At 45.7% G+C, this 144,179-nt stretch overlaps 1 protein-coding gene across 1 annotated transcript; it reads left to right on the top strand.

The window, feature by feature from the left end:
• Positions 1–67,464: 67,464 nt before the first annotated feature.
• Positions 67,465–141,468, top strand: INF2 (inverted formin 2). The gene is made up of 23 exons (XM_053361490.1): positions 67,465–67,870; positions 103,930–104,338; positions 106,629–106,744; positions 108,025–108,184; positions 109,852–109,885; positions 111,376–111,517; positions 113,169–113,310; positions 114,699–115,520; positions 116,870–117,015; positions 118,794–118,855; positions 119,724–119,826; positions 119,944–120,029; positions 122,062–122,162; positions 124,902–124,972; positions 126,041–126,148; positions 126,293–126,363; positions 126,995–127,115; positions 127,232–127,396; positions 128,126–128,228; positions 130,178–130,339; positions 132,684–133,433; positions 134,897–134,971; positions 137,938–141,468. Exons 2-22 carry the CDS (start codon positions 103,945–103,947, stop codon positions 134,968–134,970), a joined length of 3,933 nt encoding a protein of 1,310 aa, XP_053217465.1. The 5' UTR covers positions 67,465–67,870; positions 103,930–103,944; the 3' UTR covers position 134,971; positions 137,938–141,468.
• The last annotated feature ends 2,711 nt before the right edge of the window (positions 141,469–144,179 follow it).

Genomic DNA, 144,179 nt, shown 5'->3' with positions numbered 1-144,179 from the left:
GCATGACTTCTTCCTGTACCTGTGGGATAATATGGGGCAAAACCCAGATCATTTGGGATGAGCTCATGCTAGAACTCCCCCATTCTTTACCCCAGTGTCTGGGAAAGGTAATACAGCCATGGGGTGGAGACTCAGTGTGGGATCCTTCCATGGTTTTCAAGCACTAAAATGTTTCATTCATCTGCTCAGTTGCAAACTGCATGAAAAATTAAGATGCACAACTCTGGTTTGCAAGCCTCAGGTTGTAAAGTGTTCGGCGTCAGAGTGACATTACACCACCAAAGGGTGTTTCTGAAAGAGCTACCTTGAAAATAGGATCTGATCAAGTGAGACATCAGGAAACAAAGACTCACGCGATGAAATTGCAAACAAAGCAGCATATCTGGAATCTGCAAAGTCAAACTTCATTTCCCAGGGAAGACATAAGCAAATATTCGGTCCAGTCACAGTAGGGATTTTATTAAGCCCTATTTTACTTATTTCCATTTGTTTGGGTGCCTGGGAGATTGTCTCTGAGGCTTCCCAGCACAGATGCATGTGAATATTTCATGCCTGATAAGCCTCGACATGAAACAAGTTTGCCTCACAGTCAGCCAGTCTGCTAGAGAGGCTGTGGCAATCAAGATGTATTTCTGCTTGTTCAGGTGGGGAGGCCACAACCGCTGCTGCTGCTGCTGCTGCTGCTGCTGCCACCTTCAAAATCTGCGGGAAGACTTTTTAAAATGCATTTCATCTATTCCAGTTCCCCATCTGCAGGAGTGGTCAAGCCTGAACTGTATATGAAGTTAACTTTGTGGAATACGTGAGATACACCCACAAAAACATACTAGAAAGTTGGAAGATTCAAAGATGCTCCAAATTTGCACACTTCTTGATCACCTCATCTGTCTCCTGAGAAATCTCTATGTGGGACAAGAAGCTACAGTTAGAACTGGATATGGAACAACTGATTGGTTCGAAATTGGGAAAGGAGTACGACAAGGCTGTATATTGTCTCCCTGCTTATTTAACTTATATGCAGAATTCATCATGCGAAAGGCTGGGCTGGATGAATCCCTAGCCGGAATTAAGATTGCCGGAATAAATATCAACAACCTCAGATATGCAGATGACACAACCTTGATGGCAGAAAGCGAGGAGGAATTAAAGAACCTTTTAATGAGGGTGAAAGAGGAGAGTGCAAAATATGGTTTGAAGCTCAACATCAAAAAACAAAGATCATGGCCACTGGTCCCATCACCTCATGGCAAATAGAAGGGGAAGAAAGGGAGGCAGTGAGAGATTTTACTTTCTTGGGCTCCATGATCACTGCCGATGGTGACAGCAGTCACGAAATTAAAAGACGCCTGCTTCTTTATTTAGGTCCTGCAGGTTTTGCTAAATATGATTAGAAGGGACCAGCTGATTCATGGTATCCAGGTCGGAGTGAAACAATACAAACTTAAGGCCTTTGCAGATGATCTTGTATTGACATTACAGGAGCCAGTACCTAGTACTAAGAGGGCTCTAGAATTAATCCAGGAGTTTGGTCAGGTGGCTGGTTTCAAATTGAATAAGTTAAAAACTAAGGTTCTGGAGAAAAATCTGACCCCGATTGAGAGAGAGAGGTTTCAGAAAGAGACAGACCTAACATTAGTAAAGAAGGTAAAATACCTAGGGGTGAATATGACTTCTAAGAATGCGAACTTATTTAAAGATAACTATGAGAAATGTTGGTCAGAAGTGAAGAAAGATTTAGAAATTTGGTCGAATCTGAAGCTTTCCTTGCTTGGTTGAATTGCTGTTATCAAGATGAATGTATTGCCGAGAATGTTGTTTTTGTTTCAGTCATTACAAATTATTGACAAGAGGGATTGTTTCAAGAGGTGGCAAAGAGATATCTCTAGATTTGTCTGGCAGGGCAAAAAGCCCAGAATAAAATTTAAGATACTTACTGATGCTAAAGATAGAGGGGGGTTTGCCCTGCCGGACCTTAAACTTTATTATGAATCAGCAGCTTTTTGCTGGTTGAAGGAATGGCTACTTTCTTGAGAACACTGACATTTTAGATCTTGAAGGTTATGACAATGTATTCGGGTGGCATGCATATTTGTGGTATGGCAAGGTTAAAGCACATAAGGCATTTAAAAACCATATTGTCAGGAAAGAATTGTTTAATGTTTGGATAAGATATAAAGATTTTTTGGAGAGTAAAACCCCAAGGTGGTTATCACCTATGGAAGCGAAAGCTATGAAAAAACTTAACATGGAGGCCAAATGGCCAAGATATTGGGAAATTCTAGAACAGGAAGGTGACAAGTTGAAATTGCAGAGTTATGAGAAGCTTAAAGGGAAGGTGCGAGACTGGCTACATTATTTTCAAATAAGAGAAGTCTATAACCTAGATAAAAAAATTGGTTTCCAGGTGGAAAAATCAAAATTAGAAACAGAATTGTTAGAACCCAATGCTAAGATATTATCAAGAATGTATAATTTGCTGTTGAAATGGAGTACTGAGGAAGAAACGGTAAAATCTGCTATGATTAAATGGGCACAAGATATAGGACACAATATTATGTTTGCTGACTGGGAACAGTTGTGGACCACCGGGATTAAATTTACGGCATGTTATGCTCTAAGAGAGAATATCATGAAAATGATGTATAGGTGGTACATGACACCAGTCAAGCTTGCAAAAATTTATCATTTGCCCGATAATAAATGTTGGAAATGTAAAGAAACTGAAGGTACATTCTTTCACCTTTGGTGGACGTGCCCAAGGATTAAGGCTTTCTGGGAGATGATTTATAATGAAATGAAAAAGGTACTTAAATATACTTTCCTGAAGAAACCAGAGGCCTTTCTCCTGGGCATAGTTGGCCAATTGGTGTCAAAGAAGGATATAACTTTCTTTATGTATGCTACAGCAGCAGCAAGAATACTCATCGCAAAGCATTGGAAGACACAAGATTTACCCACCCTGGAAGAATGGCAGACGCAAGTAATCGACTACATGGAAATGGCAGAAATGACCGGCAGAATTCGAGATCAGGGAGAAGAGTCGGTGGAAGAAGACTGGAAGAAATTTAAAGCTTATTTACAGAAATATTGTAAAATGTATGAATGTTGATGACATTGAAAGGAAACGAAGGGGTTCTAGCAACAAGATATAACGTAAGACTGGATTGATAATAGATAAAAATTTGAAATTATAATTTGGGAGGAAAACCAATTAAGGATAAAATAGTAGAATACGAATTTGCTGAACCAATTTTCAAAAAGGGATACAAAAAAGGGAGGCGTGAGGAAGTCAGGAAAATAAGTTAATCAAAGATGAGAAATGAAAAAAGAGGGATTTGTGTTTTTTCCTTTTTGTGCGCGCTTATTAGTTTTTTCTGGTCTCTTTTTCTTTTTTCTTTGTTAGTCTAAATGTTAGTATTTTTGTATGTTTTAATTTTGTATTGCTGTGTTTTATATTTTTTGTGTCTTTTACTGTTCTGTGTTTGTTGTTTTGGTATTTCTTTATTGTTAAAAACCTAATAAAATATTTTTTTTTTAAAAAAAAGAAAAGCAATGACAAACCTAGACAGCATCTTAAAAAGCAGAGACATCACCTTGCCAACAAAGGTCCGTATAGTTCAAGCTATGGTTTTCCCAGTAGTGATGTATGGAAGTGAGAGCTGGACCATAAAGAAGGCTGATCGCCGAAGAATTGATGCTTTTGAATTATGGTGCTGGAGGAGACTCTTGAGAGTCCCATGGACTGCAAGAAGATCAAACCTATCCATTCTTAAGGAAATCAGCCCTGAGTGCTCACTGGAAGGACAGATCATGAAGCTGACACTCCAATACTTTGGCCACCTCATGAGAAGAGAAGACTCCCTGGAAAAGACCCTGATGTTGGGAAAGATGGAGGGCACAAGGAGAAGGGGACGACAGAGGATGAGATGGTTGGACAGCGTTCTCAAAGCTACCAGAATGAGTTTGACCAAACTGCAGGAGGCAGTGGAAGACAGGAGTGCCTGGTGTGCTCTGGTCCATGGGGTCACGAAGAGTCAGACACGACTAAACGACTAAACAACAACAATTCAGAAGCATTCCAAGGTCTCTGGACACACCCTGATTACCCAACTGGGAGATTACTGAGTGCATGTATGACAATGGCACATGGCAGCCATTAATTCCTCTTTTACAGATTCCCTTCCCAAAGAGAGGTGATGGGACCACAGGTGACACTCTGGGAAACAACTATGATAGCAGGGATTCCATGTTTCCAAAGAACACCCCTAGGCTGAGAGAGAATCGTAGAATCGTGGAGTTGGTAGGGACCTTGTGGATCATCTAGTCCAACCCCCTGCAATGAAAGACTATGCAGTGGTCCCATATGGGAATTGTAAGGAATAATAGTGTTGCTTTTTCACAGATGCTGCAACTGCTAGATGACAGCAGACAGCACAGACCTGCTTATACTTACAGTATCTTTAGAACAGCTTGTGGTTCGGATGCGTGTAAACAGGCCAGCTTGCAGCTGGAAAACGGTTTATTTGTTTGCTTCAGCAGGTATAGAACTCGTTTACACCTGCTAGTGCTCAGGATGTGGCCTTGTTGCTTGACTCAATGTGTAAAGACATAGAAACATGGACCAAATAAGGAGAAAGATAAACAGGAGTGGTAGTCATTGAAATCAGAGTAATGGGAGATGTCAACAAAGGCAGAGATTTTAATTTTTTAATTAATGGGTCGTGATAGGCTGTAAACCTCACAAGTACCCAGCCAATGGGGAGACAAGGGAGGGAACCTGCACTTTGGGTATAGGGGATATAAGCTTGTGTTTTGCCAGTTTTGGGGGGGTGCCTGCTCTGGACACCTGCTCTTGCAAGAACGTTTTGTGATCCATAAACTCTTTGCTGCTTCACCAATTTTGTTCAGGTTTTATTTTGAAGGTCTCAAGACCCACTTCTAACAGCGACCATCACTGCCTCCTGTGGGAGTGAGTCCCATAGTCTAACTATGTATTGAAAAAATGTCTTCAAGAGCTTTTTTTCCACTGAGGTGAAGCCTGTCTGTTAAGTAGCAGGAGGGAGTTCCAAAGGATAGCTGTCGCCACCTAAGGGTCCAGTTGCGACATCCTATAGCATGGACCTTTTGATGTGATGGTAGCTGCAAGAGGCCCTCTTTTTGAAAAGAAAAACATTTCTGGTTGTGCCCTAAGTGGATTGCATTTTCACCATACCCTGAATTGCAGAAAGACCATAACCACAAATACTTTTGCGTGGTTCTTTTAAACTTAATAGCTCACATGAGCTGCTCTCTGAATTACTGCCTCTTATTTTATGGCGAAATTAATATTATATACACAAGAGCACTTTTAAAACACCCAATAGGGTAAAAGAAATGATTGCTATGTTGAAAAATATAAATTTTTATGCTTGGGAGTTATTAGCGAAGCCCCATTCTCTACTCCATTAACGCGCTGTAGGCTGAGGTTTTTTTTCCCTTTGACCTTTTATTTTCAGATGGGTTGCAGCCTGTTATCTCGCCGCTTTAATAAAACCATGATTCACTCATGTTTTTTAACAGCCTGCTAATTTGTCTGTGTTCCTATATTATATTGGGTTTCATAACTTTTATATGGAAATCAATAAAAAAAGATCCTTTTGCCTATCTCATTTAAATCACTGAATAATTAAACAGTCTTATCAATCCACCAGCCCTTTCCATCAGGAAGACTAAACTGTGGAGATTGGAACCAAAAAAATTGTCTCACACTGGTACTTTCAGGCTGTCACTGTTTGGGGGATTCAATCACATAGCAACAAATTCAGGCTGCACGACTAAAGTGGATCGGGAGGTCTAGTGCAACAATCCTGAATAATAAACCATTTTACGCCTGTGGGCACATTTGGATTTTTGAGCGAATGCCCACTATCCCCTCTAGCCACTCATCCAACTTCCTCCTCTAGCTCTATGTACTTTTTGAGGAAGAAAAACATAACTAACTAACTTTCCACCTGCCTTGCCCCCGCTCCTGCCCTGGGTTTCCTCGTAAGGAAGCTGTGCCTGGAGGAAGAACTGTGAGGGGAGAGACTCCATCAGGCAAGGCCTGCCTTGCTCCATCCTCTAGTCTCTGCTTCTCAATTTGTATTGTATTATTTCATGTACTGTGGCTTGCCGTTGCTTTATTGATTATAGTTTAGAAATTATTTATCATAACTGTTAAGGGTGAATTTCTGTAATTTTATATGCTGATATTATTTTATACTACTTTATGGTGCTGGAGGAGACTCTTGAGAGTCCCATGGACTGCAAGAAGATCAAACCTATCCATTCTGAAGGAAATCAGCCCTGAGTGCTCACTGGAAGGACAGGTCCTGAAGCTGACACTCCAATACTTTGGCCACCTCATGAGAAGAGAAGACTCCCTGGAAAATACCCTGATGTTGGGAAAGATGGAGGGCACAAGGAAAAGGGGACGACAGAGGACGAGATGGTTGGACAGTGTTCTCGAAGCTACCAGCATGAGTTTGACCAAACTGCGGGAGGCAGTGGAAGACAGAAGTGCCTGGCGTGCTCTGGTCCATGGGGTCACGAATAGCCGGACACGACTAAACGTCTAAACAACAACAATGATTGCTGAATGTTACTTTTTTGAGGTAGATTGTTTGTTTTAAAGTTATGTTTTATTATCACATTTTTGCATTGCATTAGATTGTTATAAGATGTACATTTTTTGTTTCTTCAGCTTGTAAACCGCCTTGAGTATTGTAAGATAGAAAGACGGTATACAAATTAAAAATGTTGATGTTGATTATGTCATGGACTTTTTGCCCAGATGCTTCATGGGTAACAGGGGAAGAGTTCAAAGACACCAGTGCACCCATGGGCATTGCAAGGTAAAAAACATAAAAGGGAACTGAACCCTGGATGGTTAAGTCCAGTCAAAGGCAGTGCTTTTTGTCTAAAAAAAATAAATGTTTAGGGGTACTCACATTAAACGCTCGCTTCCATCTGAAACTCAAGCAACCTCATGACAGGAAATGAGACCGCCATCGGGGGTAGCAATGGACCTGACAATTCACTGTGCTAGAGAAGAAACTAATTTTTTTAACATTTTTAGTTTCTTCTCCCATTAGAGTCACAAAAAGTTTAGGGGTATGCGTACATCCTCCAGGAAAAAAAAGCACTGGTCAAAGGCAACTATGGGGTTGCGGCGCTCATCTCGCTTTCAGGCCAAGGGAGCCAACGTTTGTCCACACACAGCTTTCCAGGTCATGTGGCCAGCATGACTAAACTGCTTCTGGCACAATGGAACATCGTGACAGAAACACTGTTTACCTTCCCGCCGCAGTGGTAACTATTTATCTACTTTCACTGGTGTGCTTTCAAAAAAGACACCTGCTTCTTGGGAGAAAAGTAATGACAAACCTAGACAGCATCTTAAAAAGCAGAGACATCACCTTGCCAACAAAGGTCCGTATAGTTGAAGCTATGGTTTTCCCAGTAGTGATGTATGGAAGTGAGAGCTGGACCATAAAGAAGGCTGATCGCCGAAGAACTGATGCTTTTGAATTATGGTGCTGGAGGAGACTCTTGAGAGTCCCATGGACTGCAAGAAGATCAAACCTATCCCTTCTTAAGGAAATCAGCCCTGAGTGCTCACTGGAAGGACAGATCGTGAAGCTGAGGCTCCAATACTTTGGCCACCTCGTGAGAAGAGAAGACTCCCTGGAAAAGATCCTGATGTTGGGAAAGATGGAGGGCACAAGGAGAAGGGGACGACAGAGGACAAGATGGTTGGACAGTGTTCTCGAAGCTACCAGCATGAGTTTGACCAAACTGCGGGAGGCAGTGGAAGACAGGAGTGCCTGGCGTGCTCTGGTCCATGGGGTCACAAAGAGTCGGACACCACTAAACAACTAAACAACAACAAAGGCTGGCAGGAGCTGGGGCAGAGTTTCAACAGTTTCAGGAAGATAAACACTCTTCTGGAACCAGGCAGAGGGCCTTCTCGGTAGTGGCGCCCGCCCTGTGGAATGCCCTCCCATCAGATGTCAAAGAGATAAATAATTACTTGACATTCAGAAGACATCTTAAGGCAGCCCTGTTCAGGGAAGTTTTTAATATGTAACGCTGTACTGTTTTTAACACTGATTGGGAGCCGCCCAGAGTGCCTGGGGAAACTCAGCCAGATGGGCGGGGTATAAATAATAATTATTATTATTATTATTATTATTATTATTATTATTATTATTATTATTATTATTATTATTATTCTGAACTAGCCTTCCACAACTTAGGACCTTCCAGATGTTTGGGACCAAAACTCCCATCATTCCCAATTATTGAACATGTTGACTGGGACTGATGAGACTTACAGAATCATGGAACTGTAGAGTTAGAAGGGACCCCGAGGGTCATCTCATCCAAGCCCCTGTGATGCAGGAATCTCAACTAAAGCATCCCCCACAGGTGGCCATCCAACCTCTGCTTGAAAACCTCCAACGGAGAGCCCACCACTCTCTGAGGGAGACCATTCCACTCCCGAACAGCTCTTACCAAGGCAACAAGATGGGGAAGGCTACTCTAAATCAAGGCTCTTCCAAAAGAATTCCATTCTAAAGTACTAATCATCCTATCTCTTGCTATCTATCACCACTGCATGAAATGAAAACAATTTTTCTTGTGCATCATCTCCCCCAAAGCAAATGAAGGCAAGACTTGACTTTGAATTAAGGTTTAATTAGTCATTCATATTGATGAAGCACTCGTATGGGTTTGCCATATATTTAAGTAAAACCCCCTAAACATCTCCCACCCACCCAAAAATAATCTGGGCGGATGGAAATACATCTTAATAAATTTTGGTAAGAACTATCTATTATTCATCTGTTTCATGTATAATTTCTCATTCCTCTTTATTCAAGACAGAAGATGCATGGAGACATCACTTGGGATTGATACCCCAGCCATAGCTATTGTTATCTGACCAGGGCCAGATTTAGGTTTGATGAGGCCCTAAGCTACTGAAGGTAAAGGGGCCCTTTATATGTCCAGCTGTCCTTTGTCAACAATAAATTGTCGCTGTTTATTGTGTTGAATATATGTTATGTGGTAATTTATGGACCTAATAGGTATCTAAAGCCATTTGCACATAACAAATAAGAGCCTACACAACACAAAACACTGTTGCTGTATGTAGGTTTTATTTTATTTCTTTTTTTATCTTATATTTTGGAAGTGTACATTAAGTTCTTTTTTCTTTTAATTTTTTGGGGAGCCCCAAGAGAGTGGGGCCCTAAGCTATAGCTTGTTTAAAGGTAAAGAGACCCCTGACCGTCAGGTCCAGTAGTGGACGACTCTGGGGTTGCGGTGCTCATCTCGCTTTATTGGCCGAGGGAGCCAGCGTACAGCTTCCGGGTCATGTAGCCAGCATGACTAAGCCGCTTCTGGCGAACCAGAGCAGTACACGGAAACATCATTTATCTTCCCGTCAGAGCGGTACCTATTTATCTACTTGAACTTTGATGTGCTTTCGAACTGCTAGGTTGGCAGGAGCAGGGACCGAGCAATGGGAGCTCACCCCGTCGTGGGGATTCGAACCGCCGACCTTCTGATCGGCAAGTCCTAGACTCTGTGGTTTAATCCACAGCAGCACCCGCGTCCCTATAGTTTGTTTAGCTTATACATAAATCTGGCACTGTATCTAACAGGCTTTGAACCTGGCTTGAACCAGACGCTATAGGACTCCCAACATTATTTATTGTCTATGCTGGCAGAAGCCCATCTCTGCTCTCCCTGCTTTGATATCAGATATGGGGAACCTCGGGCCCAGAGACTAAATACAACCCTCCAGGCCCCTCTGCCAAACCACCAGATTCTCCCTAAGCCCCTCACCTCCACAGTTGCTCTTCATCCTCTTCAAGTGCTTTTGCCGAGCTGAAATGTGTTCCTTGAACTGTGAAAGTGCTTCATCCTTGCCGGGATGGAGGACAGTGCCTGGAATGTGATCGATTGAACAACAGCCCAAGCCACACCTGTACCTCCACCTACTTTTCCACTGGCCCTGCCCAGTATTGGCATGTGGTCCCTGGAAAGTTGTCCATGAGACTGAGCTAGAACACCCAACTCTGGTATAAAGGAAGCAGGAGGAGAAGTTTGGGGAAACTGCAGCTGAAGAAACCCACAATTGGTGTTCCTCCTTTGTCATGCCTGAAGAGAACTGTGGAGTTTAAATTTTAAATAACAGACACATTCCTAGCACTATTTCCCTCCATTATCATGGGAGCAATGTCAAAGTGCTTTGCTACTGCTGTCATTTTTAATTTTATTTCAAAACTCTCATACGGAGTCCACTTGTCAACACTGTAACTCCATAAAATCCAAACCAAAACATCATAATACTAATCATTGCTGCTGAATGCATCCCCCAACATGCATATCCCAATTTAATAATATATAAACCTTACATACATAAAATTCTCATTTCTGTTTAGTTCATGACATAATCCATAAATGCAGACCACATTCCATTACCATTCATTATCTGTTTCCCCCCCCTCTTGCGTACTATCAATTCATTTCTCGCCAGCTCAGCAGCCTGAAAAAAATCACACATAAACTTCCAGAATATTTATATCCTTCCAGGCGGGCAACACCATTTACTTTGCTATCAATGAAACCTGTCGAATAAAAGCTCTCCAACAGAGCCCACAGTGGAGAATTCTCCAGTAATGAATCCCTTTAGCATCAATTCACAGTTGGGGTTGGGGGAGAAATTCACTTTTGTTTGCATTTTAATGAAAAACTACCTCATTTGCACTTCTCTGACCAAACTCCAAGCTGAAACAGAGCTATCCTTCAAATCCACCTTTCTCTGAATCTTGCAGTGCCGTTCTCCAACCAAACAACTGGTGAAAATAACATAAACATGCATTGTGTTAGAGAAATACATTGAGCTAAGTGGGACTTACTTCTGTGTAGATATATACACAGAACTGGACCGTTGTTGTTTTGGACTGCATTTCTAACCCTACTTACCTGGGAGTAAGCCCCACTGGATTCAGTAGGACTCACTTCTGAGTAGAAGTAGTTAGGGTTGCACTGATAGATGTTTTAATGCAGAAGGTTTAAACAGAGGTTGGCTGTCATGGATGCTTTAGCTGAGATTCCTGCATTGCAGGGGTTGGACTAGATGACACTTGGGGTCCCTTCCAACTCTATGATTCTTTGATTCTATGATCTTGTAGTGCAACACTATATTATTAGGATGATTATTGTTCTATGAGCCGCCCTGAGACCTCTGGGTATAGGGCGGAATATAAATTCTCTCACTCTTTATATATATAGTCATACCTCTTGTTACGTTCAGTTCAGGTTATGTTCTTTCAGGATACGTCCCGCGGCAACCCAGAAGTAACGGAACGGGTTACTTCCGGGTTTTGCCGCTCGCACATGCACAGAAGTGCAAGATGACGTCGCGCATGCGCAGAAGCGATGAATTGCGACCCGCACAGACACACAGATGCAGGTTACGTTCTGCTCATGTTGTGAATGGGGCTCCAGAACAGATCCTGTTCGCAACCAGAGATACCACTGTATATATATTTGTTAGTTGCTTTTTCTTGCCCAAGGCAACACAAAGCGACTTATGATATGTATTCAGTGGTCTGTGTTTGCCTGAGCTTGAGTCTGGACTAAGGATTCTGAGCCCCTGTGTTCTGATTCGACACATGATCTCCAATCACAGAACATTTCAGGATTTGGGCCTCTGCCATTGGCCCTTAAACTCTGAGTCATGATTCGCAGCTTGGAAGTTTAGACAGCCAATCATGTTGGGAGCAGGAGTGGCCCAGGCCTTCACAAATCTGTATAAGCAGTTGCTTTGTCCCTGTTGTCCAGTTCTGTTAGTTCAATAAAGGTTCTTGCTGTTATCACTGTGCCTTGTGGGAACCCACCTATACTTCAACTTACAACCTGACTAAGCAGACTATAGATACAGTATTTACATAAAAGCAGACTTCCTTGGATTCTGTGGGGCTTACTGCCAGGTAAGTAGGAAAAGGAAATGAAAGAGGTGAGGACAGGTGACCCCACCTAGGCCTGAAGTCACCCCCCCCCCAATAATCACCCCAGGCCTCAAAACTGTCCAAAATTCCTTTTGTCTTCTAAAAATCCACAGCTAACATTTTCCTCTGTTTTCTCACAAGATGCATAGGCAAACCGTTACTTTTATCAGTACAAGAGAGCTTCAAAAAGGCTAATGAATAGACTCTGTCAGAGCAGGCCTGAGGACTGACTTTTATCTCATTCAGTTGCAACATCTTGGACATGCTGAACTGTTCTCATTCCCCTTTCCTGGGAAGGGTTCCAAGAGTCCACAATAGTCCCAAGAGAGCTTTCTGTACATGCTCAGGAACCTCAACATGGGGCAGGACTCCTGAGGGAGGAGAAAGGGGAGGGAACTAGAAGGGGAATATATACTCTGTGCACATGACTGTGAACTCGTGCATGCCTTTTGTGAGTTATCACACTTGCTCCTTCTACCAGTTCATGGATGGTAGAAATAAAGCTTTTTCTCTGAAACTATTCCTTGAGTGTCTGTTGACTCCCATCTCCCTTTCCCAGGTGCAATATTTTTCCCACCCGAGGGCAAAGCCTCATAAGGCTACAGAGAGAAGTCATAAATAGTCCATGTAAAGGGGTCTTTTGAAATATATATATTGATATATTCCATCCCATTTCATTAGGAGCAGTGATGCTTGGGAAACAGTTCTCAGTTGTTCCATTTTCCTCTTGCCCTACCTGAACTTCAGTGATAGGACAAAGCTATTTATTTTGCATTCCACATACCTCTCAGACAGCTAGATCAAAGCTGCACCGAGATAAAAATGCAAAGGGGCTTTAAAACAACAGCATCAGAGAGAGACGTCAGAGGAAATATCCAAAACCTACAGAGAAATATGCACGTACAGATGCAGAGAGGTTGAAGGTGGGATGTTTGCAAAGCTTCCCCAATATTGAACATCAATAAAGAGAGAGAGAGTCTGCATGAAAGTTCAATTTAGAGCTCATTTGTAGTATCGAGTGGGCCTGTGAGCAATGAGATGAAATATCCTCTCAGCCATGTCGTTCCCTGGCTCCCTTTCGGCACAATGCTGTCTCTCAGCCCAACTAACCTTTCAGAGTTGTTGTTCACGGGCGCCTAACATGGTGCCCATGGATGTCAGTATGCCCATTAAGACCTCCTACGGCATCTGCAAAAGGCCTCAGTAAATATCCCCTCAATAATCTGCAATTCATGAGCGACGGTTTGCTCTTCCAACTCAGTTCCTGTTTGCATTGGCTCAGCCTCTCCTATGTTGAACACACACCTTTAAACAAGCCCACATTTCATTGGGACTGGGCAGAGGGGGAATGGTGGAGACCGCCTCCCTCAAATCCTGACCCTTCCAGGGAGGAGGAAGAGGAAGACAGTCTAGATTGACAACAGGGGTTTGAGGGAGGTCACAGCTCAGAGGCAGATGAGGGGTAAAGTTGGGAAACCATGGGATAGCCAGAGCAACAGCTGCCTGACACATTGTCATTAGAAAGCATTCCAGACCCTCCATCTCCCAGAACCCGACGAGCCTTAAAAGTAGTAGAGCAAAGAGCACAAAGACAGAGGGCACTTAGAGGCACCTGTAGAGGAGGTGATGATAATGGTGAATGACAAAGTGGGAGAGAAGGTGGGTGGAGATTAACTTGGGACAATACCATTATCTAAGAGGCTGGGTTCTATAGCCTCTCTGTGTAAAGTTTGAAATAAAAAAGGACCGTAAGAAACTTTCTCTTGTCTTTGAGACCCAGTGTGGTGTAGTGGTTAAGAGTGGTAGTCGTGTAATCTGGGGAACCGGGTTCGCGTCTCCGCTCCTCCACATGCAGCTGCTGGGTGACTTTGGGCCAGTCACACTTCTCTGAAGTCTCTCAGCCTCACTCACCTCACAGTGTGTTTGTTGTGGGGGAGGAAGGGAAAGGAGAATGTTAGCCACTTTGAGACTCCTTTGGGTAGTGATAAAGCAGGATATCAAATCCAGACTCTTCTTCTTCTTCTTTATACTTTCCTGGGGAACCAACCGGGAGCCGCTGACAGCATCCTGACAGGTACCAGGATTGGACACCCAATAATAATAATAATAATAATAATATGTGGAGTTTGGAACTGACAGGGTCAGAACTCCGTGGTGTCCTGTGTCTGGGAAGAAAAGGAGGGGGAGTAGAAGGAGGAGCCTGTCGCAGAGCAGTGACGCAGCACGTCTCTCTGTTTCCAGACTCACTTTCACTTCTCGCTGAGCAGCAGCTTGGAACAGAAGCTGCGAGTGTGCTCTTGGAGCACGGATGAGAATGTCGGAAGTTTTGGACGGATTTATTGCCTTGTAAATAAACGCTTCTAGAGATAAGAACTGAACTGTCTCTGGACTTGATTTATCCCTCATCTCACACGGACGGGACCGCTGCAGCTCTGCTCTCCTGCCAGGTCAACTTCCAGCAGAGCGACGCAGGGAAGTGTGACTGGACGCAGGGGTTTGATTTATGCAAAGGTTATGGACGTATCGCGTTTCCTGACAAGTGTGAGAAGGGAGAAGGCTGCCAGCGACGTGTTGCTGTAATCTCCTGCCAGGCAAGGGCAGAAGGGAGGTGCCGGAGAGCGGAGCCGAGAGCCAGAAGGAACGGCTGCTTCGGAGGTCCGGCATGCTGGCAAACTTGTGAGTACGCTGATGCCCCGGGGGGGAGGAAGAATGGCTGCTGCACAGGCACAGCAGAGCCAAGAGAGCTACCCCGGTGAGAGGCTGAATGGGGCCAACTGGGAGGCCTGGTCAAGAGGAGTAAAGGGGTGGTTTGTGGCCACAGGGCTCTGGAGTCCAGTCCAGAAGGAGCCGGCCCCACCCATGCATGCTGCTGCTATGCAGAGTGAGAGAGAGCAAAGGGAGCTCTGCCTGCTGAAAGCAAGTGTGGACGCTTTGCTGTTGCCCCACTTGGAGGGCGTAGAATCGGCTGAGGCCGCTTGGCAGGTGCTGAGGAGTCTGTGCGAAGGCTCAGCAGGAGCCAAGGGCCGGGACGAGGCCGAGGGCCAAGGGAGCAAGCCCCAGGCCGGAGTGGGAGCCAGATCAGAGGGGGCTAGAGGACGCCCAGAGGGAGCACGCCCAGAGGGGGCTGTTCCGGGAAGCTGTTTCTCTGCTTCGACACGTCTGTGTGATTGTGCTGGAGAGCAGCTGAGAGCTGTGGAAGAGAGCGCAGGCTGCACCCCAAAAGGCAGTGGGGGGGCAGGCCAGGCAGGCCATTCCAAGAGCTCTGAGAAAGCGAAAGGCTTCGAAAGTTGTTTGTGCTTTGAGGCAACGTCCAACAGCGCTGGGAAGCATCCGCTAGAGGCCCAGGCTGCCAAGGACACCGGCCGGCGTGGAATGTCAACAAAGCAGGTTCCCAGGGCCGGTTCCCAGCAACGACGTGGGAAAGCAGCAGGCCAGGAGAAAAACAAAGACAAGGCGTCTTATCACCTCACAGCTGCGATGGCGTCTCTGAGAAAAGGCAAGAGCCTTAGCCGGGGAGAGGCTGTGGCCATGGCAACCGATGGGAATGCAAGCAACGCCATGGCATCTGTGGAAAATAACCAGAGACACTCTTTATCTCTCGTGATCGATTCCGGAGCCACTCATTGTCTTGTGACCTCTAGAGGGCTTCTGAGGAACTGCAAGACAGTTAAAACTGGACGCTATGTTACTTTAGCAGATGGGTCCCAAAGACCATTGACTGAAACTGGTCTTCTTTATTGCTCTTTCATAGATCATTGGGTAGAAGCTTTTGTGGTACCAGAGCTTGCCCACTCTCTTTTAAGTGTGCCAGCCCTTATGGCTGCTGGGTTTGATGTTTTGTTTTCTAACAATGTGTGTTCCTTCCACAGGAATGGGAAGAAGATCCACAGTGTCCAGAGAAGAGGCACGCTCTTTCTGGTCGAGATGCCCATTGAAGATGGGGCTGGTGGGAAAATGGGGCTGGTGGAAAATGGGGCTAGTGGAGAGTCCATTGACGATGCCCAAGGGCAGTGTGCCAATGTCCCACCACACCATGATTGTTTACACTTATGGCATCGCAGGTTTGGACACGCAGGGTGGTCATATGTGAAGAAGGCCACAGACAACACCATTGGGTGCAGGTTCAAAGCATGTGACAAATACCTAGATTGTCAAGCCTGTAAGCAATCAAAGGTCGTAACATGCTCATATCCCAGGTCTGAGAGGAAAACCAGTAAACCCTTTGAACTTGTCCATGCAGATTTGTCGGGACCCATGCCGACACCTTCGTTAGCTGGATCTAAGTGGGTTCTGGTTCTGGTCGATGATTTTACAAAACATGCGTGGCTATTTGCGCTGCAACAGAAGTCAGAGGCAGCTGCACTGATCAGGGATTGGATCACAGCAGTAGAGCTACGGTTCTCTACCAAAGTAATTTCCTTTCAGTCCGATAGGGGGGGGAGTTTACAGGTTCTGCGCTGCAATCGTTCTTCAGGCAGAAGGGTATCAGTCATCGACTGACGGCCCCCCACTCTCCGCAACAGAATGGGGTTGCAGAGAGGAAGTTTCGCACGCTACAGGAGTCAGCGAATGCTATGCTGGCAGACTCGGGTCTGCCACAGCGCTTTTGGGCCGAGAGTTATAGGACAGCTTGCTTCCTGCAGAATAGAGTGTTCAATTCCAGTGTAGGGGACACACCGTACTTTCTGCTTCATCGGAAAAAGCCCAAAGTACATTTTCTGCGCACTTTTGGGTCTACAGCTTGGGTTCTGATTCCAAAGGCCATGCGCAGAAAAGGTGAGCCAAGATCCAGGAAGATGATCTTTGTGGGCTATGAGCCGGGTTCAAAGGCGTGGCGCTTCGCATACCCTACCGGCAACCAGTCCAGGCTGCTTATTAGCGGCAGTGCTGAGTTTTGCGAGCAGAGTGGGTGGAAGCGGCTTCACGGTAACCCGGATGTTCTGGTAGACTCAGATGAGGAAGAGGAGGGCGAGGCTGAACCTGTTGCTGATGAGCACAGTCCACAGCCACAGAGTCCAGAGCCGGGATCTCCAAGGGAGAGGCTCCGTATCTCTCCAAAAGGGAGTCCCAGGACCCCTCCACAGGTCTCTGTCAAGTCTGAGCCAAGGAGTGAACCATCCTCGCCAGCAGGACCAGCTGTTCGCCCTAAACGGCGCAGCAGGTCAGAGGGGGATGATTCTGACATAGAGGATAGGAGGGTTGATCCAGGTGAATCAGGCGCAGTTCCAGAATTCACGCTGAGGAGGTCAGCAAGATCAACCAAAGGGAAGCCACCTGAAAGGTATGAAGCCACGAGTGTCTGGGTTGGTGTGGCTAGATGTGAACCTGAATCCTTTGAGGATGTTCAGAAGTTGCCTCGGGAAGAAGCCAGCAAATGGCATGAGGCGATGCAGAAGGAGATGAACTCAATGGAGTCTCTTGGAGTGTTCACACTCACACAGCTGCCGGCTAACCAGCAAGCTATTGGCTGCAGATGGGTTTACCGTCTTAAACCCACAGAAGCAGGAGAGCCACAGTACAAAGCGAGGTTAGTGGCGCGTGGATTCACACAGAGACGCGGAGTCCACTTCACAGAGGTCTATTCGCCGACCTCAAGGGCGGAGACTTTGAGAATGCTTTTGGCAGTAGCAGCACAGAGAGGTTGGAAGGTGAACCATTTTGATGTAGATGTCGCCTACCTGAACTCAGATCTCCAGGAGGAGTTGTACATGCGTCCTCCTCCAGGGTTCGAAGTCAGTGAGCCAGGCGTTGTGTGGCGGTTGCACAAATCCATCTATGGGTTACGCCAATCTGCCAGGAATTGGAATATGTGCCTACATGAAGCCTTAGAAAAGCTAGGTTTTAAGAGATCTCTTGCAGACAGTTGTCTTTACATTAGAGATTCAGGCTTGCAACAGCAAGTGGCACAGGTGTTTGTTGATGACATCTTGTTGATGGCAAGGACGAGTGAACAGGTGGAGAAGTTTGCTAAGGAGCTTGGTAAGCGGTTCAAGCTGAAGCAACTTGGAGATGTCAAGTCCTATCTAGGCGTAGAAATCGCAAGAGCAAGTGATGGAAGCTTTTTGCTTCGCCAGAAAGGTAAGATTGAGCAGTTGCTTGAGAAGTTCAGGATGTCTGATTGTGCAGGTGCCAGATCACCCATGGAGGCTGGGTACGTGAAGGAGTGTCAGCAAGTAGAACGCGTGGTGTTCGAAAACACTGAACTCTTTCAGTCAGCTCTGGGTAGTCTGTTGTATCTGTCACAGTGGAGCAGACCAGACATAGCGTTTGCTGTCAATCTGCTCAGTAGAGAGGCTTCAAGTCCTAGTGTGCAGGCCTGGAATGGTGTTAAGCGGGTGCTACGTTACCTGCAAGATACCAAAGACTTTTGCCTCAAGATGTCAGCTGAGGGTGATGTTAAGCTGACCGCCTGGGTGGATTCGGATTGGGCTAACCTTGAGGACCGCAAGTCAGTGTCAGGCCTAGTGGTGAAGTTTGGGGACTCAGTGATTGGGTGGAGGTCCCGGAAGCAAAGTCTCATAGCGCTTTCATCTACTGAAGCTGAGTTCAGTGCGCTATCAGAGGTTTGCAGAGAACTGGAGTTCTATGTGTGTTTGGTCGAGGAAATCTGTGAAGAGGATTGTCTGCCCGTTGTGGTGCATGAAGACAATCAACCATGCCTTAAATTAGCTGAGACAGGGCAATTCAAGGCGAGGACCAAACATTTGGACATACGTTTCCAGAATGTATGTCAGAGCGTTCATGAGGGGCTAGTCGCTCTGAAATACTGTCCCTCAACAAAGAACCTCGCTGATGGTTTCACAAAACCATTAACCTTCCAGAAGCACGAGGAGTTCTGTGAGGGTCTGTGTATGGGGAAAGCATTGATGGCTACTGTCTCCAGACGCAGGACAAGAGGGGGTGTGGAGTTTGGAACTGACAGGGTCAGAACTCCGTGGTGTCCTGTGTCTGGGAAGAAAAGGAGGGGGAGTAGAAGGAGGAGCCTGTCGCAGAGCAGTGACGCAGCACGTCTCTCTGTTTCCAGACTCACTTTCACTTCTCGCTGAGCAGCAGCTTGGAACAGAAGCTGCGAGTGTGCTCTTGGAGCACGGATGAGAATGTCGGAAGTTTCGGACGGATTTATTGCCTTGTAAATAAACGCTTCTAGAGATAAGAACTGAACTGTCTCTGGACTTGATTTATCCCTCATCTCACACGGACGGGACCGCTGCAGCTCTGCTCTCCTGCCAGGTCAACTTCCAGCAGAGCGACGCAGGGAAGTGTGACTGGACGCAGGGGTTTGATTTATGCAAATAATAATAATAATAATAATAATAAATTTTATTTATACTCCGCCCTGCCTAGCCAAAACCAGGCTCAAAGCGGCTAACATCAAATATATAACATATTACCATAAAATCAAGCAATCAATTAAAATACACCCTAAAATCAAATCAGAATCAAAGTGAAATCCAATCAGATGGCAACCCGCAAATTAGGGATGGGGCCCTTAAATGCTCACCAGGCCTAACTGTTTATACTGATCCTATATGAGCCTGTGAGAAAAGTTGGGGGGTCACTTTCATGCAAGTTCTTATAAGGAGAGAGGGGGAGTCAGACTGGACCCCGGCCAAAGGCCTGGCAGAACAGCTCTGTCTTGCAGACCCTGCAGAAAGCTGTCAGTTCCTGCAGGGCCCTGGCACTTGTGACAGAGCATTCCACCAGGCTGGGGCCACAGCCGAAAAGGCCTTGGCCCTGGTCAAGGCCAGTCTAATCTCCTTGAGGCCCGGGACCTCCAAGATGTTATTATTTGCGGACCGTAAGGTCCTCCGTGGGGCATACCAGGAGAGGCGGTCCCGTAGGTATGGGGGTTGTCTCTTCTATCCTGGCTAGAGGAGAGGTGCAAAGAGGTTCTCTTTCATCCTCTCCAATATCTGCCGATTAAAATAGGGACACACATCTTTTGATGCCATGCTCCCGTGCGAGCCAGCTGGGGCTACCCCACACCAGCCCCCTGTTACCGGCAGCAGTTCCCTTAGTGAGCATCAGCACCGCCAACTCCTCCACTTCCCCATCCCCAGCTTTGTATTCTGTCATCATCTTCTCCGCCTCCAGCAGGGATGGCATCAGGTGGAGGTGGTGCAGAGCCTGGGCCCAGTGGGTGCGTCCTGGCCATGTACCACCAGCAGCTCCCCCTCCAACTCCTCCATGGGCTCTGGCTCGGCTGCCTTCTTTCACACGAAACACACACATCTTTCAGTGCCGAGCTCTCTCAGGTACTAGCTGACTCATGTGAAAGTGTGGCATCGAAAACCAGACATTTGGGGATCCAATCAGAAGCTGGGATGGCTTCTCTAATTCTGGGGTGTTCTGGTCAAATTGGGACGGTCAACAGGTATGCTCTTTGTGAGCAATGACAGCAGTGGTTGATGTAGTATTTTGTGTCGTGCTGTCACAATAAAAAATGGGAAGATGATGCCCTGAATTGTTGGGAAACTGTACATGCAGCTACTCACACAGAGTCAATTAAGGTTTGGCAGACAGCCAGAAGGCAATCTGAAGGAGTAAGTCTGCCTGGTGATAACAGAGGCATGGAGACAGCTCCCTGATTGGTCAAGCTCTCTCAAGGGAATGATAATGGCCTACTAACTGGAATGTGTTAGTTCAGTGTTCAGAGGTTCAGACTTCTGTGTGTCAGTGTAGGAGTTGTAAGTTGTGTCAGAGAGAGCTAGCTAAAGATCCGTGTTCTGTTCCTGTAAATAGTCCACTGTATATAATAAACACCTAACTACAAGTTCCTGGTTCCTGGTTCGTCTATCCTGTCTGCAGCCAAGTTGCCAATTGCTTCCATGAATTTTGCGTTTACTCTGCTAGGTCTGGCTAAGGTCCTGCAACTAGTCAGAAAGTTGCGAAACACCAATAGGTTTTACCAATAGGTTCAGCTCCAAAGTGTTGGAGGGTATGTAATGCCTACCCGAGCAATTATGCCTCTGTAAACCAGCTGCTGGGTTTTGCATTTGGGCAGAGTGCTGATGTACTTAGGTCCTGCTTGCAGGCTTCCCATGGGCATCTGGTTGGCCACTGTAAGAAGAGGAGGCAGGACAAGAAGGGCCATTGGCCTGATCCAGCACGATCTTCTTATGTTCATAATAATACTAAAACCAACCATAGTTGGGCATTTTTCACTTGCACTGATTTCAATACAGTCGTACTTTGGAAGTCGAACGGAATCCGTTCCGGAAGTCCATTTGACTTCCAAAACCAAATTGCAGCTTCTGGTTGGCTACAGGAAGCTCCTGCAGCCAATCAAAAGCCACGGAAGCCCCATCGAACGTTCAGGTTCCAAAAGAAGGTTCACAAACCGGAACGATCACTTTGCGACGTTCGGGAGACAAAACTTAAGAATAAAGCATATCCTTAAAAGTGCAGCATTTTTGCCTGCTGCAACAGATCCCAAGCAAATATATCGAATGAGCAGCATGCAAATCCCAAACAAGAAAACAAAGCGATTTGTATACAGTCAACACCATTCACTGCTAGCAAAAAGCCTTTAATTGTTTTGCAGTCTACAGAATACCAATAAACGCATGAGCTTCTGTGGGGCCAGCAAGAAAACGGCATGACAGCATAAATAATGTTTTCTCTAGTTTTATGCCAAGTTGGGCGGAGGGGAATCTAGGCATTAAGGGGAGAAAAGTGAAGGTATTGTTTGCCTGAGCACAAAGGAGAAATCCATTTAGTTCTTATCTCCTATAAATAGAGACATTCCAGGAGATAATGTACAATATTCTTCACAATGCCTTATTCACAGAGACATAAACCATAGTTGGTGGGTATTTTAAGGGGGAGAGCTAAAAAATTCAGCTGTTATAAGGAATTGTAATTTATGGAGGAACATATGACATAAAATATAAAGCCCTGAATCCCCAGTCTAGCAAGGTTGAGCCACACTCTTGCATGCCAATTACACTATTTTCTGCATTCTGTGCACACAGGAGAGGAAAGGCTGGGGAACCTATTCCAGTGTCTTTGAGAAGGGCTGCAGCTCAGGTGTAGGGCTCCTGCTTTGAATGCAAGGGATGCCAAGTTCAATCTCCATCATCTTCAGGTAGAGCTGGGAATGTTCCCTGTCCAAACCTGTGCTGGTCAATGTGGACTATACTGAGCTAGACAGGCCAATAGTCTGACCCAGAATAGGGCAAGAGGCCTTTGTCAAACAGGGCTACAGATGAACCATATGTGGTTATTCTTTGTTTTGGTTTTTGTTGCTTTTAGAGTGGTACCTTGGTTCTCAAACTTAATTCGTTCCAGAAGTCTGTGCCAAAACCAAAGCGTTCCAAAACCAAGGCGTGCTTTCCCATAGAAAGTAATGCAAAATGGATGAATCCGTTCCAGACTTCTAAAAAGAACCTCTAGAACAGCAATTTAACATGATTTTTACTATCTAATGAGACTATGGATCCATAAAATGAAAGCAATATACAATGTACTGCAGTCACACAATCAATCAATCAGTAGCTGAACTGGGTTCCACACAGTCACAAAAACAAAAGGGCTGCAAAAACAAAGACACAAAATAAATAGCAAAAACAGACAGATCTCAGCGTAACACTCAAAATGGAAGTGTGGCACGCAAAACGGAAGTATAACTCCCAAAATGGAGGATGTTCGGCTTCCGAAAAAAGTTTGCAAACCGGAACACTTACTTCCAGGTTCGCAGTGTTTGGGTTCCAAGTTGTTTGAATACCAAGACATTTGAGAACCAAGGTACCACTGTACTTTAACTCTGCACTGTGTGATGAAGTGTTTTCTTCATCGGTCCTGAGTCCTCCAACACTCAGCTTCATCAGGGGTCAATAATAATAATAATAATAATAATAATAATAATAATAATAATAATTTATTATTTATAGCCCGCCCATCTGGTTGGGTTTCCCCAGCCACTCTGGGCAGCTCCCAACAGAATTCAAAGCACAATAAATCATCAAACATTAAAAACTTCCGTAAACGGGGCTGCCTTCAGATGTCTTCTAAAAGTCAGATAGTTGTTTATTTCCTTGACAACTGATGGGAGGGCGTTCCACAGGGAGGGCACCACTACCAAGGAGGCCCTCTGCCTGGTTCCCTGTAACCTCCCATCTCGCAGTGGACTTCAGTGTCCGGGCTGAACGATGGAGGTGGAGACGCTCCTTCAGGTATACTGGGCCGAGGCCTTTTAGGGCTTTAAAGCTCAACACCAACATTTTGAATTGTGCTCAGAAACATACTGGAAGCCAGTGAAGATCCTTTTGGAGCTGTGTTATATGGTATCGGCAGCCACTCCCAGTCACCAGTCTAGTTGCCGCATTCTGGATTAGTTGTAGTTTCTCCATTATGAGATGGTGTGACCTATTTTTTCAGCACTGTGCATCATTTTACACATGTTCATCATATTCCCCCTTTCTTGCCTTTTCCATAAATGCAGAAGCGCTAAATGTTGTTACCTTTCGCTATAGGGGAGTTGCTCCATCCTGCTGATGGTTCTGCTTGGCTTTTGTTTCTAGCTAAGTATTTTCCACTCTGATTGGTCAAGGCTCTTCAGAATTTCAGGCAAGAGCCTTTCACCTGCTTGAAAATCTAGAAGATTGAGCCTGGGACATTTTACATGGAAAGCAAGGACTGTTCCATTGAGCTGTATCCACCTTCCAAAGGTGGAAACTTTGCAACCGAGACTATTTCTACCCAGATTTCACTCTAAAAAGCATGCAGTGCATCCAATAATAGAAAGCGGGAGAGCAGCTTTTTTGATTCATGGACGAAACCTCAGGCAACGACATAGAAAGCCAAGTTCTCCAGCCCTCTAAAGACAGTGAGCTCCACTTCATCAATCACTTCTTTTCACCTGAACAATATTTAAGGCTTCGTTTCTTTGGAATTTCCCAAATAACATGTGCCTTTTCCACAGAGGTTTCCACTGGCATGTTTGTGGGTGGATCGTTGTCTCCCTCTTGTGTCAAATGGGCAGCAGTACAATCCTTTTCAGCAGAACACAAGTCATAGAACATGGATAGGCAAACTAAGGCCCGGGGGCCAAATCCGGCCCAATCGTCTTCTAAATCCGGCCCACGGACGGTCTGGGAATCAGCATGTTTTTACATGAGTAGAATGTGTCCTTTTATTTAAAATGCATCGCTGGGTTATTTGTGGGGCCTGCCTGGTGTTTTTACATGAATAGAATGTGTGTTTTTATTTAAAATGAATCTCTGGGTTATTTGTGGGGCATAGGAATTCGTTCATTTTTTTCCCAAAAATATAGTCCAGCCCCCCACAAGGTCTGAGGCACAGTGGACCGGCCCCCTGCTGAAAAAGTTTGCTGACCCCTGTCATAGAAGTTAGAAGGGACCTCAAGTCCAACTCCCTGAAATGCAGGAATCTCAGCTAAAGCAGCCATGGCAGATGGCCATCCAACCTCTGCTTAAAACCCTCCAAGGCAGAAGAGTCCACAAACTCCTGAGGGAGTCCATTCCACTGTTGAACAGCTCAAGTCAATAGTGCTTTCGCCAGGAATGCTGCTGTTTAGTCTGAAATGCATCTCTGGTTCTTTCTCCCTTCTTCTGTCACATCTGACTTGCTTAGAGGGGTCAGACAAACAGACAAGTGACAGCACAGGTGCTGAGTTGCACCCGACATGGGGGGGAGCTGTTGTCGCAGGTGATGTGCATGATGTCAAGTGCATCATGCACTTCATGCGTTGCGTGCGTGATGACTGCCGCATTGGGAGAAGCCAACAAGGCCTCTTCCCAATGTAAACTTTGCCCACCAGGCTGCGCTGGTCCTGCATGGCCCATGCCAACATCCTGCCAGGCCTCCTCTGTCCCCTCAAGATGGGGGGGGGAGGGCTGAGCTGTGTCCCAGTGGACATTGGGGGGTCGTAGAGGCCTCGGCCCCATGGAGTTGGGGCGCCTGAGTGACAGCAAGGATGGAAATCAAGACCAGGAGATTCCAGGGGGGACAGGGGGGCCTCTGCTGTCATTCAAACCTTGGAAGAAGTCTGGCAGTGCCAACCTCTGATCCCATCCCAGTGCTTAAAGGTAAAGGGACCCCTGACCATTAGGTCCAGTTGTAGCCGACTCTGGGCTTGCGGCGCTCATCTCGCTTTATTGGCCAAGGGAGCCGGCGTACAGCTTCTGGGTCATGTGGCCAGCATGACTAAGCCGCTTCTGGCAAACGAGAGCAGAGCACGGAAACGCTGTTTACCTTCCCGCTGGAGCGGTACCTATTTATCTACTTGCACTTTGACGTGCTTTCGAACTGCTAGGTTGGCAGGAGCAGGGACCGAGCAACGGGAGCTCACTCCGTCGCAGGGATTCAAACCGCCGACCTTCTGATCAGCAAGTCCTAGGCTCTGTGGTTTAACCCACAGCGCCACCTGCGCCCCCATCCCAGTGCTTAATGCCCTTTAAAAGCTGCATAATGGCCTGATTCTCACGTCATTCTGTACTTCTGCAGCTTGGCTTCACAGTACACACACAACATTACTACTAATGATGGGATAGGTGACTTTTTTCCTATAGAAGATTGCATTACCTTTGTATGTAAATAATAATAATAATAATAATAATAATAATAATAATAATAATAATTTATACCCCACCCATCTGCCTGGGTTTCCCCAGCCACTCTAGGCGGCTTCCAACAAAAGATTAAAAATACATTAAAACATCAGTCATTAAAAACTTCCCTAAACAGGGCTGCCTTCAGATGTCTTCTAAACGTGAGATACTTGTTTATTTCTTTGACACTAGTCTAGTTGCCGCATTCTGGATTAGTCGTAGTTTCTGCTTTATGAGATGGCGCTACCTATGTACTGGGAGCCAATGTAGGTCTTTCAAGACCGGTGTTATGTAGTCTCAGCGGCCGCTCCCGGTCACCAGTCAAGCTGTCGCATTCTGGATTAGTTGTAGTTTAGGTAATTTACTGCAACCCTACACTGGCAGTGGGTGGAATAGAAGCTAGCAGTGGGCAGGACAAAAGCCAAAAGTGGGTGTGGGCTCCCATTTTTTTCTGTCTGTCTCTTAATTCAATGCCCCCCTCTCTCTCCACATGAAATAATGCCAAGGGCTGCATGGAATTAACCTGAGGGGTGCATCCTGCCATTGGTGCTTAGGTTCCTTGCCCCAGCTGCAACTAAGGATGGAACTAGGCCAAGGGAACGGAAGTTTTAGAACCGACAAATTTTCCATTTTCCTAACATCTTCTCTCAATCACACTACAGCGTCCTTTCTGCTTCCCCTGTAGCAGGCAGCCCTGAATGTCAATGAGTGGCAGCTATCTGCTATTATAACATATCTCTGACCTTGGGAGAGATGCCTAATCCATATTCATTATGCCATTTAATTCCATCATTAGCTGCTCTGTATACCTAATTTATCACCCTAACCATGTCAGCCATAACTATCATCAAAGAAGAGGACCTTTCAGTTTCTCCTCCCACATATTCAAGGTATATATAGTCATAACATAAGACACCCATTCTGCAACTACTTTAAAGTGTACCGACTGCTAAAGGTTTTTTTAAAAAAAAAGAAATGCAGCTTCCGAATAAGTAATTCAAGAGGACCGGCTTTCTCCTGTTCTATTGCTGATTGTCCAACTGACTACATGTTTAACTAGAGTTTAGATTCATATGTTAACTTACACCATTGACATGTGGTCTAGCTAGACCAGAAATCTGGAGCATCAAGTCAATGGACCGATTGTGGTCCTCCAAGCCTCCCTACCTGGCCCTTGGAAGACTCCCCAGGCTGGACCCCCTCACTCCAGGCTGCAGCCCATCTTTGGTCCTGCTCCACCTGCTCTTTGAGTGCTTTTACCTGGCAGGAATGTGTCCTTGAACTATGCTCATGTGGGACATTATTTCATTCAAACCAACAATTCATGTTTTGCCAGATAGGCACATGAAGGTGCTGAGGCTCACAGAGCTTTCCTATAAAATTTGCTAGAGAGAACTCTGTGAGATCACTTCCTTTCTTTGCCATGGCAGGAAGCTGTAACACTGCAGCCTGGGCAGCCTCCTCTTTCTTCATCATCCTTCCAGGCTGAAATCGGGAGCTCGGGCGCCATTTTTGAACTTACATTTTGTACTTTTCTAACTTGGATAATCGTTATAAACCTGCCTTCATTTCGCTACTGTAATTGCCGCTTCAAGACCTAGATTATGTAAGTAAATGCTACTTTTATTTCTTCACAAAACAATGTGTTTGTGATTGTGGTTTTAAAGGGGAGAAAAGTGGTATACCAGGAAAATCCAGTCTCCCTTAGAGCATCCTGGATTATTGCTTCTAGAAGGTTAAATAGAACTTGTCTTAGCTTCCAAGTTTTAGCTGCTGATCTCACTCACGTGAGCAAGGAAATAACTAACCAATATGTTCTCTCCCAGTGTCTAAATCCATTCCTACAGATCATGCCTCTTGCTTCCCTGGATGGAAGATGGAAATATGGTGTGAGAGAAAGTAAAAAAACAAACCTCTGACTTCTCCATGGCTGGAATCTACCTACTGTACTGTCCCAACCAGTGCCCTGTCCACAGCAACTTTTGCCTCTGCCCCCCTCCCCCTTCACTTTGGTCTTTGGTCTTAACCATCTCTGGCACACGACCCCCTGAATGTTGTCCATGAAAGCATGCTGTTCTCAGGCTGCCAAAGGTTCCTCAACCCTAATGTAGTACAACTTTCTGTGTCCCACAGTGGCCAGTCAGATGTCTCTGAGAAGCCCACAAGCAGAGCAGGGAGGCAAATAGCCTTTTCTTCCTATTCATTCCCAGCAACCAGTATTCAGAGGCCTGATGCCTCAATTCCAGGAGGTGTCATCCAAGCAACACGACTAGAAGGAGAGAGTCCTTTCACGAGGCAGGAGGTGCCTTTCTCCTGACCAGTTGAGACCTAGGTAGATTTAATCCTCCTGGTCAAGGATCTAAAGTGATTTCTCACAATTTTCCTCGGTACTGTTTGAGGTGGTAGATGATTACACTGGTTGTCTGACATGGATGGTGAGTGAGATTGAGTGAGGGACTGTATGCATGTTGTGTTGATTGAACTTTTGTATTATACTGCCTTCTTGTGCTCTGATTTTATTTGTTTTTATATAATTTTTATGAATATGGATAGTGTTTATAGATCTTGTTACGTGAATGAGTACTTTCCGTGTGTGTGTGTGTGTGTGTGTGTGTGTGTGTGTGTGTGTGTGTGTACATATACATATTGGCTTATATATTTATCTTTTGTAAATTGCTTCAAGTTATTTCACATAGGAAGCGGTCTCTAAATGGAAATTATCATCATCAACTTTGATGATGGTGGGTTCTGTCAAAAATGGCGTTGAAATATAACCGCTGGTGGGAAAAGAAACTCGAGAGAGCAGGTATGCTCAGAGGAACGCAGAGGTTTGCAGAAGGGCAAAAAACTTTGCCTGAAACAATCTGAGCTGCCCCACCCCTCAAAGTTGTTGAGCTTTCTTTGGGAACATCTCCAAATGTTTTGGGCCTTTTCTGAAGTTTTTTTTTTAAAAAATAACCCCCCCCCCCTTGCCATACACCTTAGTTTCCCCGGACATTTTGCCGATTTGCCGAAAATCTGCCCGGCTGCCATTTTCCTACCCAATTCCCATACGTGTCGGGGAAAACCCAGACGTATGGCAGCTCTAATCTAAGGGCTGCCAGAAAAGCTAGCCTATTGGAGTTTGAATATTCTCAGTTGCAACAGCAACTTGCCAGTTGGAAAAGAAAAATGGGGAAGTGGATGGAGCAAAGAACTAGTCACCCAGCGAGCTTCATGGCAGTGGTGCCAGATTACCAAATAGGCAAAATAGGCACCAGCCAATGGGCCCATGCCTTTTAGGGGCTCCACAACAACAGATCAAAATAATATTGATTTGATTTTGTTTTGTTTTTTTAAAAAAAGATATTTATTAAAATTTTCAATTTTTTATACAAACAAAAAACAAACCAAAAAATTAAAAAAGACATATAGTTCATAATACAATCTTTTCAGTAACATATTTCTCTGAAGCTGAGGCTCCAGTACTTTGGCCACCTCATGAGAAGAGAAGACTCCCTGGAGAAGACACTGATGCTGGGAAAGATGGAGGGCACAAGGAGAAGGGGGCGACAGAGGACGAGATGGTTGGATAGTGTTTTCGAGGTTACCAGCATGAGTTTGACCAAACTGCGGGAGGTAGTGGAGGACAGAGGTGCCTGGCGTGCTCTGGTCCATGGGGTCACAAAGAGTCGGACACGACTAAACGACTAAACAACAACAACAACAACAATTTCTCTGACCTCCTCATACCTCCCCTTCTTGTATTCCCTTTTAAATTCTTTGTTCAGCAAATCCTTAACTTAAAGCATTACAGCTTATAATATCACCTTATTTTCTATCCAAACCCTTTTTTTCATCCATGTTACTTTATATCATTACAGCTAGAAACCACTCAATTTCAATCCAACATCATTCAGCATTCCTTAATTTTACAATATTTCTGTAAATAGTCCTTAAATTTTTTCCAATCTTCTTCTGCCGACTCTTCTCCCTGGTCACGGATTCTGCTCGTCATTTCTGCCAATCCCATACAGACAATCAGTTTCATCTGCCATTCTTCCAGAGTGAGTAAATATTGATTTGATTTTGAAAGAAAATTACAACCAAGCTTTCTTAGTTTTAGGAGATAAAATAGAAGAGGGTGCCTAAGATTTCGACTGCCTAGGGGCCTCCACAGGGTTTAATCTGGCACTGCATGGCAGAGAGAGGGTATGATCCTGCACCTCCCAATTCTAGGCCACATTCACACAATACATTTAAACAGTGCTTTTTTCTAAAAAAACAAAAAGTTTAGGGGTGCTCTCATTTTCCTACTCATATTGAAATACTGCCCCTCGATGAGGCCAAACTTAGATTCACAAAATGTTTAGGGGTATGCGTACCCCTGCATCCCCCCAGGAAAGAAAGCACTGGATAGAACAGATATAACAGCCAATCCTTCTTTTTACTGGGAACTCTATAAAGTACAGCTCTGTCAGGGCAATAGGTATCTCCTAACATTTCTCAGCACCCTCAAGAAACTACAGCTCCCAGAATTCTTTGGGGGAAGCCATTTACTATTTAAAGGTAAAGGGACCCCTGACCATTAGGTCCAGTCGTGGCTGACTCTGGGGTTGCGGCGCTCATCTCGCTTAATTGGCCGAGGGAGCCAGCGTACAGCTTCCGGGTCATGTGGCCAGCATGACCAAGCCGCTTCTGGCGAACCAGAGCAGCTCATGGAAACGCCATTTACCTTCCCGCCGGAGTGGTACCTATTTATCTACTTGCACTGGTGTGCTTTCAAACTGCTAGGTTGGCAGGAGCAGGAACCGAGCAATGGGAGCTCACCCCGTCACAGGGATTCGAACCGCCAGCCTTCTGATCAGCAAGTCCTAGGCTCTGTGGTTTAACCCACAGCGCCACCCGTGTCCCTTTATTTACTGTTTAAAGTGCTTTAAATTTATGGTGTGAATGTGGCCCTAGTCCAGTACTCTTACAAGCGCTCTTAAATATAATGGGTTTGGGTGGTTGTTGTCGTTTGCAACTTAATCTTTCATATGTCCAAAGAGCAGTGTTTTGGACTTTTGGAAGGTGGCAGCAGCAGCAGCACCACGGGCTTTATAGAAGTGAGATTGAAGAAAGCCAATTGTTATACCTCGCAGAAGCCACTAGGTAGCACCAGAAGGAAACAAAATTCACAGGGCTCTTAAAATAATCTTTGCTGCAGCAGGAGCCTGACACTTAAGAACATACTAGTGAGTCTGCTGGTGGGAGGTGTGGAGAGACCCCTATTCCCCTCCCAGAGCTATGATTCCAATGTTTTCTGGGAAGAGGGAATGATGGTTAAGCCGCTGTGGAAATATTACAGGAATAGCAGGAGGGGAATAGCGGCCTCCTAAGTCCCATGGACTGCAAGAAGATTCAACCTCTCCATTCTTAAGGAAATCAGCCCTGAGTGCTCACTGGAAGGACAGGTCCTGAAGCTGAGGCTCCAATACTTTGGCCACCTCATGAGAAGAGAAGATTCCCTGGAAAAGACCCTGATGTTGGGAAAGATGGAGGGCACAAGGAGAAGGGGACGACAGAGGACGAGATGGTTGGATAGTGTTCTCGAAGCTACCAGCATGAGTTTGACCAAACTGCAGGAGGCAGTGGAAGACAAGAGTGCCTGGCGTGCTCTGGTCCATGGGGTCACGAAGAGTCGGACACGACTAAATGACTAAACAACAACAAACACCTCTCAGCACCCTTGACAAACTACATCTCCCAGAATTCTTTGTGGGAAGCCATGACTGAAGTGCTCTCATAGCCCTTTAAATGTATGGAGTGACTGGTGTGTTTGTTGTGTGTCTGTGTGTGTTGGTTTTGTTCACTTCCCATTATTTATTTATTTTTAATCTCATTTATGTACCACCTTTTCTTCCAAGGAGCTCAAAGTGGTGCCCATGGTTCTCCTCCTCCCCATTTCATCCTTACAATGTTTATTCCCTCCCTTGTTCCTGATGTAGATCTTCAATCACCCCTGGCTGGGAACGGGAGCCATTTTGTGGTTCGCCTCAGTCGCCAAAATGTCTTGGGCCAGCCCTGGCCAGCCTTTCTTAAGGATGACATTGTTCTAACTCTCGCAAAGTAGGAGTCCATTAAAAAAAAAAAGAATAAATGCTATCTTTTATGGGGGTAGAAACAGGTTGTGTCTGGAACATTGGTATTTGTGTATAGTGTCCCTGGGAATCTGCCAATGAGGAAAGGAAATTCAAAAGCTGTTCCCCATTAACGTTTTTTATTCTGTGGAATGATTCAATTATGTCCAAATCTGGTTGGCGGAACCAGAAAATGGCAACAGGCAGCTGCCTTGTGTCAAGAGGCCAGATTCTGATCCTGAAAAGGGCTTACCAGCTGCAGCTGTGAAACTGCTGGCTTGTGCATTGCAAATTGGCCTCTAATTTACACCGCGGGATGGGAAAGCGCCTAGCTCAGCTACCATCTGTACTGTGTAAGTGGGGATTAATCCGTTCGGAAAACCCTGGATCCCAGATGTATCTGATGCAGCAGCTGAGAGCCTGTGATGAGATCCCAGGTGGCTGACGAAGGATTTGCCTAGAGGAAAATGTCCCTTTTTTTTAATGAAGGCAGTGCTCATCAATGGGAGAGTCACAATTATGGCAATGAGTCATCTATAGGGAGCGTTTTGAGAGTGCAAAAGTTTTCCCCCTCCCAAGTGCTATCTTTAAGACCCAGCAGTGATGGTAATAGCTGGCCAGCCAATATAATAATTTCTAGATCTCACAAGCGAAATTGAAAGATACGCTTTTGTGTCAAGTTACTAATGATAGGATTTGAACCCAGATGTCTCACATTCATTCAGCAGGCTTTTTGCTGGGCTGCGACAGTGATTTATGCAAAACTGGCAAACTACACAGGCAAAGTTGCATAGGCATTCCTCCCTTGCTTCTGCCCATCTGCTTGGCTTTTCTTTATTATACTGCGGAGGCAAAACTCTGGCCCGAGGGCCTAATGAGGTCAACCAAGCGACCCAGTTTGGCCCACAAAACCATTTCAGCCAAACCATGCCCATGTCAGGTGTGGGGAACGCAAAGACACAGCGAGGTCAAAGGGATTCACCTTGCAAGCCCCCACAATCAGCTGATTATCCGTGCAAACAAAGACGAGTCACCTAATGTCACTGTGATGTTGGATGATGTGATGTGAGATGATGCGCCATATAGTAAAGGTAAAGGGACCCCTGACCATTAGGTCCAGTCGTGACCGACTCTGGGGTTGCGGCGCTCATCTCGCTTTATTGGCTGAGGGAGCTGGCGTACAGCTTCCGGGTCATGTGGCCAGCATGACTAAGCCGCTTCTGGCGAACCAGAGCAGCGCATGGAAACACCGTTTACCTTCCCGCCGTAGTGGTACCTATTTATCTACTTGTACTTTGAGGTGCAGGAGCAGGGACCGAGCAATGGGAGCTCACCCTGTCGCGGGATTCCAACCACCGACCTTCTGATCAGCAAGTCCTAGGCTCTGTGGTTTAACCCACAGCGCCACCCGCATCTCTGATGGGCCATATATCAAACCTCAAAAGAAAATAGATGTAAGATCAGCTGTTTAAAACCAGTATCATAGGAGCCATCTCCTAGGGACCGAGGTCCCTTCAGCTCCCCCAATATAATATTTGGGGGGCCGGGCACCCCTAAAGTTGGAGGCCATTGCCATTCAAATGGTGTGTGTGCACCGTGTCATGTGATTGATTATGTGGGGAGAGGCTTACCTGCCCACCCCCCGAGTATTTTATTCAAGTTGGCACCCCTGACCAATATACATAATGAAATTGCATCTCAGGTCGAATAAGGCTGCCTTCTGTGGTCAGTCTTTGAGGGTGGCATTGCCTCATGTGCTGCTTCCACACGTCTTGTGACCAAATGATGTTTGCCCTGACCACCCCCCAACATAACAATGGAACTACACCTATGAGTCCAACTGGCTGCAGAACAGGCAAGGAAGACCACAGTTGGCCGTGAGGTGCAGAGGCAGCAAACAAACCCAAGTTGCTGCAGTGTCTGGTTCCTAGGTCGCAGTTCCTTATTCCTAGATGCTGGTTCCTTCTTCAGCACAGAGATGAGGTTTGCATGCCCTGAACCACAAAGTAACCTGTGGGCTACTCCAGGTCGTACTGTTGGCTGTTTGCAGTATGGTAACGCTGCAGAGAGCTTGCTGGGGAGATCATGCATTAAAAAGAAAGGACTCAAAAATAACTTAAACAAGGTTTTAATAAGAAAAACAAAAACTCCTTTTACACTAAGTACATTAACAACCAAACCAGACCCAACCACCAACCCATCCCCCAGGGTAATGGGAGAGCTAGGTGCTGCTCCTTATATACTACACCCAAATGCTGTCATACCTTAATCAAATACAACTCAGCAGCACCTGCTACGTTTCACAGCTGTAAAGCTGGGTCTCGTTATCTTACTCTGGCCCTTGCTCTGGCCCCTTAAAGACATACACATCGGGTGCAACAATGATGAACCTTTACATTTAAATAAACCATTCAACATTTCCCCTGCGGTTCATCATTGTGGAACAAAAACATAAAGCATATTTTGTACATGTCTTTCATGTGTAACCTTTGGAAGTGCTTTAGTAAAAATGTCCGCAATTTGATTGTCACCTGGAACATATTCAAATACAATCATTTCGTCAGCAATTAGTTTCTTTACAAACTGTAAACGTAACCGTAAGACTCTAGTGCGCTGCGTATTGGTCTCTGAACACAGGATAGCAAGTCCGCTCTGGGAATCAAGGTAAACTTTTACTGTTAGTGTTACTTGCATCTGTAGGTCTGCAAATACTTGCAGATACCATTCTACATCACGAGTGGCCTGAACGCATGCACATAATTCACTCTCTGTTGTGGAGAGACAAATAATGATTTGTGTCTGGGACTTCCATTCAAATGGACAACCGTTATAACAAAACACCATACCAGACACACCCCTGCAATTATTTTGTTCCACTGCATGAGATGCATCGCAGAAAAATTCAAAACCTTTGTCAATCCATGTTGTAAACTGCAACCTATAATGTTTGGTGTGTTTAAGGTAATTTCTGAACATCACTGTAGCTTTTTGTCTCAAAAACTGCCTTATTGGCATACACAGTATTAAAATGTTCATATGCAAAACGTTGTGGCTTCTGTCTCTTTCTATCTGAACGTCTTAGTCCAGAAGGAGAGTCAGACTCCTCAGACTTAATGGGACTAAGTGAACCACTAGTTTCAGGTTGTAAATCATTGTCAGATTGAAGAGATGCCTGTAGGCTAAGCTCACGGTCAGAAAACTCAAGAGAATCTAACCTCCCCTTGGGTGCCTGTGACTTTAAATCATCAAACAAATCAGATTCAACAGGCTTTTTGTCTTTTCCCATTAATTCAGAAGCACCATTTCCTCCTGCTGCTGCTGCTTCTTCCTCTTCTTCCTCAATATTATCTATACTGTTAGTATCTTGGAAAACAGCAACTCCATTCCAATTTACAGTTTGTATCATGCTTCTGGTAATATGAAATTTGCCAGTTGCTGGTATGTAAATTCTGTACGCTCCCTGCTGGTAGCCCATTAATTTTCCCTGGACACTACGTTCACCCAATTTCTGCTTAGCGGGATAATGCATAATTACATCTGAACCCCAAATGCGTAGGTATTTCAGATTAGGGCGTTTTTTAAACAGCTTCTCATAGGGGGTGACATCTAAACCAGAATGATAACTGCGATTTCTAACATAACAAAAGGCATTGAGCGCTTCAGCCCAAAAGTCTTTGGGCAGATTAGCATCATGCAGATATGTTTTAACCCCTGCCTGTAGGTCACGCTGCACAACTTCAACAAGCCCATTTTGCCAGGGACTTCGGGGGCAAGATAACTCATGAGTAGTCCCCTGCGCTTCCAGGAATTTCTCAAAATCCTCAGAAACAAATTCCCCGCCCCGGTCAGAAAATAGGTTCTTAATTGGTTTGTTAAAGTGCGTTTTTACCCAGTTGCAAAAAACTTTGTACTTCTCAAATGCTTGGGACTTCTCAGCTATTGCATAAGTCCAACAATATCTACTATACTGGTCTATCAGGGTAAGCCAGTACTTAGAACCTCCTAATGATGGTGGGAGTGGCCCAACTAAATCACAATGTACACGCTCAAATGGCTCAGTTACTTTCCTATCTGAGCACCTACCCTTGCGTGCAACCTTAATCTTATTCTTGCAACAGGATAAACATTGCATAAAGAATTTACATGGTTTTAAGTTGAGGCCATTAACAATATTCTTTGTCTTAATTACATCAGCAAAATTCAGGTGTCCCAGAATTCTGTGCGCCTCATGGACACACCCGGAATGTGGCCTTACATTCCTCAACACCTGGCTTGACTGTGCTGCTCTGCAGTTTATAGGCAATTGTGAGTAGGTGCGAAAATACAGTCTATATAAACCATCAGATTCCCGGGCATACAATAGACGTTTGGTCCCATCAAAAAACTCACACATTGACTTTAAGAAACGCACAGTTATGCCTTGACGAGCAAAGCACCTTACTGACAATAAATTGTCCACTGACGGGCAGTAAATGCAGTTCGCTATTGTAATGTTTAAAGAGTCAAGTTTAACGGTACCCCTGCCAAGCGACTGCAAGACTTGTGAATTGGCTAAATGTACATTACCAATTTCCTCTTCGAAAGAAATAAACAAGCTTCGATCGTTGCAAATATGCTGAGATGCTCCTGAGTCCACAACAAAAGACTTCCACTTGGCACGTTTAAGTCTTTTACGATCTGTTGTCCTAGCATGGAAAACTCGCGGCTCGTTTCTGTCTCTACTATACGATGTCGGCTGCTGGGCTGACAACCGTGACTGACGAGCAGAAACAGGCTTGGGAGTACTTTGCTTTCTTTTGGATCTGCAGTCCTTTGCAAAATGTCCTTGTTTATTGCAGAACCAACAACGCTTTGCAGCTTTAAATGCAGTTGTATCACCACAGGTTTGCATATGGCGTTCCTCATTACTTCTGGAAATAGGAGTGTTTATGGCACAAGCCTCCCTTCTGTCCAACTCGCCCATTAATCTTGCCGTCACCCCTTCCACAGTTAATTGTGCTGGTGGAACAGCAGATATCTGGCTAGCTATACCATCAAAGTCCTCATTAAGGGAACAAAGAATGATAAAAACATACTGAATATCAGGTATCTCCATGTCCCTTTGAATTAATTCGCCACGTATTGCCTCCAGACGTCTCAAGTGTGCTGCCAAATCACCACCAGGCTGCAACTTCGTCTGGTACAACTGCTTGAAAAACGTCAATGCAGATGCTGACTCTTTTCTAACATGCACTGCTGCAAGACTGTCCCACATTTCTTTGGCAGTTTTCTGATTTCTTATATAGACTACTTGCTGGTCGCTGACTGCCAAATTAATTATCGCCCTGGCTTTTGCATCTCCTTTCGACCAAGCATTAGTCACAGGGTCAGGAGGGTCATCAGTTACATAGGTCCATACTTCTCTAGAGGTCAAAAGCGCCTCCACCCGAAAAGACCATAAACTATAGTTCTCATCTGTTAGCTGTGGGAAGACCAGAGCCTTCTCAGCTTCAGGAACCCGGTCAACCATTCTGGAACTCTTCCAGACCCACAGAACTACGCTAACAGGAGAAGGAGTTTTCAAACCTTTCTCAGAGTCCAAAAATATGCAGTCATCCACTCAGCAGCTGGGCCCATAACCAAAGATGTTGGCTGTTTGCAGTATGGTAACGCTGCAGAGAGCTTGCTGGGGAGATCATGCATTAAAAAGAAAGGACTCAAAAATAACTTAAACAAGGTTTTAATAAGAAAAACAAAAACTCCTTTTACACTAAGTACATTAACAACCAAACCAGACCCAACCACCAACCCATCCCCCAGGGTAATGGGAGAGCTAGGTGCTGCTCCTTATATACTACACCCAAATGCTGTCATACCTTAATCAAATACAACTCAGCAGCACCTGCTACGTTTCACAGCTGTAAAGCTGGGTCTCGTTATCTTACTCTGGCCCTTGCTCTGGCCCCTTAAAGACATACACATCGGGTGCAACAATGATGAACCTTTACATTTAAATAAACCATTCAACACGTACACCCTCCGTGGCGTCAGAGGTCTCTCCAGCCCAAAGTATTCTTTTTGTGCAGCAAGCATTCACACACGTTGCCCCCAAATTGCACTCAGGAATAAGGAACTGTGCATTTGCAAACTGAAATAAGCTTTGGGTCACCTCAGATCACAGACCCACATCATTGGGAGGTTGTGCCCCATGAGATGTCCCCCTCATTGTCTTCCTTCCAAGTGCTTCTTTTGGACAAATTGCTCACAAGCTTGTGGTGCAAGAGGTCAGTACATCTGGCTGTTAACCAGTTGGTTGCGGGCAGGATTCTTGAATTGCAGGGGGTTGGAATGGATGACCCTTGGGGTACTTTCCAACTCTACAATTCTATGATTCTATTCTTCTACGACTAGCAAGAGAGCCAGTGCGGTGTAGTGGTTAAGAGCGGTAGACTCAATCTGGTGAACCGGGTTCACGTCTCTGCTCCTCCACATGCAGCTGCTGGGTGACCTTGGGCTAGTCACACTCCTTTGAAGTCTCTCAGCCCCACTCACCTCACAGAGTGTTTGTTGTGGGGGAGGAAGGGAAAGGGGAATGTTAGCCGCTTTGAGACTCCTTCGGGTAGTGATAAAGCGGGATATCAAATCCAAACTCCTCCTCCTCCTCCTCCTCCTCCTCCTCTTCCTCCTCCTCCTCCTCCTCTTCTTCTTCTTCTTCAATGCTGCTGTGGCCCTCAGACACTGCCTAGCCTGGCAGACCATTGACACTTCATCTTCCCTAAGCAGCCAAATGGGCGGGATATAAATTTTATTACTTAATTAATAGGTAATAATTAATGGATGTTGTCAGCTTAATGGACAGGCTTAACTTCTGAACCAGAGAATTTTAACATTTTAACCAGAAACGCAATACCTGTGGCCGGAGAGAATTCTGGGATGGTTCGAATGGGGCAGCCACAGAAGGGCCTAATCATTTGCTGGTGCCGGGGGATGTAACCTTCAGTTGCTTATTCAGGCTACTTTGAAGGAACTCTGAACGAGGAAACAATTTCAAGACAAACAACGCTGACATTGTTTCCCGGTTCCCAGTTCCTTCTCCCCGGGGTGGCCAATTTCTTGGGCTGGGTGGAGGACGGGGAGAAAACAATACATTGCTGAGCCTTCAAACCCAACCTTACTTTATTGCAACGTAAGTAAACGGAGGGGAAAGTCCCACTGCAAAAAGATTCCAGTGTTGCAAAGAGTTGGTCTACGTGACCCTCATGGTCCCTTCTATGAGTCTACGTTTGTGAGAGCATTTCCATTAGAACACACCCTCTAGATCAGTGTTGCCCAACCTTGGGCCTCCAGCTGTTTTTGGACTACAACTCCCATCATCCCTCGCTAGCAAGACCAGTGGTCAAGGATGATGGGAATTGTAGTCCAAAAACAGCTGGAGGCCCAAGGTTGGGGAACACTGCTCTAGATTGTTCTGTTGCTCTAAGTCCTTCAGATGCTGTCCAATTAGCCTTTTTTGCTTTAATAAAGCCCATCGTGAGAAGCTGATGTGGGTGGAGTCCGCAGGAGAGGAATTTTTGGTGCACAATTTTAGACCATGCACTTTTATGGGGGTCTTGTGTCACTAAGGGCAGTAGACCGGGTGGATTTAGATTTAGACGGAGCCAATAGAACAGGATACAGACTTCAGGACAATATGGGATGCAAGTAAAGCTTTCATAAGAGGCTTTTACATACAACAAAGTGCAATAAGGAAAAGAAACAGAGAGCAAAAACTGGAACAAATAAGGAAGGAAATAGGAATAAATGAAAAATTATTAGCAAAACAACCAAAAAATGAATTAATAAACCAAAAACTAAAAATATTACAAACCCAGGCTTCAGCAATATTAAATAGTGAAATTGAGGACAATATTAAATGGATGAAACAAAGGTCGTTCGAATTTGCAAATAAACCCGGAAAGATGCTAGCCTGGCAATTGAAAAAGAGACAAAAGGAAAAACTGATTGATAAAATAGTGGAAGAGGGGAGAACTTTAGATAACCCTGAGGAAATTAAAAAGTGTTTTACAAAATATTATAATAAGCTATATAAAGCAGGAAATGAGACAGAGGTTGAAATAAAAGAGTATTTATGTGGAAAGGATATACCTAAAATTAAGAAAGAAAAGATTCAAGAGCTAAACTCCCCAATAACCACGACAGAGCTTCATCAAGCGATAATTAAGATGAAACTGGGAAAATCCCCAGGCCCAGATGGTCTTACCGCAATACATTACAAAAAATTAGAGGAACCACTATTATCACCTATGAAGACACTCTTAAATAGAATATTAGAAGACGGGAAGATTCCCAACACCTGGAAACAGGCGCACATAGTAGTAATCCCAAAACAAGGACGAAATAAAGAGTTTATAACCAATTATAGACCAATATCATTACTAAATAATGATTACAAGATCTATGCACAAATATTGGCAACAAGATTAAAGACAGTTTTGCAGGATTGTATAAATAAAGAGCAGGCAGGGTTCTTGCCAGGCAGGAAAATGAGTGACAATATAAGAATAGTGATTGATATGATCGAGTATTTAGACATGAAACCAAGTAAGAAGGCGTTTGACAAAGTATCATGGAAATTTCTAAAAATATTATTAGACCAGATGGACATGGGAGACCAAATCACAAGAGAGTTAAAAGCAATTTATGAACAAGAAGCAAATATAATAATAAATAATGACACGACTGATTATTTTAAAATACAGAAGGGCACCAGACAAGGGTGCCCACTTTCACCTTTGTTATTCATTTTGGTTTTGGAAATATTAAATCAAGAAATCAGACTGGATCAAGAAATAAATGGAATATCCCTAGGAGAGAAAATATACAAAATAAGGGCATTTGCAGATGATTTAGTTTTAATGGTGGAAAATCCAAAGGAAAGCATAGCAAAGGCTCTAGAAAAAATGGAAAACTTTGGAAGGGTATCAGGTTTTGCTTTGAATAAAGAAAAAACGAAACTAATGGTAAAAAACATAGGAGATCAAGAGAAAAAGGAACTGGTAGAAAAATTTGGATTACAAATTGTAAAAAAAGTGAAATATTTAGGTATACAAATAACAATGAAAAATATAAATTTGTTTGAAGATAATTATAAAAAAATTTGGGAAGAAACAAAAAGAGAAATGGAAACTTGGACAAGACTGAAATTAACACTCTGGGGTAGAATTTCGGCTATTAAAATGAATATCTTACCAAAACTTCTGTTCCTTTTTCAAATGATTCCCATAATAGGTAAAGACGATTGTTTTAAAAAATGGAAAATGGACCTAACAAAGTTTATATGGCAAGGCAAAAAGCCACGGATCAAACATAAATTATTAACAGACATAAAAGAGTGGGGAGGTTTTGGACTCCCAGACCTGAGACTATATTACGATGCAGCATGCTTTACTTGGATCAAGGATTGGATCAAATTGGATAACAGTGACATTTTGGATTTGGAGGGATGGAACAACAGATATGGTTGGCATGCCTATCTAATTTATAACAAAGTGGCAGTCCATAAAGAATTTCTAAGCCACGTAATTAGAAATGCACTATACAAGGTCTGGGTGAGGCATAGAAGGTTGTTAGAACCAAAAACCCCATGGTGGGTCTCACCGCTAGAAGTAATATCGGTTAAAAAGAAAAATACTATAGGAAGAATGGCAACTTACCAGCAGCTCCTAAAGGAAGAACACGGCCAATTAAAACTAAGACCATACGATGAGGTGACCCAATACTGTACCACATGGTTACAATATCACCAAATTGCACAAATATTCAACCAGGATAAAGTAATAGGATTTGAAAAAGAAGAATCAAAATTACAAAAAGTATTATTACAAAACTCAAAAAAATATATATCCAAAATGTATAATTTATTATTAGAATGGGAATTAAAGGATGAAGAAGTAAAAGAAGTTATGATTAAATGGGCATGTGATATAGGATATGTAATTCGGCTGGACCAATGGGAGAAATTATGTTAATATGATATTAAATTCACGGCATGTTATACAATAAGAGAAAATTTTATGAAAATGGTGTACCAATGGTATTTAACTCCAGTAAAATTGGCTAAAATTTACAAATTAAAATCGAATACCTGTTGGAGATGTAAAAAAGAAATAGGAACAATGTTTCACATGTGGTGGGAATGCTGACCTATTAAACAATTCTGGAATGAAATCTATGAAGAACTCAAAAAGATGTTTAAAATATCTTTTAGTAAAAAACCGGAGGCATTCCTTTTAGGTTTAATTACAAATGATATCCCTGAAAATCAAAGGAAAGTATTCCTTTATGCAACAACAGCTGCCAGGATGCTTATAGCTAAAAACTGGAAAGGCAGAAAAATTCCATCAGTGAAAGACTGGCAAATTAAATTTTGTGAATACATAAATCTGGCAAGACTCACAGCTTACATAAGGGGACCATCGGACCAGAAATTATTAAAAGAATGGGGTTGTGCTAAAGACTATATGAAAAAACATTGTTCTGGAGTTAGTATATCGGTATGTAATGAATGATGCTTTACAGGGTTAAAGAATAAGAAAAATGTGGTAAAAAAGCACAAAGATGGAAGTAATCTAATTAGACACAACAATACAGTAAGAGTAAATTTTTTGAGGTCTTAGAACAAAGGAAGGAAGTCAATTTGTGTGTATGTACGTAATGATATGGTTTTGTTCTGTAGATGTGTGCTTTTTTGTTTAGTTTTGTTTCCTTTGCTTTTTCTTTTTCTTTTTCTTTTCTGTTTTTTTTTCTATATGTTCCCGAGATTTTTGTCTGGATAGTATTATTTTGGATTCAATGTTTGTAATTTTTGTTATGATTCTGCATTGAAAATAAAAAAACTCAAAAAAAAATTGGATTGGACAGTTTCAAAAATGCTACAATGATTACCCGTTCAAATTTGGGCCCCATAAAGTATTTGCGCCAAAGATTTGGCTTGGAAAACTTCTAGGGCTGCTGGGATGTATTTGTCGTCCTTCGTATGGAAAAAACAGGACAGCATCTTAGCACTTTGGGCTGCTTTTTCTTTAACACATTTTTGGTGTACATCCCATGACCCCAATTACTGGAAGACTATGCCCAGGTATTTAAAGGCTTTAACCTGCTCGATTGGGTGATAACACACCCTTGATAGGGAACATACATATCACAGGCTACTTATTCTCTAGCCAACCACTTTCTGCAACCATCTGTGAGCCCAGTACCTCACCACCTCTCATCCAACCATAGTCCTTGAAGGCACTTACTCAACCCAGATTTTTTCCAGGCATGCAGAGACCTCCTTGCACCTTATCTGGAGTTGTTCCTCGCTCTAACAGTCAGTCTTACGTTCCTCCTAAACTGATTCTTGCCAGTTTTGGTAGGCAGGTCTCACTCTTATGCAGTGACACTGGCCTCACGGAAAAAGGGTTTCACAGAATATCAGCTGCAAGAAGAAATTCTACTGCGAAAAGGTTTCTCCTAATATTCAACCCAAATCTACCCTCCCCTGACTTAAACTTATTCGTTTCAATTTCAATCCAACATACACAGGTTTGTGTGCAATTTTGCCTAACATACACATGTTTGGGGTGCTATTTACATGAATATATGCACTTTTAGGTATGCTCTACCCCAGTATAGTCGTTTTTGTACACATTACACGGCTAAGGAATTGCATTGCAGAATGAATTCTGAAAAGTGAAAATTTTGAATGGCAGCTTTCAGTTTGATCATTTTGCCTTTACAGCCAAATTGATTTGAATTTCTCCCCATCCCTACCCAAACCAGACAGGCAGACCAGTTGAGAGGCCTGGGAAACAGCCTAAAATTGCTTGCTATGAATTTATCGTTCCTGGTAGCTGGAGCTCCTTTATCACTTCCTCAAGCAGGATAAGAGAGGCTGTCATCTCCATGTGGTTTCCCCTAGGAAATGAGCACAACCTTTTTTGTTTAGTTTTAGATTCCAGTGACCCCGCGAGCTAAGAATAACTGGAGCAGCAGAATGAGACGGGCCTCGCTGAGCTGTTTGCTTTGTGAATCTTCGCTCAGAGCATGTGTGCGCAGGTTCGCATCTCATTACGAAGACTATGTCCTTATGAAACCTCAGGCAAGACATCTTGGGGCAGAACAAAAAATGTCTTCCTGAAGGATGATTCTATTTTGCAGTTCAGTCAGAAAGTAAGATGGCAAATGCTGCTGTTTCTGCTACACAGATGATTTCTTGTTAATCTTCAGCTCAATAAAGCAAATGCCGCCCACTCTCCTCATCTTGACTCCGGAGCAAAAAGATTATTTTTTTAGCTGCATTTGCCTTAGAACCTTACCACGTAATGCAGAAGTTTTCAACCTTTTTGAGTCTACGTCTCCCTTGACCAACTACATTTCTTCTGCGGCTCCCCTGTAGGGCCCAGGAGCCCAGTTATGTCACCCCCCTGCCTGCAGAGCCAGCAGCTCCTCACCCAGGGCCGGATTTAGGTTTGATGAGGCCCTAAGGCTACTGAAGGTAATGGGGCCCTTTATATGTCCAGCTGTCCTTTGTCAACAACAATTTGTTGCTGTTTTTTTGTTGAATATATGCTATATGGTAATTTATGGAGCTAATAAATTTGCACAAGCAGAACGTAGGCACTCTATACAAATGAACAAATTTTAGGGAGCAGGCTAGCATGCGGGGGCCATTACTTACATCATGGATAGGCAAGCTAAGGCCTGGGGGCCGGATCCGGCCCAATCGCCTTCTAAATCTGGCCCGCAGATTGTCCGGGAATCAACGTGTTTTAATAATAATAATAATAATAATAATAATAATAATAATAATAATAATTTATTATTTGTACCCCGCCCATCTGGCTGGGTTTCCCCAGCCACTCTGGGCGGCTTCCAACTAAGATGAAAGATACACTAAAATGTCACATATTAAAAACTTCCCTGAACAGGGCTGCCTTCAGATGTCTTCTGAATGTCAGGTAGATGTTTATCGCTTTGACATCTGATGGGAGGGCGTTCCACAGGGCGGGCGCCACTACCGAGAAGGCCCTCTGCCTGGTTCCCTGTAACTTGGCCTCTCGCAGTGAGGGAACCGCCAGAAGGCCCTCGGAGCTGGACCTCAGTGTCCGGGCAGAACGATGGGGGAGGAGACACTCCTTCAGATATACTGGACCGAGGCCGTTTAGGGCTTTAAAGGTCAGCACCAATACTTTGAATTGTGCTCGGAAACGTACTGGGAGCCAATGTAGGTCTTTCAAGACCGGTATTATATGGTCTCAGTTGCCGGTCCCAGTCACCAGTCTAGCTGCTGCATTCTGGATTAGTTGTAGTTTCCGGGTCACCTTCAAAGGTAGCCCCACGTAGAGCGCATTGCAGTAGTCCAAGCGGGAGATAACCAGAGCATGTACCACTCTGGCAAGACAGTCTGCAGGCAGATAGGGTCTCAGCCTACGTACCAGATGGAGCTGGTAAACAGCTGCCCTGGATACAGATTTGACCTGTGCCTCCATGGACAGCTGTGAGTCCAAAATGACTCCCAGGCTGCGCACCTGGTCCTTCAGGGGCACAGTTACCCCATTCAGGACCAGGGAATCCTCCACACCTGCCCGCCTCCTGTCCCCCAAAAACAGTACTTCTGTCTTGTCAGGATTCAACCTCAATCTGTTAGCCGCCATCCATCCTTCAACCGCTTCCAGACACTCACACAGGACCTTCACCGCCTTCACTGGTTCTGATTTAAAAGAGAGGTAGAGCTGGGTATCATCCACATACTGATGAACACCCAGCCCAAACCTCCTGATGATCTCTCCCAGTGGCTGCATGTAAATGTTGAAAAGCATGGGGGAGAGGACAGAACCCTGAGGCACCCCACAAGTTCAGCCCAGGGGTCTGAACACTCATCCCCCACCACCACTTTCTGAACACGGCCCAGGAGGAAGGAGCGGAACCACTGTATGACAGTGCCCCCAGCTCCCAGCCCCTCAAGACGGTCCAGAAGGATGTTATGGTCGATGGTATCAAACGCCGCTGAGAGATCCAGCAGAACTAGGAAACAGCTCTCACCTTTGTCCCTAGCCCGCCGGAGATCATCAACCAGTGCGACCAAGGCAGTTTCAGTCCCATGATGAGGCCTGAATCCCGACTGGAAGGGATCCAAATGGTCCGCTTCTTCCAGGCGTGCCTGGAGTTGTTCAGCAACCACTCACTCAATCACCTTGCCCAAGAATGGAAGATTTGAGACTGGGCGATAATTGGCCATCGTGGCCGCATCTAAAGATGGTTTTTTAAGAAGCGGTTTAATAACCGCCTCTTTCAGCGGGTCTGGGAAGGCTCCCTCATGGAGGGAAGCATTCACCACCCCACGAAGCCCATCGCCCAGTCCTTCCCGGCTAGCTTTTATAAGCCAGAGTGGGCAAGGATCCAGGAGACAGGTGGTTGGCTTCACTCATCCAAGCAGCCTGTCCACATCCTCGGAGGTAACAGATTGGAATTGATCCCACACAACTTGACTAGACAGGACTCTAGCACTCTCCCGCCCTGGCCCTGCTCCCACGGTGGAGTCTACTTCTTCCCGAATCTGAGAGATTTTATCTGCAAAAAACTTTGCAAAATCATTGCAGGAGATCATGTGGCCCGTACTGGGCCCCGATGTCGCAGGTGGTTCCGCTAAATTGTGACCCACCTGAAAAAGTCTCCTGCTGCTGTTTTCTGCAGATGCAATAGAGGCGGCGAAGAAAGTCTTCTTCGCCATCGCTATCGCCACTTGGTAGGCTCGACGTTGAGCTCTAACCTGTGTCCGGTCAGATTCGGAATGAGTTATCCGCCACCGGCGCTCTAGCCGTCTCAACGATTGTTTCATTGCCCTCAGATCCGTGGAAAACCACGGGGCTCTCCGGGCTCCATGCAATCGGAGAGGGCGCTTCGGAGCCAAACAGTCAATAGCCCTGGTTAACTCCACATTCCAGCGGGCCACCAGGGAATCGGCTGAAAGGCCATCAACATGGGATAAAGCATCCCCTACCACTCTCTGGAAACCATTTGGATCCATTAAGTGGCGGGGTGGACCATCCGAATCGGTCCCACCTCCCTGCAGAGGGGAAGGGTCGCAGAGAAGTCCAGTTGCACCAGGAAGTGATCTGACCATGGCACTTCTTTCGTTTCGCTTTTACTTAGTGTCAGATCACCAACATCCATAGAGGTAAACACCAGGTCCAAGGCATGTCCGCGGCTATGGGTTGGGCCAGACTTATTCAGGGACAGCCCCATGGAGGCCATGCTTTCCACGAAGTCCCGAGCAGCCCCTTGTAAGGTCGTGTCGGCATGGATGTTAAAATCCCCTAGGACAACCAAGCTAGGTGTCTCCAGGAGAACATCCACCACAACCTGAAGCAGCTCGGGCAGGGAATCCTTGGTGCAGCGGGGAGGTTGGTACACCAAAAGGAATCCTGTACTGCCCCTATTGCCCAACTTCTAGAACATGCACTCGGAAAACTGGGTCTTCCCAATAGGACGCCTGGTGCAAACTAATGACTTCCTAAAAATCACTGCAAACCCCCCCCCTCCCCGCCCACATGACCTGGGTTGCTGTGCGTAAGAGAAACCTGGTGGACAAGCAGTGGCAAGGACAGGCCCATCTGCTTCATCCAACCAAGTCTCTGTTACACATGCCAGGTCAAGTCCTCCATCCATGATCAAGTCATGGATGGCAGTGGTCTTATGAATCATTGACCTGGCATTGCACAGCAACACTTTCAGGTCGTGTGGGTATCCCTTGCTGGGTTATTTGTGGGGCCTTCCAGGTGTTTTTACATGAGTAGAATGTATGCTTTTATTTCAAATGCATCTCTGGGTTATTTGTGGTGCATAGGAATGCACTCATTTATTTTTTTCAAAATATAGTCCGGCCCCCACAAGTTCTGATGGACAGTGGACCGGCCCCCTACTGAAAAGTTTGCTGACCTCTGACTTACATCATAGGAGCCTACACAACACAAAATATTGTTGCTGTATGTAGGTTTTAGGGACGTGGGTGGCGCTGTGGGTTAAACAACAGAGCTGGCAACCAGCACCCCCTGGCCAGCCCCAGAGGCACCATTCGCTTGGGGAGCTGGTAGCCTGGGCTGCTGCAACAAATAGCCATGCAAGCCTTTGGGAGGCAGAGACACAAGAAGGCATCAGAAGACAAAGGGAAGGAAAGAGGGATGGAGGCCACTGTTGCCTGCGGCACCCCGACCATCATTCAAGGCACCCCAGCACACTGACATCATGTGACAACACTTCCTTGGAGTGTCTCAGCCCCTAGTAGTTGGCTCCTTTGCTGTGAGGTGGCTTAGACTGAGTTTGTATGTGTGCATAAGCGGGTGGCACTGTGGTCTAAACCACTGAGCCTCTTGAGCTTGCTGATCAGAAGGTCGGCAGTTCAAATCCGAGCGACGGGGTGAGCTCCCGTTGCTCAGTCCCAGCTCCTGTCAACCTAGCAGTTTGAAAACACACCAGTGCAAGTAGATAAATAGGCACTGCTGTGGCAGGAAAGTAAATTCTGTTTCCGTGCACTCTGGTTTTCGTCACAGTGTTCCGTTATGCAGAAGCGGCTTAGTCATGCTGGCCGCATGACCTGGAAAGCTGTCTGTTGACAAATGTCGGCTCCCTCGGTCTGAAAGTGAGATGAGCATTGCAACCCCATAGTTTCTTTTGACTGGACTTAACCGTCCAGGGGTCCTTCACCTTTACCTTTTAACCTAAGAGTATGCTCCACTGATCTCAATTGGGACATTGAGCAGAGATGGGAAGGATTGCACCGTGAGCAGGATTGTATGAAGAGCCTACCCTGATGGGTGGGTCCTCCGTGATGTTGGTTAATCCCCCTTTTAAGCCTGTCTAAACTAATAATAGGTAGATGGGGTCCAGTGAGAGCTGGACCATAAAGAAGGCTGATCGCCGAAGAATGGATGCTTTTGAATTCTGGTGCCGGAGGAGACTCTGGAGAGTCCCATGGACTGCAAGAAGATCTAACCTATCCATTCTTAAGGAAATCAGCCCTGAGTGCTCACTGGAAGGACAGATCGTGAAGCTGAGGCTTCAATACTTTGGCCACCTCATGAGAAGAGAAGACTCCCTAGAAAAGACCCTGATGTTGGGAAAGATGGAGGGCACAAGGAGAAGGGGACGACAGAGGACGAGATGGTTGGACAGTGTTCTCGAAGCTACCAGCATGAGTTTGACCAAACTGTGAGAGGCAGTGGAAGACAGGAGTGCCTGGTGTGCTCTGGCCCATGGGGTCACGAAGAGTTGGACACGACTAAACAACAACAACCTTTATCTTTAGTACCTGTCAATAGATGTCAAGGGTAGGGAGAATGCAGGGCCCCCAATCCACACACAGTTGAACCGGGCCCAGAAAATCCTGTTTACTCCCTTCTTTCTGATGCCATGAGACGTTTGGGTGTTTATACTGCAAAAGACTAACATGGCTACTCCTCTGGAAGTAAATTAATGGTGACCTTAAGGTTGCCAGCTTGAACCCACTCGCCCGCCAACCTCCGACACGGCTGCTGTGCCTTTGACAACAGGGACGCAAGTAGCAGCTGGACGTATTCCTTGTACAGGCAAAGCTTCATGCATCAGCAAAAGGACAGAAACATCATTAACCAAAGTACCGTACATTACACTGAATGCACCCTGAGAGGGGAGAGGGGGTTTGCGCCAATCCTCCTCAGTCTCACTGATTTGTCAAAGAGGCTGTGGCTGTGCAAAACTTCAGCGTCCCTTCTGCTTTACTGAGCTAACAGCAACTTATGGGGGAGGCAGGGAGAGGGATTTAGAGCTGGAAAAATGCAAAGCAAGAACATTTTAAACACCCTCTCCCACAACGCCTCTTCTGCAGCCTTCGAAGCAGCCCTGTGAGTCTGCAAACGGCTATTGAACTAAAAAGCCGCAGAGTTCCTGATCTCTAACCTCCAGCCCTGTATCTAAGTTTGCTCTGAATAGGGGCACCCCAGGCCTATCAGCTTGTCTGGCAGCTCCAGCCCAGGTGCAAACAAATCCTTTATGGGCGGGGACAAAGAGATAAGGCATGGAAATTGCACATTCCAGTACAGAGCAAAGAGAGCTGGAAACAAGAGCTGGGATTGTGAATTCAGGTGCAAACAGAGATGCATCAGTGGCACCACCCCAGGATCGGGCCGGCTATGAAGGTGACTCAGAGAGGATGGTTGAGTCATGGTTCCTGTTTGGTGTGGGGGACTAGAAAAGCAGTAGGCAAGCGGGTTGTGGAAAAATTCGCTGCATCAGAGGGGTTTTTCCCCCCTGTTTGGTTTAATTTCAAACTAGGGTCTCCTCCAGATTGTCAAGCCTTTTGCAGGAGAGATCCAGTCGCATACAGGAAACGTAGGCTTGCGCAGTGAAAGTGGATTAAAGTACAGTGGTACCTCGGGTTAAGAAATTAATTTGTTTTGGAGGTCCATTCTTAACCTGAAACTGTTCTTAACCTGAAGCACTACTTTAGCTAATGGGGCCTCCCGCTGCTGCTGTGCCGCCACTGCACGATTTCTGTTCTCATCCTGAAGCAAAGTTCTTAACCCGAGGTAATATTTCTGGGTTAGCGGAGTCTTTAACCTGAAGTGTTTGTAACCTGAGGCGTCTGTAACCCAAGGTACCACTGTACTCAGGTGCAACAAACCCACTTAAAAAGATGGTCAAAAACACGATACGTTTTTCAGAGTGAAAGGGAAATGCACTAAAAAGTGTGGGATTAACCATTCTCCAATAGAAGATGTATAATAAGCAGATCAGAATGAATGAATGCTCACAAACAAATCACAATGAACATTCAATAAAGGCTGGAGTAGGGTTGCTTGCACACCATACAGTGGTACCTCGTGTTACAGACGCTTCAGGTTACAGACTCCACTAACCCAGAAATAGTACCTCAGGTTAAGAACTTTGCTTCAGGATGAGAACAGAAATTGCGCAGCGGCGGGAGGCCCCTTTAGTTAAAGTGGTTTCTCAGGTTAAGAACAGTTTCAGGTTAAGAACGGACCTCCAGAACGGATTAAGTTCTTAACCAGAAGTACCACTGTACTGGCAATTGTAACTGTGAGGGGTTAAACTACCATTCCCAGGGTTTGGGGGGGTGTTTTAAATGTATGGTGTGTACACAGTTATAGTACAAGCTCCCCATAAGATTTCTATTAGCAAATCAAGATGAATGCTGAATCAATAGGTCATCTGCAGGAGCCTCAGGGCTGCCAACTGCTTAAAGAAACCTTTCAACCCAGTGCTATGCATATTTACTGAGAAGCAAGCCCTGCTGAGTTTGATGAGGATCACACCCAGGTAAGCATGAATAGCAGTGTTTCTCAAGCTTGGTTCCCTAACTGTTGTTGGACTACAAATCCCATCATCCCTAACTAGCAGGGCCAGTGGTCAGGGATGATGGGAGTTGTAGTCCAACAGCAGTCATGGACCCAAAATTGAGAAACACTGATGTATAGGACTGCAACCATACAGCAGCCTTTTGGTCCTTGTATCCCTGCTAAATGAGACCCTATTTGTACCTAAATAAATGGGGGGGGGGTTGCCTTTTGGCATACTTTGTTAAAATGTTAGCTGGGTTACTGGAGTTGGTGTGAGTTGCAAAAAACATCTTCTTCCGTGGGACATCTAGAAGCAACATGGAGTGCAGATGGACCTGCTCTCTAGTGCCCATGTGCATAAACCCACATGCCTAACAACTTCAGAACGTCAGGAACATTCCAGCGTGAAACCGTTGAGCCCCAACTTATTGCAAAAGTTTGATTTCATCAACTCTGGCCTGAATCTAGATAATGGGAGGGTTATCCCACAGCAGGATGTTAATTGGCTCTCCGCTGCCAATATGTTTGTGCTATCAGTCATCCACATTGGTTTCAGAATGGTCACTGTACATAGGCTACATACTGAGGTTGCAGCTTTCACGTATTTATCACAAGTCTGTTATTTCTACACTTCATTTCTCCAACCCCACTAGTCACCACCACCCCTACCCTTCAACCATGTGTGGGTTTGCATGCATGTGCTGGTATATAGTCAATGCCAATCTACATGAACCTATTTTATACTGTAGGGCTCCATATAATGCATTTTCCCATGTCTCTAACACCACAGTTCCACTAATAATAGCAGTTTTTTCTTTTCTTTTTTTAAATATAATTTTTATTAATTTTTGCACAAATTTTCCAACATAACAACTCCAAAGCAACATCACAAATCTTTGGCTATCACAGCCTAAGACTTGCTTCAACCCCTTCTAATGGTTTTCTAAATTTCTTTGTGGTTTTGTGTTTTATTACTATGCTTATTGCTATAAACCCAAGTTTGTCTTAGTCCTTTTCACAATAATTTATAAAGTCCTCCTCACAAAACTTCTTGTAACAGTAATAGTAGTTTTTTCAGCCCCTTCTCTTTCGTCAGCTCGTGGGTGAAGGAAACTGCCCTCAAGTTGGGTGGAAGCCATGAGTCACAGGATTCTCGCACCCGTGCCAGCAGTTGCTGCACTTACTGCACGAGTCTTGCCTAATCCCAGCTAAGCCGTGAGATCAGCATTTCCACATAAACTTACATCTTTATTCACTAAAACCTTTTGTTCTCACTTCCCTTTTCTCTCTCTCTCCCCTACCCCCATGACCAAAAAGAATTTGGGCAGATAGATACAGTGGTACCTTGGTTTAAGAACTTAATTCGTTCTGGAGGTCCATTCTTAACCTGAAACTGTTCTTAACCTGAGGTACCACTTTAGCTAATGGGGCCTCCTGCGCCGCCACTGCACGATTTCTGTTCTCATCCTGAAGCAAAGTTCTTAACCCGAGGTACCACTATTTCTGGGTTAGCGGAGTCTGTAACCTGAAGCGTCTGTAACCTGAAGCGTCTGTAACCTGAGGTACCACTGTATATTTATTGGCAACATTCCATGTATAAGATGACCCCCCAATTTAAAACTTTTTTTAAAATTGGGGGGAAATACTGTCTTATACACAGAAAAATCTGGTAGTCCTCTCCCCCACACTTTCACAGGCCATACAGTAGATTATTCAATGGCCAAAGGCCTGGGTAAAAAGGAATGTTTTTGCCTGGTGCCTAAAGACATGCAATGATGGTGCCAGGCGAGCCTCTCAAAGGAGAGCGTTCCATAGTTGGGGAGCCATCACAGAAAAGACCTGTTCTCTTGTGGCCGCCCTCCGAACCTCTCTGGGATGGGGGACATAGAGAAGGGCCTCAGATGACAAGCGCAGGGTTTGGGTCGGTTCATATGGGGAGAGGCAATCCTAAAGGTATTGAGGTCCTGAGCCATGTAAAGCTTTATAGGTCAACACCTACGATTGTGTGGGCCAGAATTAGAGCGATTATCCACCTGACTAACACGCTATGGCTCTCTCACCTTTTGTGTTGTAGGAACATAGGAAAGTGCCTTATACTGAGTCAGATCATTGATCCACTCAGCTCAGTACTGTCTACACTGACTGGCAGCAGTTATCCAAGGTTACAGGCAGGGGTCTCTTTCCCAGCCCTGCCTAGAGATGGTGAGGGTTGAACCTGCGACTTCCTGCATGCAAAGCAGATGCTCTTCCGCTGAACTAGGCCCTTCTCCAAGGAAATGGCCACGATGACTCGTTAACTCAGTGGGCTAGAGCACAGTGCTGCTAACACCAAGGTCGCGGGTTCGATCCCCTTATGGGCCACCCGCATATTCCTGCATTGCAGAGGGTTGGACTAGATGATCCTCGGGTCCCTTCCAACTCTATAGTTCTATGATTCTATGATAACCTCTGAAAAGCATCTGAGAATGCTCCCGATTATAAATCTCCGCAGAGCACAAACTGTGGTCCACGATGATGGAGCCACGCGGTCACATTCCAGAGTCAGACTGCATCCATTTCTTATGTTTGGATAGTAAATAAAGCCTCAGTAACAGAGCACAGAGCATCTTCCTTTTTTGAGAAGGCTAATAATCTCGTTTTAGCTGCTCAGACGTCACCCTTTTGGTTTACAATCAAACATGACGTCTCTCTCTCTCTTTCCAAAACAGGCATAATTCATAAGCTTTCTGCCCTTTTGTTCACTCTCCAGCTGACAAGCAGAGGCAGACGAGGGCCCAGCGCATTAAAAGACTTGCCTTGTATGCAGAAGAGGCCTGTTGTTTACATCTGCTCCCGCCTAACACTGAAGACCTTTTGACACATCAATCTCTCTCTCTCTTTCCTTCCCCTGCCCCTCCCTGGAAGCCACACATTTAGTTTGAAACCCACTCACAAAAGAGAACTGTCTGGTGTGCTTACACCAAATGTTGGCTTCATTTAGGAAAAGCTGGCAAAGGGACAAAGGGACGCAAAGGATTGGTGGCATAGAGTTCAGGGCCAGTTGCCTCTACTCCAGTTCAGGCAGAAAGAGAGAGATTGGTGAGAAGGGATAGAAGCATAGAGAAAGTGAAAGCAGGCTGGGCCTTGGAGACGGAGAGGATATCAGACACCCAGACTCTGCCTGGAGAGTTTGGGAAGACCGCTCACCTTTCGTGGTGGGCAGCATTGCAGCCGGGCATTTGGGCCCTTGCAGTGATCTGGCTCAGGGGTAGGGGATTGATGCCCCCTTCGCGCCAACCCCCAGCCGTGTCACACCCACCTGGCCAATCAATGCAGTGGGGAGGATATGTACAGAGTGGCTGGGGAAACCCAGCCAGATGGGCGGAGTATAAATGATAAAGTGGTTGTTGTTGTTGTTGTTGTTGTACTACATTGGTCAGAATTGCAGACAAAAATGTGTAAATTGTGAGAAATGAACATTAATTCACTGATTAATTTTCCTGATGATTTTTTTTTTAAAAAATTGCAGTCTATTGTGGAAATGTGGCACTTAACTGGGAGCCAGCTACATCGAACACACTGGGGCATACTTTTGATTAGGTATGTATAAGAGTGCACTTTAAAATCTCTGTGCAGGAGACACTGTACAAATGCCATTGAGGCATAATTTGATCCTGCATCCAACCTGGAGTTTCTTTCCTTTTCTTTTTATGCAAACACAGCAGAATTGCATGTTCCTTGTAAACTAACCCGCCTCCCCTAGTCATCTGAATGACAACGGACCTTTTCTGAAGAGAGAATTCCCAGCCTTCGGGTCCATGTTTTCAGCATCATTTATTCACAAACACGCATCAAATGTTTGACCAAAGCTCTTGGTGCTGTGGAGGCAGAGGCTGAGCTGCGGCTCCTCCCGGCATGTGATTCTGTAGCGGGCCAGGTGTTTTATTCCGTGTTTCTGCAATCACATCAGGCAAGAAAGACGAAATCTGGGCATCTCGGCTGCACGGGTGGAAAAAGGGAGCAGGGAATTTCTGTGGGCGTAGTTTGTATGACAATTTGCTATACAATCTATCCCCAGCACCCTTGACACTGAAACCAGGAGATATTGGGTATAAGGAATCTCGCGTGCCTCCAATCAGCAAAGGGCAAGGCTGAAACTAACAGATAATCAGGGAAAACACACTTTGTGGTTTGCCACAAAACAGTCAAGCTCTTCCCCTTCCTTCCCTGCTCTCCTTCACCCTTCCTCTCTCCTGCAGGGGCAACCATAAGAAACTAGCTCCACCATGTATGTTTGATTCCCAAGCCACCTTTGTATATGCAGAGAAATTGGAAGTACAGTGGTACCTCGGAAGTCGAACGGAATCCGTTCCGGAAGCCCATTCGACTTCCAAAACGTTTGGAAACCAAAGCATGCCTTCTGATTGGCTGCAGGAAGCTCCTGCAGCCAATCAGAAGGCATGTCGGACGTTTGGGTTCCAAAGAACGTTCGCAAACCGGAACACTCACTTCCATGTTTGTGGCGTTCGGGAGCCAAAACGTTTGACTTGCAACGTGTTCAGGATCCAAGGTATGACTGTAAATAACTTTTTTAAAAAACCAATGGGACCTGTGTGTTTTATTTACTCTTTTTGAGCAATGTTAGTGCAGTGTGAATGAGACAGAACGGGATGGAGAAGCATTACCAGAGGTCAAGGATATATTGCAGGCAGGCAAAAACAGTCAAAGAGGATGTGATGCAAGACCAGTGAGGGGTGTGGCCTGGAAAGAGAGGGTGTGGCTAAAGAGGGGGTGTGGCCCAGGAACAGTCCCAAGGGCTAGCAGAGAGGACTGGAGAGCTCCTCCCCCCCCCCAATAAAGCACTGCTCACATCCTATATTCGCAACTTGTTCCAGGTGTAGAATTGTATTTGTATATAAGGCCATCCCAGCACAAGGAACATGGAGTACTCATTTTTCATCTGCTGGTGTAGCTTCACCTGCTTGCAAACCACCCCTCCCCCCAAAAACCCCCTCATAAAATAGATCCCAGACATCTGGGATCTGCTCTAGGCTACTGGTAGCATCAGCATCTTAAAATGCAGGTTTATTAATTATGCCCAGCAGATGTTATTTAATCCTGTGGGAGTGCAGTTGGCGCATAAAGAGGAAGAAGCCCTGGTAACCCGAAGGACGCTGTATCTGAATCTCTGTCTGTCACCTTTAGATTCTCTGTTACAGGAAATGAAATCTTGGCAAGAGCTTCACATCTCCAAGCTAGGAAGCATTTGCTCCCAGCCTCCCGGCCTTCGAGCCAAAGAACATTTACAAGTGGATTATGCTACAAATCTGCGTTTCAGAAGTGCTATTGTACAATTACTCAGCTCTTCACTTCAAACGGAACCTGGGCTTGATGAGCACTCCATAATATTATAGGAAAAGGACATAAAACATGAGTCATCCAACGAGCGCTAGAAAAACCCAATTCACGGAGCCAAGTGTGGTGTGGAGACTCCGAACTTCCTCCAAACGCAAACTAATTAACAAAGTCCCAAGTGTTCCAAGTCAAAGGCTCTCCAAGATTTTGCCTTTTGATCTGCCTTCAAGCCTGAAGTGCATAAGCGAACACTGCTGATGGTATTATTTTGGAACAAACCTGATTTGTAAAACAGTATGGTTATGCTGGGACCTAACCCACACACCCTCCTCCCTGCAGTTTCCCTATAGACTTGTTCAGGGCTTACATATTAGCAAGGATTTTGAACCAGTATTGCTATGCCCACAGACTCATTCCAGCATCAGCCCTCCAAAGTTTCATAGAGTTGGAAAGGATCAACTAGTCCAGTGTTTCCCAAACTTGGATCTCCAGCCGGTTTCAGACTACAATTCCCATCACCCCTGCCACTGGTCCTGCTAGCTAGGGATGATGGGAGTTGTAGTCTGAAACCAGCTGGAGACCAAGTCTGGGAAACCCTGATGTAGTCCAACCCTCTGCAATACATGAATATGCAGTTGTCCCATAGGGGGATTGAACCAGCAACCTTGGCGTTATCAGCACCACACTCTAACCAACTTAGCTCTCCAGGCTCAGTTGTTCTACTTTAACTCGCATCAGTCCCAGGCAGCCAAGGGTCAGAGATTATGAGAGTTGCAGTCCAGCAACTTCCAGAGGGCACCAGGTTGAGGAAGGTTGGTTTAGATCACATTTGAGCCATCTGTGGCTCAGGAGACTTCACAGATGCACAAACTTCCATTACTAGAAATGCAAAAATCTCGCTCATTATTTTTTTCCTGCCTCCCCCGTTCCAGTTTGGTGTGCATGTAATTTACTTGTCTTCAGGCTTTGGGGAACATCAATGATCATTCAGCTAGAAATACCATACATCACAATGGAGAAGACTGTGACTAGGTGATTTGCCTGCTCAAATCCCATTTGCACTATAGATATAAAGCAGTATCATACCACTTTAAAAAGTCATGGCTACCCCCAAAGAATTATGGGAACTGTATCTTCTTAAAGGTGTTGAGAGTTGTTAGGAGACACCCTATCCCCCTCAAGGAGCAAAAATTTCCAGAGGGGTTTAACAATCAATCCCTTTCCCTAGGAAGTCTGGAAACTGTACCTCCATGAGAGGAATAGGGGTCGCATAATGACTCTCACCAGGTTTAACAAACTACATTTCCCAGAGTTCCTTGCGGGGGTTGTCATGACTGTTTTAAAGCACCATGATATTTCTTTGAATATACAACACAGATGGGGCCTCAGTCTCATAGAATCATAGAATGGTGGAAACCCCAAGAATCATCGTGTCCAACCCTCCGCAATGCAAGATGTCTAGATGCTGTTGATGGACAACTTCAAATTCTCTTCTTATATATCTTTAAACTGGTCTTAGACCAGGCAGCCCTACCAACAAAGGATTACTTGAAATAGAGGACTGTCCTCTATGGAATAAGGCATTTGGCCACTCTGAATGATAAAAGCCTACCTCTCATTGAAGTAGGAAAAACTGTGTTTGGGGTGTACCCAGGGGCAGATCTCCGGTGAAACTAATGGAGCTTAAGGACCCCAAATCCTGGAAGGTCCCCAGAATCAACTTTAGTCCACATTGCTTAAAATATTGGGGTCTAGTAGGCCCAATAGGAGTGGTCCAACTCAAACTGATTAATTTCAAGAATATATTTCAACAATCCCAAAGTTTGAGAGTCAGTAACACAGATGTTGTAAAGGTTTGGTGATCTGTCGTGAAACAGCCTCAATGAAGAAGATAGCAGTGGTGACCCAGACCTGGTTGCTGGTTGTGAAGGGGCCCCTATGACAGTTCGAGCATCAAGACCCCCCAAAATATAGGTCCACCACTGGCTGTACCATTTCACAATGCAGGTGGGGAGTCCTGCAGCTGAACACTTCTCCATATGAAGGGTCCATCTGGCCAAGATCAGCCAGTGAGTTTCATGGTTGAGTGGGGATTCAAACCCAAGTCTCCCAGGTCCTCATCCAACACACCAAACACTGCACCACACTGGCTCTCAGTGGACCGTGGCCCTTTCCTGCTTCATGTTAGTTTTCCCCATGGTCCATAATCAGCAGCTGGAGCACTTTACAATCTCACTGTACATTGTACGGGAACAATGCAGTACAATTCATCTTTGATATTTTCTGTGAGCGGGCAGCAGCAAAAGGCTGATAGGAGGCAACACACCCTGTACTCAAATGACTCCGCCAATCTGAGATTTAGAATATGTACACACATTATAAACAAGTGCGTGCAAAATTACTGCAGAGTCCACACACCCTCTTGGTAACCAGAGGCATGGGAGGAGAGTTAAATTTAAAAAAAAAACAAAGCCCAGATTGTTTTCTGGAATGAAATACAATGGAAAATACAAAGGAAAATTCAAGCTGATATTCTATTCCTGTTTACCTAAACTCATTGAACTCCGTGAGACTTTACTCTGAGTAGGGAATGTTACTCTGCTAAATGGTAAACTTGTTAACCCAAGTTAGAAAGGGTATTATGAGACAATATATCCTCTCCTGCATCCCTGAACATTCCCACAGATCAAACATGACATGTGGCCATCCAAGCTCTGCTTAAAAACCTCCAAGGAAGGACAGTCCACCACCTGAGTCTGTTCCACTGTCAAACACCTCCTACTGTCAGAAAGTTCTTCCCATGCACGTAGAAAACAGCTTACGGTATAAAGGTAACATTACTTGCTTGTTCTGTCCACTTTTGCCTCTGCTCCCACCCATCACAGACATGTGGCTCCTATAAATAAGGTTGTCCTGGAGAGAATGTGGTTCTTGTGAGAAATAGATTTCTCACCCTCTGATCTAATGAATTTGTGGCAGAGGTGTGATTTGAACCAATGGCTTTTTGATTCACAGCTCAGTGCCTTGGCCATTAGGCCACACCAGCTCGCAAGGAAGGCAGATCTATTGGCCATAACAGCTAATAGAGATGAGGTGCTGCCTTCATTTTCTGCTTATGAGATTCCCAGAAGCTTCTCAGTAGCCGCTGTCGGAAAAACGATGCTGGACTGGAAGGACCTTTGATCTGATCCATCTCTCCTTATGCTCTTAAAATGCAGAGCCAAGTTGATCAAATTTCCACAGAAAAGGGTTTTGCAGCATCACAGGAACTGCACACTTCTTACCCCTGTTAATGTGGACTGTGTGACCTCCATCTAATGTCAAAAGGTTTGGTTGGCCACAAAATTCATCATGCGTTGCATTACGGATGAAGTCTGCAACATCGTCTTTTTGGAGTCTCACTTCAGCTTTTCCTACTGAAAAAAAAATGCCCTGGGAAATGTTATGATGATTCGTCACCCTTTCAAAGGCAATGACTCAGGGGAACTCCGAGTATTCATGCAAACACTGGTTGCCTTAGTGCCTGGTTTGCAACTGCAGAAGGTCCCAGGTTCCCGTTCCCAACATCGCCAGGTTTCCCTGGGGATAGCTCCAGTCTGAAACCCTGGAGTGATGCTGCCAGCCTGTGCAGGCAATGCAGAGCTACACCAGCATTCTCCTGTGACATCTGACTTGTGACAAGAATTCTGCTCACCCCTTTTGGTGCAGCAGTGTTGCGAGACGGAGGAGGCTTCACTGGGGCCCCAACGAGGGAATTCAAACTGCAGTGCCCTTCCTGATAGGCGGAGGGGGCATAAACCAATATAACTGGACCAGAGCTTCCAAAAGAATTGTTTAATCTGTTTCTGTGCATAATGACAGCGGCAAGAATAGTCTATGCACAGAAATTGAAGGAGGAGGAAGTGCCAACAAACAAAGAATAGCTTATGAAGATGATGGAAAAGCTGAGATGGCTAGACTAACCATGAGAATTAAAGAACACAATGGAGAGAGAGAAAATTTGATGAATGGAAATATTCTGTAGAATATTTGGGGGGGAAATCATGGTTATGTTGAATCGTATGCAGGATTTGAAGCACAGCAGCAGATGAGAAGTGGTCGTTTAAGCATTTATAATTAGCATATGTAATGGGTAAAATATAAGCAATATAGCAGCTTTATAAGGTAAGAAAAGAACAGCATGGAAGGGTGGGTGGGAAGTCAACTGCTATGAGATATATGTTCTGGTGGTTGTTTAAAATAATTTGAAAAAATTGAAAAGCTAATTTTAAAATGTTAAAAAAGGAATGTTTTCAAGCAATATCAATTCTACATATGGAACTGCTGTCAGATTCTACGTATGGAAATGGATTGGATCCCAAAACCTAGGTTGCCATGCTAACCCTGGTCATTTGCACATGGTTAGGATTGTAGTGTAAGTTGGTTGAAACCTTGGGATGCATTCCAGACCCCCCCCCCGGCCCGGAAGAGAGCCAGTGTGGTGTAGTGGTTAAGAGCGGTTGTCTCGTAATCTGGGGAACCGGGTTCGATTCCCCGCTCCTCCACATGCAGCTGCTGGGTGACCTTGGGCCAGTCACACTTCTTTGAAGTCTCTCAGCCCCACTCACCTCACAGAGTGTTTGTTGTGGGGGAGGAAGGGAAAGGAGAATGTTAGCCGCTTTGAGACTCCTTAAAGGGAGTGAAAGGCGGGATATCAAATCCAAACTCTTCTTCTTCTTCTAGAGCCTGGAAGAATTCTAATGTCCAGAGGAGCAGGTGTGATGGTGGCATTTCCATACACTGCAAACCGGAAGTCCAAGAGTCTTGTTAGCACAAGGATGGTAAAATGAGGAAATCCCAAGGAAAGAACAGTGGCAAGAAAAACAGATGAGCTATGCCGAATTGGCTAAGTTGACATATAAACTGCGTGACAAGGACAATCGTGACTTCAAGGAAGAATGGGAACTTTTTATAAATTATCTAAAAAGACAACAAAATGATTTGGATTCCTTGGCAGGTTTAGAATAAACATCCACAAATTTATTAGTTGAATACATGATAGATAAGGCAATGATATGTACAATTTTATAATATGCAGAGAACAATATGTGCAAAGAAACCAGAGAGGGGAGCTGAGGGAAGGCCTTGCGGGGGGGAGAGGGAGGGGAGGGAGAAAAAAGGGGGGAATATAAATGGTTATATTGATCGATACCGTATTTTTTGCTCTATAAGCCAGTGTGGTGTAGTGGTTAAGAGCGGTAGTCACGTAATCTGGGGAACCGGGTTCGCGTCTCCGCTCCTCCACATGCAGCTGCTGGGTGACCTTGGGCCAGTCACACTTCTTTGAAGTCTCTCAGCCCCACTCACCTCACAGAGTGTTTGTTGTGGGGGAGGAAGGGAAAGGAGATTGTTAGCCGCTTTGAGACTCCTGAAGGGGAGTGAAAGGCGGGATATCAAATCCAAACTCTTCTTCTTCTTCTTCTTCTATAAGACGCACCGGACCACAAGACTCACCTAGTTTTTGGAGGAGGAAAACAAGAAAAAAAATATTCTGAATTTCAGAAGTCAGAACAACAAGAGGGATCGCTGCGCAGCGAAAGCAGCAATCCCTCTTGCTGCTCTGGCTTCTGGGATAGCTGCGCAGCCTGCATTCGCTCCATAAGACGCACACACATTTCCCCTTACTTTTTAGGAGGGAAAAAGTGAGTCTTATAGAGCAAAAAATACAGTAATTTGTTTGTTAAAATTAATACACACACACACATTTCCATACACCACCAATTAAGTTAACTATGCCACTGTGAGAACTAGCCTGTGGGAAAGAAATCCAAATGAGTAAACCAGTGCCAAGGTGTCTGGAGAGATGCCAGTCAAGGGAATTTTGGCAATGTAAACTTCTAAGCCTACACTCTCCTAAAACCCAGAAAACACATTTGTAATGGGGATGATGGAGAAATTTGATCTGGCTCGCTTTTAAAGATGAACCTACCTAATCTGCAGTTTCTGAAGCATGTCACAAATTGAAACACAGCCATGCTTCTAAATCTGCAGTTCTCTGAATTCTGTAATGCTGTTCTCAGGCAGAGGAATGTGATCACTTGCATACACTAAAACTGATAAAGTAGGGTAAAGTACACCTATAAATGCATATTATAAGTGAACATCCTCGGTCTGAAGGGTTTTTAAGTATTTGTTACCAATGGGGTAGGATCTGCTACACCTGTCTTTTATCTGTGTAGATGTGTTTCTTTATTTTCTAGAAGACACAACACAAAAGGAAAAGGGGATGAGGAGGGAAGAAGAAATAAGCAAGCTCAGGCACCTTTTCATAGAATCATACAGTCCAACCCCCTGCAATGTAGGAATCTCAGCTAAAGCATCCATAACAGGTAACCATCCAACCTCTGCTTAAAAACCTGCAAAGAAGGAGAGTCCACAACCTGCAAAACTTTGAGCACTACTTTAATATCTCAGCTTCTTTACTACTTGCAAAGAAGGCTTAATCATTAGGTTCCTAAGTCATGGAGGCGGGTGTTCAGTTTAATGCTTTTTTTTTTTTTTAGGGAACTTAAAGTTGTGCAGGTAAAATGGTAGATGGATCCCCATAGTGTTGATAATTACTGTAAATTAGGCTTCTGCTTGTTCCTATTAAGAACGCCTGGGGAGTATGGTGACTCTGAATAGTTCCCGGCCCCTTTATTATTGCTTTTTTTTGGCCAGACTTCAATTGTGGATTAGAAGGCAGGAGCCTTGAAAAGCATCAAGAATGAAACAACAAAACACTCAAGCAAGGAACCGGGAGGTGTGTGTCTGCCCACACAAAGGACAGGGCTGGAGGCTTCTAAAGGAAATCACCAGCAGAGCACGATTCTCTCTCTACCTTCAGCTTTCCTGAGTTTCATTTGTCTTATTCCCCCCCCCCCACTTCATTCACAGGGCTGCCTCCAGCACAAGAATTCCAAGGGGGCAGCTATAATTAACATTCAAGGCACAGTACCCCACATTTAAAGGCCATGATGACTCATCCTAGGCTCAAACTGGATTTGACAACCACGTGCGTTCAAACACGCGCCCGGCCTGTTGACATATCATGGATCGCCACCATGGACATGCTGGAAAAGAAAGCCAAGCCAGTTTAAGTTTGCTTCCTTTTGGACAGGAGTTTTGTTGTAGACACGGGGGACGGGGTGTGTAGTGGTGCAGCTGCATGCAGCTTTAAGAATGTCAACCAAGAGGGTTCGGCCACGTTCAGCTAATTAGAAGGAGCAGGGAGAAATGGCGTATCTCTGAATCAGATAACAAGGGAAGAAGATAACGTGACTTGGATGGTAAAGTCAAACTAGAAGACAGCTCCTGGTTTATTATGCATACGGCGGAATGAGGGGGTAGAAACCTGTGACAGTAGACTGCAGACACTTCGCAAAGGAGGTGAGAAGTACTATTGTGAAACGTTCTCCCACGTAGACCACGAATTGGTCCAATCCCCTTTTAAGGACATATCTAGTGGCAGAGAGTTCCATAGGAGGCAGAATGGCAAGTCAAGGCAGAGAACCTGGTATAGGTTCAGCTAAGACGGCCTTATTGTGTAGTGGTGCACAGGGCATAGCTGGCAGTGGGGCGGTTATGCTGTGTAGGAACTGGACGGGCTTTCATTCTCCCCTCTCCCCGATCATGTGTGGTTCAAAATTCCTACACAGCGCCTCTGAACTTTCTTACTTTCCCTGCGCTGAAGGAGTTTGGCCTAGATGACCCTTTCGGCCCCTTCCGCCTCTATAATAAATAATAATAATAATTATAGGAGCCACGTACCTACGGGACCGCCTCTCCTGCTATGCCTCTCCTGGTCCACAAATGACAACACTTTGGAGGTCCCAAGGTGGTTAGATTGGTCTCAACTTGGGCCAGGGCCTTTTCAGTACTGGCCCCAACTTGGTGGAATGCTCTGTCACAAGAGACTAGGGCCCTTTGGGACTTCACATCTTTCCGCAGGGCCTGCAAGACAGAGCTGTTCCACCTGGCCTTTGGTTTGGACTCAGTCTGAACCTTATGTTTCCCTCCTCTTATGGTTTTGATCTCTGGGCTATTATTAAAATGAGGCTGCATTTTAAATTGTATTTTTAACCTGTATTTTAAATTGGTTCCCCCCCCCCATTATGTTTTTATTGTAATGTTACTGGTGTTAGCAACCCTGAGCCCGGCTCTGGCCGGGGAGGGCGGGGTATACATATATTAGTAGTAGTAGTAGTAGTAGTACCCCCGCCACTCTGGGCGGCTTCCAACAAAGATAAAAAATACATTAAAATGTCACACATTAAAACTTCCCTAGACAGGGTTGCCTTCAGATGTCTTCTAAACGTCAGGTAGTTGTTTATCTCTTTGACATCTGATGGGAGGGCGTTCCACAGGGTGGGCGCCAATACCAAGAAGGCCCTCTGCCTGGTTCCCTGTAGTTTGCTTCCCGCAGTGAGGGAACCGCCAGAAGGCCCTCGGCGCTGGACCTCAGTGTCCGAGCAGTTTAGGGCAACACCTTTAAGTCTACGATTCTTTGACTTTCTCCTACAATCCATTGTTCTGTGGTCAAGAGCCGTTTGGGCTCATTCAGGGGTACAATAAAGGAACTGCATGAGTTTAGAAATGCTTGCAGCATCTCGGCCGGGTTGGTGGTGATTTGCGGTCGCCTCGATCTTATTGGATTACGGCCTCCATCACCCCTGACCTCTGGCCATGACAGCTAATGGGAGTTGGAGTCCAGCAAGATCTGAAGGACAACAGGTTTCCCATCCCAGACCTCACCCAAGCCCTTGCTTTTGCCCAAAAACATTTTCCAGGGCTGAATCCTAACGAAATCCTGGAATGGAAACTTCCAGTCCTAATGGCCACCCTCACGGTAAACAAGCAGTAAAACAGCGCTCTCACCAAATCAAACAATGTTGTGGCGATTATACAGTGTCAGCATGCAACAGCAGCTACACCCCAGGAAACGGCTTTGACTGGCTGGCTGAAAAAGGTGAGGACAGCCGATGGGTCTCAAACCCTCGGTGGGTTAGGGACTTCCCCTGCATGCGAAGACAGGGTCAGCTGATTGAGTGGATGAGTACCTAACCCTAATCTTTGGGAGAAGATAACACTAAGGAGCAATGACAAACCTAGACAGCATCTTAAAAAGTAGAGACATCACCTTGCCAACAAAGGTCCATATAGTTGTTTTTTTAAAAATGATATTTATTCACAATTTCGTCAATACATAAACACGAAAAAACAAAGGTCCGTATAGTTAAAGCTATGGTTTTCCCAGTAGTGATGTATGGAAGTGAGAGCTGGACCATAAAGAAGGCTGATCGCCGAAGAATTGATGCTTTTGAATTCTGGTGCTGGAGGAGACTCTTGAGAGTCCCATGGACTGCAAGAAGATCAAACCTCTCCATTCTTAAGGAAATCAGCCCTGAGTGCTCACTGGAAGGACAGATCCTGAAGCTGAGGCTCCAATATTTTGGCCCCTCATGATAAGAGAAGACTCCCTGGAAAAGACCCTGGTGTTGGGAAAGATGGAGGGCACAAGGAGAAGGGGACGACAGAGGACGAGATGGTTGGACAGTGTTCTCCAAGCTACCAGCATGAGTTTGACCAAACTGTGGGAGGCAGTGGAAGACAGGAGTGCCTGGCGTGCTCTGGTCCAGGGGGTCACGAAGAGTCGGACACGAGTAAACGACTGAACAACAACAACGCTAAGGAGTCAACCCTACACAAATCTGGATTGGGGGCCCTAAGATGGTTGGGTGGTGCCTTGTACACCTCCCTCCGGCAACTCCTGAAACCAAGTTGGAGCCAAACATATTGCTCTGCTTTCCTTTGGACCACATCAGCCAGGCCAAAGTGTGTGTGGGGGGGTTCTTGTCATCTGACCAGCCCAGGACCTCCATACACACTGCCCAGACTTGACCACAGGAAGGTGCCTTGGGTTCCACTCACACAGTGGTTTGACTTCACGCCCAGAGGTGCACCCCATTGTCTCTCAACACAGACAGATGCCAACAGAATGGTAGGCTTCGTGGTTGCTCCCATCAATATGTGGTTTTTTTGGACATAGCTCTGTATACTGCAAGGGATGCGGGTGGCGCTGTGGGTTAAACCACAGAGCCTAGGACTTGCCGATCAGAAGGTTGGCGGCTCAAATCCCCGTGAGCTCCCGTTGCTCAGTCCCTGCTCCTGCCAACCTAGCAGTTCGAAAGCACGTCAAAGTGCGAGTAGATAAATAGGTACCGCTCCGGAGGGAAGGTAAACGGCGTTTCCGTGCGCTGCTCTGGTTTGCCAGAAGCGGCTTAGTCATGCTGGCCACATGACCCGGAAGCTGTACGGCGGCTCCCTCAGCCAGTAAAGCGAGATGAGCGCCACAACCCCATAGTCGTCCGCGACTGGACCTAATGGTCAGGGGTCCTTTTACCTTTACCTGTATACTGCACACAAACACCTACATCCCAGAACTGAGCCCTGCTTTCAAATCCGGCTGAATAAATCACACAGAATTATAGGATTATAGAGTTGGAAGGGATCCGCGGTTCATCTAGTCCAATCCACGGTCATGCAGGAATGTCAACAAGCGGTTCCCCCAACCAATTTCAAACCATAACGGACCCTGCTTAGTTTTGCTAACGTGCAAGCGGTTTCATCGCTGCTCCACTGACTTATGACTTCCTTAAGCCCTTGCGCTGCAGGCAAATAAAGTCTCCACCCATCCCAACGCGGGTCGAGCCGTGGGAACACGTCCGCGCCAGCGATTTTCCCATAACTAAAAAGAACGGGGCGTCTTGTGCGGCGTGGGAAGAAAAAAGGTGACATTCGGGCAGCTTGGCAAAAAATAAATCCATCAGGCGAGGGGAGGCGTTCCTTTCAAGAGCAACCCGCGTGTCAGCCGCCACGTGTGAAGCGACCCTCTGCGCCCTCCCTGCGTAGGAGTCAAGGAAAGACCTTCCTTCTCCGGAGTCGCCTCCGGAACGCGCCTTTCCCTTCTCTGTAGCAGGCAGGACAAGTCACCCCCGGTGCAGCCGCCGAGCCTGCCTGCCTGCCTGCCTGCCTGCCTCGTAACCGGCTGCCAGGCAGCTCCAGGCCCCGCCTTGCGGGCTCTGCCGCCGGGCGCCCAGCCCTCCTCTTCCCCCGCGCCTTCCACGTGGGAGCGCGGGCAGGGCTCTCCGGCTCCCAGCGAGTTTCTTGCAGGGTGGAGACGCAGCGGAGCTTGACTGGCTGGCGGCAGCAGCAGCAGCGTCTTGATTTCGTCCATCCTGGAAGCCTGTCTGCGGGGGGATCCGCTAGATCCCTTTCCCTCCCGCCCTCGGCTTGTTATTTCCCCCTGAGCTTTTCGCGCTCGGTCCGCGAAGGAGTCGAGGAGGAGCCGGCGGCGAAGGATGTGGCTGCCATCCCCGGCTGGATCGAAGAAGTAAGAAGCGGAGGAAGGAGAAACTAAGGAGGGGAGCGGTGCTGTCTCCACCCGGGTAAGATCCCTCTCGGTTTCCCAGGGCTTGAAAAGGGAGCCTTTGGGTGGGAGGAATGCTGGACGTACGAAGGTTGTGTTTATCGACTATATTGCAATTTGCGAATTATTAAATAATGATAGAGAATAGATCCAAGGAGCCTTTTTTTTGCCTCGCAGCAAATACACAGTTCCTTAATTCTTCTCGTTGTTGTTGTTCTTCCTCTCTTCAGTAGTCTTTGTAACAGATTTATTTGCGGAATAAGCTCCCCTGAACTAGAACTCACTTGACCAGCTGTGTCTCCTTCCCTTTGCTGCGACTTCTTTAACTCACTCCTAGTTCTGAGCGATCATGGAAGGGCTGGTTTTCCCAGCCGCCAACTCTTGTCAGCCAAAGCAACTCCATCACTTGGGCAATTGTAGGGTTGTTGCCAACTGGAGTTCTCTTGACTTGGATTTAGTTGTGCCTTAGTGCAAGCATGGGGAAATCTGTGGCCGCCCTCCAGGGTGCTGTAGAACTACAACTCCCATCATCCATTGGCTGTGCTAACTGGGGATGATGGGAACTGGATTCAGACAGCATCTTGAGGGCTGCACAATTGCCCTTGATATATTCACTTGTGTGTGTGTGTGTGTGTGTGTGTGTAGAGACGTCCTGTTTATTGAGCATTCATTCTGATGCCTATGCGAGGAAGTTATATGGTGTCGTGTCAAGCAAGGTGTTGTCCCTTACTTTGCAGTGTGTCTCCTTGTCATTTTCCTTAGCCCCAAAACTCTTATCTTTTTGTGGAATCAGGTTTGACATGCAAGACTTCCGAATCAGCTTTCATTGTGCAACAGGAATTTGCTGGCATGGGATTGATTCCCACCCGAAATTTGTGACAGCCTAGAGAGAGGTGGCACATTTTTCTTCTTCTCATTCATGGGCGTTCTGTTGGTTAAGTGACGATCAGTAGGCAACCTGTAGAGGATATTTGCTTAGTTAGTGTCCATTCATTTGCCCTCAAGGCTATAATCTCATGCGTATGGTTCCAGTGAATATGTACTTTCTCCCACATGCATAAACTTAATGTATGTGTATTTACTTGAAAGTATCACTCGCTTCAGCGTGGCTACTCCCTCTCAGAATTACAGCCTTCAAATCCTTTCCCACCTTCGCTTTAGGGCAGGTTATGCAAATTTATCTCTGAATAACTTTATCTTTGAAACAGCTGCATGAAAAAGCGCTTAGGCTGAGGCCTTGCTCCTATGCTATTGGGAGAGGTGTGGTTTACCTCTCACTGCCCTCTGATTGCTCCCAGACTACTCCTAATAACACCTGCAACTTCTGCCCCCCTGGTCAGGGCAAAATGTGTGGCTGGTCGTTGGAAGGATGGGTTGCTAGTGTGTCAGGTAAGTAACTCCGTGATCTGCCCCAAATCACATGGGCAGAAATTGCAGCTGTGACCCGGAGCTATTTATGTATTTAAAAACATGGAGATCTCTCCCCTTCATTGGGACTGATTTGCAAGGCAGCTAACAGTTGTTGTTTTTAAAATAAATCACAGCGCAACTGAAACAGGCATAAGATGTAGTTAAACAGGCAGTGGCATTGCCTCATATTTATGGAGTGGAGGATAACAGTATCAGTTAAAAGGAGAGGAAACACTGATTTTTGCAAGCTGAACAAACAGAGGAAGAACATTCAGTGTGGGGCTGTCATGGGACAGTGACAGTCATGTTACTCCCTTGTGCCTCAGAGACAGTGACTTAAGAGTATTCCACAATCCAGTGAGCTTTGTGGCGATAAGAACATAAGAGGAGCCTTGCTGGGTCAGAAGATGAGTCCATTGAGACCTGCATCCTGTTTCCAGCTAACCAGAGAAGCCCACAGAGCATGGAGGTATCAGCCCTCCCCAAACAACTCATATTTGGAGGTATCCTGCCCTTGAATATGGAGGTTCAAATAAGATAGCTGATAGGCTTATCCTTCACAGTTTCGTTGAATCTGCATAATAAAACTGAGTTGAGGCTGGCATAGATTGAGCCAGACCATTGGTCAATCTAGCCCAGAGTTTAGTTTTCCAAACTTGAGTCTCCAGCAGTTTTTGGACTACAATTCCCATCATCCCTGACCAGAGAGAGAGAGGTGTCTAGGATTAAACACAGGACCTTGTACAAACAGATCATATGATCTATCACGGAGTTGTGAATCATCTCCTAATTTTATTTGAACCTGGATCCCTTGCTCTAAACCCAACACTGCTGTGCTATGATGACTATTATGTTTTGATTTGCATAATTTGTAATGTCACTGCATATTAGGAACTAGATGGTCATTCCAACCACTTCCTTCTGGTAGCAATGACCGGCACCCCAATCCTAAACCTTTACTCCGTCTTGTTGCCCCATAGCAGAGCAAGGCTGCAATGGTGATAGGACGTTTGTATGAAGTTGCACAGGTGCAATTAATAGTATACCCTCTCTGAAATTGCGAGCTGCCTCAGCAAGTTTTTTCACCCCAACCATCTCTGTTTTTGACCGATGCAATTGAAATCTAAGAAGAGTGTTATCTCCTCCTTCCAATTTCAGCTGACGCATCTATCTCCTCTCTGCTTCGCACACTTGTCCCTGAATAAAAGCTCGCATCCCCTTTCAGTTTGTTTTCCTCTGAATGTGATCTGTACTTCAGTACATGTACCAAATTACGTCCGTTAGCTTTTATTTAAGCCAGAAATATAAACCCGAGATTTTTATGATTAGCTTTTATTTTTGCAAAGTTGTTTACGCTGCAATTTGATAGCTGCTTCCCTCCCCTTCCTCCTCCCCACAGCTGCCCCTAAAAACACACAGCCTGACCCCAGAATCTACCATGCAAGGCAACAAAAAGTAGAGAGAATCTAGTGCAAGGCCCTTGCCCAGGGCAGTTCCACACCTTGTGCAGTTGAACACCTAGGCTTCTCCACTACCCTGACTTGCTTCCCTGAGGCCTCGCACGCTTGCTTGCAGGCCAAGTGGGGGGCAGCAGTGGCCGGACAGAGGGGTGGCTTTTGTCTGCACATTCCACCCTTGATGGCAGCAGCATCCCTTAGCGATGTGCACATGTGAATGGATCACCACAGATCTAACCCCATAGAGAGGGCATGCCTATTCTCTTGCATTGTCACAGATAAACCATGTGTTTCTTTTTTTAAAATATATCTTTATTAATTTAAAATAAATACATTTATGAGAAAACAGACATACATACAAGTAAACAAACATACAACAAACAAACAAACAAACAAAGTAACAGAAAAATCAAACAAACCACCACACTATAAGCTACAAGAAGATTAATATAATTATCATCATATATAGTCCTGCTACTGAACACAATTATAAAACTTATAGAGAAGAAATTTAAAACTGACTTCCAATTAATCTCACTGTACTTTATCCATTACTTTATGCCGCACAGTTACATAAGATAAACCATGTGTTTCAACGGAGGCAGCTTGGCTATTTATCTGCCAGTCATCAAGTGAAGAAATATCAGGCAATGTACATACAGGCGTGAAGCAATCCTAAGTGGAATCTTATTAATGTAAGTGGCCAAAGGGTCCCTGAGACCATAGGGAAGGACTGTAGCTCAGTGGTAGAGCATTAATAATAATAATAATAATAATAATAATAATAATCACCCATCTGACTGGGTTGCCCCAGCCACATGGGGTAGCTTCTAACAAAAATATAGGAAAACCAACAGCATCAAACATTAAAAGCTTCCTGAAACAGGGCTGCCTTCAAATATCTACAATATTTTTTCTGTTATTTAACTCACTGACATCTGCAGTGAGGGCATTCCACAGGGCGGGTGCAACTACTGAAAAGGCCTTTGTTCGCAGAAGGTTTCGGGATTGATAATCTGTTCTCAATCCTCCTAGTGATGCAGCTAAAACTGCCAGCATATTTGCTAAGCTAAGCAGGGTCTGGTCTGGTTTCAGATTTGTTGTGGGGTCGTGTGTTGAGATTCCTGCAATCATTCCCAATGACCATCGGGGTCCCTTCCAACTCTACCGTTCTATGAATTCCAGGAATCCTCTAAGCTTCCATTTCATTGGATGGCTCGGGTTTCTAGTTCTGTATAAGGAGATGAGGTTTGCCCTTGATTGCCTTTCTCTGCATTGTGCATTATTTTATACACACCTGTCATGGAAGGGGAACCATGCATACAGCCTTGATCTCCTCGAAGGAGAGGCAGGATATAAATAGGACGAATGGAGAAATATACCCATCCAACATGATCACAAAATGTGAACACGAAGCGTCCGTGCGCATCAAGTTCCAAAGCCAACATAGTCCAATCAGATTACAGGATGTCAGGAACAAGCTTCTCCTCCTTCTATCACCCATCCATTCAGAAGGAATAGAATGGAGGGTTTCAATGGCCGGTGATTGTAAATATAGCTGGGAAACGAAGAAGCTAAAATATATATTTGTACTTCCTCATGGAAAATGGGGTTGGGCTGCTTTCCTAAAAAAAGCACTTCCTGTGTTCTAAAAGTAGCTTGTAAGATAGAAGATCAAAACCAGCAAGAACAGCTCCTCCATATGATGGGGCCATCACCCATATTATGGTTTGTCAATATTGTAGCCTTGCCACATTGGGTTAGACGCAGTGTTTCTCAACCTGTGGGTCCCCAGATGTTGTTGGACTACAACTCCCATCATTCCTAGCCAGCATGACCAGTGGTCAGCGATGGTGGGAGTTGTAGTCCAACAACATCTGGGGACCCACAGGTTGAGAACCGCTGCCTGGTGCTGTTAACACCAAGGTTGCAGGTTCGATCTCCAGGTTTGCGCCCCAGGGAGGCCATTCCAGTGCTGCTCACGCAGTGGCTTGACTTCACCACTGGAGGCGCACTCCGTTGTCTCCCGTGACAGACGGATGCCAAGTACAACAACTGGATGGTCCTCTGTCATGGATGGTTTGGTTGAGATTCCTGCATTGCAGGGGGTTGGACTAGATGACCCCTGGAGATCCCTTCCAACTTTATGATTCTGTGAAAATCTGAGGCAGGGAATAAATAGGAAAGGGAAAATGCAAGTCATGGGGCTGGTTGCCCATGATTTTCTCTCGTGGCAGCTGCAGTGGTGGCGGTTAAGGCTTAAGTTATAAGTAGCTACACACCCAGTTGCCTCTGGTAAGTGAGAGATGACTTGTCAACATCCTGTTGGTGGACTTGGGAGGGACCAGTAAGAGCAGCGAAATTAACAGTGTGTAAAGGCATTGTTTGTGCCATCCCATCAGAGAACATGGCACAGTACAGAATTGCGTAAGGTCGGGGAATTACTGGAAAGCTTTTTAAAGGTACAAACATGGAGTACCATTGTACAAAAGTATGCCCAGTTACTCTGACTGAAAAACTTTGCACATTAAAAGGAAGGAAACATGGAGACATTTACTGCAGATTGGTATATCTTTATTTTGTATATGAACAGAAATGTGGATAACAGAATGTAGCCCAGAATACAGCAGGATATCTGGACTGCAGAACTACATATCTCGATTTCCCCATTTGGACTCACAGATGTGGACATGTTTGTTTATGCAGTGTGTACCTGAAGGGCAAACCATGTTTAACTTCCCTGAGATCTATAATAACCAGTGCTATTTTTCTAGAAAAAGAGGTGCCGGAACTCTCTATGAACACCCCCTGGTTCTCTTAGAATGACAATGGCGCCCACCTGAGAGGTGCTAGAATTGAGTTTTGGTGAGTTTTGGCAGGGGGGGAAAAAAGCCCTAATGATAATAATAACAGTGTTAAACAAACTGGTCAAATCTTCCTCCTAAAGTTGTACGCGATGATCGTTGCAAAGATTTTGTTTTGATGAACAGAAAGAAATTACACACACACCCCGCTGGCCTAGACAGATGCCTGCCCCCAAGGTGCTCCCAAGTCACACACACAAAAAACAGGCAGTGTGGAAAATAACAGAGGGAGGAATGTGGGCCAAAGAAAATTGCAGGCTTTAAAGCTGTGCGTCAGGGCCTTCCCCAGGTAGAGAGGAAGGCCAACAGGGTGTGGGGAGTTGGTTGGGTCCGAAGACAGATCCCCACTCTGCCCTTCCCCATCATGTACTTTCAGAGCAGCGTGACAGCCCTGTATTAATAACAGGTCCTAGGAACATAGGACAGTCAGCCAGCACTGTTGGTTCTGCACCAACACAGAGGAGAAATCACAGACGTCTGCAATCAAAGGCTATTATTCCTCAAAAGCAAGCTTGACGAGGAACGCAGAAAGCTGTATCATATCCGGCTGGGCTCTTTAGATACCTAGCCCAGAAATGTCTGCTTTGACTGTTGTGGGCTCTCTGGGTCCCAGGGAGAGGAGGGTCTTCCCCAGGGCTATTTTTCTAGAAAAAGAATTCACCACAATGAATGCCTCCCTTGCTTTCTTACCATGTCAGTGGCGCCCACCTGACAGGTGAGTTCCAGCTGGGGGGGGGGAAAGCTCTGGTCTTCCCCATCCTCTGCCCCCTGATCTTGTCATCCATGGAGATGCTGAGGACTGGGATTTCCACACCCACCCACCCAGGACTTTGTAATTTAGCTACAGTCCCTCCATAGAGCGGTCTATCATGGGAGCACAGGAAGATATTGAGTCAGGCAGTTCATCTATCTCAGTATTGTCTGCACTGACCGGCAGTGGCTTTCCAGCATTTGAGCCCTACCTGGAGACACTAGGAACTGAACTCACGACCTGCTGGATGCAAAGCCAATGCTCTCTCCCCCTCACCCCCCACCCCCCGCTTGATGTGGGATGGGCAAAGTATTCATCTCTCTTATTCAGAGAATTACAGATTCCTTGACTATGCTCTCTTGGATCTCAGATAGAATGGTACAATTGTAGAAGAGGAAGGGGAGTGCCGAGGGTCATCCAGTCAAACCCCCTGAAGTGTAGGACTCTCGATGAAAACTTCCATGACAAGATGGCCACCCAACATCTGCTTGAAAATCTCATTCTCCCACTTTAATGAAGGTTATTTGAGGCCTTCGTTCCACTTCGCCTTCAGAGGGGTGGCTGGCTGGGATGCGAGGCAGAGCCTTGTGAGTAGGGGTGCCACAGTTATGGAACGCCCTTCTCCATAATGCCCAGTTATTATTATTACTGTTATTACTATTATTTGAATTTATATACCGCCCTATACCCAGGGGTCTCAGGGCGGTTCACAAAATAAAACCACAAAATACCAAAATAAATACATAATAAAATATAAAATAATACAAAATACAACACAAAATACCTCAAAATACATAATAAAAACAAAAACAACAACCCAGTAGCGCCCCCACCATTAGCTCCCTCTCTCTTTACCTGTTGGGTGAACAGTTAATATATTTTTATTTTACCAGGCATTTGAGTTGTTTTAATTTTCTTTTTGCAACTATGGATGGTTTTAGTGTCGTTCCCATTTTCTCTGTGTGTTTTCTTACTGTTTTGATATATGGTGATTGTGTGCTTTGTATTTGCTTTAATTGCATTACCGAGATAGCTCTGTCGTCGGAAGAGCACGAGACTCTTAATCTCAGGGTTGTGGGTCTGAGCACCATGTGGGGCAAAAGACCCTTGCATTTCAGGGGGTTGGACTGGGTGACCCTCGTGGTCCCTTCCAACTCTGCAATTTGTGCGATTCTTTGTTATGAGTCACCGAGACAGTGGCAGAGCAAATTCTTTGCACACAGAAGGTCCAAACTACAACCCATGGCATCTCCAGCTCAAAAATGGAAATATCTCCCCATTCCTGAGACCATGGGGGGCTGTAAAAACAGTGTGGTGTAGTGGTTAGAGTGTTGGACTAGGATCTGGTAGAATCATGTATTTCAGCTTATTGCAGCAAAAGGTGGACATAAATGCAATGAGTGCATGCAAGAATATTTTTTTTTTAAAGTCTGACAGCTGCATTTACATAGCCATCTAAAAAGGCCAATTAGATCAAATAAAAGAGCAATATACCATTCCTGCTGTCATAAAAGAGCTATTTTAAGTTGAATAGCTTTTGTAACAATGAAGGAATGTTGGGTGAAGGCGGCCTCAAGTAAATGGTTTTTTAAAAAACTGGTTTGACATTTGCAGCATCCGATTCTCCTGTGCCTGGAAAAGACCCTGATGTTGGGAAAGATGGAGGGCACAAGGAGAAGGGGACGACAGAGGACAAGATGGTTTGACAGTGTTCTCGAAGCTACAAACATGAGTCTGACCAAGCTGTGGGTGGCAGTGGAAGACAGGAGTGCCTGGCGTGCTCTGGTCCATGGGGTCACGAAGAGTCGGACACGACTAAACGACTAAACAACAACAACATTCTCCTGTGCCACCCTTGCTTTCAGCTGTAATGGAGTGCCCCCAAAAAGGTGATCAGGGCAAGGGAAATCAAGTCATATTTTGAGACACACACCCCCCCAAAGCTTTGCAGGATAAAACATAGCAACTTCGCATTGCAGCTCAAACCATATTTTATCTTCAGTTGATGCATTTGGGGCAGGGGTGGTCAGATAACTTCTACTGCAACCTCCCCCCTTCCCAATATTGGAAGAACTTGTGAGGCAGGTTGTGGAGCTGTGCAGACATGCACGGTGGACCTGCCTCCACCATCTCTGCGTTCAGAGCACATCAGAAAGGGCTCTAAGCGTGTATACTTCCCCAAAACACATAGAGGCTGTGGGTGTGGAACAGGGCTTGCTCCATGTTCTTTCACCATGGAGTCATCCAAACACCCTTTGTTGTTGTTTAGTCGTTTATTCCTGTCCAACTCTTTGTGACCCCATGGACCAAAGCACGCCAGGCACTCCTGTCTTCCCCTTTCTCCTGCAGTTTGGTCAAACTCACGTTAGTAGCTTCGAGAACACTGTCCAACCATCTCGTCCTCTGTTGTCCCCTTCTCCTTGTGCCCTCCATCTTTCCCAACATCAGGGTCTTTTCCAGGGAGTCTTCTCTTCTCATGAGGTGGCCAAAGTATTAGAGCCTCAGCTTCAGGATCTGTCCTTCCGGTGAGCACTCAGGGCTGACTTCCTTCAGACTGGATAGGTTTGATCTTCTTGCAGTCCATGGGACTCTCAAGTCTCCTCCAGCACCATAATTCAAAAGCATCATTCTTCGGCGATCAGCCTTCTTTATGGTCCAGCTCTCACTTCCATACACTTCCAAACACCCTTAACCCACCCCAAAAGAAAACTAAGCTTCTGTTTAACTTGGAAGTTCTATTGAACTCAATGGAACTTACTCCCAGATGAACCTGTGTGGGGCTCAAGCTTTGCAGAATCAGTTCAGTGACTCAGGACACCATAAGTAAACATGGTTGTCAGAAAGACAATTAAGCTGACCTTGGAGGGGTTGCAACCTTCCCCTCTTACAGAGGCTCATAAATCCTAGTTTAACATGCATTATGAAATTGTTGCACCATCTGCTTGGTGAACTTGTCTAGATATGAGGGGCCGACTCTTGGCAGTTCAGATCTTGGCCTCGAAAATGGTAGGGCAGTGAAATCTTTGAGTGGTGCCTTAGGCATGGAAACCTCTGAGAAATACACTGGCTTTCTAGGTGGGTGAGGCTCTGCAGGAATATTTCTTTAAATATACAGTACTGAAGCTCTGGGTGGCAACCAGAGGGAACTGCTGTTTGCTGAAACAGAATCCTTCAAACTTTGCTCATGTGCTTTTTCAGAAAGTGCAGATTTGGTAGGATTGCCTGTAAATGCAGTTCTCTGATAAAGAAATGTATGCAAAATAAAAAAAAATGCATATACTAGAGTAAAGTGTGTGCATATAACTATATATTCATGCATAAAACATGCAAAAGTTCATTATATTAGGGGAAAGGTAAAGGTAAAGGAACCCCTGACCATTAGGTCCAGTCGTGACCAACTCTGGGGTTGCGGTGCTCATCTCGCTTTATTGGCCAAGGGAGCCGGCGTACAGCTTCCGGGTCATGTGGCCAGCATGAGTAAGCCGCTTCTGGCGAACCAGAGCAGTGCACGGACATGTCATTTACCTTCCCGCTGGAGCCGTACCTATTTATCTACTTGCACTTTGACGTGCTTTTGAACTACTAGGTTGGCAGGAGCAGGGAGCGAGCAACGGGAGCTCACCCTGTCGCGGGGATTCGAACCGCCGACCTTCTGATCAGCAAGTCCTAGGCTCAGTGGTTTAACTCACAGGGGAACCAGCAATCAAATACAGTGGATGCTCGGGTTGTGAACATGATCCGTGCAGGATGCAAGTTCGCAAGCTGCAGAGTTCGCAACCCGCAGCGGCGCGTCTGCGCACACGCAGGTTCAGATTCAGTGCTTCTGCGCATGTGCAAAGCGCAATTTATCGCGCATGCGCAACCCCCCAAACCCAGAAGTAACCCATTCCGGTGCTTCTGGGTTTCAGCGGGTCCATAACACGAAAAAACAGAACCTGAAGCATCTGTAACCTGAGATATGACTGTATGTGTACATTAGGAGAAATTCACACCATGGTGCTGATGAATTTTCACAAGGACACTGTAAATAATAATAATCACAAACTGGAGTGGACATGTGGAGAACTGGAGAAATGGGAAATGGAGAGATGCCGAAATTGACAGATTCTGCCGTCCCTACTCCCAGAAACCCTGCAGACACAATGTGAGGGGCTGGACATGACTTGAGGGTCAGGGAGAGACCTGTGTTGCAACACTCTCCTCTCTAGCCAAGAGGCACCGTCAAGATTCAAGGACCCTTTCCAGCCTCGCAAAACCACTTTGGGTGTGGAGCAGGACCACATTGTTGTGGTCTGGGGAGACTTCTGAGGGCCACATGGAGAGGCACGGAGGGCCACATTCAGTCCCCAACCCTAAAGTTCCCTTCTGCTGGCGTACTGGGTCAAAGGAGTTCCCTATGCAAGAAACAGATAAAAATCTGTTTCTCATATGACCTGGTTTTACCCCTGTCTCAGTACGTTCCACAGGGAGCTGCAGCCCATCGCATGTTTACTGAGTTCACGCAGTACATTTTTGAGCGCAGACATGAAGCATCCAACAGCCATGCGGCACTCTAGGGGCAGCAGGCATTTGCTGGTTTCATTATTCTTAAGGATTTTAAAACCTTTTGGCTTTGCTGCCTGCCAGAGTTCACGAGAGAGCGGTGGAATTGCAAACATCTTCTGAATTGTTTGGAGACTCTTACGCAATTGCAGTGCCCGGGGGGGCAGGAAAGTATACAGAAGATTGGCTCAGAAAAAGAAAGCTAGGTCAAAGTTGAGCCTTCTCCCAAGTTTAGCATCCTTATTTCCCCCTCTTTTTAAAGTTCATTAAGCTGGCTTTTCCCCCAGCGGTGCTGCTGTGAGTTGGGTGTGGCCGTCTGGCAACCTTTTCCCCATTCTCGTTTAGGTGACGATGCTGCAGGAATGTTGTTGTTGTTGTTGTTGCACCAGGAGGGCACAGCAGGATTTGGGTAATTTTTATCCCATTGACAAAGCGCTTGAAGCCGTAAAAGAAATGACTTGCGCGTCGCAGACTTTCTCTGTAATGGTTTCCAGATGTCTGTAGACGGGTAGCCGATTTGATGGGAAGCGGCTATAGAAACTGGAATAAAAAAGGGAGTTTCTGAGCGCGCATGGGCATATGTCTGCTCGCCCACTGTTGAGTCATCCTAGCATATGCAAGCGCAAGAGCGATTGCCGTGGAGTGTAATTGGAAACGTGGTTTAACGAGCCTGCGCTGCAAATTGGCAGCCTTGTCCTTTTTCTTCTGGGGGTGGGGTGGGGGAATGAAAGTCAGGGGAGGTTCTTGGTTGGTGGCTTGCCTCTGAGATGAGATCAGCACTGCGCCTACGCTTGCCAAACAGCTTCCGCGACATATTGAAAAGATTTCTTGACTGCCAAAGTCTCCAAGAGCTGAATGCAACCCCTTTGCCCTCCGAAACAGTATCTATATTGGAAGAAAAAAGAAAACTACACCAAAAGTAATCCATATTTTGCATAGAGGTGTCGCCTGTGTTTGCAATTATGCGGTTCTGAAAACAAATTTGCCTGACACATCATTCTCAGGTCCATTGTGAATTAAGGGTGAAACACACACACACCCTGCCAAGTTTGTGTGGGGCTTAGGATGCCATGCAAGGTTCTGCAAATATGTTGTCAGGCCAGACCCCTTGGTAGTCAAAGGTGTGAGAGTTCTCTCACGTTGACCCCTTCCTTTAGTTCAAGACCACCTGATCAGCAGTGATATGTTTCATGAATGTTGTACCCATTTGTGTCAATGATCTCACTTGTACTGGAAGGCACTAGGCTGGAGAAGACTGGCTGATACATTTTACAACTCATGTACTTTCCCCCCTCAAGATTGCTTTGCACTTACCGTATTTTTCGCCCTATAGGACGCACTTTTTCCCCTCCAAAAATGAAGGGGAAATCTGTGTGCGTCCTATGGGGCGAATGCAGGCTTTCGCTGAAGCTTGGAGAGCGAGAGGGGTCAGTGCGCACCGACCCCTCTTGCTCTCCAGGCTTCAGGAAGCTATCAGCAAGCCTGGGGAGCCCGCGGGAGTTCCCGCAGGGCTCCCTAGGCTGCGGATAGCAGCCTGCTTCCTGGAGCGTGGGGCGCGCTGAAAGCAGAGTGCCCAGCGCTTCGGGAAGACATCTGCAGCCTGCTTCCCGGAGCGCGGGGCGCACTGAAAGCAGAGCGCCCGGCGCTTCGGGAACACATCCGCAGCCTGCTTCCCAGAGTGCAGGGCACGCTGAAAGCAGAGCACCCCACGCTTCAGGCAGACATCGGGCAGCCCCACAAGCACAAAAAAAAATTTCCTTTATTTCCCCCCCAAAAAAGCTAGGTGCGTCCTATGGGCCAGTGCGTCCTATGGGATGAAAAATACGGTATTTGGTCCATTGAGGGACGTAAAGAGCTATGGCAAATGCCACCTCATGCTACTCTGTTCTTAAACCCTGAGAATGCCTCTTGCTTGTCTGGGTGGAAGGTAGGGGCTGAATTAGCTTACTGCAGAAAGGTAAAAAGCTTACTACAGTGCTTTTGCCTCACACCTTGCCCATTGCTGGTGTATGACACTTAAAGGGCTGCACAGAATGGAATGGAATGTGCCCCTTGGGCTGAAAAAGGTCCCCAACCCCTGCTTTAAAGCAGGATGAGGAACCCACTGTCTTGTTGTTGTTGTTGTTGTTGTTGTTGTTGTTGTTGTTGTTGTTTTCCACTTTGACATACTTTATTCATTTACACAAGTAAAACTGATTTACACACTGGAAGCCTTAGTAATAAATGAAATCCAAATAGAATTCTCCATAGTACAATGTGTTTGTGTGTGTGTGTGTGTGTTTAGGTTAGGAAGAAAAGGGGGAAAGGAGGGGGGAATGGTGAGTGGGGTGGGGTCAGGTCGCAATGCTTCTATTCTTCTACTTAGTGTATGTGTGGGGTTTTGCGTCAGCGTCACTTGTGGGGGTTCTCTTTACTATTCTCTTGTTTTATTTATTTGGTGGTGAGAGAGGTTGGGGGTGGCCTAGGGGGTGGCTGGTTGTCTTTAATTAGCTGTAGTGAAACTTGTTTTTGTGTGAGAGTGGTGTGTGTGTGTTTGGTTCAGGTTAGCCAGATTGATTCGAATGCTGTTGGCGGGTTCTTGTTGTCTTGTTGGGCTGTGTATGTGATAAATGGGAACCATGCCGGGGTGAAGGAATCTTCTTTTATTTGTCCCCGTGTCAGTTTCAGTTGTTGGTTAGTTTTTCTAATAAGGCTGTTTCCCATACTATTTGATACCATTGGGCCATGCTTACTCCTGACAGGTCTCTCCAGTGTCTGGCTATGATGTTTCTAGCTCCTGAGAGTAGGTGGGTTATGAGCTCTTTGTGTTGTGAGTGGGCATCATTGTCTTGGAAGATGTTTAGTAGGGCCAGTTCTGGGGTGACTTCTAATACTTGCTTAGTTATTTTGCATATTTCTTGTACGATTGATGTCCAGAAGAGTTGGATTTTAGGACATTCCCACCACATGTGGAGGTATGTGCCTGTTGAACCACAACTTCTTTCATCCCTGACCATTTGAAATGTTGGCTAAGGCTGGTGGGTGCTGAAATCCATCAGCATTTGGAAAACCACAAGTGCCCTGTCGTTGAGAAAACCACAAGTTTCTACTATAGCTGCTGCGGTTACAAAGATAGACAGTGGCTTGAGTGGGCAATGCTTGGTGGCGTTATTCAAAACTCTTGTTCAATTCAAACAAACAGGTTTTTAGTTTTGTTTTACAATGCCAAGGTTATAGCTGGATAGCAGTTCCCTTCATACTCCTCTTAAATACGAACTCGGAGATGGGTGCCAGATCTGACCACCCATAAGCTGGCATTGTTTTGAGGTGCCAGTCCTTTATTTCAGAGGTGGAAATGCACCTGCATGTAGATATTTGTTGTTTAGTCATTTAGTCATGTCCGACTCTTCATGACCCCATGGACCAGAGCACACCAGGCACTCCTGTCTTCCACTGCCTCCCGCAGTTTGGTCAAACTCATGCTGGTAGCTTCAAGAACACTGTCCAACCATCTCGTCCTCTGTCGTCCCCTTCTCCTTGTGCCCTCCATCTTTCCCAACATCAGGGTCTTTTCCAGGGAGTCTTCTCTTCTCATGAGGTGGCCAAAGTATTAGAGCCTCAGCTTCAGGACCTGTCCTTCCAGTGAGCACTCAGGGCTGATTTCCTTCAGAATGGATAGGTTTGATCTTCTTGCAGTCTATGGGACTCTCAAGAGTCTCCTCCAGCACCATAATTCAAAAGCATCAATTCTTCGGCGATCAGCCTTCTTTATGGTCCAGCTCTCACTTCCATACATCACTACTGGGAAAACCATAGCTTTAACTATACGGACCATAGCTATACGGACCTTGCATGTAGATATAGCTTTGGTATTTCTGCTCATTGGAGTGGCCAGTGTGGTGTAATGATTAGAATGTCAGACTAGGACCCAGGAGACCAGGGTTCAAATCCCCACTCAGCCACAATACTCACTGGGTGATTTTGGGCTAGTCACTGCCTCTCAGCCTAACCTGACTTCCAGGGTTCTTTTCAGGATAAAATGGGGAGGAGAACTAGGTGTATGGCCTTGAGCTCCTTGGATAAAAACATGGGCTACAAATGAAGTAAATAAAGGATAAGTAGATCTCCCTTCCACATGGCCCATTTGTTGTTGTTTTTTATATAACTTTTATTAGGGGTTTTTTTTAACATACCATTTTCAACTGTAATTAAACATATTTTTACATCTTATTCAATTTTTTTGACTTCCATCAGTCCTGTCTGAAAATTTTCCAATCTAATCTCTTAGTATACATTTGTTGTTTTCCCTGTTACATTTAAAACTCATAACCAATATCTCTATTCTTTATCTACTTTGTATTCCTCCTTACAAAACTTCTTGCAGTCCTGCTAGCGTAATTTGTTGGTTACAATTGCTTTTCAAATAGTTCATATACTTCTTCCAATCTTCTGTAAATCTCTGGTCCCGCAGGTTTTGAATCCTTCCTGTCATTTTGTCCAATTCTGCATAGTCCATTATTTTCGTCTGCCATTCTTCTTTCGTCGGAATTTCTTCTTGTTTCCATTTCTTCCACATGGCCCATTTGAACAAGAATTTGAAAATGCAAGCACAATAGAGAAAACTCACCATGCAGTGACTTTAACACGATTAAATAATGGTGTTGGCCTTTGGCCTTGGTTGTGTTTGTTTTTTTATGGGCATTTCATAGGTGCTTATATTTGCCTGTCTTTTAATCTGCATGCCTTCCCTCTCTGGTGTGGGCAAACCCCCGGAGACGGCACATTATGAGACAGCACACATATTAAGTTGACTCAGCTGTGTCTGTTTGCCGCGATAGTGGGAAACAACCAGGTTGCTGTCAGTTACGGCGAATTATTTTTAGCAAGTGAAACGGGGCTCTTTCCTTCTCTGTGGACCTTTGCTTTGTGCTGGCGGAAGTCATCTTGCGGGCTGCTTCCTGCTTATCTCTCCGGGAAGCCAGTTCCCCTCTGCTAAGTCATGCATTGCCAGCCCAGGAAAGGACGTGTTCTCCCACCTCCTCCAACCTTGCGTTGCATTTGCATCATCTGTTGGTGCATCCAGATGGAAAAGCGAGTTTGCATTCTGCAAGGCAGGCTGTGTAAATAATATATCAGCTGTGGCTGCGCTCCTGATTCTGAACCCAAGAGCAATGTACCCAAATCCCCATTGAACTCAGACACTGCTTTTTCTCCTTCCCTTGGTAGTCGCTCTCAGGCTCACAGCTACTTCCTTAGTACAGACACCCTGGGGAAAATCTTGCTGCTCATCCATAAAGGCTGAACTGACATTGTCACTCCCAAACTTCATCCCCCAATGCCTGCTTCTTCCCTAACCCTTCCCCTGTGATGCAGCTGTTTCTAAGTCATAGGTGACTAACTTTTTTGATCTTGAGGGCCATACTGGCCTATGAGCATCCCTGCAGGGCTGCGTGTAAAATGATCCTGTTCAAAGTGTAAAAGTGGGCCTGGCCAATTTCTTTTCTTTCTTTCTTTTACCCCAAAAGAAAAAGACATTGGGGGGGTGTCTTGGGAGGGGTGTCACAAAAACCTTTCAGCATCATGGCATCACATTAGAGAAGCCTCAGGAGCAGTCAAGAAGTTAAAGATGAGAAATTTGATTTCGGGGGCCGTAAATAAACTCACATGCGGCCTGCCTGCCATAGGTAACCATCTCTGCTCTAAGGAAAGCTAAGCACGTTTCTTTGTACTACTACTAATAATAATAGTAATAGTAATTTATTTATACCCCGCCCATCATTGGGTGGCTTCCAATAAAATGTTAAAAACACAATACAGCATTAAACATTAAAAGCTTCCCTAAAGAGGACTACCTTCAGATGTCTTTTAAAAATAAGATAGTTGCTTATTGCCTTAACATCTGATGGGAGGGCGTTGCACAGGGCAGACACCACTGCCGAGAAGGCCTTCTGCCTTGGCCCCTGTAACCTCACCTCTCACGGTGAGGGAACCGCTAGAAAGCCCTCGGCACTGGATCTCAGTGTCTGGGCTGAACGATGGGGGTAGAGACGTTCCTTCAGGTATACTGGGCCGAGGCTGTTTAGGGCTTTAAAGGTCAGCACCAGCACTTTGAATTGTGCTCGGAAATGTACTGGGAGCCAATGTAGGTCTTTCAAGACCAGTGTTATGTGGTCTTGGCAGCCACTCCCAGTCACCAGTTTAGCTGTTGCATTCTGAATTAGTTGTAGTTTCCAGGTCACCTTCAAAGGTAGCCCCACATAGAGCACATTGCAGTCATCCGAGTGAGAGATAACTAGAGCATGCACCACTCTGGCAAGACAGTCTGCTGGCAGGTAGGGTCTCAGCCTGAGTACCAGATGGAGCTGGTAGACAGCTGCCCTGGACACAGAATTGGCCTGCGCCTCCATGGACAGCTGTGAGTCCAAAATGACTCCCAGGCTGTGCCCTGGTTTGAAAGGTTGTTAGTACCTCTGATGGGGGACACATCATGCTCCTTCTGGAGCAGTTTCTCCATCTTTGGTCCCCACCCTGCACTCAGCTCCTAGAAGCTGTCTACATGCGACAGCGGCCACACCCCGGGAACTGCTTCAACTGGCCAGCTAAACCAGGTGAGAGGAGCTGATGGGTCTCAAACCCTCAGTGAGTTAGGGACTTTCCCTGCATGCAAAGACAGGCTCTGGCAGATGAGACCAATAGTGGGTCCAATGGCCAAGAAGGCGGTTCCTGCATGTGCCGTAGAGGGAAGTGAGGGGCAGATGGGTCTCATCAACCTGGGAAGTTATATAGGAGAAGGAAAACTCTGGTCCTAAACTTCTCCTGCCTTGCAGGATATATTCAGGAGAAGAAAAGCGTAAGGAGTAATCCCTACAGCTATCCGGAGTAGAGTCCCTAAGATGGCTGGATGGTGTCCCTTGTACACCTCCTTCCAGCAATTCCTGCAACCAAGACACATCTGGTGTCAAATGTATTGGTCTCCTTTCCTTTGGACCTCATAAGCCTTCCATCCCTGGGAAGTCATTTTTGTGCTAATAATAATAATAATAATAATAATAATAATAATAATAATAATTTGTTATTTATACCCCGGCCATCTGGCTGGGTTTCCCCAGCCACTCTGGGCAGCTTCCAACAGGATATTAAAATACAATAATCTATTGAACATCTATTGACATTACCCCCAGATGTGCACTCCAACCTCTCCACTGACGTAGGGAAAAGGTCTCTCCCTTGCTTGCTTTCCCCTGGATGCTATTTTAGCTTCTATTGCAGTTCAGCATCAGAGCATCTGCTTTGCATGCAGAAGGTCCTGGGCTCAGCCCCTGGTGTCTGCAGGTAGGATTGGGAAAGATCCCTGTCTGAAACCCTACTGCTGTTCAGTGTAGACAGTACTAAGCTAGATGGAAGCAGTAATGGCAGCTTCCTAGGTTCCTCTGGAAGTCCCCAAACCAGGAGCAAATGGGTCCATTTGGAGGTAGTCCACAGGTTAGTGGTAGAACATCAGTCCCTGGCATCTCCACCGGGTAAGGTTGGGAAAGAGCTGCTGCCAGTCAGTGCAAACAGTACTGAACTGGATGGACCAGTGGTCTAAATCATTATAAGGCAGCTTCCTATGTTCTTGATAATTACAATGAAAAATTATTATTACTGTCAATTATTAATATCAATGAAAAAGACAGGCTAGTTTCATTGGGTTAGACTGGCTAATCTCTTTTGGTATAAGGAATATGCTACATATGTTCCTGCCACTCCGGCAATAAAAGGATAATTTGCAGGTTTTCCGTGACCTCTCTGAGTTTCTTCCTATAATGAAGTCTGCAATATCGACATTCTGTCTTGTGCATCCTTTGCTGTTGTCCATTGACGGTGTCCTGTGAAGTAAATGATTATTTGTGCTAAGAGCGCAGCCCAGCAGCAAACTCTTATGAGGATTTATGGATTGAGCCTCCGAAAATAAGCCTAACAGAAAACGCTGTTAGAGATGTGAAATCCATAACAAATTATGATGTCTCCTGTATTACAGAAACAGCTCTCCAGTCTCCTTCCTTCATTGGAGAAAGTGGATTGGGAGGGTGGATTGGATTGGGTTTTTTGGGGAGGGTGGCTTGTTTCCCAGAACACAGCCATCCATCAGGATGAAGCTCTGTGTCTATATGGAAAGGCCAGGTGGAGGACATTCAGCCCTGGGGCGAGCAAAGCAATGATAGAAGTCCACTGGCCCTCATTCTTTGCTGATGTAAACAGCATTGTGCCATGCATGGACATTACAATCATACCGTATATTTGAAAAGCGCACAACTTCCCCCCAAACATCTATAGAATTGTAGAGTTGGAAGGGATTCCATAGGTTCATCTTGTCCAACCCCCTGCAAAACTACAGATCCCTGGATTCTTTGGGGTAAACCATGTGCTTTCAATGTATGACGTGGATTTGACCCAGGCAAACTCTTTTCTACTCAGAACTACATTTAATAATATGTTTCTGCACCCCCACCCATCTGACTGGGTTGCCCCAGCCACTCTGGGCAGCTTCCAACAGAATATACAAAAACACAGCAGAACATCACAACTTAAAAGTTTCCTGATACAGGGCTGCCTTCAGATCTCTATGGAATGTTGTGTAATTATTTCTCTCATTGACATCTGGTGGGAGGGCGTTCCACAAGGAGGGCGCCACTACTGAGAAGGCCTTCTGCCTGGTTCCTTGTAACTTCGCTTCTCGCAGTGAGAGAACCAGCAGAAGACCCTTGGAGGAAGACTTCAGTGTTTGGGCTGAAAGATGGAAGTATAGAAGCTCCTTCAGGTATAGGGCTTTAAAGGTCAGTACCAACACTTTGAATTGTGCTCGGAAACGTACTAGGAGCCAATATAGGTCTTTTAGGACCAGTGTTATATGGCCTGGCAGCCACTCCTAATCACCAGTCTGGCTGCCGCATTCTGGATTAATTGTAGTTTCTGAGTCACTTTCAGGAGTAGCCTTCAGATGACTTCTTAAAGTCTGATATTTGTTTAATTTCCTTGACATCTGATGGGTGGGCATACCACAGGGGGGGCACCACTACCGAGTAGTCCCCCCCAACCCCACAGATCTGTCCACGAAGGTGGTAAGTGGAGATCAGACAGAGATGGTGCCATAAGGCAGAAGAAAAAGGTTGGAATGGATCTGCAGCTTCTGTCTGTGATGGAGGGGTCACTTCTCCCTTACTGCCACCGATGGAGCCAGTCACCCCACTGCCACTCCCAGACAGAGAGAGATGCAGACAGAAGCTGCAGGTCCATTCCAGATCCATTCCAGCCTTTTTATTCTGCCTGCATCTCTGTCTGTCTGCTTTCCATTGTTCCTGTTATTATTTTTTAAAGCATTAGGGAGTGCCTGGGCACGCCACCCCCTCATGCCTATGCTATGGATAGCCTTATCCTCTTTGAATCTATTGAATCCTCAAAGTCACAATCAGTTGCTGAAAGCAGCCTAACTGAATTTTCCCTGTTCCCCTGCCCCAGTGCAGCCTTCTGTGCAGCACCCCACCCCAGTCCATGGGCTCCTTCTACCCTCAGGAGCAGCTTTGAGGGGCACAGGAGGCAGGAGTGACAGGAAGAGCCCACTCTGTATGACAAGCACCCGTTTTCTCTCTCCAAAGACTTTTTAAGACTGATGTTTATATAATGTTCGCACTGACATCCTGTTGAGCTTTCCGAACAGCACAATTCGTTGACAGGATAATGGATTTAAAAGCCTTCTTTCCTTCCTCCATCCTCATTTTTTTTAGCAAGCAGTCCCTCATTGCAGAGCAATAAAAATGATGGAAGTGCAACATTACACTGCTATTTTAGTCTTGTGGTTTTCCTCAACAGCCGGTCGGGGGGGGGGTGGAATCTAGTGTGAACTGTCCAATAAATTAACACCTCAATCCTGTATTTTTGCTTATCTGGGAGTAATCCCCATTCAACTCAATGGAGCTAACCTCTGAGAAGATAGTACAGGATTGCACTGTTAGCCTCATTGCCTGAGATGGAGTAAAGTTTGGAGCTGCCATGTCCCTTTAACCAGCTCTTCAAGTGCTGTGCCTGCCCTGTTATTGGGCAATGAGCATATGAAGCTGTCTTTTCTTAAGGCTTCTTGGGCTTGCCGATCAGAAGGTCAGAAGTTCAAATCCCCGCGATGGGATGAGCTCCTGTTGCTCGATTCCAGCTCCTGCCAACCTAGCAGTTTGAAAGCATGCCAGTGCAAGTAGAGAAGAAGAAGAAGAAGAAGAAGAAGAAGAAGAAGAAGAAGAAGAAGAAGAGAAGTTTGGATTTGATATCCCGCTTTATCACTACCCTAAGGAGTCTCCAAGCGGCTAACATTCTCCTTTCCCTTCCTCCCCCACAACAAACACTCTGTGAGGTGAGTGGGGCTGAGAGACTTCAAAGAAGTGTGACTGGCCCAAGGTTACCCAGCAGCTGGATGTGGAGGAGCGGGGAATCAAACCCGGTTCACCAGATTCTGAGTCCACTGCTCTTAACCACTACACCACACTGGCTCCCATAAATAGGTCCCGCTCCAGTGGGAAGGTGAACAGCGTTTCCATGCTCTGGTTTCGGCGTTCCGTTGCACCAGAAGCAGCTTAGTCATGCTGGCCACATGACCCAGAAAAACTGTCTGCAGACAAACGCCATCTTCCTCGGCCTGTAAAGCGAGATGAGCGCCGCAACCCCAGAGTCGTCTGCGACTGGACCTAACTGTCAGGGGTCCTTTACCTTAACCTTTAAATCTAGACTCTCAGGCATACGATGTTCCCATCACTTGCTACCTGGTCATTTAAGGCAAACCTGTAGCCTTCCAGGAGGTGCTGTGTTGTTTTTAATATTCGGTTGGAAGCTGCCCAGAGTGGCTGGGGAAACCCAGCCAGATGGGCGGGGTATAAATATTATGCTGAACCACAACACCCATCAGCCCCAGCAAGTTTGGCCAATGGCCAGGGATGATGGGAGTTGTAGTTCAGCGACATCTGAAGGGCCAGAGGTTCTCTACACCTAATACTAAGGCAGCAGTGGGGAAACCTGCTGTCCATGGTCCCCATTAGGTCTGCCAGGGCCCTCCATCCAGCCAAGCTGGCAGAGCTGTAGCTGGGCCAGAAGAAGGCTTTAGAGCAAAACCTTGCAAAACCCTGTGGGAAGCACTGTGCCCCTCCCTTCACACAACCCGACAGTCAGCTGATAGCTCAGTTGGTAGACAATGAAACTCTTAATCTCAGGGTTGTGGGTTCGAGCCCCACACTGGGCAAAAGATTCCTGCATTGCAGGGGGTCGGACTTGGATGAGCCTCGTGGTCCCTTCCAAGTCTACAATTCCATTATTCTAGGATCATCAGTGGAGAGCCAGTGTGGTGTAGTGGTTAAGAGCGGTAGTCTCTTAATCTGGGAAACCGGGTTCGTGTCTCCGCTCCTCCACATGCAGCTGCTGGGTGACCTTGGGCCAGTCACACTTCTCTGAAGTCTCTCAGCCCCACTCACCTCACAGAGTGTTTGTTGTGGGGGAGGAAGGGAAAGGAGAATGTTAGCCGCTTTGAGACCCCTTAAAGGGAGTGAAAGGCGGGATATCAAATCCAAACTCTTCTTCTTCTTCTTTGCAGGCAAAAAGTGCTGGCAATTGAGTGATTGACAGGTGGGTAGCCCCGCCCAGGTCCAGTTCCCCACTGCTGCTTTAAGGGGAGACATCAGCTATTGCATCTGGAACTTTCTGTGGGCATTTGCCGTTGAGCTATGCTGCCTCCTTGAAGTGACCATTGATATCACAGTTGTTAAGCCATCCTCTGGGCTGTTCCTGACTTCTCATTATTCATTTGAAAACAGCAGAAAGTCCTATGGCTCCTTGAAAGCTAACAAGTTCGCTGTTAGGCAAGCTTTCATGGTTTAGGTGAACGTTTGATGGAATTTCTAAGGAAATAAGCCGGTGACTCACAACATATTTGTTACTCTTTAAGCCGCCCCGGGATTCCTTTCAAGCTGCAGCAAACTAATGCAGCTTCTTGGAGTGCTTTGCTGACTCCCTTTGTATCCCCCCTTTTCCCATTGAATGCATCCAGTTTAATGGATTCAAAGTGGGTTAAGCAATGTATTTATAAAAAATTGTATATCACAGGCTTCCGTTACATCAAACTATAATAATCACATGCCTTGTGAGCAGTGTTAGTCTTACTCTGAGTAGGCCCATCAAAATCAATAGCCCTAAATTAGACTGCTTGCAATGAGTCTACTCTTGGGTAGAAATAGTACAATGGTACCTCCAGTTACGAACGGGATCTGTTCTGGAAGCCCGGCCGTATCCCGAAAACTTCGTAACCGAAGGTGCCCTTCTGTGCACACACGCGGCGCAATTGAGCGCTTCTGCACATGCATGCGCGGTGAAACTCAGAAGTATACACTTCCGGGTTTGACGCGGCCGTAGCCCGAAGATTCCGTAACCTGGAGATTACACAACATGAGGTCTGTATTGCATAAAACTCCATGAGCTGTATACATATACTGAAAGCTCCCCCCCCCAAAAAATAGTGGTTGAACTGATATATTTTATTAAGAAAATAAATAAATAAAAGGTACCCCTGCCCGTACGGGCCAGTCTTGACAGACTCTAGGGTTGTGCGCCCATCTCACTCAAGAGGCCGGGGGCCAGCGCTGTCCGGAGACACTTCCGGGTCATGTGGCCAGCGTGACAAGCTGCATCTGGCGAGCCAGCGCAGCACACGGAAACGCCGTTTACCTTCCCGCCAGTAAGCGGTCCCTATTTATCTACTTGCACCCGGGAGTGCTTTCGAACTGCTAGGTTGGCAGGCGCTGGGACCGAACAACGGGAGTGCACCCTGCCGCGGGGATTCGAACCGCCGACCTTTTGATCGGCAAGCCCTAGGCACTGAGGCTTTTACCCACAGCGCCACCCGCGTCCCTAAATAAATAAATAAATAAATAGAACCCACTAAATAGAACCCACTTAATATGGTCCATATCAGGGTTAACCAAACTTGGGTCTCCAGCTGTTTTGGGACTACAATTCCCATCATCCCTGCCCTCTGGTCTTGCTAGCTAGGGAGGATGGAACTTGTAGTCCCGAAACAGCTAGAGACCCAAGTTTGGGAAACACTGGTCTAAATGTATTCAAACAAATTTAAAACTTTACTTGAACATTGGGAGATAGATAAATGGATAGATGGATAGAAAGAAATGTTTCTGACTATTCTTAAGGCAGGACAGCCCAATAGCCATATATTTCTTGTACTCTGTTTACATCTGGAAAAAACCGAGGCAGGACCAAAAATTGTTCACATGCTCATTTTAGTACATCTGAGCCAAACGGTAGCGTACTCTGGCCTCTACTGTTCCCCACTGCCTCCCACAAAGAACTGAGTTGGGCACATCCGTCAGCCAGAGAAGGAGTAGCGGCTAAAAAGAATATTCTGCAGCAACCGCTAGGTACTCTAAGGGTGTTCACACATGTTACATTCAACGAGTGTACAATCCTGGTACCTGTGCATGAAAATAGTTGAGCAGTACATGTTAGGATATTCCGTTCCACCTTAAAAAGGGGACAGGCTGTTGTGAGTCACAGCCTACGTATTTCCTTTCACAGGATGTTTCTGTTTTGTCTATTGCTTTTGTTTTTCTCTCTGTGCCTGAGACATCGAAGCAGGCAGTCATGTTTTTTCTTTGTTCTGAGCAACGCTGAATAAAGTTGTAAATAATGCTCTCCTGAGTGCATCTTTCGCTGTGCGAACTCTGCTGAAAGAGCGTGCACCAGCCTTGGAATGTGGCATGTTATTTCTGGGGCTCGTGTCGCTAATTGACTGATATTGTATCTACGAGAGATCAATGGATCGTCCGGAGACGGCGTGGGGTCATGATGGCCTCTGTCTCCCTGGCAGTATCCCAACAGAACAGTGGTACCTCGGGTTACATATGCTTCAGGTTACATACGCTTCAGGTTACAGACTCCGCTAACACAGAAATAATACCTCAGGTTAAGAACTTTGCTTCAGGATGAGAACAGAAATCGTGTTACGGTGGCATGGCAGCAGGAGGAGGCCCCATTAGCTAAAGTGGTGATTCAGGTTAAGAACAGTTTCAGGTTAAGAACAGACCTCCAGAACGAATTAAGTACTTAACCCGAGGTACCACTGTACACTCATACAGTTGTTTGACTCTGATGCTCAAGAAGTGCAGGCTGTGTGCACAATTAGCTGAGCTGTACACAGATGTACATGTGTTGGGACCATAGCTTGCATCTGCTTTGCACTCAGAAGGTCCCAGGTTCAGTCCCTGGCCTCTTCTCCCTGTAGACCTGGGAAAAATCCCTGTCTGAACCATTTGGGGATGCTACAAGTCAATGTGGACAATACTGAGCTAGATGGACCAATGTTCTGATTGGTGTAAGGCAGTTTCCTAGGTTCCCTTTTCACACAAACACTTGTACCTGGGTAGAGACAGCTGGTGCCTGTGTTCAGTGAGCAAACGTTCTGTAACTGCAGAATTATTATTTTTTTAAATAAATGTTTATTAAGGTTTTACAAATCAAAAGATTCATCATTTCAAATATATCATTACCATAAATGAAGCTCACATAAAAAAACAGAAACAACAGAAGAAACAAAAATATATAGCAAAAAAAAGAAAAGAAAAATAGGAAAAAAGAAAAAAGAAAAATCCACTTTCTTAGATTTATAAAATTCCATACCCCTCTGTCTTGACCTCCTCACATCCCCCTTTTTTGTGTTCCTCTTTATTCCAATCAGGTTCAGCAAGTTCAAAACCTTATTTAAACCATACTTAATTTTATATTCTTCTAAATATTATGTCCCAGTTTTCCAGTTGTTTTAGTCCATACCTCATCTTATATACTATGACATAATAATGTTCTGTTCATAACCCCTTGTCCTTTTTAACATTCTTCCTTTCATTCACATTTAACCAAATCACACAAACCCTGTTACCTTCACTTCCCACATCATATTAACACTCAAACATTTTGCAGTGTTTTTGTAAATAGTCCTTAAACTTTTTCCAGTCCTGTTCCATCAGTTCTTCTCCCTGGTCACGGATTCTGCCAGTCATTTCAGCCATCTCCATGTAGTCAATCACTTGCATCTGCCACTCTTCCACGGTGGGTAGATCTTGTGTCTTCCAATACTTGGCGAGAAGTATTCTTGCTGCTGTTGTTGCATACCTGTAACTGCAGAATTATTAAACCACTCTGGGTTTAATGGTAGTTCTGTGAGAGGAATCATAGCATTGTAGAGTTGGAAAGAACCACAAGGATCATCTAATCCAGTCCCCTGCAATGCAGGACTCTTCTGCCCCAACATTGTGCTCAAACCCCAAAACCCTGAGATTAAGAGTCTCTGGTTCTACCAGCTGAGCTATCCCAGCAGTAGGGGTCTCCTAACAACTCTCAGCACCCGTAACAAACCATAGCTCCTAGAATTCCTTGGGGGAACCAAGTGGTGGAATAGTGCTTTAAATCTACTGGGTGAATGTGGCTGTAGTGCCAAATACTGGGGATCAACAGCGGGCATAGATATCAAGGGTAGACAAGCTATGAATCTCCAGATATTGTTGGACTCCAAATCCCATCAGCCCAGCCAGCATGGCCCATGGTCAGAGATGATAGGAGCTACAGGCCCAACAACATCTGAAGGACCGTGGTTTCCCAGCTCTAGTACTGTTGCCTTGATGGCCTCCTTATGGGCTTATCTGGTTGGCCATGGTGCGGGGACAGGATCCTGGACTCGATGGACATTTTTTTGGAGTGCTCCAGCAGGGCTCTCCTTCTGGTCTCCTTGCTGTAAAACAGATGGTCTTGGGAATGTTTCCTGAATCCGGATGAACATTGATATTAAACAGGACCAGAAGAAAAGAAAAACGAAGTGTACTGAGTACATACTGTACATATCCTAGCAGGGAAACAAAATAGGGATGGTGAGAGCTATTATTGAACTGATTTCAGCCGGAAAGTGAATGCAAGCTTTCACTTCGGGGTTTTTCAGAGCTTATGTTGACGCTGGAAAGTGGAAAAATACTTGAGAGAGAGCTTCAAACTTGCATAGTCCTTGCCCCCCTCCGTGTGATGAACTGTGTGCAGAGCAAGTTCAGTCAGCAAATGTGTTCCATTTAGACCAGGTGTGGGGAACCATTCTCCGTCCAGGTGTTGTTGTTGTTTAGTCATTTAGTCGTGTCCGATTCTTCGTGACCCCATGGACCAGAGCACGCCAGGCCCTCCTGTCTTCCACTGCCTCCCACAGTTTGGTCAAACTCATGTTTGGTCAAACACTGTCCAACCATCTCGTCCCCTGTCGTCCCCTTCTCCTTGTGCCCTCCATCTTTCCCAACATCAGCGTCTTTTCCAGGGAGTCTTCTTTTCTCATGAGGTGGCCAAAGTATTGGAGCCTCAGCTTCAGGATCTGTCCTTCCAGTGAGCACTCAGGGCTTATTTCCTTCAGAATGGATAGGTTTGATCTTCTTGCAGTCCATGGGACTCTCAAGAGTCTCCTCCAGCACCATAATTCAAAAGCATCAATTCTTCAGCGATCAGCCTTCTTTATGGTCCAGCTCTCACTTCCATACATCACTACCAGGTGTTGCTGAACTATAACTCCCATCACGGCTGACCATTGGCCAGGCTTGCTGGGGCAGGTGAGAGCTCTAGTTCAGCACAACCTGGAGCATCAAAGGTTCCCAATATAATTAATTTAGACTAATTCCAGAATCCAGCTTTTGTGGTGACAGAATCCCTTTGCCACAGAATTTTATCCAGCTTAAATCTGCAGCTCTTAACTTTGATCCAGCTCAACTTTCCCTGACCCAACATCTTCTCTGTGTTGATAGCTCAGTTGGTGCTGATAACACCAAGGTTGCAGGTTCGATCCCCATATGGGACAGCTGCATATTCCTGTGTTGCAGAGGGTTGGATTAAATAATCCTCTGGGTCCCTTCCAACTCTACAGTTATTTGATTCTATGACAAACAACTTCCTGCCATTGTTGCTCTCTCTAGTCTAATAAAAAGGGGTGTTTGTTTTTCAATGCTTTCTTTTGGGGGGGAATCTTTATTGGGGCAAGGACTCCTTATACTGCAAAATAACGTGCAAATTGATGGCACTATATAAATAATGATAAAATAATGGTTCAGTATAAGGCAACTTACTGTGTTCCTCCAATATTCTTAAATGTGATGTCAGGTGCAATGATGCAATTAATGTGCCATTTCTTGTTATGTATATAGCAGCCTTGATGAAGCTTGAGCAGATTCCTGAGCAGGGTGAGGAGATGGAATGTACCGTATTTTTCGCTCCATAAGGCGCACCGGACCATAAGGCGCACCTAATTTTTAGAGGGAGAAATCAAGAAAAACAATATTATGCAGGGGGGAGGGATGGATCCCGCTCGCGGTCTTGGCTTCTTTAGCCGCGCGCAGCCTCCCCCAGCTGGAGAGGTTTAAGGAGCGCGCGGCTCCTGTGGGCTTTTCTACGAGGAGGGAGAAGGGACTGACTGGCTGTGTCAGTCCCTTCTCCCTCCTGGGGAAAAGCCCGCATGAGCCGCGCGGAGCTTGTGTGTGGCTCTTGGGGGCTTTTCCTGCCTCCCTCCCCCCTGCATTCGCTCCATAAGACGAACACACATTTCCCCTTACTTTTTAGGAGGGAAAAAGTGTGTCTTATGGAGCGAAAAATACGGTAACTCTTTCCTTCCCTGCCATGGTACCAGACCAAACGAAAGCTCGCTCCACAGCTGCTTTTTGCATTTCCTTGAAATGTAAACAGCAGCTTCAGTGGGGATTCTCCTCCCCCAAAGGATCAGCTGCTGTGGGTAGACTTTAAGTCTTTCCTTCCCTACCATGATACTTAAAATCCCCTCTCCAAAGCAGCTTATCGCATTTCAAGAGATAGCCCCCATTGGCATCCATGGAGGTTTTCCTTGAAATGCAAATAGCAAATTCAAAGAGGGGTGTTTTGTTTTTTTGTCAGAGTTCATTGCTTAGAGACAGACAATTAAATTCTTCTTTCCCAACACATGGCAGTATCGGTATCAAACTTGCTCAACCTGCCCCTGAGCTGCTATTTGGGAAGCAAGAAAGCATGCATGTTAATTGTTTTTGTGCAATTAACGTCACACCTACTTTCGCCCTGAGATGCAGAACGAAGTAACAGAAATGCAAGGCGCTCCCCCCCCCCTAATTTGGGGAGAATTAATGCATTCACCCAGCATCCAGTCCTCTTGCCAATTCCCATGAAGAATCAATAAGCTGCTTTTGAGTCACAGCTCATTACTGAGGAGAGCATGTCAGGATGTCAGAAGCAGAAAGAGTCCTGCAGAGTCATAAAAACACCCTTTTGGATGGGGACATGCGATTAAAGCAGAAAAGAACTGGGCCACAGCACATATGATGAGTCTGTGTGATTCAGGTGCAGTGCCGGATTTACGTATAAGCTAAACAAGCTATAGCTTAGGGCCCCACTCTCTTGGGGGCCCCAAAAGAATGGCTCTGAGGCTCCAGGGGGGGAAACCTGGATGTACATTTCCAAAACATAAGATAAAAAACAAATAAAATAAAACCTACATACAGCAACAGTGGCAAATGGCTTTAGATACCTCTTGGGTCCATAAATCACTATATAAAGGTAAAGGTACCCCTGCCCGTACGGGCCAGTCTTGACAGACTCTGGGGTTGTGCGCCCATCTCACTCAAGAGGCCGGGGGCCAGCGCTGTCCGCAGACACTTCCGGGTCACGTGGCCAGCGTGACAAGCTGCATCTGGCGAGCCAGCGCAGCACACGGAATGCCGTTTACCTTCCCGCTAGTAAGCGGTCCCTATTTATCTACTTGCACCCGGGGGTGCTTTCGAACTGCTAGGTTGTCAGGCGCTGGGACCGAGCAGCGGGAGCGGACCCCGCCGCGGGGATTCGAACCGCCGACCTTTCGATCGGCAAGCCCTAGGCGCTGAGGCTTTTACCCACAGCGCCACCCGCGTCCCTCTATATATATGGCATATATTCAACACAAAAAAACAGCGACAATTTGTTGTTGACAGAGGATAAAGGGCCCCATTACCTTCAGTAGCTTAGGGCCTCATCAAACCTAAATCCAGCCCTGTTCAGGTGGCAACGCTATAGACTTTTGTTGGGGAGCAAGCTGTATGGAAGTGAGAGAGACGGTTCTGCTTCCAACAATGAAGGGGAAATGTTATTGTGGCTGGTGGCCACTGGAAGCAGTACCCTCCATGAATTTTGCCTAATCCTTTTTTTAAAGCCATCCCAGTGGGAGGCAATCCAAAAAGCTGGTCCTTTTTTTTTCCAAGTTAAAAACTCTATTTTCAAGGGGGAAGGGAAAGTCAACCAGATCTGTTCACTGATTTCATCTCCACTGTGTGCAAAGCCACAATACACACCTATGCACACACCCCTTAATCTGCACTGAAAATGTCTTGTTTTTTGTTTGTTTGTTTGTTTTTAACTGAAAAGGTAGATCCTGGGAATAAGTGCAAAGTGCAAAAATCAACTGACAGGAAAAGCTGAAAGTAGCATAATTAAAATGCAAAATATTGTGTATCTGAAGAAGTGTGCATGCACACGAAAGCACATACCAATGACAGACTTAGTTGGTCTAAGGTGCTACTGGAAGGAATTTATTTTATTTTGACTACCGCAGACCAACACAGCTACCTACCTGTAACTAGAAATATTGTATATTATTGAACTATTAAACAGGTAATGCTCACTGTTTCTGTGAAACTTTGGAACCATGCAGCTAATTTCTTAAATCTAATCCTCCTTGATGGCTTTATTTGATGCTTACCTCATTCCAGCTGCTGTGTGTGAAGGGGAGAGAGAGAGAGAGAGAGAGAGAGAGAGAATGGATACAGCTGATCTCTGTTCTCATTCCAAAGGCAGAATTAAACTCTCTATTGCATACAAAAGAACAGTTAGCAAACATACCACTGCTAGTTTTAATTCTTTCAATAGTTTGCAAAGTGCTCATTACCTACTAATGCCCCATTATTCCCAACCCATTGAATGAGTCATTTACCAGTTAAACTCTCCTTGTGGTCAGCTTAAAAGCGATTAAAAGGAGACAGGTGTTAAATGGGTTGCAAGGACTGCTGGTGGTTTTTTTGTGGGGGGGGGGGGTAATTGTGGCCACTTGTGACAGTATCACACCTTATCACTCTGTGCTGAAATGGGGACATTTTGGCCCTCCAGATGTTGTGAAACTGCAGCTTCCATCCTTTCTGGCAACTGGCCATGGTAGCTGGAGGAAATAAAGAGAAACCTTTTGCTCCCTCTTTTGCAACACCAGAACTTGTGGACATCCATTGAAGCCGAATGTTGGAAGATTTGGGAGAGATGAAACTACACAGCACATAGTTAAATTATGGGACTTGCTCGCACAGAAGTAAATGATGGGATTCTGCTGGCATACCTGTCAGTGGAGATTGAGGAGAGATTTGGTTTGATTCACATTTCAATTTGGACCTATTTATTCTGCAGTTCCCGACACAGCTCCTTTTCCTCAACTCTCACCTCATAGCACATCCCATTCCTGCAAACTGTCAGTGGGACAGAGGGGAAGTGGAGAAATTCACTGTTGTTTGCATTTTAATAAGAAACTACCCAAGGCACACTTTTCGAGCCAGTAGGGGAACAGAAACACAGTTCTCCTTCAAAATTCACACTTCTCTGATTTTTGCAATATGGATTTTGGAAAAATGAGAGGCTGAAAGAAACCACAATTAAAGGAACATATTTGCACATTAGGAAAAGTGCTATGAATGTTATGTTCATGATGGTGATAGCAGTTTTCATTATGAAATAAGCTCAGCCTAGATCTCTCCCCGCCCCCCTTGTGATACAACAGCAGCCATAGGCTTTCTTAGTTCCACACGTGTCCACTTGGATTTATTCCAAAGAGCTGCCTACACTGAGGTCTTTTAGACACAGGTGGAGAGGAAACGCTTAACTCAATGTTATTACTTCAAGAAAAGTGACAAACAGGAAACCCAGTCCAGGATTTCCTGCTTTACTTTGGTACTAACCCTGCATAGACATGTTAAATCAACAAGAATGACAGCATCATTTATTTTCAGTTTTGTGTGACGGGGAATCTTATATTGTCTTACAAGCCTGTCTTCATTATAACCAAGTGAAAACAAGAAGGCTGTGTCACTGCATGCCTCGTTTCATAGCTTGGTTTCTCCATTCCTGGATGAGTATTAAGTGGTGAGCGTTTCAAATAGCAGACATAACTGTGTTTCATTGTTTGGTTTACTTTCAGCTGTGATAACCTTGCCTTCAAGAGACTCGGTTTTTATTATTCTCCTGAAGAATCCCCCCTCAAAGCTGTGTGTTAATGCCAATTGAACAGATAAGCTTGCTGTCATTTGTGGTTTTAAAGCAGAGGCTTTCAAACCTTTTAGGCCTTCAGGGAATGCTTTTTTCTTTCTTTCTTTCTTTTGACACACTATTATTCTTCCAGACAGTAGATTTTTTTCTGGTGGGATTCAATCACGTACATACTGGCAAATTCAGGTTGTGCAATTCGAGTGAATTTGGTGCTCTTCCACAAAAAGCTCACTTCTTCTCAAAATCCATACTTTTTGCAATCACTGAAATGGCCAGGAAAACACACCGGAAAGTGTGTGGGGTAACAATTGCTCGATGTTGTCTAACATCCCTGCCATCAGATTGAACGCTCCATAAAGAGGCAGTTTCATCTTAAAACCACCTAAAGTTTGTGCATTAAACAGGTTGTCAGGAAGCAGCCCCTGACTGACCTGTTGAGGAAACAGTGAGCACTGGGCAAAGAATTAGGAACCATGTTGTGGCTGGTTCATGTTTGGCTCATGTAGGCATGTTAAGAACGTAAGAAGAGCCTGCTGGTTCAAGCCACTGTCCCATTTAGCCCATCATCTTGTTCTCATGGTGGCCAACCAGATGTATGGGGGGGGGACCGACCCACAAGCAGGGCCCGATCCCAAGAGCACTCTCCCCTGGAGCCTCAGAGCCATTGATTTCCTTCTTCTCCATCGATTTCTCCAACCCTCTTTTGGAGCTATTCATATTGGTGGCCACCAGGGCCTCCTGTACTTTAACTCTGTGCTGTGTGAAGAAGTACTGGAATTTATCAGTCCTGACTATTCCAGTAATGTTAGGTCACATTGCTGTGAATGAAGAACAGGACCTGCCCTAGCATATGAAGTAGCTGCCTCAGGTGGCAAATGTTAAGGGATGGTGAGCTGTGGGGTAGGTTTGGAGCTGTGTGTAACCATGCAGCCTGCCGTTTGCTCCTTAAGCTAGCTTCAGGTGCGGTGGAGAAATGTTGTGTATGAAGTACAATTTGACTGCCAGACCAGCTACCTTCTGCCCATGGAAGGAGCGGCCAGCGGTGCCATCTTTTCCTTCGCCTCAGTCAGCAAAATGGCTTGGGCCTGTCCTGATCAAGAATGTGCCTTAGAATGTACTCTCTGCTCTGTTTAAAGCTCCTGTGAGGAGCTAGAAACTTTTGAAACTGTTTTGTGGGGGTTTTTTGATAGAAGAATAAAGCTAATTTCATTGTTTCAGGCTCTTGGTTAATTTTATTAAATTATTCTTTGCTCCAAGTACAGTGGTGCCTCAGGTTACATACGCTTCAGGTTACATGCGCTTCAGGTTACAGACTCCGCTAACCCAGAAATAGTGCTTCAGGTTAAGAACTTTGCTTCAGGATGAGAACAGAAATCGTGCTCCAGCGGCATGGCGGCAGCAGGAGGCCCCATTAGCTAAAGTGGTGCTTCAGCTTAAGAACATTTTCAGGTTAAGTATGGACCTCCGGAACAAATTAAGTACTTAACCCGAGGTACCACTGTATCAAATGACAGCTATAGTATTTGTTAGTTGACCAGAAATTCATCCTGCAAAGCTGCCCTAGAATATCCTCCCACTCAGGAAAGTGAAGATTACAAGACATTTGATTTTATTTCTCTCAGCATGTTCTCTCTCTCTCTAAAGCGTTTGTCAGAAGAGCCAGCTTGGAAATGTTAAAGAAGCCTTTTAGTCACTGCTTAGCATTCAGGCTTTGAGGAAGCAGAAGACAGATTTATTTCTTCTGCCCCCACAAATTCCTCATCCCTCTTCTCTGCCAAGGCCACAAGGGCTTGGCGCAGAAGGGGTCAGGAGAAGGGGCTGTTTCCAGAGCTCTTTGGAAGAAGCCAAGGAGTTCTTCTGCTGGAAATAGTTGCTCCTCAACATATCCTTTGCTCCCTGGTGATTTTATTTGCCATGTGCATTTTCTCCTCCTAAGCTTCACGGTACACGCACAAAAAGCTTATTCACTGTTTCACATTTTCCAGCAACGCTGCCTTTTTCTTTTTCTTTTTCTTTTTTTTGTTAGCCAGAGAGTGGTTTAGCAACTCGGCCATTGTCCAAGCTATTTGGAATTCAAGAGTAGCAGAGAAGGCGAAAAACAAAGAGCCTGATGCTTAACCCCTGTTTTCATTTATTGGGCATTCTCATCCCACCCTTTTCCTGCAAGGAATTTGATGCCAGCATCATAGGAAACTGCCTTGGACCAAGCCAGAACAATTGTCCATCTGGCTCAGTGGCTGTTAAGCCATCACTCTGACTGGTAGCAGCTATTCCCTGCATGTATGGCTCTCCCCCTCCGACCCATTTTATCTTAAGAACAACCCTGTGAGGTAGATTAGGCTAGAGAGATTGACAGGCCCAAGCTCACCCAGTGGTTGGGTGGAGTTTTTGACTTGAGTCTCCCCAGTCCTCAGGGATGGGGGTGGGGAGGATCTTCAGATCTCATTGGCCTCCGACTGCAACCTCCAAGGGCTGTTCAGCAATAGAACAGCCTTCCTTGGAAGGTGATGGGCTTCTCCAGGGTAATCAGGGATTATTTAGCTGTGATTCCTGCATTGCAGGGGGAAGTCCCTTCCACTTCTACAATTCTGTGAGTCTTCATCTCCCGATTGACCATGCTAGCTGGGAGCTAAAATGGGAGTTGGAGACCCTAGACCATGGGTAGGCAAACTAAGGCCTGGGGGCCAGATCCGGCCCAATCACCTTCTAAATCCGGCCCTCGGACGGTCCAAGAATCAGCGTCTTTTTACATGAGTAGAATGTGTGCTTTTGTTTAAAATGCATCTCTGGGTTATTTGTGGGGCATAGGAATTCGTTCATTATTTTTTTATTTCAAAATATAGTCTGGCCCCCCACAAGGTCTGAGGGACAGTGGACTGGCCCCCTGCTGAAAAAGTTTGCCGACCCCTGCCCTAGACTCATTTGTTTCTCATTTGACATCGCAGCCAGTAGGTGTGCCTGAGGATTGCACCACTGCATTCCACGTAGTGCTTGCCGCAGAAATATGGCGTTTCTGCCCCCCCTCTCCACACGCACCCCAGGCACTTTTTGAAGACTTCTGTTGAGTTGTTTGGAAACCTAGTCGGTGGATTTGAAGTGTGTTGGCTGCAGTACAGGAGCTTGATCACATGGATAAGGCTCCGCAGAGAGAAACTGGAAGTCCAGCACATTCCTTTGTGCTGACACATCTGTGTTGTAGGGGAGAGGCTTTAGCAGCAGCCGCTGAGTTTTATCTGAAAGCTGTCAACGTTTTGAAAGTTGAGGCACTTTTTGTGGTTCCCCCATGCCCCTGAGGTTTGGCTGAACGTCATCAGGGGCTGAACCTCCAGTGGGACAGCACCTGCCCCGTGGAACTCCTTGCCACTAGAGGTTCAGCAGCAGCCATCTCTACTCGTATTCTAAGAACTGTTATTATTCAGGCTGGCTTTTTGCACCTGAGATTCTTTGCCAACCATCTCTTGCCGATGTGTCTGGCATTTTTAGAATGGTAGAGTTGGAAGTGGGACCCCATAAGTCATCTAGTCCACCCCCCTCTGCAATGCAGGAATCTAAAGCTTCCATGGCGGATGGCCATCCAATCCCTTATTGTAATGTGGTGTTTTATAGTCTGTGGTGCCGCCTTGTGATGAGTTATATAAAAGTGCAGTTTATGGATATTTAAGTAAATAAACCAACAATAAATAAATGCCTGCGCTTCTCTCTTTCTCTCTCCCACTTTTAGGAGTCACCGGCCAACATGTCTCTCAAGAAGGAAGGTGTGCAGAAGAAATGGGCTGCCTTGAAGGAGAAGCTGGGTTCTCAGGACTCTGATCAGACGGAGGCCAACCTAGAAAACGCAGAGCCGGAGCTGTGCATCCGCCTTCTGCAGATCCCATCCGTGGTGAACTACTCAGGGCTCAAGAAGCGGCTGGAGAGCAGCGACGATGGCTGGATGGTCCAGTTCCTGGAGCTCTGCGGACTGGATCTCCTGCTTGAGGCCCTGGACAGGCTTTCCGGGAGAGGGGTCTCCAGGATCTCGGATGCCCTGTTGCAGCTGACTTGCATCAACTGCGTGCGAGCAGTCATGAACTCTCAGAAGGGCATCGAGTACATTGTGAGCAATGAAGGCTACGTCAGGAAACTCTCCCAAGGTGAGAGAATGTTTCCCTCGTTCTTTCCACGCAGTGTTTGCAGGCACACAAAACATGTAGTGGGACGCGAGTGGCGCTGTGGGTTAAACCACAGAGCCTAGGACTTGCTGATCAGAAGCTCGGTGGTTTAAATCCCCGCCACGGGGTGAGCTCCCGTTGCTCGGTCCCTGCTCCTGCCAACCTAGCAGTTCGAAAACACGTCAACATGCAAGTAGATAAATAGGTACCGCTCTGGCGGGAAGGTAAACGCCGTTTCCATGCGCTGCTCTGGTTCGCCAGAAGCGGCTTAGTCATGCTGGCCGCATGACCCAGAAGCTGTACGCCGGCTCCCTCGGCCAATAAAGCGAGATGAGCGCCGCAACCCCAGAGTCGGTCACGACGGGACCTAATGGTCAGGGGTCCCTTTACCCTTTACCTAAAACATGTAGTTGCAATGCAACAAAAGTAGACCTAGACCATGGGTAGGACAAACTAAGGCCCGGGGGCCGGATCCGGACCAATCACATTCTAAATCCGGCCCACGGATGATCCAGGAATCAGCGTGTTTTTACATGAGTAGAATGTGTGCTTTTATTTAAAATGCATCTCTGGGTTATTTGTGGGGCACAGGAATTCTTTATTTTTTTCCCTTCAAAATATAGTCCGGCCCCCCACAAGGTCTGAAGGACTGTTGACCAGCCCACTGCTGAAAAAGTTTGCTGACCCCTGACCTAGACAATAAATAAAACATTTAGAAATACGCAGTGCTTTTTTCTAAAAAAAAAATGTTTAGGGGTACTCTCATTTTAATAATCATAATTTATTTATTTATACCCTGCCCATCTGGCTGGGTTTCCCCAACCACTCTGGGTGGCTTCCAACAAAATATGAAAATACAATAAAACATAAGTCATTCAAAACTTCCCTAAACAGGGCTGCCTTCCGACGTCTTCTAAACGTCAGATGGTTGTTTATTTCTTTAACATCTGATGGGAGGGCGTTCCACAGGGTGGGCGCCACTACTGAGAAGGCCCTCTGCCTGGTTCCCTGTAACCTCACTTCTCGCAGTTAGGGAACCACCAGAAGGCCCTCGGAGCTGGACCTCAGTGTCTGGGCAGAACGATGGGGGTGGAGACGCTCCTTCAGGTATACTGGACTTTCTTTACTCAAGAAAATCTCCATTATAGTAATTTTCCTACTCATATTGAAATACTGCCCTTCAATGAGGCCCAACTTTCATCCGTAAAACACCATGCATCTACATTCCACACTGCTCCACACATTAAACACTTGCTTCCGTCTGAGACTCAGGAAACACTGTGGGGGTAGCAACGGAACTGACAGTTCACCGTGCTAGAGAAGAAACTTAGAATTTTAAATTTTTTAGTTTATTCTCCCGTTAGATTCACAAAATGTTTAGGGGCATGCATGTTTAGGGGCACCCCCAGAAAAAAAAAGCACTGGAAGTACGCAACCAAACTGAGCAGGGGCACAAGCAGGTGGGATTTGTGCCTTCCTGAACCAAGCCATTTCCTAAGTTGTTGTCTTGAGGTTAGACTAGGGTTACCAGACGTTCCCGGGGACAGTCCCCGGATTTGCAAACCTGTCCTCGGACAAACTCCGTCTCTGGAATGTCCCCATATTTGCAAATCTGTCCCCAGGAAACGTGGCAGCGGCAGCCTCAGCAGCCCAGAGCCAGCCTGGTAGCGCAGTTGGCTCTGGCTGGCTTCAGGAGCTGCTCGCTGCCGCCGCCACTGCTGAAGGGGAACCAGGGACGTCCAGTGGTACAGATCTCCTGCCCCCTTTGTTTTGACAGATCGGGGGAGGCTTGGGAGTCATGGGCAGGCGGGCGCTGCCCAGAAGGGGCACAAGGCGCGTGGTTTCTCTGCCAGGCAAGGTGCAAAGCCCTTCTTTTGCACCCTGTGAAACATAAATGTGCAGAGTTTTTTTAGAAAACCAGGCAACAGCCACCGGCCCGTGACTCGCGAGCCTCCCCGGATCAGTCAAAACAAAGGAGGAAGGGGGCAGGAGATCGGGGGAGGCTTGTGAGTCACGGGCGGGCTGCACGCCATTGCCCAGTTTTTAAAAACCTCTGCGCATTTATGTTTCACAGGGTACGAAAGAAGGGCTTTGCACCTTTATACAATATGCATGTGTGCTTGGAGGTCTTCTGCCTCACCATCCCCACTACTGACTCCCTGTTGCTATTCAGCTTTAAAAAAAAAAGTGTCCCCGGATTCATTGAAAAAAATCTGGTCGCCATAGGTTAGACGTGTCCTCATTGCTGACCTCGGTCCCTCTGTCTCTGCAGCACTTGACACCTCGAACGTCATGGTCAAGAAACAAGCGTTTGAGCTCCTGGCGGCTCTCTGCATTTACTCAGTGGATGGTCACGCTCTGGCGTTGGACGCCCTGGATCATTACAAGGCAAGCAGAAAGTCAGATGTATTGTTAAGGACGCAATGTACACACACGTATGAAAATGCTCTGCTGAATCAGATCAAAGGTTATCTACTCTAGTGTCTTGTTTCCCACAGCAACTAACTGGAGGCCTCCAGGAATTCCGCAGGTAGAGCTTCACATAGGGATGGGTGGATTGGCCGCTTTGAAAGTGGTTTGAAGTTACCTAGCAAATGTAAATAGATAATAATAATGAGATTTAGTAGTGGGGAAAGATAGGGGAAGGGCTGTAGCACCCTTTGCATGCATAAGGTCCCAGCTTCAATCTCCAGCACCACCAGGTAAGGCTGGGAATATCTCCTGCCCAAAACCCTGGAGAGCTGGTGCCTGTCAGTGTAGGCAGCAATGAGATGGACCAATGGTCTGACTCTGTATAAGGCAACTTCCTGTGTATCTACATATGTAGGTTCTTCATATGGGGAGAGCTGTAGCTCATCTAGTTGGGCATCTGCTTTGCATGCAGAGGGCCCCAAGTACAATATTAACATTAATACCAGTATTAATATCAGTGTTGATATTAATGTTAATATTAACCCAGCTGACTGGGTTTCCCCAGCCAGCATGTACAAAAACATAATACAGATGTACCTTGGAAGTCAAATGGAATCCGTTTTGGAAGTCCATTCGACTTCCAAAATGTTTGACTTCCAAGGCGCGGCTTCTGATTGGCTGCAGGAACATCCTGCAGCCAATCGGAAGCTGTGGAAGCTGTGCCAGATGTTCGGCTTCTGGAAATAATTCAAAAACCGGAACAATCACTTCCGATTTCCGAGTGTTCGGGAGCCACGGGCATTTGGCTTCCGAAGTTCCACTGTAAAGCATTAAATGTTAAAAAGTTCCCTATACAGGGCTGCCTTCAGATGTCTTCCAAAGGCTGTATAGTTACTAATCTCCTGCCTGCTGGAGAGCCACTGCCAGCCAGTGTACAGTAGACAGTACTGAGCTAGGAAGAACCAATTGCCTGACTCATTTTAGAGCCGCTTCCTGTGTTCAGCTGTTTTATTAAGAGACTATAGCTAAGTTGTAAAGCAGGGGGGAAATCCCACATTTGGTCATCAGCATCTCCATGAAGGGCAGTTGATGGGGAAGAAAACCCTTCTGTGATTCTGGAGAGCCCTTGACAGTCAAAAGTAGGCGGTTCTGGGCTCGATGTCCAAAGGGTCTGGGCAGTTTTGATGCCAGCAGCTTCCCGTGTTGCTCTTGATTTTGAACCTTGATTTGACGCGTCTGTGATTTCTGTGTCACAGACGGTGAAGAACCAACAGTACCGCTTCAGCGTCATCATGAATGAGCTCTCGACCACTGACAACGTGCCCTACATGATAACCCTCTTGAGTGCCATCAACGCGGTCATCCTGGGGACAGAAGAACTGAGAGCTCGGATGCAGCTCCGCAATGAGTTCATTGGTAAGGACAGCAATCCGGAAACCTAGAACATGATGCAACGTCAATGACTGGGGTTCTAGGGTGCTGTGGTCTAGGTATATATAGACTAGTCATATACAGAAGGAACGCGGGTGGCGCTGTGGGTTAAACCACAGAGCCTAGGGCTTGCCAATCAGAAGGTGGGCAGTTCGAATCCCCGTGACGGGGTGAGCTCCTGTTGCTCAGTCCCAGCTCCTGCCAACCTAGCAGTTCAAAAGCACGAAGTAGAAGTAGATAAATAGGTACCGCTCTGGCGGGAAGGTAAACGGCGTTTCCATGTGCTGCTCTGGTTCACCAGAAGTGGCTTAGTCATGCTTGCCACATGACCCGGAAGCTGTACGCCGGCTCCCTCAACCACTAAAGCGAGATGAGCTCCGCAACCCCAGAGTCTTCCGCGACTGGACCTAACAGTCAGGGGTCCCTTTACCTTTTTAGTCATATACTCAAGACATACAGCTGATTCTATGTGTAACTGTGAGCAAGGAAAGTACTCTAACATTTAGAGTGGAGCCTTCCATGTGCATCCCTGTCGCCATCTGCGCTTTGAGCATTTGAATGTTGAGGCACATGCCTTGACGCACCTTTCCTCTACTGAACTACCCTGGCTCTCAGTCATTTGAGTGAGAACTGAGCCCCCGCCTCCTTATTTAACTTCTAGTTTGTGATTTTCCTTCTGTATATTGCATGGCAGTTTCTAGGGCATGTCTGTTTCAGAAAAGGCTCCCCTTCCCCTCTTCCATCATTTTGATACAATCAAACCTCAGAACTTAAACGTAACCCGTTCCGGAAGATCGTTCAAATTCCAAAATGTTCGAATTCCGAGGCACGGCTTCCGATTGCTTGCAAGAGCTTCTTGTACTCAAGCAGAAGCTGCGTCAGACGTTCGAGTTCCAAGGAACGCTCGAAAACTGGAATGTTTACTTCCGGGTTTTCGGTGTTCAGGAACTGAAACGTTTGGCAATGGAGCCTTTTGAGTTCCGAGGTTTGACTGTAATTAGCTACCAGACTATGTTCAAGGTTCTGGTTTTAGCCCCAAAATGGCGGGTGAGTGAGGTCCCTAATAAGGAGGATTGCTGATAAAAAATGATAGAATATTCAAAGTTAGCAGGCCTAACAAGTAAATTAAGGGAGCAAGTAGTTCAAGTATAAAAAGTGGAGTGGGAAAAATTCTGGAGTATTTGGAAAATAACTGTAAACATGTGAAAACGCTAGCAGTATTAAGGTAAATTCAGCAGTAAAATATGTAATAAAGGAAGAATAAGGGGAGAAATCAAACTAAATGGATATACTGTATAAGAACATGCAAGAGTAGTGGGAAAATCAAAGGAACTAGGGAAGGGAAAGAAGGGAAGTCGTTGATTGTTTTATTATAAAGAAAGATATTAATAGTGGAAATGTATATTTGAATTTGAATTTGGAAAGGGTGATTATTTATTTATTTATTTATTTATTTAAAAAAATGATTTACAATATATTGCAAGGTCAAATATTATGAAACCAATCTCACAATATGGACTTCAAACTGGTTTTGGATGATATATTGATATATCGCCCAGCCCTATTTGCTAGTGATTGTGTTCTTTTATGTCAGTGAAACCTTGGGTCCATTAGACCATCTCTTCAACACATTTTTAATTCGCTCCTTCCAGGTCTCCAGTTGTTGGATATTTTAACCAAGCTGAGGTGAGTCATTTATTACCTTTCTGACTATATCCGTTGAGATTTATTTTGCAGTAGCACATCATTTCAGGATGATCATTCCCTTGTCGGTACAAATCTTCAGGCCAGCCATTATGTCTGCGGTTATTTCTGTCTAGCTCCAACCACTTTGCATGACAGACCTATGCATCAAGAGCTTCGGGCTTGAATGGACTTGTACCACCATTACATTTCCTTTGAAACAGCTGTGCTGTGCTCACATTTAGGGACTGATGGATCGCCGTATTTAGATCGTGGAAGGAATTTCCCCCCTAGTCAAAATGACTAAAAACACTGGAGCGTGTTGGAGATTTTTACTATCTCCATCATTTTTCTAAGACCCCTCAATCTTTTTCTTGCAAATAATGACAATATAGGTATGCATTTTCAGTTTGATTTTTGCTACCATGAGGTCTAGAAGCATGCTTTTTCCAAACCCATCAGATTCTGCTATGACCACCTAGGATTTTTTCACACTCCAGCCAAGCAACTCCAGTCCCAGCTGACCTAGGTTGAGACAATTGCTCTAAGCGAGTGGCCCAGTTTTCATGATGAAACACTGGCTTAATAAACTACTTGCTTCCCACTTCCAAATTCTAGCTCGTTTGGAAGCCATTAACTGCAGTTCCCAGTTCATACATAATGAGAAGCAGTAGTTAACAGTATCCAAGGTTATTGAGCCAGGATTAGATCCATTAATGTCTCTAGCTACACCCACCAGGAGGAAACCCCCATTTATTCCTTCTTCTCATTTATTTTTGGTCCATGGGTGCATTTTAATGGAAGAGGACACTAGCAGCACTTGTAATGAGGCAGAGCCATGGGTTTGCCCTCCTGATCCTAGTGTAGCAATGGTTTACCAGGGCTGAGTTGAAACAGGGCAGTGGTGAGGTCAGAGTCATACAGCTGCAATGGTTGGAGTCCTGCCAGCATAGCTGCATTGGCCCCAACCTTACCACCACCTGCATCCCCATCAGGGTAATCACCAGTGATGCTGGTGTCTGGAGGGTAGCTGTGCCCCAACCATAGCTGTCAACCTTCCCTTTTTTTGTGGGAAATTCCCTTATTCCAGCGCCGCTTCCCGCTGCTATCCCGGAATGTTAGATATCCCGTCAACTGTCCCCGGGACACGTGAGGCTGCTGATCCCTTATTTTCGAGACTGCTGATCCCTTATTTACAAATCTGAAAGTTGACAGCTATGGCCCCAACCAAGGGCACTGCTACTAGGAAAAGCCACAGGATTCTCTGATTTGCAAATTGACCCACCCTCCAAAAATGTTTCAGGAGACTTAAAATATGAAGAGGTTTCCCTAAATATGTGTATTTCACTTTCTCAGTATAGATGCTTGTATTAAGGAGAGCAGGAAGTAGTTGAGATTTGGGGACACCCTCTCATACCTGTATGTAACTCAAAATGAGCTCAGTTTTTTAACGGAGGGCTTTGCAAATATCTACTGTTGTGGGTTCTCTGCAGAGATATAGAGGATGAGGACTTGCTTATCCAGTGTGAAACGTTTGAGGAGGCCAAGTCCGAAGATGATGAGGAATTGCTGAGGATATGCGATGGGATTGACATGAGCAACCATCAAGAGGTTTTCTCATCACTGTTTAACAAAGTGAGTGGGGGGTCTTCTTTTTAAATGCAGCTTTAAACCTTTTTAGAACATTCCTGTTCTGTCCCCCCCCCCTTTTCCAAATAGCTAATACAGTCATACCTTGGGTTGAATGTGCATCAGGATGAGCTTGTTCGAGTTGTGCTCCGTGACAACCTGGAAGTAACGGAGCACGTTACGTCTGGGTTTCACTGCTTGTGCATGCGCAGACACTGAGAATGATGTCATGCGCATGCGCAGAAGTGCCAAAAAGCGATGCATGCATGCGCAGACGTGCCGTCGCTGGTTACGTTTGCTTCTAGATGCGAACGGGGCTCTGGAACGGATCCCGTTCGCATCTAGAGGTACCACTGTAACAAGTATCCATTAAAAACCTAATAACTATCGGATATAAAGCAATAAGCAATAAACAAAGGAAAGCCACTCAACCCATTAAAAACAACCATATCAGTTATTACTGTTATTATTATTATTAAATATCTATACTGCCCTTCATCCAAGGATCATGGGGCAGTTTGCAATACAAAAACGCAAAAATGCATGCCATAATAACAGACAAATGACCTCCCCACACACAAACTGTTTAAAAGGCCATAGATTGTTTAATTAGCCAAAGGACTGGGAGAAGAGGAATGTTTTTGCCTGGTGCCTAAATATATGCAATGAAGGAGCCAGGAGAGGGAAAGCTTTGTCAGAACAGAAACAGCTGCAACAGAAGTTAGAAGAATGAACAAGTCATGCTGGGCCAAACCTAAGGGCTTTAAAGCCCAGCATCCCCTTGCCACAGTGGCCAGCCAGGTGCCTTTGGGAAGCCTTCAAGCAAGGTGTGAGGGCAACAGTCTTCTGCCACCATTATGCATGGTGCTTCAGATCCTGAAGGTGGCAGGTAACCATCTAGACTAGCCATCGAATGCCTTGTCCTCCATGAATATTGGATGTGATATAGAATGCGTTCTTTGGTTTCACTCACAGTCACACTGCACCATGGAGGTTTGTGAGCAAGGTGCCCATATATCCTGAGTTTTATACATCCCTCGTGCAGAGATGCCCTCTGTCACACATGCACACAAGAATTTGCTCACACGTATCCTGTGCCTGCTTCCACAACTGGGAAATTTGTGGACATGGGTGGCGCTGTGGGTTAAACCACAGAGCCTAGGGCTTGCCAATCAGAAGGTCGGCGGTTCGAATCCCCGCGACGGGCTGAGCTCCCGTTGCTCGGTCCCAGCTCCTGCCAACCTAGCAGTTCAAAAGCACGTCAAAGTGCAAGTAGATAAATAGGTACCACTCCAGCGGGAAGGTAAACGGCGTTTCCGTGTGCTACTCTGGTTCGCCAGAAGCGGCTTAGTTATGCTGGCCACATGACCCAGAAGCTGTACGCTGCCTCCCTCGGCCAGTAAAGCGAGATGAGCACTGCAACCCCAGAGTCGATCACGGCTGGACCTAATGGTCAGGGGTCCCTTTACCTTATCCTGTGCCTGCTTCCACAACTGGGAAATTTGGCTCTGCCCTTACATCCAGCACCAGCAAGGAATAACTTGAGAACCCTGGGCTTACAACAGCATAGGTTTTAATGGCCGGCTGGGCACCCTGCCATGTAACAATGACTTACGATCTGGAAAGCTTAACTTGTGGCGGCTGCTTTTCGTTTCAGGTAAGCAGCTTTCCAGCCTCCATCCAACTGCTGTCCATTCTCCAGAGCCTCTTGCATCTTGAACCTTCCCATCGCTCCAGCCTGTTGCTGTGGGAATCCTTAGAAATCCTAGTAAGCAGAGCCATCTTGCTTGCAAATGACAGTAAGTGGAAGCTCACCATAACCTATGATGCAACCTCAGTGCTGTCTTTCTGTTGTTGTTGTTGTTGTTGTTGTTGTTGTTGTTGTTGTTGTTGTTGTTGTTGTTGTCGTCGTCGTCTTCTTCTTATTCTTTGGCAATCACTCATAGCTGAATAAGATTGTCTTCCATGAACACAGTTTTAACAGTGAGTCCGTAAGTGACTATGGAGGCCAATTGTGGATCCACACGTCCTTCCACAGTGGGGACATAGGTTTCTGGGCAGGAGTTGGTCACGGTGAGGGTTTGCCAAACATGCCTTTCTCTTGGCACATTTCTACCTTTTGTGCTTAGTTTGTGCTTCTTCAAAGTCCATGACACCTTTGGTAAAGGCTGTTCTCCAATTGGAGTGCTCACAGGCCAGTGTTTCCCAGTTTTCGGTGTTTATACTACATTTTTTAAGATTTGCCTTGAGACAGTCTTTAAACCTCTTTTGTTGACCACCAGCATTATGCTTTCCATTCTTGAGCTGGGAATAAGTAGTTGCTTTGGAAGACAATAATCAGGCATCCGAACAACATGACCAGCCCAGCGAATTTGATGTTGAAGAATCACTGCTTCAACACCGGGAATGTTGAGAATATTGTTTCTGGTTTAGGACTATTTCTATTTTAAAAATGATATTCTAGAAAGGGAAACATACTACAGGGGAAACGTTTCCCTGCATATTTATATTTATAATGCCTTTTTCCCTAACAAGACAGCTTACAGATAAAATAGAAACAGCTTAAAAAAATGGTGGTGGTAGGGAAATCATTAAAAAAAATAGAATTAAAACTGTATATAAATACACAATTAATATATTGTATTTATATATAGTTTTAATTCTATAAATGTGAAGCATACAGATAATTACAATAAGAATGACAGGGTAGCAGCCCTTTTGTTAGAAAGCAGTCAGTTCCTCAAAGCCAGCAGAAGGGCAACAAGGAGGCAGACTATCTATTGGTCTGCCTTCCTACATTCTATGGCAAAGAAAGTTGTGTCTAGCTGTCATCTGAACAGAAAGTGCATCTAACAAACCCCTGTGATAACCATCATTTATATTCTCCTGATGGAATGGCAGAGCTTCTGGCAGGGTAGCAACATCATTTGGAAACCACCAACCCAAAGCACCTCTAATAAAGCCAGGGACCTGTCCATCATTTTTGATAGATGTGTGCAGCTGAGGAGATACTTGGCTCTTCCACAGTGGTTTTCTACGGCCACCTCAAAAGTTCCCTCCACTAGCCATTGGACTGGGTATCTCTTGTTCTGCAAAAGTAGTCGTAGTAGTAATAGTTGCTGTTTGTGCAGAAAGAGGCTTTGAGCCGGTTCTAAGGATGTCTTAGATCTTCTCCCCTTCATTGCAGTACAAGGCAACAGTGTGGAAGAAGTCATGGAGAGGCTGCTGTCCATCAAGAAGAGGCCAAAGAAAAGAAGCCCAGACTCCCGGCGAGGCGCCAACAAAGTGAATGAGAGCACTCAGACCAATGATGCTTCTGAGGGTCTTCCAAACGCCTGCCAGAAATGTCCTCTTCCCGCGACTTGCTCTTCCGGCGGCCCACCCAACCCAGAGGCTCCAAATGTGTCTGAGAGCGTTATGCCATCCCAGCTACTGACCTGCTCGGCATTGCCTGGGCAAAGCTCCGCTCCATCGAGTGTCCCTCTAGTGCCACCACCTCCCCCTCCGCTTCCTGGAACAAGCTGCATGGCATCACAACAGCTGCCACCGCCGCCTCCACCGCCACCTCCAGCTCCCCCTCTGCCTGGCATGGCGGGGGTCCCTCCCCCTCCTCCCCCTCTGCCTGGCATGGCAGCGATCCCACCACCGCCCCCACTCCCAGGTATGCCACCTCCTCCACCCCCTCTGCCTGGTATGACTGGGATTCCTCCACCACCCCCGCTCCCTGGCATGGGAGGTGTGCCACCCCCTCCTCCGCTCCCTGGCATGGGAGGTGTGCCGCCCCCTCCCCCGCTCCCTGGCATGGGAGGTGTGCCACCCCCTCCCCCGCTCCCTGGCATGGGAGGTGTGCCACCGCCTCCACCCCTCTCAGGCAACGTGGATGAAATTGTGGTTGCCCGTGTCGAGGTCCCGCTTGGGTACAACAGGCCCTTCCACAAGAGGGTGAAGACTCCGACGCTAAGGATGAAGAAGCTGAACTGGCAGAAGCTGCCCTCCAACGTGGTGAGAGGTAAGTTGTGCCAACGCCAAGACCTGTTCGCTTTGTCGCCAGCGCAAATTCTCTCCCCGTGCAAGCCTACCTGCATGTCAAGGTCCTCCTTGCAGGTCCTTTTCCACACGCCAGCTCCTCCTGAAGCATAGACGGTAGGGTCTTCTCGGTGGTAGCCCCAGTGCTATGGAACTCTCTCCCCAAAAATGTATGCCTCACTTTCCTCCCTGGAGTTTCGACAGCTGCATGTGGCCACCTTGTCCTGATAGGCTTTTGAGCTGCCATGATGCCTGGCTTGAACTTGGTATATTTATTTATACGCTCTAGAATGCTGCTATTTTGACGTGTTTGTAAAAACAAAGTATTTGGCTGTCTCCTTTTCGTATCTCGTCATCGATTTTAGTAATGTTGGCTCTCCTGCTGAGATTTCTTTTTAATGCAAATTGATGGATTGCAGCCACGGCCATGCAGATTCTTTCTGAGAACGTTTCCCCCCAAACAGTGTTGAAAATGGGGCAGCAAATAACTGCCACCCAAGACTATAACGAGTACAGCTTATCATTAATGCACGATAGAAAGGACAGCTGGAGAGGCCCTCTGTAATTCAGTCCAACTTTACACTAGTCCTGTGGCATCTTAAAGACTTCAGTGCCATCAACTTTTTCATTTTCTTTTTTTTTATGAAATATTTATTAAGGTTTTACACAAAACATAAGTTTACACAAAACAAAAGTTTACAAAGTAGAGTTTTACAAAATAGAAAAGATTTAAAACAAAACTTAACATACTAAAAAAGAAAAAAAACACACATAATAAAAAAGGAAGAAAAAAAGTTAAAAGTTAAAACCATCTTTCAATAAGCTTTCAGCTCATTTCCTTATTTCTTTGACCTCCTCACACCTCCCCTTTTGTATTCCCGTTTAAAAATCCTTTCAGCAAATCCTTACCCTCTATCATTTGTCTTTACTCAGTATCTTAAACCTATTATAACTATGTATTTTCAACCATTATCACTCCTATTTGCATATTCTTAATAATCTTTTTACCAATACCACTTAATTTTAATCCAACATCAATTTAACATTCATTAATTTTACAGTATTTCTGCAAATAGTCTTTAAATTTCTTCCAATCTTCTTCCACCGACTCTTCTCCCTGGTCACGGATTCTGCCAGTCATTTCTGCCAATTCCATGTAGTCCATCACTTTCATCTGCCATTCTTCCATCTTTTTCATTTTCTACTGTACTATTTTCTTTTTCTTTTTTGCATCCAATATCTAATAATTTTCCTGCAGTGCCTCACTTCGAGGGGATATATGCAAAGAGAATTTGTTGTGTGCCACCTGCCAGAATGCCTTTTGCCTTGCAGAGGGGCACTCTATGTGGGCTTCCGTGACAAGCAGTAGCGAGGAGATCATTGAGCCAGACTACACAAGCATAGAACAATTGTTTTGTTTCCCACAAACGAAGCCCAAGGAGAAACAGGCAGCCCCGGTGAAGGTGGAACCGAAGGAGGTAAGACAATGATCCATCTGGATAACTGCGCAGTCTGTCCCAATGATACCAATAAGACTGCCTTGCAGATAGCCACTTGCCTGTGATGATGGAGAATCTCCTTTAGATGACCAGGCAAGGAAGCTTTCAAAGTTGGGGAGGAAAGTTGCTTCTTTTCTTATCATAGAATGATAGAATTATAGAGTTGGAAGGGACCCAAGGGTCATCTAGCCCAACCCCCTACAAAGCAGGAATATCAACTAAAGCGTCCCTGACAGATGGCCATCTAACCTCTGCTTCAAAACCTCCAAGGAAGGAGAGTCCACCACCTGAGGGAGACCGTTCCACTATCAAACAGCTCTTCTCCTCAGAAAGTTCTTCCTGGTGTGTAGTCGGAATCTCCTTCCTTGTAACTTGAAGCCATTGGTTCGAGTCCTACCCTCCAGAGCAGGAGAAAACAAGCTTGCTCCATCCTCTACGTGACAGCCCTTAAGATATTTGAAGATGGCTATCATAACTCCTTTCAGTCTCCTCTTTTTCAGACTAAACAAACCAGCTCCTTCAGCCTTTTCTTCAGTAAGGAAACCAGGCCAACAGCCCATCTAGTTTAGCATCCTCTTCTCACTGTGGCCAACCAAATGTTTCAATAGGAAACTTGCAAGCAGGACCCAAGCACAAGAACACTCTCCCTCCTGAGATATCCAGCAACTGGCGTTCAGAAGCTTGGCTGCCTCCAACTCTCATCGCAGAGCAGAGCCATCATGGCTAGTGTTGTAAACAAAAATTGCCCTTTTACCTTGTGGGGTATCCAAGAACCCATATAGAGTCCTTACATAGGTTCCCTATTGGTAGGAGAGAATAACAGAGGCCAACCAGAGAATACTGAGAAGCAAAGCAGCTAGTAAGCTTGATCTTCATTGATCTGTTGCAACAGGGTGCTCCCCTCACCCTCAGGAGAGGAGGAGGAACCCAGAAAAAATGGTGCGCAAGGCCTTATAAAGACTTTTGAAATTGCCACCCTGTAGTTCAAGACCACCCCCCCAGAAACATCATACATACATCACAGAAGGGGTGTAACCTAAGACCACCCCTCAGATACATCATACCTACATCACAGAAAAGGTGGTCTTAAAATAGAAATTTGAATGTTGTTTTTCTCCTGTCGTTGTTTATCTTCTGTCTGGCAGGTTACTTGATTGGATTTCCTGGGGAGCTTGGCTAGTCTTTTGTAATGATAAATACTTAGTTCCTGGTCCAGGTCACAGGCTCACACCCTATTCATATCTTAAATGTGCCCTTAAGACAGGATTTGTGAGGAAAGAGACAATGAGAGGTTTCTCACTTTGACCTTGCAGAGAAAACATTTGCTCAGTTTGGGAATCAAAATGGTTTCAGGTTGGTTTTCCTTTGCTGATCTATGTATGTGCTTGGTTGGTACGCTTATGAACATTACCATATATCTAAGACCTCAAAATTTCTATCACACTAGTGATATTGTTTGATCCTCTTTTAAATCCTTTTAAATTTGTCTAATCCTCTTCTTTTCTTGCGGAAGGTCCATAGCTCAGTGGGACAGCATTTGTCTTGCATGCAGGAGGTCCCCGGTTCAAATCCCATCATCTCTAGGTAGAGCTGGGAAAAGAGACCCCTGACCGTAACCTTGGAGAGCTGCTGCCAATTCGTGTAGGCAGTACTGTGCCAAACGGACCAATGGTCTAACCATTAAGAAAAAGTGGCCGAGTAACTTTCGTGCGCTTCTTTGTAAGAATGACCAAAAATATTTTCCTTTTCCAAAATAGATCACGTTTCTGGAGTCCAAGAAGAGTCTCAATTTGAACATCTTTTTGAAGCAATTCAAGTGGTGAGATCTCGTTAATAGCCATTGATTGATCTAGCTTCATTGAATGTGTCTTAATTCTTTTCTGAAACTGGCTTAGCTGATGACCAGCACTACAGCTTGTTGCAGCGAACTCCGTAAGTCAATTATGCCGCCCAGAGTGGCTGGGGAGGCCCAGCCAGATGGGCGGGGTACAAATAATAAATTATTATTATTATTATTATTATTATTATTATTATTATTATGCACAGAATGAAGAAGAGTTTGCTTTTGTTAGGGATGGAGAAGGGAGATTTGATTCAGTTTGCGTTTAGATGTGAACACACATTATTCACACTTTCTGAAGCAGCACAGGAACCAAAACGCAGTCATCCTTTGAATCTACGCTACTCTGAATTTTGCAATTCAGTTCTTCTATCAAGTAATGTGTTGGGGGGGGGATGTGCACTATGAAGAAAAGTGTGCATAGAAACACACATATTCTTAGCAAAACTAACATCCAAAAATGCACAATATATTAGGGACTACAAAAATGTGTATATTAAAGGGAAATGCAAACATGTTGTATCAGAAGAAAATTGCATTGTAATGCTAATGACTTTACATGAGGACTTGAAAACCCCAAAATAAATTAAAACTGATGTTGAAATCTGAAAAACGAAACTTAAGCTGGAAAAATGAGAAACTGAGAAACACCAAAATTGATAGGTTCTCCCATCCCTAACATTCATCCATGCTGAACTGACTTGCCAGGCAACTTCATTGGGCAACCTTCAAATTCTAACATTATCAGAAGAGGTCGTATGATTTCCCTGCCTCCCCTCCCAGTTCATAATCCCCTGTCCCCGCAGGGCAGTAGTTGCGTCTAACCAACAATCTCTTTGATCGATAGCCCAAATGTGGAGGTGGTTGACATGATCCAGAAAGGCGACCGAACGAAGTTTGACGTGGAGGTTCTCAAGCAGCTGCTGAAACTCCTACCTGAAAAGCATGAAGTAAGCTGTGCCCTAAACACACATAAGCAAAGTCTTATTTCAGTTCTTCTCTGTGTTGCAGTGAGTATGTAAACGCAGTGATGTTCTTGGAACTTAACCCTTCTGCTTTCTTCTCAGATAGAAAACCTGAAATCCTTCAAAGAAGAAAAGGACAAATTAGCAAATGCAGATCAGTTCTATCTTCTGCTCCTTGGGGTTCCTAGGTAATGGAAAGCCTCACATCTTTTAACAGGGGCTGTTAAGGAAATGAATCCTATGTTCTAACAGATTGACAGAGGCCCTGACATTGTATCTGTGGACATCAAGGTTCACCTCCCAATTTATGTGTTTTTAATTGAGAATTTTTGGCTTTTGTTGCTTAGTGAGGAGTTGTCTGTTTTGAGGGAAGGTTGGTTTCTTTTGTCTTGCCTGCGTTTTATTAGTTTTTGGGAAGTGGAGGCATTTTATCTGTAGTACCAGAACGGGTGTTTATTCAGAATCTTTTCTCTTGTAAGTTGAAGCCATTGGTTTGAGTCCTACCCTCCAGAGCAGGAGAAAACAAGCTTGCTCCATCTTCCATGTGACAGCCCTTGAGATATTTGAAAATAATAATAGTAATAATAATAGTAATAAAAATAATAATAATAAATTTATTATTTATACCCCGCCCATCTGGCTGGGTCTCCCCAGCCACTTTGGGCGGCTCCCAACAGAATATTAATAATAATAAAAAAGCGATAAAACATCAAACATTTAAAACATCCCTAAACAGGACTGCCTCAGATAGTGGTGTCATTTGTTATTCCACTAGTGTTGTATATCAGTGGTTCTCAACCTGTGGGTCCCCAGATGTTGTTGGACTACAACTCCCATCATCCCTGAGCTCTACCCTTGCTAGCTAGGGGTGATGGGAGTTGTAGTTCAACAACATCTGGGGACACACAGGTTGAGAAAGGCTGCCATATATTGTTTGACTACAACTCACATCATCTACCATTGACCATGTTGAGTGAGACTAATTAGAGTTGTACTCCACGGCCCCTGGGAACCCTGCGCTGGCTCCCCCTTGAGTAAAATGACCCCGAGCTGAATAGGCCAGTCCACGTAGTTCAGTATAAGACAGTGACGTATGTTCAGACTACATTAGTGCAGGTATACTGCTTTCAGATTTGGAGGTTCCACTTGCCTCTGGTGGCTAGTAGCCATGAAAAGACCTGTCTCTGTTAATGTGCCTGAGAATTCAGCTATCTAGAGGTGCCTGCAGGGAAGCTGGGCCACTTAGATCAACATAACATAGCTTTGACCAAGCTCCTCCTCAGCAAGAGCTAGCCTAAAATAATATCAACTCTTAGTTCTGATTAAATGCACAGCATGGTGTTCCCACACTGGTTTTCTATTTATTATTATTATTGTCATTTAACCCGGACACTGAGGTCCAGCGCCGAGGGCCTTCTGGCGGTTCCCTCACTGCGAGAAGCGAAGTTACAGGGAACCAGGCAGAGGGCCTTCTCGGTAGTGGCGCCTGCCCTGTGGAACGCCCTCCCATCAGATGTCAAAGAAATTAACATCTGACTTTTAGAAGACATCTGAAGGCAGCCCTGTTTAGGGACGTTTTTAATGATTGATGTTTTAATGTATTTTTACTGTTTTGTTGGAAGCTGCCCAGAATGGCTTGGGTATAAATAAGTTGTTGTTGTTGTTGTTGTTGTTAAATATTTTCTTAAGTTACAAAAGTACATACCGTATTTTTCCATGTATAATTTCCATGTATAATTCCATGTGATATATTGAGGGTTGTCTTATACACGGATTAATATGCTAAGTAAGCGAGGGCCGGGGTTGTAGGCTTCTTATCTGATCTTCCCAGCTTAGGAAGAGTATCTGGTGAGTGCCAGTATGTGGTGTATTACAGCACCAGTTCCATCAGCCTGAGTGGGGGATCGTCGAAAAGCTGCTCAACAGCTCAGCGAACTTACAAAAGAAGCTCAAAAACTGTTGAGGGCTCCCAAAAATAGGAGTCGTCTTATACATGGGGTCGTCTTATACATGGAAAAGTACGGTACATCTTTCTCTATTTTCAGATCATAAAGTCCTTTTTACAGATCAGTTCTAGCTGATGTGAGACTTTAATGCCGTTTACAGTATAAAGTTGGGGCAGAAGAGAGAGCAGGGAAGAGCAGGGGCCAGTGCGCTTTCATCCTTTCAGCATAATGTATGTGCGATGTTTTTGTGCCAGCGTCACTGTTTCTGTTCCAGCTACCAGCTGCGGATCGAGTGCATGCTCATGTGCGAAGAGACGGCCGTTCTGCTGGAGATGCTGCAGCCCAAAGCCGAAACCATCAGGAGGGCCTGTGAAGGTAAACAAGGGCTTAACCCCTAGGTAGATAATAATAATAATAATAATAATAAATTTTATTTATATCCCGCCCTCCCCAGCCGAAGCTGGGCTCAGGGCGGCTAACAACAATAAAACAATACAAAAGTACAACACAAACAACACTCTAAAATCATTCATTATAAAATTAATTAAATTCAAGCCACTGGCCACTATTGGGCCAGAGCTCCGCGAACATTGCCGAGGGAGGGAGTCAGGCTGTGCCCTGGCCAAAGGCCTGGCGGAACAGCTCTGTCTTGCAGGCCCTGCGGAAAGATGTCAAGTCCCGCAGGGCCCTAGTCTCTTGTGACAGAGTGTTCCACCAGGTCGGAGCCACAGCCGAAAAAGCCCTGGCTCTAGTTGAGGCCAGCCTAACTTCTCTGTGGCCTGGGACCTTCAAGATATTTTTATTTGAAGACCGTAAGTTTCTCTGTGGGGCATACCAGGAGAGGCGGTCCCGTAGGTACGAGGGTCCTAGGCCGTATAGGGCTTTAAAGGTTAAAACCAGCACCTTAAACCTGATCCTGTACTCCACCGGGAGCCAGTGCAGTTGATATAGCACCGGATGAATGTGATCTCGCAGCGAAGACCCCGTAAGGAGTCTCGCTGCAGCATTCTGCACCCGCTGGAGTTTCTGGGTCAGTCTTAAGGGCAGCCCCACGTAGAGCGAGTTACAATAATCCAGTCTGGAGGTGACCGTCGCGTGGATCACAGTGGCTAGGTCAGGGCGAGAGAGGTAAGGAGCCAACTGCTTAGCTTGGCGGAGATGGAAAAATGCCGCCCTTGTTATAGCTGCAATCTGCGCCTCCATGGAAAGGGAGGTGTCGAAGATTACACCCAAACTCTTAACGGACGGTGCTGGCACTAACTGCGCCCCCGCAAGAGATGGGAGTTGCCCCCCCAATCCCATATCGTCCCGTCCCAGCCACAGGACCTCTGTCTTCGAAGGATTTAGCTTCAACCGGCTCCCACGTAACCATCCAGCCACAGCTTCCAGACATCTGGTCAGTGTGTCTGGGGCCGAGTCAGGATGGCCATCCATCAACAGATAGAGTTGGGTGTCATCGGCATACTGATGGCAACCCAGCCCAAAACTCCGGACAAGCTGGGCGAGGGGGCGCATAAAGATGTTGAAAAGCATTGGGGAGAGTATCGCACCCTGAGGTACTCCACACACCAAGGAGTGGCGCGATGACAATTCCCCCCCAAGCGCCACCATCTTGTGCCAGTTCTTTAAAAATGTAGTATAAACACTGACAACTGGGAAACACTGGCCTACGAGCGCACCAGTTGGAGAACAGCCTTTACCAAAGGTGTTGTGGGCTTTGAAGACACTCGAACTCATGACGCAAGGGAGAAACGTGCTAAGAGGAAAGCACGCCTGGCAAATCCACACCGTGATCAACTCCTGCCCAGAAACCAATGTCCCCACTGTGGAAGGACGTGTGGATCCAGAATTGGCCTCCACAGTCACTTACGGACTCATTGTTAAAACCGTGTTTATGGAAGACGGCTACGAGTGATCACCAAAGAAGAAGAGATCTTTTGTGCTCCCCAATGTTTAGACATCCCATCTCAGATGGAGATGTTCAAAGAAATCAAACTCCCCGGGAGGTGTTCTACGGCAGTCCTATATAGAGTAGACCCATTGAAGTTAATGACTTAACTTGGGTTCATTTATAGGTAGGACTTGGTCGAATGAGGAATTGGGTTTTTTTATGAGAAACCAGGTCATATGCTGCCCCAATGCACAGATCTGTGTTTGTGCAGGAAATGCAAACTTTAGCTGTCTTATGTACTCGGTGCCTCCAGATTAGGCTAGCACAGATCAGCCGAGTGATGGTGAATGGAATGGAGCCACGATCCGTTCGGCATGCAGTGTGCTAGTCCCATCTGCATAGCAACAGTTTCCAAAGAAACCTCAGCCCATAAATGAGCTGTAGGTGCTGCTGCCCTTCACTTGAAAGCCAGCTTCCTGGGTTAGAAATCTGTTCTCCTCCATACCCCTCAAATTAAGGCGTTTTGCTTACTCACGCAAAGATAACTCTGCAAGGGAGGACTGGGGGCACGATGGCAGGCCTCACCTCTCTGTATGTTTCCTAACCTTTATTTGGGAAGGGCTGTAGCTCAGTAGTAGAGCTTTGCATGCAGAAGATCCCAGGTTCAATTCTCCGCATATCTAGGGATTCAAATGTCTCCTATTTTGAAACCCTGGGGATTCACTGCCAGTCAGGGTAAGTTGCACTGAGCTAAATGGACCAGTGATATTTACTAATCATAAGGCAGCTTCCTAGACTCCTGGTTCTAAATCTGATATAGGAATCTTCCATGGCTATGCACAGAAAGAAAGTACTTTTCCACACAATGCAAACTGTGGAACTCACTGCTGCAGGAGGCAGTGATTGACACCGACTTGGATGGCTTTAAAAGAGGACCGGGCAAATTCTTGAAGGAGAAGTCTATCAATGGCTACTAGCCACAATCATAGAATGGTCGTTGGAGGGGACCCTGAGGATCATCTAGTCCAACCCTCTGCAATGCAGCTGTCTCATACCTGCAACTTTGGCAGTATCAGCATCATGCTCTAACCAGCTGAGCTATGCACTCTCAGAGGCAGCATTTCTCTAAAAACCAGTTGCTTGGAATCACAGATGGGGAGAGGGCTGTTGCCCTAAGGTCTTGTTTTCAGGCTTTGTACCAGTTAATTTTTTTCCTCCCCCAGATCTCCTCACCAGCCAACGGTTGCCTGTTTTCTGTCAGTTGATCCTGAAAGTTGGAAACTTCTTGAACTACGTAAGTGATAGTTTAAAACATGCACTTTAGAAGTGGCCTTAGTCTTTGCCTTCCTTTCCCTGCGGTTTAGGGATGGGAGAGAGATTTGTTTCAGTTCAGTTTTAAAGGCAAACCTACATATGTTTGTGCTTCTTGCAAACCAAAACATAGTTATCCCTCAAAATTCACACTCCTCTGAATTTTGCTATGCAGTTCTTCAGTTGGGTAATGTTCACACCCTAGGGCAAAGTGTGTGTAAAAATTCATTATTAATAATATTTAAAATAATAACATACAAAAAAAACCCTTTCTATCTGGGGAAATTGTTTGCAAAAAAAAAACAAACCACATGTACCATATTGGCCTGAATATAAGCCTCAGTTTTTCCCCAAATTCTGACCATGAAAAGTTAAAGTGTGGATTATATTCGCGACCTTACGGTATGCAGCCAGGAGCGCAGGACAAACAGCGCCAGGAGTGCGGCAAAGTGGCACCCGTCCCATGCGTAGTCCCCCGTCCTCTCCCCCAAGGCCTGGAAGGGAGAGAGCAAGAAAGGGGAAAGGCTGCCAGAACACAACACAGCTAACCCCCGCCCCCAGTATGCAGTCAGGAGCAGCGAGGAATGGAGCGGCTTATATTTGGGTATTTTTTTCTTATTTTTTTCTCTTCCCCCCCCCTCCAATTTTAAAGGTGCGGCTTATATTCAGGTGCGGCATATATTCGGGCCAATATGGTATTTTAGGTGAATTTTTCGTGAGTTTTTTTTATGTAAGAAAAAATGCTCAAACTGATGCGGAAATGTGGTGAACGGAACTTAACGACTGGAAAAATGAGAAACTGGCAGAAACCAAAATGGGCAGATTCATCTATCCCTACTGACTCTGTCAGAGACAGCATTTCTCTAAATGCCAGTTGCTAGCAATCTCTTTTGGGAAGAGTTCTATTGCACTCAGAACCTGCTTGCAAACATCCCATAATCAAATGGCTGGTTAATGTGAGAACAGGATGCTTATCTAGATTGGCCTTTTGCTTGAACCAGCAAGGCTCTTCTTATGGGTCCATTTTGGTGTGTTTTTCTTCTTTCCGCAGGGAAGTCACACGGGAGATGCCGACGGCTTTAAAATTGGCACTTTGCTCAAACTAACAGAAACTAAAGCAAACCAGACTCGCATTACGCTGCTCCACCATATTTTGGAGGTATTTCCTGATATTTCGTGGGTTTTATATAATGTAATTTTATGCTGTGTGAACCGCCCTGAGATCTGTGGATGGAAGGCGATATACAAATTTAAATGATGATGATGATGATGATGATAATAAATGTTTTCTTTTTTTGCTTAGGAAGTAGAAAAAAATCACACAGACTTGCTGCAGCTTCCCAAAGACATTGAATATGTTTCAAAGGCAGCAGGGTAGGAACACATTGTGTGCATGCATGCATGCATGTGGGCGGGTGTGTTTTAAAAAATGTAAAGTTGTTGCCAAGAAAAAAATGAGACTGTCAGGGCTTTGGTCTTTGAATGTCATACTTCAGAGCAGGAGTGGGGAACTTGCAACCCCCTACAGATGTTGTTGAACTGCCAGGTCACGTCAGCCCCAAACAGCAGAGCCAGTTGTCAAGGATGATGCAGACTGTAGTCCAAGATTTGGCTAGAGGTCCCCTGTTCCTGTTTCCAAATGTACTGTAGTGAACTTCCTCATAGTTTTTAATCCTCTGCCCAAGACCTACAGTTGCCTGACCTTGATCTCTGGAAAGAGATTTTATATAAAATAGGCAAGGGCCTTTATGTACAACTTGTTGGTGCTGGGTTTCTTTATTTTTAATTATTTTGCTTTTAATTTTTTAAATAAAATTACTGTACACACACACACACACACACACACATATTATATTTTGCCTTGGGATTTTGGGGTGCAAATATCTCCTATCAATAAATAAACTTCCAATGGGAATTTTATCCCTCAAAAGCCCCACATAACTCCCAGTTCCTTCCCAGGATTAGCAGATCCAGATGCCAGAACTTGTGGCCTGTTCCTTTTCAGGATCAACCTTGATGTGATACGTTCTGAATCCAGTTCCAATCTGAAAAAGCTGCAGGATCTTGAACGGAAATTGTCATCATCAACGGAAGACGTGAGAGCCCAGTATGGAAAAGCCATTCAGGTAGGTCTGCGACAGGCTCACTGCGCTTAGAGGCCTCCGCCATTTTGCCAGGGCAGTCTGCTGCTGTGTTTGTTGGATTGTTTTTTAAATTCTGACCTAAATCCAATGTCTTTCAGGAGAGCATCAGCGCTAACAAGAAGTTGGAGGCCGAGTTCGAAGTCATTGAAACGAAGAAAGTAAAGCTTGCCAACTACCTCTGCGAGGACCCAAACAAGTTGTCTTTGGAAGATATGTTTAACACCATGAAAACTTTCCGGGATCTCTACATCAAAGCGTTAAAGGTTTGAGTTTGAGAATGAAATAGTGGGATCCTAAATACTGTAAGGAATAGGAGATAAGGTGGGGAATCTGTGAACTGCAACATCAGCATCATCATTTAGCATGTAGGATTACAATATGTACAGAAAAGGAAGCGCAGGAAAAATCAGATAATGCTTCTGGCAGTGGAGATAGAATTTAGCCATCATGGTTAGTAGCTGCTGTGGCAGCCTGATAATAAAGCAAACCTTTGTTTTCGTGTTTTTGTTTTTTTAGAAAAAAGAAGTAGGGCTTGTTTTTCTAAGGCAGAGCTCTACCCGAGTGGTATTAGAGGAAAATGATTTAAAGTTACCGTAATCATTATTATAGACAGATAAAAGAGATTTACTCTACCTGATTATTTTGTGGATATGTTATAATAATATATAAAAGTCTCAGCAGAAATTAGTACTTGTACAACCAATGTGCAGGGAGAGGAGATGAAGTATTGTAACATAATTACGTTGAATTTAATTGAATATTGAAATGAAAATTGGGAAATCTAATGTATTTGGACCAGCAATGGAAGGATGGAAAAAGAAGGAACATCTGGGGGGTGGGAAGTCAGTTTTTAAGTTTGTATTAAATTTGTATTAATTTGGTGACAATTTGTTTTTGGTTTTTTAAAGGAAAATCAATTTAAAATAATCTGCAAATAAAACTAAAGCAAACCTTTGATATGCCCTTTACATGCCAGTGTCTCCTACCCACAGGAGAACAAGGACCGAAAGGAGCAAGCAGCAAGAGCTGAGAAACGGAAGAAGCAGCTGGAGGAAGAAGAGGCGAAGAGGCAGAAAGGAGAAAATGGAAAGATCAGTGAGTATCTCAATGGGCTTGTTGACGTAATGCAGTAGGTGCTTGAGCAAGAGTGCTCTTGGTCATGGAAGTTCTGCTCAGTGCCTTGCTGTCTTCCCAGGTTATTTTTACAAACATGGATCAGGAAAATCTGTTCCAGTACTCACTAGTGCAGTGGTTTCTCAGACTTTTTTTTTCTTTGGGCCACACTTTCAGAATTAAAATTTGCTTGTGCCACACTCATTATTTTTATTATTGATAACAAATGCATTGGAAAACAAAGAGAAACAACTCCCAGCAGTGCTTTGTTTATAAGAGTATCACTTGTTGCTCTTGCTCTCGTTTTGAAAAGATTGTGAAGCAGGCACAGGATTTTGTTGTGGTTGTTGTTTAGTCGTTTAGTTGTGTCCGACTCTTCGTGACCCCCTGGACCAGAGCACGCCAGGCACTCCTGTCTTCTACTGCCTCCCGCAGTTTGGTCAAACTCATGTATGTAGCTTCGAGAACACTGTCCAACCATCTCGTCCTCTGTCGTCCCCTTCTCCTTGTGCCCTCCATCTTTCCCAACATCAGGGTCTTTTCCAGGGAGTCTTCTCTTCTCACGAGGTGGCCAAAGTATTGGAGCCTCAGCTTCAGGATCTGTCCTTCCAGTGAGCACTCAGGGCTGATTTCCTTCAGAATGGATAGGTTTGATCTTCTTGCAGTCCATGGGACTCTCAAGAGTCTCCTCCAGCACCATAATTCAAAAGCATCAATTCTTCAGCGATCAGCCTTCTTGATGGTCCAGCTCTCACTTCCATACATCACTACTGGGAAAACCATAGCTTTAACTATACGGACCTTTGTTGGCAAGGTGGTATCTATGCTTTAAAAAGATACCCCACCATATTCTGCAAAAAAAAATAATTAATGGTGATAGTATGCTATACTGTATTACACTAAAATGTTAAAATGTTTCTTTGAAGCTTCCCACCACACCCTTTGAGAACCACTGCTTCTAGTGCAACACAATATGATGGATTCAGTTGCCACAAAAAATGGCAAACTCCAAAAGTTTTTCGGAAGATAATTGACAAAGATTAGACTCCAGCAAAGCCAAAGCCACCTTTAGCTTTCTAACATGGAATATTGCAGGCTGGCCTAAAAAGGGAGCTGACCCGTCCTTTGTTAAATTCATCCAAGATTATGACATTGTATTTTTACAGGAGACCTGGAGTACAAGCGAATTACATGTTAATGGCTTTTCCTCGTTCTGCCTCTCAGGATCACCAATATGATGGATTTTGGGATCATGTAGCCATGCTGCTAGGGAAAGAATAATGGTGTAGGCTGCCAGTGGGCAGCACACTGCATGGAAGAAAATTAAGTAAAAAGTTTCAATTAAACTACAGTGGTACCTCGGTTCTCAAACGTCTCCGTTGACGAACATTTCGGAACCCCAACGCTGAAAACCCGAAAGTAAATGCTTCTGTTTTTGAACGTGCCTCGGAAGTCGAACACTGGGTGTTTTTCAATTTTCTCAACTGAATTTGCAGGCAGCCCTTTGTGCCTCGGTTTTCGAGCGCTTTAGAACTTGAATGGTCTTCCAGAATGGATTATGTTCAAGAACCGAGGTGCCACTGTATTCTTCTTCCACCAACCAGATAATAATAATAATACTAATAATAATAATAATAATAATAATTTATTTATATCCCGCCCTCGCCAGCCAAAGCCAGACTCAGGGCAGCTAACAACAGTAAAATAAATACAACATGCTCTCCAGATGTTTTGGGCAACAACAATTAACAGCGTTATCCTCTGTGGTTTTGTCTAATCCTTTCTTAAAGCCATCCAGGATGGCAGCCATCCCTACATCTCGTGGCAGCTTAAATATAAGTACCTTCTTTTTGAAATTCAGAAGCCCCAGCATGTCAGCAGCCCGTCACACTGATCGTCCGGCTAACTCTCTCCTCTATTTCCAACTGCAGTTAAGAAAGGAGCTGTGAAGCAAGACGAAGTGTGTGTTATCGATGCTTTGCTGGCTGACATCAGGAAGGGGTTCCAGCTGAGGAAAACGGCCAGGAACAAAGCCGATACAGACACACCCGCGAAGACATCACCCAGTCAACCGCAGAAAGGGAAAGAAAATGGTAAGAACAGGAAATCTAAAAGTCGTAGTAATACAGTCGTATCTTGGTTTTTGAACAGCCTAGTTCTCGGACGTTTTGGCTCCTGAACGCTGCAAACCCATAAGTGACTGTTCCGGTTTGAGAACTATTTTTGGAAGCCAAACATTCCAACGGGGCTTCCGCGGCTACCCATTGGCTGCAGGAGCTTCCTGCAGCCAATCGGAAGCCGCGATTTTGCGAACATTTTGGAAGTCGAATGGACTTCTGGAACGGATTCCGTTCGATTTCCAAGGTATGACTGTAGTAGCAATTGCTGTTTCTGCTGCTGCTGCTTCTGTTGTGAAAACTAACGTGTTATTCCCCACCCTTTACCCTGATATCCCATGGCAAGATAAAAGACAACATTAAAACAGATTTAAACAACTTGCAATCGCAAAAATCCACCCATCACTACAATGAAAATGAGTTTTTTAATTTTATGGGCAGCCCTGTCCCATAAAACAATTGCTCTTTTTGGCGGCAGCCAGGGGTGGGGTGGGGATTTTAAGAACATAAGATTTCCTGCTCGCTTAGGTGGCGAAGGTCCACCTAGACAGGCATTCTGTTCTCAAAGTGGCCTACGGGACCTGATTCCAATGGGAAGCCTGCAAGTAGGACCTGAACACAACAGGTCCCAGCAACTGATACCCAGAGCATCTGTGCAATGCTGCTTTGTGTGGGTAGCATTTCATCTGAGTGAGCCCCCGTGTGGCAGAATCTGGAATTTACCATTTCGGAGGCTGGGACTAGACATTAGGGCAAATAGGAGGCTGAGCTAGAAAGCAGCAACCCAATGACATTCAATTTATATCCCACCATCTTCTCCAAGGAGAGGGACGCGGGTGGTGCTGTGGGTTAAACCACAGAGCCTAGGACTTGCCAATCAGAAGGTTGGCTGTTCGAATCCCCGTGATGGGGTGAGCTCCCGTTGCTCGGTCCCTGCTCCTGCCAACCTAACCATTCGAAAACACGTCAAAATGCAAGTAGATAAATAGGTACCCCTCCGGTGGGAAGGTAAACGGCGTTTCTGTGCGCTGTTCTGGTTCGCCAGAAGTGGCTTAGTCATGCTGGCCACATGACCCGGAAGCTGTACGCCAGCTCCCTCGTCCAATAAAGCGAAATGAGCACCGCAACCCCAGAGTCGGCGACGACTGGACCTAGTGGTCAGGGGTCCCTTTACCTTTACCTTTATCTTCTCCAAGGAGCTAAAGTTGGTGTATGCTGTTCTCTCCCTCCTCATTTAACGCTGACAACAACCTTGTGAGGTAGGATAGGCGGCAAGGCAGTAACCAGCTCAAGGTCACCCAGTCAGTTTCATGGCTGAGTGGGGCTCTGAACCCTCTTCTCCCAGGTCCATAGGAGTCAATAAAATATTTGAGGGGGCTGGGCCCCCCCAAAATTGATGGGCATTGCCATTCAAATGGTGTGTGTGCACCGCATCATGTGATCAGTTATGCGGGGCTTACTTGCCCCCACCCAATATTTTATTTAGGTGGGCACCCCTGCCCAGTTCCAAGGCTGATGCTCTAGCCCAGGCATAGGCAAACTCGGCCCTCCAGATGTTTTTGGGACTACAACTCCCATCATCCCTAGCTAACAGGACCAGTGGTCAGGGGTTATGGGAATTGTAGTCCCAAAACATCTGGAGGGCCGAGTTTGCCTATGCCTGCTCTAGCCACTGCACAACACTGCCACATCAACAGTTACTCAGCATGTGGCATCACATCATATTTTCCATCTCCCCCAATGGCAGGCGGTAGAATAAAGGAAGGGCAGGGAAACTCGCATTACTAAGAAACAGAGGTAAGGGACGCGGGTGGTGCTGTGGGTTAAACCACAGAGCCTAGGACTTGCCGATCAGAAGGTCGGCGGTTCGAATCCCCGCAATGGGGTAAGCTCCCGTTGCTCAGTCCCTGCTCCTGCCAACCTAGCAGTTCAAAAGCACGTCAAAGTGCAAGTAGATAAATAGGTACCGCTCTGGCGGGAAGGTAAACGACGTTTCCGTGCGCTGCTCTGGTTCGCCAGAAACGGCTTAGTCATGCTGGCCACATGACCCGGAAGCTGTACGCCGGCTCCCTCGGCCAATAAAGCGAGATGAGCGCTGCAACCCCAGAGTCGGCCACGACTGGACCTAATGGTCAGGGTCCCTTTACCTTTACCTTTAAGAAAGAAGGGGGAGAAACCAGAAAGTCTTGGTTGGGGCTGGCGCTAGGGAAACTGAAGAGCAGCCTGAACGTTTGTCCAACAGCGTGTTTCTTTCTCATTCACAAAAAACAACAACCCAGAGATGGATCTGATCCTTATGTATTTTGTCAAATTTTTTCAGGCCAGCCTGCCAAAGACCCAGCGAAGGAGGAAGGGGGAAAGGATGTGGTTGCACAAACTAAGCTCCAGAATCAAGTAGAAAAAACAGCTTCGGATGTTGTAACCCCAGTTAAGACACAGGAGGCTGTCGCTGACCCCGTGGCTTCTGACAAGCCCGTTCCCGAAGTGGGGAGTGGGAGATGTTCTCCAACCCGGCCTGGTACTGAGACGAGTTCCTTGAATTCATTTCCACTAGAGGGAGGCGGAAAATCAGGAAATGGCGCAAACGTGCAAGAGGGGGCCGTCCCTTGTAGTGCCCAGGACAACGTGGACTTCAATGACTTGGTGTTGTCCCAGTCGACCTCCTTCATCAAGTTTGGGAGCAGCACCTCAGGCCTCGGAAGCGAAACTATTTCATTAAGCTCTGGAGACCCAGCTGGCGGAACAGAACTGGTTTGTTCGCAGAACGGCTTAAATCCAAATGACCAGGTGAGCGGCGCCGCCAGGAAAAGCGGCAGAAAGGAGAAAGATCCTGGACATACCACAGAGCTACTAACCCCAGAGGCGCCGAAGGAAGCGATCAAGGAAAACAAAGAACCTTCTATAGACTCTCTGGTGGACATCTCTCAGGAGAAGTCCTTCTCGGAGGAGCCGGTGACGGATTCTTCGTGCTCAGCAGCGGTCCCTCCGGAGCAAGCCCTTGCCGACAAGGAGGGCCAAAGGGGCTCCTCAAAGCGAAAGAAGAAGAAAAGGCACAGCAAGAGCAACTCAAGTAAGCCCTTTTTGAATTGTAATTGCTGGAGGTCAAGACTGAGCCGAACTTAGCTAGCTTGCTCACGGGCCTCATTCAGGCAGACCTGCCCTCTCTCTTTTGGAGATTTTCAGGGATGGGGAAAAAGGGCAAAGTGTTCATCCCCTTTGGGAATGGCAGCCACACTCCCGACTTCTGCCTGGCACATTTATTTATTTATTTATTTATTTATTTATTTATTACATTTTTGTGCCGCCTTTTATCCATAGATCTCAGGGCGGTTCGCAACTGCAAGATAAGAAACCATGGGCAGCAATGACAGGCATTAGCCTGAGGTAGCTTCAGATGTCGCCATCGCATAGCCAAATCCGATTGGCTACGTAACTTCCTTGGGAAGTCAACTCCGACCGAGGGCGACGCTTCCGTTCCCTTACTCTGATTTGACTTTGTGACACAGCCAATGAGATGTGGCCACCTGGCGATGTTTGTAGCCAGCTCCGAGGGTTCTGTCTGCCCTCCCTCTGGCATCTTGAGGGTAAAAAAGAGAAATAAAAAACAGGTGCACACTGGTCCAGTAAATAAGTGGTGAGAAATCTGAGTGGCTTGGAGAACATCTTCCCCTCTCCACCAAATCCCGTTTCGAAACAGAATATCTGAGAATTGTTGGCTAAGTGTTATTGGAGGTATACTTTTATATAATGGACAGGAAGCTGAAGCTTATTTACAGTGGTACCTTGGTTCTCGAACTTAATCTGTTCTAGGAGTCCATTTGACTCCTGAAACAGTTCAAAAACCAAGACGCGGCTTCTGATTGGCTGCAGGAGCTTCCTGCACTCAATCGGAAGCCGCGTCAAACATTCACCTTCTGAAAAATGTTCACAAACCGGAACACTCATTTCCGGGTTTGCGGTGTTTGGGAGCTGATTTGTTCTAGAGCCAAGCCGTTTGAGTACCAAGGTACCACTATATATCTAAATTAGATTATTTCTCCCCCCCCCCATCTAATCTACCGATTAGATGCCCATGGGAAGCCCACAAACAGTGCAACAGCACTCTCCTCGGTTGTGATTCCCAGCAACTCATACTCAGTGTCATTCTGCTTCTGCCAATGGATCATAACTATTGCAGCTGGTAGGCACTGACAATAGTTATTGAACCTCCAAGAGAATAATTACAATGTCCTGCAGCTGGACTTCTGCATTTTCATTCCTTGCAAATGCACACATCCACCCTACAAAAAAAAAAAGATGGACGTCTGTCTTTCTGCTTCAGAGCTCTTGCTAAACTTGTATGCAAGCGTCATCAGTTCATTAATTATGACTGATCAACTAAAGCTCCCGAGGTTAACCGGCTAAGACGTCTTTAATCAAGCGACTTCTTTGTGACATCCCGCTGACCTTTGGCCCGAATGGCCATGTTGTTAACAGTTTTGGTATTGCTAATCACCTGGCTACATTCAGCGTCTCTCTTTTATTTGAAAGCAGTGGTTGACACTGATTTAAAAGCGATGGTTGATACTGGAGATAATAAAGCAAAAAGAGGTTGTGAGTTGCAGTGAGGTATGTAAACCACCGGGGGCAGCTTCTCTGTGTGAACTAACCGTCGCGTTTGGGACTTCCCATGCCTAATGATCATTGCCACGTAAAGCTGTGCTTCTGCCTCTGTAATGGCTAATTATATGCGCTATATTCTTTTCGTGTGTGTAATTTTGCCATCCGGGTCCAATCTCTGTAGCTACTGGAGTCACTAGCAAGACTCCTAGTTGCTCAGGATTGGGCCCAAGGTCTTACCTTTTTTTGTGTCAAGCCAATCATCGTTTCCTCACAGGAAAATTTTCGTCTCCTGTTGAATCGTTTAATGTTGTCAGGCGTGTGGGGATTACGGGTGTCCTTTTCGTCTTGATTTCTGTTTTCCATACCTTAAAATCCTGTAAAAATGCAATTTCAGTTATGTTCTCCTTCTTTGCAACAGTAGAATGAAACTGAGGCTTTCACACAGCCATCCATTGAACTTCATGGCAAAATAGAGCTTTGAGAGAAGATTTCAGCCCAAACCGTTCTGCGCACCGGGCCCACTCCATTGCTGAAACACTCTAGTAATATAACTCTAGTAATATAGGGACAGGGACGCGGGTGGCGCTGTGGGTAAAAGCCTCAGCGCCTAGGGCTTGCCGATCGAAAGGTTGGCGGTTCGAATCCCCGCGGTGGGGTGCGCTCCCGTTGTTCAGTCCCAGCGCCTGCCAACCTAGCAGTTCGAAAGCACGCCAGTGCAAGTAGATAAATAGGTACCGCTGTGGCAGGAAGGTAAATGGCGTTTCCATGCGCTCTGGTTTCCGTCACAGTGTTCCATTGCACCAGAAGAGGTTTAACCATGCTGGCCACGTGACCCGGAAAGCTGTCTGTGGACAAACACCGGCTCCCTCAGCCTAAAAGCGAGATGAGCGCCACAACCCCATAGTCACTTTTGACTGGACTTAACCATCCAGGGGTCCTTCACCTTTAATAATGTAACTCTTATTGTTTGCAGAGTGCTTTGGCAGGTTGAAACCACTTCTCATGTTTGCAGTCCTTACCACAACCCCTTAACTTGGGCCAATGTGGTTATCTCAAACTCAAGATTCCTAATTCAAAGCGCGCATTGGTCAATAGCCAGTAGAGAAGGTAGGAAGAAAACAGAACACATAAAACACAATAGTATATATACATTAAGTACAATATTAGATGTACGGTTGAATCAAAACAAGACAGTCCTTACCCACAGGTTTACAAGGTGTTTTTGAGGAGCAACTTCATGGCCCACCTGCTCTGCCTTATTAGGGTTGCACTTAAACCGGTCTTTAAAATAGAGGACTGTCCTCTGTGAAATGGGACACATGGCCACCCTATTCCAGACAGCAGGGTCACAGTGCACAGACAGGCATATCTAGTGCTTTTTTCTTTAAAAATATGTTTAGTGGTACTCTCATTTTGACTCAAGAAAATCATCATTTTATAGTTCAAATCGGGGGGAAATAAATACAGTATAGACGTACCTTGGAAGTTGAACGGAATCCGTTCCAGAAGTCCATTCAATTTTCAAAACGTTCGGAAACTAAAGCGCGGCTTCTAATTGGCTGCAGGAAGCTCCTGTAGCCAATCGGACGCCGCGGAAGCCCCATCGGACGTTCGGCTTCCAAAAATAGTTTGCAAACCGGAACAGTCACTTCTGGGTTTGCGGCGTTCGGGAGCCAAAACGTTTGAGAACTAGGCCGTTTGAAAACCAAGGATAAATGGACAAAAGTACAAAGATTCACAAGATGTTTAGGGGTATGCGTACCCCTGCGTCGCCACCAGAAAAAAAGCACTGGGCGTATCTGTGAGTCACCAACCCACCACCACCAAAGACTCCTCTGTTCACTGGAGCTGTGACATAAATCTGGATCAAAGTCCTGATAATCTGATGGTGGGTTTGCACTGCTGTTGGATATCCAAAGGACTCTTCAGTTCTTCCATTGCTCAATGAGACTCCACTCAGATTTTGCCTTCGGTGGTGTAAAACAGGCATTCCCCCCCATCTGTGGCCTTTTAGATGTTGCCGCACTCCAAGTCCCATCACTCCCAGCAAGCATGGTCCAATGTCAGGCACAATGGATGTTGTAGTCCAAGATGCCTGGAGGGTAGCAGTTTGGGGAGGACAAAGTGTCAAGAAACAAGAAGAAGAATATCCTGAAATTGCATAGTTACTCCTCCTTTGCCTTCTGATTGCAAGCCACCATAACATAACCCAATGAATCAATGACATGTGATCTCTAAACGCCTTGTTACATGACCAGTGTGTTTGTTTTACCAGGCCTTCCATTCCCACACCCTTACCCAGCTAACTCTGTAAATACCCGTACTGGAAACGATATGGAACATCTTTCCCAAGAGATCCCAATAATTGTCCACAAATGGCCAGTCTTTTTCCATAAGAGCACTTTGTTCAGTAAATATCCTATTCAGAGTTCCCTATTCTCAATCACAGACCCCACAAAAAAGGAAAATCTTCCAATCAGTCCATGAAGATGAACAAAACTCAAGAAGCTCAAGTACAGTTTTTAAAAGAAGTTATAAAATGTTCATCTTAATAGCTATGCTGTCAATATAGCCTTTATACGCATAGTGACTTTGGCGAACATGCAAGCTGTTTCTGTTGGAGGCTGTAGTAGACATTTTCATTTCACCCCTCCCAATAATGCATTCACTTGAAAACGCAAGTCAAGGCAAAAAAAATCATTTATCCGCAATATTTATAAACTGCTCCCTCTCCCCCACCATAGAACCAAAGTGGAACTCTCAAATTTCATTATCCCTTTCAGCTTGGGAGGTTTGCAGACTGCTAAAACTCTCAGTCATCTCCCCAGGAAAAAAATGGCACATGAAGCTGCAGCAGTGTTAGAGCTAAACAGATTGCAGCGTGGACAGAGATCGTGCATGATGCTCCAAATTAAGCAACCCCTTTGCTTCAAAATGGCACTAAGGAAATTGATGTGTCCTTTCCTTTGCAGGTGGCGCAGCGAGACAGAAAAAATAAAAAGAAGCACATTCTTCAGTAACATATGCTATGGAAGGTAGCCATGGTAACGGGGGTAGAGGTGGGGTTGTTTTTTTCTCCTAGGGTGACGGTGGGTATTTAATAGGTAGCACCCAGATGCAAGAGATTTCCAAACATACGTGCCTTATGCGAAGTTCTAATTCTATACAAACTCCCTCCCGGTTTCATGCTGTTGCGACAGGCCTCTGGTCAGTGTCACACTGGATGAACCACTCTGGGTAACTCACAGATCGAATGCCTGCAGAAGCCGAGGGAGATGTGGCCTAAATGGTGCCTCTAGGACCCAATGGCAGGGATAATTCAAGCCAACACTGTCAACTTCCTATTGGAAGTGCTTCCATTAAATGACTGTATAAATGGGCGCTGGCCATTGAAAGATATGCGGGACCAAGGTTGTGTTGTTTGTTGTTTGTTACTGTTGTTACATGAAATGCAAATGCTCTGCTGTGTCTGTTCCTACAAAGACCCACGCTCCTGTTCCAACTGAAATAACAAATTTGGCAATGCTATAAGGCCTCACCAGACTAAAGCAAGCAAGTTGTGCAGGAAGGCGAACAGGAAACCCCAAGATCTTTTCCTCAAAGCTTACTCTTTCAAACTTGTAAACATACCAAATAATACACAGTTCCCATTTTAGGTAATAGCACTGATATATACTTTGTCATGGAAGCCTTAGAGAACCCAACAGTCAGGAAGCTAAACAAGAACTTCATTGATGCTTAAGCAAGAACAGAACAGCAAAAGGAAGTGCCTGACTCCACTCAGATACAACTAGATCCAGTGCCACCTAGTGACTACACTTTAGAATGACACTATCCATGCAGACCTATTCTGCATAAACTCCTAGCATTTATGCATCAAACACATCATCTGCTGTGTCAATGACGAGCCATGGGCAGCTGCCACAGGTCAGCAGGGAGTTAAAGCCCAGGAATACACAGAAACACTTTAGAGCCAGGAAGACCTTGTTGTTCAGTCAAGGTCCCAGCTCAAACAGGAAACCATTTATAGCCCTTCTGTGCACAGCCTGGATGGGCAGGACCAGTCCAGAGTCTTAAGAATACTTTACTGCCAGGAACATACTCCAGTATGTGGCTTTGATAGCCTGCTTCCAACACGACAGCTGCACAGAGACATACTAGCTCCACCAAATCCTGACATAGTGTTCCATCTCCATGGACAATAAGTCCATCAATGGCTACTAGGCACAATGGCTATCTTCTGCCTCCACTGTTGTTGGGAATCACAAGCAGGGAGAGTTCTGTTCTCAAGACCTGCTTGCGGGTTTCCCATCAGCGTCATGTTGGCCGCTATGAGAACAGGGTCCTGGGCTTAGCCTGATCACACAAGGACCTTCTTATGTTCCTATGTTCCAGTTACTTCAGACAAAAAGCCCAGTCTGCGCAGGCCTCTGAATGAAGTGGTCAGGTCCTAAAGAGATAAAATGGGGCTGCATGACTTCAGAACGAGGTGATGTTTTTGGATGCTGCCTTATATATATATATTATTTTTAAAATCCCTGGAAGTAGAAAACTAGCACAGCTGGCTTGGCTAAATCTCCTTCCCCCTGGGGAGTGGCAGTTTTGAATGCAGGCTTGCATTTTATTTTTTTAAAAAAAAGAGAGAAATCCCTGAAAGTCGGAAGCTAACACAAAAAAACCCAGCTAAAGCCCTTTTCTCTAGATAAGCTAGTTGCTATAAACTGAAGTCCGTTCAAAAGCTATGACCACCCCCTTCCTGCAGCCTGAAGTGGTAATAGTCGATTCTGCCTCACATAGGACAGATCTAAACTCATGGTTTATAAAGTTAAGGAATGGTTTTCATAACACAGATGGACACATTGCACCCTACTTTTAACGTTCATAATGCATTATTAAAATGTGGCACAAGAGGGCGCTGCAGAGCAACCAGGAACTGGCAGTAGGGAAACAGCATTTTTACGGAGAAAACAAGGTGTGGAAATGCTTTAGAATTGCCAGAATGCCCTGTGATGTTTTGGAATGATATATCGTTCTAATAACATTAAACAGGTCAGTGTAGATCCAGCCTGAATCAGCTGCACTCTTGACTGGGAGGGTGTCGTAACTCTTTTCCTGCCTTCAGCTCAGCAACACACGAACCCTGCGCCCCACAACTCTGTGTGTCTTTGCCAGAAAAAACACTTGCCAAAGTATTAACATCCTTAACTCCCTAAAAGCGTTTCACTCAAAACCTTTCCATGAGAAACCTCTGGATTTCAAAACCTGCTTTGTTTGGGGTTGTTGTTTTTCACTGCCTAAACTCGAGGGATTCTGTACAGGCTATGTGGCTTTAATGAACTTAAAACCTTTTGGTGTTCACTAATTGGAACCTTACATAATCTATCCTAAGAAGTGATTTACGTCATTGTTTATTTCTGTTGGATATGTACATAGCTGCCCCCCTTCTGTATATTTTACCCAGGTGACATTGAAATATTACGTTGAAAGTATGGAAATAATTTTATATGCTGAGCTTAGTAACAATATTAATTGCACAAATTCTTGTTAATGACTTACAAGAGGCTAGACGCTCTGCTGAACTGAGATGGGTGTCGTATGGTGGCTTATTTTGCCTAACACTGACTCAGAGGGCAGCCAGTTCTGACCATTTCTTTTAGGTGATCACAGGATTTCATTTTGTCGAAAAGATCACAAGAATACTTAGGGCACCTTAAAACTGATTGTGCATGTCATATTTGGAGATGGTTTTGTTTGCAAAGTCCTGTTATCTAGCCCTGACCTAGCTTTGGAAAAGCTAGGCATTTATCTCCCTGTGGCCAACCACCTAGGCAAAACCCCAAAAAGCAGGTCAGGGCTTGATCTCTGCAAGGCATAGTGAGCAGAAAGGGACACATTTCAGGCAAACAACAGAGCACCAGACCAAACTCATGGACCAAACAAATGCATAGACAATAGGGGGCTATGGGGCTGGATTGAGGGAAGACCAATGCTCAGTGGTAGACCATCTGTCTGGCATGCAGAGGTTTCTAGGTTCGTTCCCAGCCTCTCCAAGTAGAGTTGGGGGTGTCACCTGCCAGAGACCCCAGAAAAGCCACTGCCAGTCCAAGAAGACAATACTGAGCTAGATGGATGAATGGTCTGTTCAATATAAGGTAGTGGGTTTCGCCGCTGCTGCTCTCCTCTAGGGTAACCAGATGCAAAGAGGGATGGACTCCTGTACCTTCAATTGAGTGGAACAGAGTGTAGCTGCGGTCAAACATCCCTGCATTCCAGGTTGTACCTGCCACACTTCCTGTTACTGTACAGTGTTACTGTCCCTCCACCAACCCAAGATGGAAGAAGCAGGAATTCAGTGGGACTTTGGTAGAAAGCCTTGGTTTTTAAGGAAGAGGGCAGCCTTGTCCAGCTCTGGGTGGACTAATGATGATTTCACAACGTAACTTCTCCAACTCTGTGTATATGCCTACTTCCTGAGTGCAATAAACTGGCTTATATTAAATATATTCCTCTAAGTCTGCCTCTTTTTTTAATTGAAAAAAAGTTGCATGAGAATTATGGTTTATTATATTTTAGGGTCCCCCAAAACGGAACCCAAAGTGGCACACACAAAAATGAAAATATGAAAAGTGCTAGAATGTGCAGAATTGCGATCTCCTGCCAACCCCTCCAGGTCCATCAAACACCACTCACAACGTGGCTTTTTTTCTTCACGGTTGAAGTCCTGCATCTTGGAGTAAGACCCATTTGCATTCAGAGTGACTAGCTTCCGAATCCGTGAGATTGAGATTTTTGCTCACAGTGTGTCAAAACCCATGTGGCATTTGCAGAAATACTAAATTTAAAATGTGTACATTAGGAGGGACGCAGGTGGCGCTGTGGGTTAAACCACTGAGCCTAGGACTTGCTGATCAGAAGGTCGGCGGTTTGAATCCCCGCGACGGGGTGAGCTCCCGTTGCTCGGTCCCTGCTCCTGCCAACCTAGCAGTTCGAAAGCACGTCAAAGTACAAGTAGATAAATAGGTACCGCTCCAGCGGGAAAGTAAACAGCGTTTCCGTGCGCTGCTCTAGTTCGCCAGAAGCGGCTTAGTCATGCTGGCCACATGACCCGGAAGCTGTATGCCGGCTCCCTCGGCCAATAAAGCAAGATGAGCGCCACAACCCCAGAGTCATCCTCAACTGGACCTAATGGTCAGGGGTCCCTTTACCTTTACATTAGGAGAGACGTACAATAAAGTGCCTAACCCACCCTCTAGTGACTCAATGTTATTTTATTTATTTTTGTGATTATATCTGACCTTTTCCTCCAATGAGCAGAGGTTGGATGGCCATCTGTCATGGATGCGTTAGTTGAGATTCCTGCATTGCACAGGGTTGGGCTAGATGACCCTCAGGTTCCCTTCCATCTTTACGATTCTATGATAAGGTGGCATGATAAGGATTCTTCCCCCTCTCCATATTAGCCTCACAACACCCCGTCGAGGTAGGTTAGGTGGAGAAGCAGTGACTGTCCCAAGGTGAGCTTCACGGCCGAGTGAAAATGTGAACCCAGGTGTCCCACATCCTAGAACAGCGCTCTGGCCACCACAACGCACTGGTTTGTTTTTTATACAGAATGTTTCCATGCTGCTGGATCAAACCACACACTAAGCAGTTTGCGAGTGAAACTGTAGATACATCACCGTTAGAAGCCAGAAAGCAAATTCTATACACACACGGACAGACATCTCAGAAGGTCTTCAGAGCAGCATCATGCATTATGATATCACATCACTCCTGGAAGGGTGCCAGAGATGTTAAAAAGCAGAGCAAAAACAAACAAACCCTCAACCATCTCATAAATTTCAGGTAAGACTCAGCCCCTGTCTTCAAGAAAGGTCAGTCCACTCCTAGCTCATGGGCAGTGGAGTCAAGGGGATTCCCTGGGCTGTAAATACAGGTCCAACACTTAGGCCCTGGAGAGCAGAAAAGTGATCTGAACAAGGGGCAAGTTTGAGGCATCTTAGGTTCTAGAGCGTTCAACGTAGCATCCCTTCTCCTAGCGCCTAATTCAGCAATTCTGGGCGAACGTTCCTCTGCCGAGCCAAAGTCTGCAACCTTTCAAGAGACATGCTCATTTTAGTAGCGAAATCCATGGCAGTCCTGCTTTATCACACTACATTTTTTGGTAAGCTTTTCGATTCAGCTCTCCTCCGACCACCACCTCACTTGTATCCATAACGTAGCTTCATTTATAAAACTCTTAAAATCAAGATTATGCAGCCTCTGGAGATCTAGGTGTTTAGTTTAATTCAGCTTTCCTCCCCCCCCCCACTGCCGCCACCGCCACAATTAACCAACAGGAGAACAAACATCTGGAAGAAAACCAGGCATATTCTATATGAAGTATGTTATACAGATAATACAATTTGCCCAGCAGGTGGCTCCATCTTCCCTCGAGTGAGCAGCTGACGATTTATTTATTTTTTGTCCCATGCTGCAAGTCAACATAAATGGAGTTTACTTATGTATGGATCAATTAATGCATTTACTGTACTTATAGCTCGCCTTCAAGACAGCATATGTGGTTCTTCCCCCTCCGCCCATTTTATCCTCACACCAACCCTTTGAGGTAGGTCATGCTGAGAGACAGTGACTAGCCCCAAGGTCACCCCAGAGAAGCATCATGGCCAAGTGGGGATTTTGTGGGGTGTAAAACTGCAGTCAAAAGTACAACATTCCTACAGTGGACGTGTTAGGGGATGTTTTGTACCACTCAGGAGAAGACTTCCTGTTTCCTCCTGAGCTGGGACAGACTTGAAGAGGATGTGGTCTGTTGTACCAGCATGGAGGAGCACACGGCCTCCATGTTCTGATCAGTGTGTGTGTTCTCCATTTTGTATGTTGCTGTGTGTTTGGAGAAGTGACTGCTTAGTCGCAGTCACTTGGGATTAACTTCTTTAAGGAATGTTGTTGTTGTTCAGTCGATTAGTCGTGTCCGACTCTCCGTGATCCCATGGACCAGAGCATGCCAGGCACTCCTGTCTTCCACTGTCTCCCACAGTTTGGTCAGACTCATGTTTGTGGCTTCGAGAACACTGTCCAGCCATCTCGTCCTCTGGCGCCCCCTTCTCCTTGTGCCCTCCATCTTTCCCAACATCAGGGTCTTTTCCAGGGAGTCTTCTCTTCTCATGAGGTGGCCAAAGTATTGGAGCCTCAGCTTCAGGATCTGTCCTTC

This window comes from Podarcis raffonei, chromosome 1 (genome assembly GCF_027172205.1).
Source record: "Podarcis raffonei isolate rPodRaf1 chromosome 1, rPodRaf1.pri, whole genome shotgun sequence".
NCBI classification, from domain to species: Eukaryota; Metazoa; Chordata; class Lepidosauria; order Squamata; family Lacertidae; genus Podarcis; species Podarcis raffonei.
The sequence above is the reverse complement of the archived record's forward strand: the minus strand, read 5'-3'. Positions and strand labels throughout refer to the sequence as shown.

Excerpts from the sequence above, each read along its gene's own strand:
- INF2 (XM_053361490.1), top strand. The coding sequence starts at position 103,945 with ATGTCTCTCAAGAAGGAAGGTGTGCAGAAGAAATGGGCTGCCTTGAAG. Across the intron at positions 119,827-119,943 it reads TCCTACCTGAAAAGCATGAA|ATAGAAAACCTGAAATCCTT; the intron begins GTAAGCTGTGCC and ends CTTTCTTCTCAG. Across the intron at positions 127,397-128,125 it reads TCTACATCAAAGCGTTAAAG|GAGAACAAGGACCGAAAGGA; the intron begins GTTTGAGTTTGA and ends TCCTACCCACAG.